This window comes from Peromyscus eremicus, chromosome 23, assembly GCF_949786415.1.
Source record: "Peromyscus eremicus chromosome 23, PerEre_H2_v1, whole genome shotgun sequence".
NCBI classification, from domain to species: domain Eukaryota; kingdom Metazoa; phylum Chordata; class Mammalia; order Rodentia; family Cricetidae; genus Peromyscus; species Peromyscus eremicus.
Window position 1 is genome coordinate 20,595,188 of NC_081438.1, and position 122,531 is coordinate 20,717,718.

At 46.0% G+C, this 122,531-nt stretch overlaps 1 protein-coding gene across 1 annotated transcript; it reads right to left on the reverse strand.

The window, feature by feature from the left end:
- Window positions 1-19,086: 19,086 nt before the first annotated feature.
- On the reverse strand, window positions 19,087-103,875 carry LOC131898375 (polypeptide N-acetylgalactosaminyltransferase 17). The gene is made up of 6 exons (XM_059249513.1): window positions 103,764-103,875; window positions 44,667-44,852; window positions 39,346-39,483; window positions 35,508-35,603; window positions 20,573-20,740; window positions 19,087-19,404 (listed from the first exon to the last, which is right to left on the reverse strand). Exons 1-6 carry the CDS (start codon window positions 103,869-103,871, stop codon window positions 19,276-19,278), a joined length of 825 nt encoding a protein of 274 aa, XP_059105496.1. The 5' UTR covers window positions 103,872-103,875; the 3' UTR covers window positions 19,087-19,275.
- Between the last annotated feature and the right edge of the window lie 18,656 nt (window positions 103,876-122,531).

The following is a 122,531-nucleotide window of genomic DNA, read 5'->3' on the forward strand; positions in this document are numbered from 1 at the left end:
CCTTCCCCCCTCCTCCCCCCTCCTCCCCTTTCCTTCCCCCTTCTCCCCCCTTTCCTTTCCTCCAGTGTTCCTGGTGAACTTCAAAGCCTCCCACATACTAAGCACTCTATACCACTGAGTTCCATCTCCAACCTCCGTTTTTTCCTTTTTCTTTTGAGACAGCATCTCACTTAATCGTCCCCAGGTTGGCCTTGAACTTTTCTTTAAAATTAGGTATATGTGCCTGCCTGTGTATGGGTATGTGCACTTGAATGCAGGTGTCCTCAGAGGCTAGGGGCATCAAATGCCCCTGGAGCTGGAGTCACAGGCAGCTGTGAGCCACCCAAAGTGGATGCTGGGAGCGGAGCTTAGATCCTCTGCAATGTTCTTGATGCCTGGAAGGTCCCTGTCTTTGAACTTTCGGTTCTCATGCTTCGACCTCCTGAGTAGGAGTGTGGCTGAGATTAAAAGTTTGTGGAACTAGACACAACTGTTTTTAAATTTATTTATTCATTTTTAGCCACTGGGAACTGAATTTCTCTGAAGAAGCCGCCTCTGCACTATATATTCTGCAGATACACTGACTGATGGGAACCTTGTGATTAGAGAGAGTTGGAATATTGCAGATGAAAATCACAAATTATCTCTCATTATCCTTAGTCCTCATTGTGGCTGTGTATTACTGACTTCTGTAGTTTTTTAGGTTTTTCGAGACAGGGTTTCTCTGTGTAGCTTTGCACCTTTCCTGGATCTCCCTCTGTAAACCAGGCTGGCCTCGAACTCTCAGAGACGCCTACCTCTGCCTCCCGAGTGCTGGGATTAAAGGCGTGGCGCCACCACCACCCGGCTTGACTTCTGTAGTTTTAATTATTATTTAATTATATAGTTATTCTATCTGTCCTAACATCTTTGTGATGAGATCAGGAAATAAAAACTGCTCAGGCAGGGTGGTCCCCTCATCAGCAGTCCTGACAATGTCCTGCTTCTCTGTCTCCCCAAAGTACCTCTGCCAGAAGGCTGTACTTTCTACTGACTGCCTTGAGAGGAGGCACCTGGATCAGCCAGTTCATCCTCCTCCCCATACCCCTCGTACCTCACCCCTTCACTCCTCACCCCAGCTCCTGCAATAAGTCCTATGAGAACCCCCCCCCCCAGACAAACAGGTCCACGGTACCCTATTTTCTGGAACTCCTCCTGCAATATAGGACTCAGACTCCCTCCCTCTCCCTCCCTCTCCCTCCCTCTCCCTCCCTCTCCCTCCCTCTCCCTCCCTCTCCCTCCTCTCCCTCCCCCTCCCCCTCCCCTCCCCCTCCCCTCCCCCTCCCTCCCTCCCCTCCCCCTCTCCTCCCCCTCCCTCCCTCTCCCTCCCTCCCCTCCCCCTCTACTCCCCCTCCCTCCCTCTCCCCTCCCTCTCCCTCCCCCTCCCCTCCCGCTCCCTCCCTCCCTCTCCCTCCTCCTCCCCTCCCTCTCCCTCCCCCTCCCCTCCCTTCCTCTTCCTCTCTTTCTCTCCCTCTCTTCCCTCCCTCTCCCCCTCTCCCCCTCCCTCTCCCCCTCCTTCTCCTCCTCCCTCTCTCCGCCTCCTCTCTCTTTCTCTCACATATACACCTATGCATCTCTAACAAACTCCCCTCTAAACTCACTGCTGGCCCTCTGTGGAGTGTCAATTTCATTCTTCAAGTTTGTGAGAGGAGAACCTGAAAGCCATTGGCTAGGGGTGACTTTGGTGGCCATAGAGATGTAAGGGGACCCTGAGTCTCCAAGTCAAGCTCACCAAGTGCTGTCATTCTCAAAGACACTCCAGTATTCCAGGATAATTTTTTTGGCAATTGATAAAATTTCTCGAATGTATCACTTGGCAGACCATCAGCTCCCGGTGCCCTCAAAGCTAAAGAAGTCATCAGAGATCATCGGAGACCTATGGCTTCGCTGCCATCCGCCTCACTGGGGTCCTCACCAACATATTCAGTAAGTGCACTGATTTATGACTGTCTTTTGTCCTATAACTATAAACGTTCATGCAACTATTTCCATGGCAGAACACGACATTCAGGTCAGCCTGGAACTCTCGACAATGTGGCTAGGCTGGCAGGCCAGTGAGCCCCAAGTATAATGTCCTCGCCTTCCCATCTCTGGGATTACAAACAGCACCACACCCTGCTGCTTCTTTTTATTTATCTAATTAACATTTTACATACGACTGAAGTTTCCCCTCCCTCCTCTCCTCTCATCCCCCTCACCCCCATTCAGAAAGGGGCATGCCTCCCATGGGCTTGAACAAAGCATGGCACATCAAGTTGAGGCAGGACCGAGCTCCTCCCCCTGCATCAAGACTTGGCAAGGTAATCCAGCATGGGGAACAGGTTCCCTAAAGCCAGCTAAACACCAGGGACAGGTCCTGATGTCACTGCTAGGAGTATTACAAAGAGACCAAGCTACACAACTGTCACACACATGCAGAGGACCTACATCAGTCCCATGCAAGCTCCCTAACTGTTGGTCCAGAGTCCAAGAGCTCCCACGAGCTCAGGTCAGCTATCTCTGTGGGTTCCCCATCATGACCCCCCCCCCCACACACACACACAACAATCCCTCCTCCCTTTCTTCATCAGTACACACGGAGCTCCGCCCAGTGCTTGGCTGTGAATCTGCTTCCACCACTTACTGGATAAAGGCTCTCTAATGACAATTAGGGTAGTTACCAATCTTATTACAGTAGATGGTCAGTTCAGGAACCCTCTCCACTATTGCTAGGGGTCTTAGCTGGGGTCATCCTTGTGGATTCCTGGGAGTTTCCCTGGCACCAGGTTTCTCCCTAAGCCCCCAATTCTCCGCCCCCCCCATCAAGACATCTCTTTTGTTACTCTCCCCCTCCCTCACCTTGTCCACCCAACCTACTCCCTCAAGTTCCCATTCCTCACCCCCCCACTCCCACCCCTAGTTTACCTAGGAGATCTCTGCATCCTCATTGGGCCCTCCTTGATCTAGCCTCTCTGGGACTGTAAATTGTAGGTTGATTATCCTATACTTTACTCCTAATATCCATTTATGAGTGAGTACATACCATGTTTGTCTTTCTAGGTCTGGGTTACCTTACTAAAATGTTTTTTTTTCTAGTTCATCCATTTGCCTACAAATTTCATGATGTCATTGTTTTTTACTACTGAGTAATACTCTACTGTGTAAATGTACCACATTTTCCTTATCCATTCTTCAGTTGAGGGGATCTAGGTTGTTTCTAGGTTCTGGATATTATGAATAATGCTGCTATGAACATAGTTGAGCAAGTGTCCTTGTGGTATGATTGAACAACCTTTGGGTATATGCCCAAGAGTGGTATTGCTGGGTCTTGAGGTAGATTGATTCCCAATTTTCTGAGAAACTGATTTCCAAAGTGGCTGTACAAGTTTGCATTCCCACCAGCAGTGGAGGAGTGTTCCCCTTACTCCACATCCTCTCCAACATAAACTGTCATCAGTGTATTTTATCTTAGCCATTCTGACAGGTGTAAGATGATATCTGAGTCATTTTGATTTGCATTTCCCTGATGACTAAGAATGATGAACAGTTCTTTTAAGTGTATTTCGGTCATTTGAGATTCTTCCATTGAGAATTTACTGTTTAGATCTATACCCCATTTTTTTTTAAAGAAAAAATTGCATTATTTGGCATTTTGATGGCTAGTTTCTTGAGTTCTTTATCTATTTTGGAGATCAACCCTCTGTGGGGGGGGGCTGAAGATTTTTTCCTATTGCAGGCTGCTGTTTTGTCTTATTGACAGTGTCCTTTGCCTTACAGAAGCTTTTTGGTTTCAGGAGGTTCCATTTATTAATTGTTGATCTCAGTGTCTGTGCTACTGGTGTTATATTCAGAAATTAGTCTCCTTTGTCAATGCATTCAAGGCTACTTCCCACTTTCTCTTCTATCAGGTTCAGTGTAACTGGATTTATGTTGAGTTCTTTGATTCACTTGGACTTGAGTTTTGTGCAGGGCAATAGATACTTTCTTTTTTCCATTATACAATTTTGGCTTCTTTGTCAAAAATCAGGTGTTTATAGATATATGGATTTATGTCGAGGTCTTCAATTTAGTTCCATTGACCCACATGTCTGTTTTTATGCCAATACCAAGCTGTTTTTATTACTGTAATTCTGTAGTAGAGCTTGAAGTCAGGGATGGCAGTACCTCTGGAAGTTCCTTTATTATACAGGATTGATTTAGCTATCCTAGTTTTTTTTTTCCATATGCAGTTGAGTATTGTTTTTTTGAGGTCTGTGAAGAATTGTGTTGGAATTTTGGTGGGGATTGCATTGAATCTGTAGATTGCTTTTGGTAAGATTGCCATTTTTGCCGGGCGGTGGTGGCATATGCCTTTAATCCCAGCACTCGGGAGGCAGAGCCAGGAGGATCTCTGTGAATTTGAGTCCAGCCTGGTCTCCAAAGTGAGTTCCAGGAAAGGCACAAAGCTACACAGAGAAACTCTGTCTAGAAAAACCAAAAAAAAAAAAAATTGCCATTTTTACTATGTTAATTCTACCTATCCTGGAGCATGGGAGATCTTTCTTCAGTTTCTTTCTTCAAAGACTTAAAGTTCTTGCCATACAGGTCTTTCACTTGTTTGGTTAGAGTTACCCCAAGGTATTTTGTATTATTTGTGGCTATCGTAAAGGGTGTTGTTTCTCTGATTTCTTTCTCAGCCCGTTTATCATTTGTATATAGGAGGGTTACTGATTTTTTTTTTTTTAGTTAATCTTGTATCCTGCCACATTACTGAAGGTGTTTATTAGCTGTAGGAGTTCCCTGATAGACCTTTTGGGGTCACTTATGTATACTATCATATCTTCTGCAAACATCGAAAGTTTGACTTCTCCCTTTCCAGTTTGTATCCCCTTGATCTCCTTTTGTTGTCTTATTGCTCTAGCTAGGACTATGAGTACTGTATTAAATAGATATGGAGAGAGTGGACAGCCTTGTCTTCTTCCTTATTTTAGTGGAATCGCTTTGAGTTTCTCTCCATTTAATTTGATGTTGGCTGTTGACTTGAAATAAATTGCTTTTATTATGTTTAGGAAAGTTCCTTGTATCCCTGATCTCTCCAAGACCTTTATTGTGAAGGGGTGTTGGATTTTGTCAAAGGCTTTTCAGCATCTAATGAGATGATCTCGTGGGTTTTTTTTCCTTTCAATTTGTTTATATGGTAGATAACATTGACTGATTTGTATGTTGAGCAATCCCTGAATCTCTGGGTTGAAGCCTACTTGTCATGGTGGATGATTTTTTTGTTTGTTTTTTTAGTGTCTTCTTGGATTCTGTTTGCCAGTATTTTATTGAGTATTTTTACATCAATGTGAGGAAGATTGGTCAATAATTCTTTCTTGGTTGCATTTTTGTGTGGTTTGGGGTATCAGGGTAACTAGAGCTTCATAAAAAGAGTTTGGCGATGTTCCTTCTGTTTCTATTGTGTGGAACAATTTGAAGAATATTTGTATAAGCTCTTCTTTGAAATTCTGGTAGAATTCTATGCTGAAACCATCTGGCCCTGGGCTTTTTTTGGTTGGGAGATTGTTAATGGCTGTTTCTATTTCCTTAGGGACTATAAGGGATTATAATTATATAATTATATTTAAATTATCTAGTCTTGATTTAATTTTGGTATGTGGTATCTATCAAGAAAATTGTCCATTTCTTTTATATTTTCCAATTTTGTGGAGTACAGATTTTTGAAGTATGACCTAATGATTCTCTGGATTTCCTCAGTGTCTGTTGTTATGTCCCCCTTTTTCATTTCTGATTTTGTTAATTTGAATATTTTCTCTCTGCCTTTTGGTTAGTTTGGATAAGAGTTCATCTATCTTGTTGATTTTCTCAAAGAACCAACTCTTTGTTTCATTGATTCTTTGTATTGCTCTCTTTGTTTCTATTTTATTGATTTCAGCTCTCAATTTGATTATTTTCTGGCATTACTCCTCCTGAATGAGTTTGCTTCTATTTGTTCTAGAGCTTTCACGTATGCTGTTAAGTCCCTAGTGTGAGATTTCTCTAAATTCTTTATGTAGGTATTTAGTGCCATGAACTTTCCTCTTAGCACTGATTTCATAATGTTCTGTAAGTTTGGGTATGTTGTGCATTCATTTTCATTATATTCTAGAAAGTCTTTAATTTCTTTCTTTGTTTTTTTTTCTTGACCCAGTGGTGATTCAGTTGAGCGTTGTTCAGTTTCCATGAGTTTGTGAGCTTTCTGTAGTTTGTGTTGTTGTTAAATTCTAACATTAACTCATGGTGATTTGATAAGATACAGGGGATTATTCCAATTTTTTTTTGTATCTGTTGAGATTTACTTTGTGACAGAGTATGTGGTCAATTTTACAGAAGGCTCCATGAGGTGCTAAGAAGAAGGTATATTCTTTTGTGGTTGGGTGAAATGTTCTGTAGATACCTGTTAAGATGTTATTTGAGTCATAACATCTGTTAGTTCCCTTATTTCTCTGTTAAGTTTCTGTCCATTGAGTGAGAATGGGGTGTTGAAGTCTCCCACTATTAATGTTTGAGGTTTGAGGTGTGACTTAAGCTTTATCAATGCTTCTTTTACAAATATGTGTGCCCTTGTGTTTGGGGCATAGATGTTCAGAATTGAGACATCATCTTGGTGAATTTGTCCTTTGAATACAAAATATCCTTCTCCATTTCTTTTGACTAATTTTAGTTTGAAGTCTGTTTTGTTAGATATTAGGATAGCTACACTGGCTTGCTTCTTAGGTCCATTTGATTGGCAAATCTTTTCCCAACCCTTTACTCTGAGGTAATGTCTGTCTTAGAAGTTGAGGTGTGTTTCTTGTATGCTGCAGAAGGATGGACCCTGTTTTCATATCCATTCTAATAACCTGTGTCTTTTTATTGGTGAATTGAGTTCATTGATATTAAGAGATGTTGATGACCAGTGATTGTTAATTCCTGTTTTTTTTTTTTCTTTCTGGTTTTGTTACTGTTTGTAGTATGTGTGTGTTTTCCTTCTTTGAGTTTTCCTGGTGTGAGATTATTGCCTGTGTTTTCCTGGATGCAGCTAACTTTGTTGGGTTGGAGTTTTCCTTCTAGTACTTTCTATAGGGCTGGATTTGTGGATAGGTATTGTTTAAATATGGTTTTGTCATGGAATATCTTGTTTTCTCTGTCTATAGTGATTGAAAGTTTTGCTGAGTAGTCTGGGATGGCATCCATGATCTCTTAGTATCCATAAAATGTCTGTCCAGGACCTTCTGGCTTTTAGAGTTTCCATTGATAAGCCAGGTGTAAAAGGTGTAATTCTAATAGATCTGCCTTTATATGTTACTTGGCCTTTTTCCTTTGCAGCTCTTTGTTGTTGTTGTTGTTTTTCAAGATAGGGTTTCTCTGTGTAGCTTTGCGCCTTTCCTGGATCTCGCTCTGTAGGCCAGGCTGGCCTCGAACTCACAGAGATCCGCCTGGCTCTGCCTCCGGAGTGCTGGGATTAAAGGAGTTCTACCAGAGTTGGTGACAGGGGCCCAGCTGTGTTGCAGGAGCCGAGATTGGGGGGGGGGGCACGGGATGTGCCCTGGGGCTTAGGGCCTGAAGGTTGGGGCAGTTCAGCTGGGAGACCCTCCACTCACACCCTGTCCTTCCAACTGCTGTGGGTGGTGCCTGTGCCTGTAGCACACCCCCCCACCCCACCCCCACCCCCACTGCTTAGCTGTGTTTTAGGGACTGACGCCAGGCCTTCAAGAACTGTACCAACTCTCCCAGTTTGCGTCTCTGTTGCTGTGATAAAACACTGACCAAAAGCAACTTGGGGAGGAAAGGTTTATTTGGCTCACGGGGAAGCTGAGGTAGGAGCTCAGGGCAGGAACAGAAAGAGAGAGAGAGCTTAATGGCTCGTTCCCCATAGCTCGCTCAGCCTGCTTTCCTTCCTTTCTTTCTTTAGCCATTAGTTTGTTTGTTTGTTGTTGTTTTTCGAGACAGGGTTTCTCTGTGTAGTTTTGGTGCCTGTCCTGGATCTCGCTCTGTAGACCAGGCTGGCCTTGAACTCACAGAGATCGGCCTGCCTCTGCCTCCCGAGTGCTGGGACTAAAGGCGTGTGCCATCGCTGCCTGGCTCTTTAACCATTGTTTTAAAAAAAAGCTTAACCTGGTATTTATTGTATGTGTATGGCTGTTTTGCCTACATGTTCGTCTGTGTACCACTCCAGTATCTGGTGCCAAAAGAGGCCAGAGGAGGGTGTCAGGTCCCCTGGAACTAGATTTATAGATGACGGGGATTGAACCCCAGTCCTCTGGCAAAGCAGCCAGTGCTCCTGCCCAGTCGGCCTGCTTTCTTATACAACCCAGGACCACCTGCCCAGGGATGGCAAGTCCCAGTGTGCTGGGCCATCCTACATCCATCGCCAGTCAGGAAAACGCCCACTCCAGACTTGCCCACAGGATACTGTGATGGAGGGAATTCTCTCTGTTGCAGTTCTCTCTTCCCAGGTGACTCTAGCCTGTGTCCAGTTGACAAAAGAACTAACAAGCACACTAACCGAGCCTGCTCTCCAGCCCGAGAGCGGAGGCTGTAAAAACAAATGCATTCGTTTCAAAGGAACACTGTTAGAGCTAAACCCCCATGGATCAGGGTCTGTCGACTGCACTCACTCTACTCAAGATCTCATGACTGTATTCACCCAAAGGTGTGACAGATTAATTTCTCCCGGTGACACTGTAGCTGTGTGTGTCTCTGTGTGTTTGCACGTATACTCCAGGGCATTTGCACAGTGGCACGATTGCCTAGCAGTACAATACGAGAATGCATCCTGTCCCTTAAGCAACATGCCTATCCATTATCCTTAGGCTCGTGATAAACAGATAGTGGGCACTCGATCAATATGTGCTCAAGCCGGGCAATGGCAGCACACACCTTTAATCCCAGCACTCAGGAGGTAGAACCAGGCAGATCTCTGTGAGTTCAAGGCCAGCCTGGTCTACACAGCGAGTTTCAGGACAGGCACCAAAACTACACAGAGAAACCCTGTCTCAAAAAACCCAAACCAAAACCAAGCAAATATATATGCTCAAAATCTGTGAGTTGTGGGAATGTGGGAGAAGAACCATTATCACAAGGCGTAGAGGAAACTCTGGTGCCATTGGTTGGTACCACATTCACGACACAAGCCTCCAGTGAGCCATGATGTAGGCAGGTGTAACGAACACGGCTAATTGGAATTCTATTAGCATTGTAGCAATGTTTGTATTCAACTGTAAATTTATTTTTGTTTGATAGATGTCATAGACCTAGGAGTAGAAGCCACCTTGTGTTTATCTAAGACATTACACTAATAAGTAAGGGTCAGTCCTGAAGATTATGAGTTATTTATTTATCTGTTCCTTTTAGATCTCACTTGTGCAAAAGAAGAGAATCATATTAAGTGAACTCAGTCTCAGAGAGACAGCTAATATGGCCTTCCTCATTTGTGGTTCCTAGATTGCATATAGTAATGTAAAAATCATATGTGAACATACCTCAATGTTTTTTTATATCTCTGTTTTGTGTGTGAAGGGTGACACTTGTGACACACTGCACACATAGGTCAGAGGGCAACCTTCAGATTGTCTCTTTTCCACCATGTGGGTTCTGGGAATGGAACTCAGATCTTCAGGCTTGTTAGCAAGTGCCTTAGCATCCTCAGCCATCTTCCCAGAAGCCCCCTCCAATGTTACGTTTTTAACAAGATAGTTACTCATGTTTTCTGCTAAATCTGTCTTGTTTTAAGAAAAGATGTGTTTTAATTTTTCATTATGGGGGGAATATTGGGTATGTGCACATGAATGCAGGTGTGCTCGGAGGCCAGCGGAGGGCAGCTGATCCTTTGCAGCTGGAATTACAGGTGGTTGTGAGCCTGAGGAGGGTGCTGGGAACGGAACTCACTTCCTCTTCAGGAAGCAGAAGGCACTCTTCAGTGATAAAATATCTCCCCAATCTTTCCAATCAGGCCTTCCAATGCTGGGGAACTGAGTCTCAGCAAAATCGGAATTTATTCCAGTAAAGAAAGTCTAGCTAAAACTTTTCAACAATACCTGCTTGGGTCCTGCAGAAAACAGTGCATTGACTTTCCCATTGAGGACAGTTAACTTTCTCCAGACCCGATGCACAGATACATTTGCTGCCTAGCAAAGAGTTCCCTTCCCTCACACGTGCGGGTGCCCGCTTGAAGAAGGCACGCTGATGATTGAAGTGTTCCTTTATTTCATGACTTAACTTCTCTCAGGACGGTGACAACATACCTGACAGGAGCCACTTAAAGGGACAAGGTTTCGTTTGGGCTCAGGGCTTCAGTCCATCCTGGTAGGGAAGACACGGTAGAATTCATAGCGACGGCAGTAGATGGTGGAGGCGCCTCCCAGGGTAGGGCAGGAAGGTTCAAAATGGGAGCAGAGTGGGGCGGGGTTACAGACCTCCAGGTTCACCCCCAATGCCTCCATTCACCAGGCAAATACCATGCTGGGAAGGCTCTACACCCTTCCCCCAACAGCATCAGCATCACCAGCTGAGGACCCCCGTATTCAAACACATGAGCCTGTGGGAGACATTTCACATACACACACACACACACACACACACACACACACACATTCACACACACACACACACACACACACACACACACACCACATACCACATACCACACATACACACACACCACACCCCACACATCCCCCCACACCTCCCCTACCACACCCCACCACCCCCCCCCACACACACACGTACAAGTACACACATGTGCTTACTATATAGCCCAGGCTGCCTTGGAGCTCACGGTGTAGCTCAGGCTAAACTTTTACTTTGGATACTCTTCTTTACCCTTTTGAGATTCCAGGCAGATCTCACCGCATCTGGCCTGCTTCAGTGAGTGGTTATTACTGACAAGTCCAAGAGGCCTTGGTACCGCAGTGAGAAGAATTCCCTGAGTTCCTGGGGCTGTGTCAACTTCCTGTCAGGAAAAGATTTTCTGCCCTAAGATAACCCATCTCTAGAATTTGTCAGGCTGACACTGGACAGGTGAACGATCATACAACAGGGAACGTAATAGTTCATCTTGTCAACTTGACAGAGTCAATAATCACCCTAGAAACAAACCTCTGGATATATCTGGGAGGAAGTTGTTAGATTGGGTTGAGGTAGGAAGACCCACCCCTAAACTGTGAGTGGCACCATCCCGTGGTCTGGGGTCCTGGAGTGAATACCAAAGAGAAAATCAACTGAGCACACCAGCATTCATCTCTCTCTGTTTCCTGACTGTGGATGCCGTCTGACCAGCTCCCTTACACACCAACCGCCATGCCCTGCCCCCTACCCCCCACGATGGACTGTATCCCCTCAAACTGTGAGCCAGAACAAACCTTGCATCTTAAGTTGCTTCTATCAGGCATTTTTGTCATAGCAGCAAGGAGAGGAACCAAGAGAGGGAGGGGAGTAAGATGACACTTGGATCCTGTGGCAATAGGGACCCCTGATAATTTATTAAAGATAGTGGTAACAAGGGTCTGGGATGGCAGCCTCCTGAGTTCTAGAAACATCTGCAGTACCCACAATCCCTCTCTGCCTTCTTATTCTGCTCCTTGGCATTCTCTGCAGTTGAGCAATTAGCGTTGGGAGCCGCTGTCAGTGGGAAGCAAAGAAGTTGAGCTGGGAGTGGTATGTGCAAGATCCATCAATTGGCCTTTGGGGGAGAAAGAGCAAGAGAACCTGCTGATGTTGTTTGCTTAGATCCCCCATCCTCTTTCCAGACCCATGCCAACCCAGGAACGGGAACTTTTAAGGAATTGCAACTGTTTTTTTATCTCTCAAGTATGAGTTCTAAAGATTTTTAGCTTTTCAAGTTTTTAGTCAAGGCGCTATGTTCATATGAGTGCAGTGCCCCCAAGGGCCAGGAGAGGGCAGCAGATCCCATGGGACGGGTTGTTGTGAACTGATTGGCCTGGATGCTGGGAACTGAACTCATGTATTCTAGAAGAGCAGCAATGTGCTCTAAACCACTGAACCATCTCTCCAGCCCCTCAGTTATGAGCTCCAACAGGACAGAGATAATAACATCTATTTATTATCATAACTTGCAAGTTTTCAATACATATGACTGTGATTTTTACCCTTCCCACCTGTCCCCATTCCTTCCTTCCCCTTTTCTGCCCTTCCTTTCACTCTACATATGTGTGCATACAAATATATGTGTGTGTATATATGTGTGCACACATTACATGAATGTGTGTGCAGTTTAGAGGTTAACCCTCAATGTAGTTCCTCAGGTATTGTTCTCTATGCTTTTGAGACAGTACCCTCACTGGCCTGGAGCTTGTTGCGAAGGCCAGACTGGCTGCCGGCAAACCCCAGGGAACCTCTTCTTCCTTCCGTGGTCCAGGATTACAAGAACAAACTGCTATGCCTGCCGATTTCTGTTTGTTTTGCTGAGACAGCGTCTCACTATGTACATTTGGCTGGCCTGGAACTCACCATGTAGACCAGGCTGATTCAGATTTATAGAGATCCATCTACCTCTGCCCATGAGTGCTAGGTTTAAAGGTGGGCACCACCATGCCCAGGTATGCCTAGATTTTTATTTTAAAAAGTAGGGTTTAAAGGGATGGCTCAGTGGTTAAGGGAGCTTGCTGCTCTGGCACAGGACCTGAGTTCGGTTCCCAGCACCCAAGTTGAGTGGCTCACAACCACCTACAACTCCAGTTCCAGGGAACCTGATGCCTCCAGTGTTGCAGGTACCTGTGGTCACAGGCACAGACCCACACACCAATGCATGCACATACATACAGTTTTTTCTGTCTTAAACTTTTAAAAAAAATATTTAGTTTTTATTTTATGTATATGAGTGTTTTCCTGTAGGCATACAGCACCCACAGAGGCTGGAGATGGTGTCAGATCCCCTAGAACTAGTTAGAGGTGGTTGTGAGCTGCCACGTGGGTGCTGAGAACTGAAATTGGGTTCTCTGCAAGAGCAGAAAGTGCTCTTAACCACTAAGCTATCTCTCCAACCTCTTAAACATTTCGTTAATTTACCCCTGTCTCTGTCTCTCTGTGTTGTACATGTCTTTTTCTTTCTTTTTTTCCACTGTGGTTCAAAACAGGGTTTCTCTGTGTAGCAGCCCAGGTTGTCCTAGAACTCTCTCTGTAGACCAAGCTGTACTCGAACTCCGTGATCTGCCTGCCCCTGCCTCCAAGGCATGCGCCACCACCGCTGGCTTTAATTTCTAAAAGAAATTCTGCAGAGCGCCCCACCGGAGAAGTGATTAAACACACTTGTCAGATGGCACTGGAATGATTTTACAGAATGAAAAATCTCCTGTCGGCCCCCTCCCTCAGACCTAGAAAAGTTATGTGATCGGTGAAAAAGCAGTTTTCGAGTGAGGAGAGGAAAAGCCAGCGCGGAATGGGAGCTGATGACCTGGGGGCTCAGATCGGAACAGGGAGGCTGGCAGTGAGCGGGCTGTGGGCACCTGGTCTAACCCAGGCTTCCTGAGCCACCTGGTCACCTCAGCAGGCTCCAACAGCCCTGCCCCCAGCCAGCTGTCATGCAGCCCTGCCTGGAGAAGCATTCCCAGAAAGGAGCAGGGAAGGCTCATGGCGTATAAACAGGGGACAAACCTATGCTCACACAGTCTTAGCGGAGTGGTCTGGCCCTGTGGGGCTCACTTTGTAAAGTGGGAATTTTTTTTCACGCATAGTGGGACATGTATCAGGTGAACAAAATGGGTTTAGTAAGGACAGTAAAGATGGCAAGATTGACCTCCATTTTCCACACTGCTACATCCGCCTTTTCTACTTCTCTCCTCTCCCTCCCCCTTCCTCTCTTCTTTCCTCCTCCCTTCCCTCTCCTTTCTTCTCTCTCTTATCCCTTCTCTTTCCATCTCTTTCTCTCCCTCCCTTTTATTATTTCTACTCCATGGCTTTTAAAAGACTTGGCCTTGCTATAAATTCCCTCCCAGCTGCCCTGGTACTAACAATATAGCTGGCCTCCAACTCATGGCTGACCTCCTGCCTCAGCCTCTTGAATGTTGGGATTACAGACATACATTACCATGCCCAGCTTCATGTCATTCCTGTTCTAGGCCCCAGAGTTTTGTTTTTTTTGTTTTTTTGTTTTTTTTCCAAGACAGGTCGTCTCTGTATAACAGCCCTGGCTATCCTGGAATTCACTTTGTAGACCGGGCTGGCTTTGAACTCACAGAGACCCACCGGCCTCTGTCTCCCTGAGCTGGGATTAAAGGCATGTGCCACCACAGCCCAGTTCTATGCCCCAGAGTTAAGCAGAACCATGATGAAAACACTTGAGACACAACACACAGATTCAAAGACACGGGCTTTGATAGCTTGGGCATTTATCAGAAATACTATTTGTGAGATTAAGGGGTCAAGTGGAGAAGAGAGAATGAAAGGGTCCTAGACAGGAGTGTGTGTGTGTGTGTGTGTGTATGTCTGTAGAGGGTGTCGGGTGTCAATGTCAGGAGGAAGAAGGGGGCAACGAAAGGATTATCAGAGCCCAGCACCCTCTGCCATACCTACCTACCTCTGAGGCCAAGATGATGGTGACAGTGAGAAACTGATACACTACTTCTCACACGGTGCCATGTACCAGTTTTTGGTGAAAGATCACATGCTTTCTTTGAACTGAATGCTTGGCGCTTGCTGCTCTGCCGTTATTGGGCAAAATGGCATCGCTGGGACATCCCAACGCTCCCAAAGGACTTGGGACCAAAGGTATCCCCAGGGCTCTGTGTTGCCAACTTCGCTTCTTGACAGCAGAACACCTGGGTAAGAACAATGTTGGCTCATGGTGTGAGAAGGGATGCAGCCCATCATGGCAGGAAAGGGATGCAGGGTTGTGAGCTGCCTGGGCATATTGCAGCCATAGTCTAGAAGCAGAGAGTTGAGGGCAAGTCTGCACCGTAAGAATTGTAGGGCTAGTGGGGCCTGGTGGCGCACGCCTTTAATCCCAGCTCTCTGGAGGCAGAGGCAGGCGAATCTCTGAGTTCGAGGCCAGCCTGGTCTACAGAGTTCCAGGACAGCCAGGGCTACACAGAGAAACCCTGTCTCAGAAAAAAAAAAAATTGCAGGGCTGGGGAGATAGCTAATGCTGAACAAGACCCCCCCAATCCATGTAAAGCTGGCTGTGGTAGCACATGCCTGTAATCCCAGCACTCCTACAGTGAGATGGGAAGCAGAGGCAGGAGAGTTCCCAGAAGTTCACATGCCAGATACCCTGGCATATGCAGTGGTGAACAGTGAGAGGTGCTCCCTCAAACATGGTAGAAGGCAAGGACTATCGCCTAGGATTGTCCTCTGACCTCTGCACACTCACACGCAAACATGGGCGTGCACACATACACCCCAATAAAGACAAAAGCCCGCCCCCAGTGACTCATACCCTCCAGCAAGGTCTCACCTCCCAAGGGTTCACAACCTTCTGTGGACCAAGTGTCCAGACACGTGACATTTCACATGCCAATCTACTTCAGCCAGCCTTTCTCTTCTCTCTCCTTCTCTAGCTTCACCATTTCCTCCTTTCTTCCTTGGCCTCCAGTCACTCTCAATCTATGTCACCAGGTAGAACCATAGGGAAATTGATGGCATATAGTGCTTCTGGGAATGGCCATCCCAGCTCCTGGACCCTGGGACCAATGCTCAGATTTAAAGCCTGGGTGCTGCCGTCCATAGGGAGTTAACCTTCCGAAACCAAACCCAGCATTCACCACCACACTGCAAGCCAGACAGATATCCTGTCCTGATGCTTCATGGCACAGAAGTTCCTGGACACTAGCCATTGTATCCCACAGGAATGCAACCTCGGGACATTTTGTACAATAGCCCGAATGCAGCTTGCATGTTCTCTAGCCTGCCAACTCTCTTCTCCCTTTCTCTATGGCTCCCTGGACCCAAAGTTCTCAAGCTGTTTGTCCCTCAGTTACCCTGAGACTATTGTAGCTGGAAATTTTCCTATGTCCCAGCCTGCTGGTGGTCGGGACAAATCTCTCCCACTTGTGTCCCCCAAGTAAACACACAGAGGCTTCTATTAATTAAAACTGCTTGGCTACTAGGTTAGGCTAACTACTGACTAGCTTTTGCAACTTAAACTCAGCCAATTTCTGATAATCTGTATGTCGGCACATGTTCTGTGGCTTTACCTGTGTGCCATTACATGCTGCTCCCTGGACGGTGGGCTGGCGTCTCCTGACTCAGCCTTTCTTTTCCCAGAATTCTCCTTGTCTTCTTATCCTGCCTGGCTACGAGCCATTCAGTGTTTTTATTAAACCAGTGTACAAAAGCATTATTCCACAGCAGACTATTGTGGCTAGAGTTTTCCTGCCTGGCCCACAGTCAGGACAAATCTCTCTCACCTGCCAGTCCCACAGCCGCTCAAACCCTACCAAGTAAACACAGAGACTTATATTGATTACAAACTGTATGGCCGTGGCAGGCTTCTTGCTAACTGTCCTTACAGCTTAAATTAATCCATTTCCATTAATCTATACCTTGCCACATGGCTCGTGGCTTACCGGCATCTTCACATGCTGCTTGTCATCATGGCGGCTGGCAGTGTCTCTCTGACTCAGCCTTCCACTTCCCAGCTTTATTCTCCTCCTAGTCCCGCCTATACTTCCTGCCTGGCCACTGGCCAATCAGTGATTTATTTATTGACCAATCAGCAACACACTTGACATCCAGAACATCCCTCAGCAGACTATGGTACTTACAATGACAACTGAGGATAAACATCTTCTTGCAGTATGATGTCAGAGCCCAGTTCTCAAAGGACATGCTAGGAATATGGCAACTGGTATCTATGTCTACCTCTGCATCCATATCTGTCTACATCTCTTTTTGTGTCTCTCTGTGTGTATATACACTTTAACTATGACGGTCCTTCCTGGTTTCTGCCTACAAAAGGGACATGACATGGGGCCCACCATTACTGTAACAGGGCATCTTGCAGGATTCGACTTCTCTCTGAACACCCAGGAGGTGCTGTGTGCACCAACAGTGGCAGTTGCTGGAGGTAATAGAAGGAGAGGTGGCCAGGCTAGGTCTGCAGCACCAGGCTTCCAGCTTTCTCAACAACTTGACCTTCTTAACCTGAGGGCAGCAAAGGGGAGGACGAGCCAGTGTCAAATGTCAAAGTTCTGTCCAGGTTTGAATAGATGTTATGTGTATGAGCAGGTAGGCTTCGTCTCAACCCTAGCCTGTGAGGATTCGTTTATTCATTTACCTTTCAAAAGACCAAACCCTGACCGGCACGTTGGCAATGATGACTAGCTTCAGTTGTCACCTTGACACAACCTAGGAAGAGAGTCTCAGTAGGAACTGTCTACACTTGATTGTACTGTGGGAAAGTCAGTGAGGATTATCTTAAGTTAATTGATGTGGGAAGACCCAGCCCACTGTGGGCAACATCATTCCCTAGGCAGGGGATCCAGAACTATACGAAAGTGGAGAAATTGCATTTAGCACAAGTACACATGCATTAACTTCTCTCTGATTTTGACTGTGGACATAAAGGTGATCAGCTGCTTCAAACTCCTGCTTTGACTTCGCTGAAATGATGGCTTGTAACATGGAACTGGGAGCCACACACACATTCCCTCACCTAACATGCTTTTTGTTAGAGTATTTTATCCCTGGCCTATATAGTAAGGCTTTGTCTCAAAACAAACCAAACTTCAACTGCCTCTAAACCAAAGAAACCCTATACTATGTCTCAGGAATTCTGCTTGTCATTGGATATGGGAAGAATCAAGTCTACGGGTTGAAGATATGTAGTTTGATGGTAGAGTGCTTGTGTTGGATTTGATCCCCAAGTGCAAAAAAATAACAACAAAAGCAAACAACAATGCAAAAACCAAAAGGCAGACGAGGCTGAAGTTTGCATTATGGGATTGCTAACATATTTATTTCACAAGGAGGGGAGATGGGGCGAGGGATGATCACCAATAGAGATACCACCAAATGAGACACCGGATCCCACACTGGGCACCTACAGGGTTTGGCTCTGGGCAGGAGTTGGCCAAGGACAGTAGTGGATGGGGATGGGGAGACAGAGAAGGCATACCCTAGCAGGCAAGACCCAGCCATGTCCTCTGGGCCAGTGATCCAGGGACATGGGTCCACCCCCACCCCTCAAACTTCTAGGTATCCTTATCCCCATCCAGTGAGCAATGAAGCCACAAGCCCAAGACCACACACAGCTACTTTTTCTCTAGCACACTCACACGCTTAAGCACACAGACAAAGCACTCGGCCACACACATCACCCAGACAGGCACACTCTTGCTTTCCCGTGCATGCAGACACATCCATATATTAACTCTGATTTATAAGTGCACCCTAACCAGAGGGCAATTGGAAAGAAGCAATCACTCTTACAAGAGGAAACTGCTGCTTCTGTCCCCCATCAGCCAGCAGAGTGTGGGGGTGATATGAACTGAGGGCTAAGCATCGTGGAGGGCCCTGTGCCCTTTGCTAGGCTGATTCTTCAGCCCTTATGTCCTGCATGGAAGACCCTTGCTGCTCCGTGAAACCAGGACACCTTGTCCCTGGCTGTACTGACCAGGTACTGGGAGCATCCTGCATGCTTAGCTGACTTTGACAACCTCTAGACACAGGCAGGTGCTGTTCCTATTTAGGACTCCAGGTGACTGAGTCAGGGAACCTCAAGAAGAATCCAGAGGAGTCCAGACTGTTGTCCCAAAGCCACCCTGCTGGTTAGGTCTGGATGGTGGCTGCCTTGGCATACAAACAGGCATCCGGGCCAAAGTGTCCTCAGGAGAAATGAAGTCTCAGGGTCTCACTGCTTCCTCCTTCTCCAGGAGGGAGCTAGGATGTGGCTAACGCCCCCTGTGTCCCTCCATTTCTTGGAGGGCCAGGGTGAGTTTCACAAGCAGCTGCAGCAAAGAATGAGGGGAGGGAGGGGAGGAGGGAGGAGGGATTGGGAGAGGGAGAGAGAGAGACCCTGCCAGGCCCAGCTGCTGGTGCTGGGTGGGAGATGATATGGTCGAGAGGTAAGAGCAGTCTCGCCTCTTGGTACCCAGAAGATGTAGCTCCTGGTCTCCCAGACAAGAGTGAGGGGAGATCTTCAAAGTGCACAGGCTGAATGCCTGAGAGGAACTTAGCATCTTTATGCAGGGCTGCCCTGGAGGGGCGCTGGGAGGTCCACTGAGCACCCTCTGGGCGCCTTCTGTCTCTCCACCAGGTGGCTGGTTCCGAGGATAGCCAGGCCCTGTCCTGGGTCTGGGCTCCACATGCCCTCGCTCTTTCCAGCTACTTGATGGAATTCTTGATTGTCCACCTCTGTCCCGTACAGCTTCGGAGGATGAGGTCAATGCCGGCCAGGCCCCGGTTCTCCACCTCCAGGCAGCGCCCTGTGCCCTTATTCATGATGGCTCCATTCTGGGAGGGAAAGAAAGGAAAGACACAAGGAGAGAGAGGCAGACTGACTTCACCACCATAGCTCTTGTAGTTGTGGCTTCTCATGAGGGAACAAATCCCACCCACATTCTCCCACAGTGGAAGGGACCATGAGGGCCACCCTGTTTGAGTGGCTGAACCAGGTGGGGGAAATTGGTGGTGACTGAGTCAGGGTAGCGATTTCCTGGGTCAGGACAGTGAGATAGCTTGCCAAGCCTGATGACCTGAGTTTCATCTTAGAAGAGAAGAACTAACTCCTTCAAATTGTCTTATAGCTACGTGTGTGTGTGTGTGTGTGTGTGTGTGTGCGCGCGCGCGCGCGTGCGCGCATGTTTGCTATGTAAGCACACAGACCCGAGTTTGATTCCTAAAACTTACATTTAAAAAAAAGCTAGGCACAGTGATGTGCACTTGTAATCCCAGTCCCATGGAGGCAGACAGGAGGATCCCTGGAGCTCAGTGGCTAGGTAGCCTAGCCTACTTGGCAAGTTCCAAGCCAGTGAGAGCTCTGTCTCAAAAACAACTACAAAACAAAACCCTCCAAGGTAGGGGCTAGAGACATGGCTCTGCTGTTAACAGCACTTGCTGCTCTTGCACAGGATGCAAGTTCAGTTCTCAGCCTACCCATTGGGCAGCTCCCACCATCTGTAACTTCAGCTCCCGAGGATCTGGCACCTCCTTGTGGCCTCTGTGAACATTGCACTCATGCGCGCGCACGCACACAATTGAAAATAGAAATAAAATCTTAAAAAATAAAGGTAGTTGGTACATGAAGGTTCCTCTCTGACCTCCACATAGATGTACGTATACGTATGTACACATTTCTGTGTACATATACAGAAATTTCCAGGGGGATCTGAGGTCTGACTTTCTCAATCCTGGTTGAGAGTGCATGGTAGCATTCAGGAATCCTCTCTATGGATTTATCTTAAGCAGCCCCAACACTAATGATGGAATCAGGCAGGCTACTTCTGGCAGAAATCCTTCATCCAGTCTTGGAATTAGGTCTGTGAGCTTGTCCCAGGGCTGGCAGAACTGGCTCCTCAGTGGCACTGTGTGGGGAGCCTTGGGGACATCACATCATTACCCCCCTTCCCCAATGGCTGGTAGCATCTTGCTCCTCCCCTAGCCCTTTCCCCACAGAGCTCACTTGGATGAAGTTCCACCGCTTGTACAAGCTGCTCTTGACCTTGTCACAGTCCAAGAGCTGCGGCAACCGACTCTTGGAGTTGTCCACCAGGCAGCGGGTGTCAGGGAGGAGTGTGGTGGTCCCCAGAGCACCCAAGTGCAGGAAGCCTTCCTTGGTATAGCGGGCGAGCTGTGGAGGGGGAAGAGTGGCAAGAGAGAGGGAAAGGTGAGGCAGTAAGGGGCACCATGGCTCAGGTCCTCAGCTTTACCTCAGCTTTCTGTCTGTTCCAGTTGCTTCTGAATGTCTAACACATAGGACAGCCGGCTCTAGGAGGACCGTGGGCTAGCTCAGCCTGGACACTGATACACCACATCAGAACTCCTCTACCCCTCCCTCCCTCCCTCCCTCCCTCCCTCCCTCATCTCTTCCTCCTTCCCTTTCTTCTCCTTCCCTTCCTCCCTCCTCCTAACTGCCCTCCCTGACCCTGCAGTTAGATAGAAGTGACTTTTAGGCTTTCAGAAAACCACTGAACCTTCCACAGAGCCTGGGAAGTCCTGCTTAGGAATCAACCAAAAAGATAGTAGGACATGATTAATATTGATCACCACACTGACAGGATCTAGAATCACCTAGAATACAATGCCCTTGAAGGTTTTTCTGTGAGGTAACTGAGGTGGGAAGACACACCTTAGGTGTGGGTGGCACCATTCCCTAGGCTGGGGTCCTGGTTTGAATGAAAAGGAGCAAGTGAGCTGAGTACCAGCGCTCATCTCTCTCTGCTTCCTGACTTCAGATTCCACGTAGCCCACTGTTATTAAACAACTGCCAGCATGGCTGCACCTTAGGCTCTGAGCCCCGATGAGCCATTTCTTCAAGTTTTGCTGTCAGATGTTCTTGTCACAGCAGTGAGCAAAGGAACCCTGCTCAGGATCAGGAGTGACTCTTCTCTGGTGACAAGATTTTCTGGAGGGGTCCTCATCTTTTGGTGAAAGCTACTTAGAAGCCCTCGGCTCCGATCTCCTTAAGGGAGCCTTCCTGCTCCCCTTGAGCACGTGATAGCGAGCTTATGAAGTGTCCTTGAGAGAGATGCCATGAATGTGTGCTCTACAGGCAAATTAGTTCCGAATCAGAGTTAATTGTTTGCGGCAAAATGGTAGGAAACTCAGAAGCCCTCCCTGCCCCTCCCCAAACAATGTTGCCCTGAGTATGTTTCAATTCACCCAAATGCAAATTGATGAATGACGGCGGCAGGCTGTCTTTATGTTCCAGGCAAAGATATACACAGCTGCTTATTGAAATTATGAATCAATCTATTATCCAGCAGGCAAATGAGCAGTGCTAAGAACATTAATTAACTGAGCATATCTGTGACCCAGATGTTTAAAGAGCAGAGCTTAATGCTGTTTGGAATTAGAGGTTCCTTTCTGAGGTCCGCTAGGGTGTGAAAAACCACTGAAACCAGTGAAAAGCTGATACTAGCCCACATCATGTTGGCACCAGAGTGGGCAGAGAAAGAAGGGGGCTGTTTTCTACTTCCATTTCTGCTGCTGGGAAAAACAAAACAAACCTGACCAAAAGTAACTTAGGGAGCCAGGTGGTGGTGGCGGCGGTGGCGGCGGCGCACACCTTTAATTCCAGCACTTGGGAGGCAGAGGCAGGCGGATCTCAGTGAGTTTGAGGCCAGCCTGGTCTACAAAGCGAGATCCAGGACTACCAAGACTGTTACACAGAGAAACCCTGTCTTAGAAAAACAATCCAAAAAAGCAACTTAGAGGAAGACAGAGTTTATTTCATCTTATACTTCCAGGTCACAGTCCATCACTGAGGGAAGTAAGGCAGAAACTCAGGAACTTGAAGCAGAAACCATGGAAACATGCTGCTTTCTGGACTGCTTATAGGTCCATGCTTAGTTAGCTTTCTCATATAGCCCAGGACCACCTGTCCAGGGAATGGTGTTGCCCACAGTGGGCTGGGCCCTCCTACATTTATTAAGTCTCCCACAGACAGACCCACAAGCCAATGTAATGTAGGCAGTCCTCAATTGGACTCCCTTCTCAGGTGACTCTAGGCTGTGTCAAGTAGATGGCAAAGGACAGATGAGCCTTGGTGGGATTTTCACATCTATATACAGAGGTTCTTCTGGGTTTATGGGCTAGTATCTGGAGTCTTTGAAGATCTCCATGATCTGAAAAAGATGATAGATGTTACGGTTGAGTGAAATGACTCACGGGTTCATGTTTTGCAGTTTTGGTCCCCTACTGGTGAGACCATTTTTGGAGATTGTCAAACATTTAGGGGGTAGGGCATTGCTGGAGGAAGTAAGCAGGTCAATGGGAGACATCTTTGCCATCTCATGCTGGGTTATGGTCAGACACGAAGTAGACAGTCTCCACATGCACCATTTGCCAGGATGTGAATTGTTCCACCATGCTTGCCCTGCCGTGATGCTCTAAGACCCTCTGAAACCATGAAATCAAAACGAATCCTCCTAAGGTGTTTGTGGCTGCTGGTATTTTTATAACAGAGATGAGAAAAGTAACATGGATGGACAGATCCCTTGTCTACTCTTCTGTTGCAAGGTAGGAGAGTAGTGAACCCAGGACCTGCTGTCAAACAAAAGTCTCCGGTCCGGGTTGGGAGCTATCTTGGTATAGTCCGCCTACTGTGACGACTTCTCCCCCACATTTCTCATGTCCTGGTTTCCTGCCTCCAAGGCATTGCTTCAGGTAGTTCCCTGCTTGGACAGAATGCTCATCGGCCTTCCTCCGGAATGTTCTGGCTTAAGCTTTCCAAGTCAAGCCCTCTGTGTAACTCACTCCCTTCCTCCCTGTCTTCTCTAATCATTCCTCTCTTGTTCTTGGGTACGCGTGGATTCATGCACTCAGGTCCCTCTTTCCCAGCTGTGATGAAGCCACATGTTTTTGCCTTCGCATACTGCCTAATGGCATTTGGGTTGTTGTCATCTGGGCACTGTGACTCACACTGGTATGGAAAGTCATCGTGTGTGTGTACACACGTGTGTTTACATGTTGTGCAGCAATTTCCTCCAAACTGAAAACATTCCTTCCTCCCAAGGAAGCTCCTTAGGACTCAGGAAGTAAACAAAATGAGAAGTTCCAGGAAGCTCCTGAAACTCACGAGACTCCTAAGCGGGACAGGGAATGAACAGTAACTACAGACGATGGAGAAAAAAGGCCTCGGGGCAGCTGAGCTGTCTGTGGTTTGTACACAGTGATTTCATGGTCATCACACAGGCAGCTGAGTGTGTCATCCTTGTTCCCGCCAGCAGCCAGCCACTCATCTGCGATCCCGTCAGTAACTCCCAAAGATTTACTGGTTCGCTAAGCATTTCTTTGATTTCTTGTCTGAGCCCTATCTGGGATGAGTAGAGTCTGCTCATGTCTCCCCAATAAGACACATGCCACAATTTTTCACTTTTCTCCGGTGCATGCCTATAGTTGGAATAGCTCATCTGAGGTCAGATGGCGACTCGGTGTGTACTCTCTCGGTAACTGTCAAATTGTCTTCCAAAGCGACTACACCATTTTACACTCGCATTAACAAATGGGGGTACCAATTTCCCACATTCTGGCCCAATCTTGTGATTGCCAGCTTTGATTTTTATTTTGGCCATCCTAGAGAGGGAGAATTGGCCATTGTGATTTTGACTTGCATTTCTCTGATGATTAGTGGTGTTAAACATCATATTGGCTGTTTCATAATTTCCTTAGGAACATGCCCATGTAGGACCTTTGTCTGCTTTTAAAAATGAGTTGTCCAAGTTTTCCTTGTTTCTTCATTTGTGTGTGTGTGTATCACACACATGTGCATGTGGAAGTGGAGGTCAAAAGGCCACTTTCAGGAGCAGGCTCTCTCCTCCCACATGTGGGTCCTGGGATTGAACACAATTAACCAGATGTGGCAGCAAGTGCCTTAACCCATCTTGGAGGCCTGCTCTCCCTCCCTCCCCCTCTCCCTCCCATTTCTTCATTTCTCTTTCCCTCTCTCTCCCCCTCCTCTCCTCTCTCCCTTTCCTCCATGAGATGCAAAAATTCTTCACACATCTGGACAATAGAACTTTTTACTACTGAACACTTCACGCCACCCTGTGAGCTCCTCACTGTATTGACAGTGTCCTTTGAAGCACACAGCGTCTTTAATTTCAATAATAATCTGTTTTTTTTTCCTCTGTTTGTTTGCACTTTTGATGTAGCTAAGAAACCGCCGACCACGCCAAGGTCAGGAACATTTATCCCGGCCTGTGTTGTCGGGGACTTTCATCACTTTCGCTCTTGTATTTAGCTAGGGCTTTGATCCATATTGAGCTCTCTTTCTAGATGATCTAAGGGAAGTGGCCAAATCCGCTCTTTTTCATGTGGGTATCTAGTTGTCTCAGTACCATTTCTTGAAAAGACTCTCCTGTCACCCTTGTCAGAAATCAGTTGACCGTGAATGTGACGATTTGTTTAGGGGCTTTTAAGGCTATTCCATTGATCTCTAGGTCCTTCTTCCATTATTGTTCTGCTCCTGCGTGTGTGTACGTGTGCGGTGTGTGCATATGTATGAATGCTTTTTCATGTACAGGGTGTGCTTGAAGGTATGTGCACACATGTGGAGGACTGATACTGATGTTAGGAGTCTTTCTTGATTGCATTTCATTTTAATCACTGAGGCGGGGTCTGTCAGTCAAAGCCTCATGTGGGTAATCTCACTAGTTTGCCTGCAATTGAAGATCCCCTTGTCTCTGCCTGCTGAGGCTGGAATTACAAACGGGTCACCATGTCCACTTGGCATTTATGTGGGGTTCTGGGGCCCTGACCTCTGGTCCCCACTTCCTTTAACCTCTGGCCCACTTCCCCGGCCCTCACAGAGTGGATCGCTGTAGCTCTGTAGTGAGGTTTAGCAGCGGAGTGCATGTTTTCAGTTTAATTCTTCGCAATCAACACTGTTTTGTCTATGCTGCATCTCCTGTGTTTTCAAATCAATTTTAGAATTGCATTTTCAATTTCTGGGGGGAAAAAAAAAGGTAGATGGAATTCTGACATGATTGCACCGCACCTGAGCACTGGCTTGGGGGAGGGCTGCCACCTTCACATCATTTGTTCTTCTGTTCCACGTACACCAGGCCTCCCCACTAGGGCTGTAATGCCTTTCTATGTGTTATCATTTTCAGTGGCTAGCTCTTGTATGCCTTTGGTTGTCTTCTCAAGCGTTTTGTCTCTTCGTGTGTGTATGTGTGCGTGGAGGGGTGTGACTGGAAGAGGTCAGAGGACAACTTGAGAGATCCAGCTCTCCCCTTCCACCATGTGGGTCCTGGGGATGGAACGTAGGTTGTCAGGCTCGGTATAACCACCTCTACCTGCTGTGCCGTCTTGGTGTCCCTTGTTCTTTTCTTTTCTTTTCTTTTTTTTTTTTTTTAACATCCCTCTGCCGGAGTTTTTACCATTTGCGCGGAGTCGTCGTTTAGACAACTTCTCTGACCTGTCACTCACCTGGGATTTCATGGTCACACTCAACTGTAGGCTCTGCCTATTCCTTTAGTGACCACTGTCTGAAGGCCATGACAGGGGCCCACTGGGCACACCCACTCAGACTCCCATCCCAAAGGCCTGGGTCATCTCACAAGACTGTCAGCCCGCATCTTGTCCATACCTGCAGTACACACCATCCGTCTCCTGCCCCAGGTCCTGGGCGCCTTTATTTGCGTTTGGTTTAGACAGTCTCTCCCAATTCACTGAACGCTGTCTTCTCTCACCTTTTCTCGGTTCCTCTGGTCTCGGGTCCCTTTGCTTCACTTTGCAGCCATTACGCCACAAATAGAACCATACTGTCTCTGTATGCATGGGCATGTAGAAGCCGGAGGTCAACCTAGGGTGTCCATCCTCAGGTGCAGTCCACCTTACTGGATTCTCACTTTCACAGCTCTAAGTAGGCAAGAATGTCTGGCCAGTGAGCTCCATGGATCTCCCTGAATCAACATTGACGGTACTGAAACTAAAACCATGAACCGCCATACCTGGCTTTTTTTTTTTTTTTTTTTTTTTTTTGCATGTGTGCTGGGGATTGAACTCAGGTCTTCAGCCTTGCATGCCAAGGACCCAGTCATCTCCCCAGCCCTGGTAGTTTTTAGGCTAACAACATCCCACCCATTTTTGAAAGCCATGAGAAACAAGAAAATGTATGTTAGAAAGGGCCAAGGCTGGCTAAATACCTTTGAATGGGGAAGGATCACTCCAGATTTGCCTGCCGGGCCCAGGAGAAGAAATGAACACCATTAGCCACTACCCTAATGCATGAGGAAAAATGAAACCTCCACCATCAAATACAATTAATTCTCATTTAGAGGGGAAAAGCATTTTCTAGTTGAGATGATCTAAGAGACACTCACAACTATTAACCCAGATTTAACAGCCTTGAGGGAGAATTGAAATATTCAGGTTACAGCCAGATAAACAAAAATCTGACAATAATTGCGAAATGACTCTGGAACGCATTGAAAAATCCATTAAATGGCCGATAAAAACATGGCTCGCAAAGCCTTGGCCATTAAGGGGCTCTCTTGTCACTTTAAAATCAGGCACAGTCAGCATGGAAAGCCAGGCTCAGTGAGGAAGGAAGTCTGTGTACCTTCTGTTTAGGAGACAGGGGGTGTGTTCTGGTGACTCCAACCTGCTCCTTCAGCCGCTGTGTTAGCCTAGTGCTCAACTGAGATGTAATTAAGAATGGCTTCCTTCGGTTGTGACCATCCTGAATACAGAAAGGTGGTTCTCTGGCACTGTTCTTTTGCTAAAGATTTATTTTTAAGTAATTTGCATGTGTATGTGCACCTGAGTGCAGTGCCCACAGAGGCCAAAATAGGGGGGCATCAGGTTGCCCGGAGCTGGAGTTATAAGCAGTTATAACCTGACATGGATGCTAGGAATTGAGTTCAGGTCCTCTGCAAGAGCAGTAAGGACTCTTGTGACCGCTGAGATGTCCCTCCAGAGCCTCTCCTGAGCTGTTCTGAAGAGCAAGTGGCAGGCTAGCAGTGCACAGGAACCTTCTACACTGGCTACCATTTACATGTGGATTTAGCAAAAAAACAACAGTGTATACCACTGGAGAACTGCAGCCTTTCTTCTATCTCACCAGACTTTATTATTTACTTATTGACTTACTTATTTATCGTCTGCACGGATGTCAGTGTGGCCTCGCGTGTTTAGTGTTTCCTGGCTCTAGAGCATTCCTAGCGGCACGTGGACACTAAGTTTCTTGCCCTGTCCCAAAGTCCCCTATCCACGAGCTGATGTCCCATGTGCTTCGCCAGCCCTGCAGGACAGCAGAGTACCTCCAATGACTCCCTCATTGGGTGCTACAGGCCACCTATGTGGGCTGACTGGGCATTGGATCCCTGTTGTACCTACTATGCTCCTGCCAGCTCCCTCTCTACTCCTACTGGATGCTCTGGGTTTCATTTTTCATGTGTATGTATGTTTACCTGTTTGTGGGCACATCTGTGGGTGCGTGCGTGTGGAGGCCAGAGATTGATGCTGGGGGTCTCCCTCAGCTGCTCTCCACTTTATACTGAGCAGGGTCTCTGACGAACCCAGAGCTCACTGATTTGGCTCTCTGCGCTCGCCACTGTGTCCTGGGGGATCTCTGTCTTTGTGTGCCACGTGCTGGGATTACAGGCAGTGGCTGTGTTCCTCGTCCTATGGCCTCCTCTGGTGGGAACCCATTGGCTTAAACGAGCAGCACCAACCTTTTTAGGACCCACTCTGATTTGCTGTGGACTCAGATCCTTTCAATTTTGAATGAACAAGGCCTTTGGAAATGATCCTTGCACAGATAAGGGCTTGGTGGGATCTTACCAACTCAGGAGTCTGGGGCAGGTTCAAGTTCCAGAGGAGCTGAGGCTATAATGAGCGATTTCACGGCTAGCCTTAGTGAAACCTTATTTCAAAAGAAAAAGTTAAACTGGAGATTGGAAGTGTGGTTCAGTGGTTATGGTACTTGCCTAGAATCCCCCAGTGTGAGGCTGGGGTTGGAGCTCACTGGCCATGGCACTGCTTTAAAGGCAAAGGCAAGAGGAGCCACCTGAAATTTGAGGCTGCATTGCCCAGACCCTGTCTCAGATAAAACAGAACAAAACAAAAAAACCAAAAAAGTCAATCAAGTAATAGCAATGACAAAAAAGATGAGGGTGACTTCCCTTACTTGGCTGTTGGTCCTGGGGTTTATAAGAAAATAAACCAAGCAATCCCAGGGGAGCAAGCTGCTAGGCAGCACCCCTCCATGGCCTCTGCATCCACTCCTGCCTTGGGGTTTCTGCCTTGAGGACATTTTAGGGCCGGGGAGATGACTCAGTTGGTAAAGTTCTTGCTTTGCAAGCATGAGGATTCCTGAGTTCCGTCCCCAGAATCCATGTACAAAAAAGCTAGGTATGGTGGTCTAGACTTACAATCTCAGAGCTGGGGATGTGGAGACAGGAGGATCCCTGGCGCTCCCTGTCTACCAGTCTAGCCTATTTGGTGTATTCCAGGCCAGTGAGTGCCCCAGTCCCCAAAACATAAGGTAGACAGCATCTAAGGCTGATCCCTGGCCTCCACATTGCATTTGGGTACACGTCCATGCACGCTCCACACGTAAATGCTCCTTTATACACAGGAACACACCCCCACACCCACACACACCCATAAAGACTACATTTTATTTGGAAAAAATTTCAAGATGTAACTATATAAAAACTGAGATAACATGCATTTTTAAATATCATGCTAATAGGGCTGGGGATATGGTTCAGTGGTTGCTCTTACAGAGGACCCGAGAACCTAAGTGTGGTTCCCAGCACCCATGTCAGGCCACTCACAACTGCCAATCGGCTTCAAGGGATCTGGCACCCCCTTCTGGCCGCCAAAGGCAATTGCACTCACATGCATAGACCCACATCCATATATACACTTAAAATGAACTAAATGTTCTTTAAAAATGAAGCCAGCATAAAGTGGGCATGTCCCAGGCAAAAGGGACATCTATTACTACCAAATAGTAAAAGCACATTCCTGGAATCACAAGGCTACTTTCTGTGCAAAAACATCTTCCTTTGGGAAAGCTCTCCATGGCTCTGGCTCCTGCCCTCGGCATTCACAGGACTGCATTTGAACAGCAACAGCCATCTGGCTGTCATTCCCTTCTGCCTTGGCCTTCCCTGGGCTAATAGCTTACCGGGCCATGTCATTCCATCAGCGTGTGAGTGTCTTATTGGCACAATGTATCATAATGACAAGGCATTTATATGATGCATCACTTCCAAGATGAAGCCATTGAAGGAGGAGTCCAAGATCAGATTACATTTAATTAGGGGACAAAAAAGAATTCTCATGTGTCATTCCGGTGATGGATTAACTGAGAGAAGGAACGTGAGTGTCTCAGGAAAGAAGGGAGAGAGAGTAAGACCCATCAACAGGGAGGGCAGGCAAAGCAGACCGGGATGTACCTGGCCCTGAGTGAGCATGGTTGAGTCTTATTTTCAGCTCAATTGGATTAAGAAATGCCAAAGGGCTTGGCAAGAGGGCTCAACTGCCCAAGGTGTTTGCTGCCAAGCCTTGGGACCTGAGTTCGAATCTTGGAATCCAGATGGAAGAGAGAATGACTCCTGTAGGTTGGCCTCTGACTCCTGTGTATGAGCTCAGGTGCATGCATGTGCACACACACAGTAAAAATAATTAAATGATGAGGGCATCGATGAGGCACACTTCTGGGTATGTCTGTAAGGGGTGATCCAGAGAAGTTTAATTGAGGAGGGAAAATCCATCATGGATGTGGGCAGCACCAACCCACAGGCTGGGGACCCAGAGTGAATAAAAATGGAACAAAGATAAAGTCAGGTGTGTGGAGGGGGGATGGTTCACTTGGTAAAGAGTTTGCCTTGCAAGCATGAGGACCTGAGTTTGATCCCCAGAATCCATGAAAAAGTCTATAATCCTAGTGAATGTAAGATGGGGTTTGAAAGCAGATGGATTCCCAGGCCAGCCTAGCCTACTTGGTGAGCTCCAGGCCAGTGAGAGACCTTGTCTCAAGAAACATGGTGGCAAGTCCTTGAGGATTGGCACCTAAGACTGCCCTCTGTTTGTTCTATCTATCTATCTATCTATCTATCTATCTATCTATCTATCTACCTACCTACCTACCTATCTATCTATCTATCCATCTATCCATCCATCCATCCATCCATCCACAAATTCCTACAATCCTCACAAACAGGAGGGAGAAAGAGAGAGGGAGGAGCACTGGTATTTTTTTTCCCCCAGACCCACCATGATGTGAACAAACACTCTTACATCCCCGCTGCCGCCTCCCACAGCCCCCTTGGCCACCATGCCTTTCTCATCATGATGGTTGGTACCCTTCAACTGGAGCCAAAGCAAACCTTGTTCCCTTAAAATTTTAAAGGCATTTTACCACAAGATCAAGACAAATAAAAGACCATCTGACCAGAAAGCCCCACCACCACCAGAACAGAGCTGGACACCCCTCCAATGGGAACCAATTCTTTTCTCTCTCTCATGCATAACTTGCTTCCAGAATGCTAGCCTCTTTCGACAGTTGGCGGTGGTTTACGGAGGGACTCACAACTGAGTCACAGATGCTGAGAATATGTGTCTATGAGACTAAGCCATTGATGGGGGAGCCCGAGGATAGGGAGGAAGAGCTGGGAAATGCTGTCTTCTAGACATGACAAAGTTGTTGCTCTTAAGTACTCACAGTAGCTACTCTTGCCTACATAAGACCAAGCCAGCTTAAAATTCCACCATGGATGGACATGTCCTGTCCGTGGAGCTTCTTCACAACCCGCTGTCATGTTTTCAGTTTCCACACATTTGATGCATAGGTGAATTCCATGAACATCCTGGTCAAGCTGGAGAGATTTGAGAGCGCATCCTGGATGCCATAGGAGAATGAAGATCTGCGGAGAGGTTTTTACCAAGTCCCTAGGGTCCGGGGGGCAGGGTGACCTGCCTCTCAGGGTAATCAGAAACTCTGGCTGGGGAAGGTAGACTGGCTGGGCTGGAAGAGACAGACATGGGGCTAGGGAGATGGCCCAGTTGGTCTGCTGTACAAGCACGGGGACTTGAGTTCAAGTCCCCGAGTCCACTACTGTCATGCCAGGTGGCTCACAATTACCTGTTACTTGAGTTCCAGGGGACCTAATGCCATCTTCTGGCCGCTGTCTGGATACATGTGATGCACATACAGACAAGTCACCACACACACACATACACATAAATAAAAGATAAACACACACACACACACACACACACACACACACACACACACACATACACACACAAACAAACCTAGGTGTGAAGGTACACACTTGCAATCTCAGAGTTGGGGAAATGGAGATAGAAGGATCCCCAGGTGTCAATATCCATGCAGCCTTGTGTATTGGGTGAGCTCCAGGCCAATGAGAGACCCTGTCTCAAAAGCAGGGTGGACAGCACCTGAGGAATGACACTCAAAGTTGACCTCTGGCCTCTACAGGCACTCATTCATGTGCGTGAACACACCCCAAGACCAAGAAGGGTGGAAATGATGCCAACTTCATGGTCAATTAGTCCTCCTCTTGAGTTTTCCTGGATATGAGCCAGGTCCTGGCATAGGGGTGGGATCTATGGGCTACTGCTATGACTTGAATCTGAAATGTCTCCCGCACACTTGGTCCCCAGCACCCATATCAGACAGCTCACAATCACCTATAACTCCAGCTCCAGGGAGAATCTGACAGCTTCTTCTGGCCTCTGAGAGCACTTGCATGCACAAACACATACACATTTTTTTTTAATCTTTAAATTTAGGCTCTAGGAAAAAAGTAGGTCTTTGTCTAATTCAAATTATTAATCAGACGAAAATGAGAGTCTTAATGATCTTGCAGCAGACACTTCAGAGCAAGCAGGCACTCTGAGTGGCCAGGAACTACTTCCATCTTGTTGATAAACACATGTTGCAAGACAGGAAATTATCCTCCATGGTGCCTATTTTATCTCTGTTTAATTGCTGCCTGATAATAAATTACAACACAGAGTCCATTAATTAAGCTAACAATGACCGTGGAACACCCAGCTTTTCTTCTGGGAGTCGCCTGGGTCTGGAAGCCTGATTCAGCCTCTGCCCGTGGTATTTACGGAGCCGTTTAAAAAGATGCCAATGTGCCTGGTGCAGGGAGAGGGGACCCCCTCATTCAGAAGGAACAGCTTTGGGAAGGAAGGGGAGAACGTCGATGGGGGAGCAGGGGCTCAGCCTGGCTGGCAGCTGGAGAGCCGTGCCAAACACACACTCAGAGCTTGCAGGAGGAACTGAAAACACCATCAGACCCGCTTTCAAAATCAGTTCATAGAACGCGGCCAATGCTGTTAGGAGAGTTCACCCTCGAAGTGGGGTTAGTGATGGCAATGAGAAGCTTATGTGCCATTCTGCAATCAAGTAGATGGCAGGGACATTATGCTCACAGGTGGGATGGATGAAAGACGAAGCCTAGTTATTTCACACCAGAAGCCCTGGTACTGTGTGTGCTGTGGCAGTCAGCTTCCACCAGGAAAGGAAATGCGGCGCTCGACTCCCCTGGCTCCTTCTTAGGAAGGGAGTAGGTATGTGGGTGATCATTTCTGCCTGGATGCATTCTTTCATTTTATTGTAAATATTTATTTTATTTATTTGTCTGCGGGGTGAGGGGGTGTGTGCATATGTGAATGTCGTCTTCCGTGGATGACAGAAGACGGTGGTGGCAGATCCCGTGGAGCCAGAGTTGTGAGCCGGCACACATGGGTGCTGGGAACCAAAGCCTGCTGTTAACCAGCCATCTCATCAGAGCTTGGTTGTTGTTGTTGTTTATAAGATCTTCCCAACTGCTGGTATCACAAGCATGCACCCCCAGGTCTGGCTCTACTCAGGCCTTCTTTAAAATACTTTTTAATGAAAACTTTATTTTTCTGGTGCGATGTGTCAAACTGAGGTCTTTGAACACGCTAGATAAATGTTCTAATCCTGAACACACTTTTCTAGGTGTGCAGGTGTGTGTGCATGTAAGTGTGAGGCCAGAGGTCCCCATCAGGCATTTTCTTCTATTGTTTTCTACCTTGTCTTTGGAGATAGGGTTTCCTGAAACTCAATGCTTTGGCTAGACTGGCTGGCCAGAAAGCCCTAGGGACCCTCCTGTCCAACTCTCTGGCTCTTACATCGTTTCTTGTCAGGTTTTGGTCAAGGCTGTGAGAAAAGTAACTAATACATCAACTTAGCACTGACTCTCCAGGTCTTCAGGAAGGGAGTGGAAATGCTTTTCCAGTTTGTAACTCGCCTTTTGTGACTGCTGGCTGACAGAACCTTTACTCTGTCTGTGAATGCCAAGTCTAATGGTGTTTGGTATATACTTCCTGTCTTAGGGAATTTCTGCTGAGCCCTTAGAGATTGCACGTACATGCACAGGTTCACACATGTGTACACACACTGCTTACTCATGCCAGGTTATCAAGGGAGATTTATTTCTTGCCTCTGCTTTACTTATCACTTTGCTCTTTTTTTTTTTTTTTTTTTTTTTCCGAGACAGGGTTTCTTTGTGTAGCTTTGCGCCTTTCCTGGAACTCAATTGGTAGCCCAGGCTAGCCTCGAACTCACAGAGATTTGCCTGGCTCTGCCTCCCGAGTGCTGGGATTAAAGGCGTGCGACACCACTGCCTGGTGGCACTTTGCTGTTTTTCAAGCTGTGTTCTCTGACAGCCTGAAAACATTCAATTCTTTCTTGGTGAGGGCTCTGTTCTTGTACTAGTATTTACCTACCAAAGTAGTGATGGGCTTTCAGGGCGGGCATGTCAACTGGCTTCTCAGAAGGGTCTCTGTAGGGTTGGAGAGAAGGCTTAGTGGCCAAGAGAGCTTCCTACTCTTGGTGAGGACCCAGGTTCAATTCCTTTTTTTTTTTGGTTTTTTGAGACAGGGTTTCTCTGTGTAGCTTTGCGCCTTTCCTGGGACTCACTTGGTAGTCCAGGCTGGCCTCGAACTCACAGAGATCCGCCTGGCTCTGCCTCCCGAGTGCTGGGATTAAAGGCGTGCGCCACCACCGCCCGGCCCAGGTTCAATTCCGAGCACCTATGTTGGGCAACTAATAACTCCAAGGTCAAGGGATCTGATGCCCTCTTCTGGCCTCCCGAGGCACTGCACACCTTGGTGCTAAACATATGCACACACACATACACACACACACGTTTTTAAAAAGGGGTCTTTGTTGCTTCTTCATGGTTGTAGGTAGGTAATTTTGGTTTGAATGACACAAGATGGTACATCTGTCTGTTATCAAATGACTCTAAAGCTTATCCTAATTTTCTTTTCAGTATGTAACATACACATTGACCCTCTTGACATCTGTATGAATGTGACTGTATATACTAGTTACTTTAACCACTGACAGTACAGAATACTTGACATAAAGCAACTTTTAAAGAAAGGAAGAATGGAAGGGTTTACTGTGGCTCACAGTTTGAGGGCACACAGTTTATCACTGCGGGAAAAGCATAGTGGCAGGATCATGAGGCGGCTGGTCACATCACATCCACAGTCAGGAAGCAGAGAGATGATGGATGCTGGTGCTGAGCTCGCTTTCTCCTTTTTATTCATTCTGGGACCCCAACTCATGGAATGGTGATGTCCACATTCAGTGTGTGTCTTTCAAACCCAAGTAACCCATTCTAGAAGTTCCCTCACAGACATGCCTAGAGGGCTGTCTCTTTGGTGATTCCAAATCCTGTCAAATTGACAATATTAATCCTCACAGTAAACTACCTTCTTTAATGACACAACCAGAAAAACATCCAAGTTCTTAAAAAAAAAATCAGGATTTAGAACAATGGGCAACAGACGTTTCCAGAAGCCCCATGGGCCCCTGTGGGCTGTTGACTTTATTCTCTTCCTGGTCAGACATGGGGTCCTACCTGTGGTCCCCAGCCGTGGCATGGGTACAGTATTGCTGTGTGGTTCTCCAGCGGCCCCTGATCCAGGCAGACATCCTTGGCCTTATTGTTACGAAGCTGCAGGAGAAGATGAAATGTTCCCATCAGAAACCCTCTCGGAGAGATGCATCTTCTCAGCCACGGCCAGTGTCCCTTGACTGTGACTTCATTATAGAGAAGCTACACACAGTCCTTTCCAAATAGGGATCAGCACCTGAATCTGTGAGCCAATAACTTGAGCATGCAGGACAAAGCCATACAGTGGGTATCTTGGGTGGGAGCCCTGTGTCTGGGTCCTGGAAAGCCTGACCTCCACCCTTCACCCTCTTCCATCTCTCACATAAAAGGACATGTCAGGGGACTGGAGCAATCGCTTAGTGGTTAAGAGCATTAGCTGCTCTTACTGAGGACCTGAGTTCAGTTCCCAGCACCCAAGTCTGGTGGCTCACAACCACGTGTGACTCCAGCCCAGGGATTCTGATAGCCTCTTCCGGTCTCCACAGGCACTGTGCCCACAAGAGCACTTTTAACTCTTTGAGAGGACTCAGGTTTAGTTCCCAGTGCCCACAGGGCAGATAACAACCATCTGTAACTCCAATTCCAGAGGCTCTGCGATGCCCTCTTCTGGCCTCTGCAGGCACTGCATGCATATAGTGCGTGCAAGACAAACACCCATATGCATGAAATAAAATACAAATAAATATTTAAGAAGGAGGTATAAGGGAACTCTGTGCATGTGCTGTTCATGGATGTCCAGGTGCACATGTATGTGCACATGCCTGTGGATGCCAGAGGTGATGTTTGAGACAGGGTTTCTAACTAACCTGGAGCTCATCAAGTAAGCCAGCCCATTGAGCCTCAGGGATCTCCGTGTCTCAGCCTCCCCCATGCTGCTAGGATTACAAGTATGTCCCACCATGCCCTAGGTTTGTTCTTGTTTGTTTACATGAGTTCTGGGGATCACACTCGGGCAATCGCTTTACCAACTGAACCATCTCCCCAGCTTTAAGGGAACATTCGGATGCAGGAACACGGGTCACATGGAGCTCAAGTTTAAAGTCCTTTCAGATGAGGGTGGGATCAGGGCTGGGGCCGCTGTATAAACCAATCTTAAGTGGGCCCCAACACCAGTGCTGTTTTTAATTAACTCCAGGAATTTAAGATCAGTTTCTTAGGTCATTCCTGGCAGAGAGCATGAAAAATAGTAACCAGAAAGGCAAACATGACTGAACACTGGGTTCGGGAGACGGCTCAGGCAACGTGCTTGCCTTGTACGCTTGAGGGCTTGAGTCTGAGACCCAGAACATACATGAAAAAGGTGGACATGACGGCTTGTGCTTGTAATCCCGGCATGGAAGAAGCAGAGACAGGTGGAGCTCTGGGCTCACTGTCCAGCCAGACTCTCCCATTTCCAGCAAGAAACATACTCTGTGTATGTGCAGGGTGTGTGTGAAGGTCGGGACCCCCTGCCGGAGTCAGTTCTCTCCATCACCCCAGTCCTGGAGGCTGAACTCGGATCATCAGGCTTGGTGACAAGGGCTTTTACTCACTGAGTCACCTCTCTAACCCCACTTTTTCATTTTTAATCCTTGATTGTTTTTAAAAACATATTTGTTTTCCTTCTAATTATGAAATGATCACAAGACTATTGTGAAAACCTGTATCTGTGGAAAAACAGCTAGGGCCTGGAGGGATGCCTCGGCATTTATGAGCACACGCTGCTCTTACAAAGGACCCGGGTTTGACTCCCAGCGCCCACACCAGGTAGCTCACAACCTTTTGTAACTACAGTTCCAGGGTAGCCAATTCTGTTCTCTCTGGCCTCTGAGGGCACCTGCACACATTTATTTGTGTGCATGCAAATAAATAAAATAATACAAATAAACCTTTAAAAACAAGAAACTAAAATCCCCCCCCTAAAGTGGTTATAGGTTTCCCACGGGTGACAGCTGCAGCCTTGTCTCTGCTGTTTGTCCCAGGACAGTAGCCCAGTGTCACAGTGTGACACGAGAGTTTGAACATCCTGACTCCATCCTCTTCAATACCATGGACCCATCCCCTGAAACTATCAGCAAGCCCCCAATGAAATGATTCCTTTTCTTCTCTCTCTCTCTTTCATTTTTTTGTTTTTCAAGACGGGGTTTCCTGGGTAGCCCTGGCTGTCCTGGAACTCGATTTGTAGACCAGGCTGGCCTCACACTCAGAAGTCCGCCTGCCTCTGCCTTCTGAGTGCTGGGATTAAAGGCGTGCAACCACCACTGCCTGGCAACTGCTTTCTTTTATACGTTGCCTTGTTCATAGTGTCTCTTCACAGCAATAGGAAAATAAGACATCTGGTCAATTTTTCTTTGGGGGATTATTTTTGTTATTTAAATCAATTATTTTATTTAAATTGAATTGTAGGGCTCACTACACACTACATAAATTACTGTTCATTTGTAAGATTTGTGATGTATAAATTTCCAGTTTGGCAGAATGTTTTGAGATTTGGAGTGTGGGTTCTATTTCTTTATGAGCTCAGATCAATTATCTGTTTTCTCTGCTGTTCCTCTTATAGCTTTCATTCTTAGGGTTATCGTCACGGTTATATAATGGGTTACATTTCTTTCTTTTGGGAGGTTTTGAGACAGGATCTCCTGTGGCCCAGGCTAGCCTTGATCTCACTGTGCAGCTGAGGAAAACCTCAGAGTGATTACAGACATGCCCCACAAAACCAGATTTATGGAGTGTATGGAATGGAACCAGGGGCTCCACACAGGCTAGGCGAGTGCTGTACTGCCTGAGCCACCTCCCCAGCCGTGGTTTCTTTTACACAGAGCTGAGCAGTTGACACAATTAAGACATGTCCCTGCCCATTTTCTGTTATCTCCTTCACATCTGATCTTCCTTCAAATCCTTCTATCTTGAAGAAGGCAGTTAGTATGCATTAAACGTGTTGCCTACTGATCTGCCGACCCTGCCCACCAGGGCTCACTGTTCTTCTGCCCAGCACCTCCCTGGAGTAGGCACTTGGATTTCTCTCATTTTTATACACTAAGAAATGGAACCTAGGAGGGGCCATGCAGCTGCCAACAACTTACTAGAATGGGAGTCTAGCAGATTAGTGCAGAAGACGACGTTGTTTTGTTTATTATGATACAATCTTGTGTGGTTCGTGCTAGCCTCAAACTCACCACGTAGCAGAGCCCTGCCTTGAACTCCTGATTCTCCTGCCTCTGCCTTCTAAATGCTGGGATTAAAGGCTTGTGTTAACATGCCCAACTATTTTAGAATGTTAGATTACCTCAACAGAGAAAAGCTGAGAATTCCACCCGTCCTTTTTTTCTTTTCTTTTTTTAAATCACAACAATTACCAACAGAGGCTCTAGCCTCCTCCCATGCCTTCCCCTCTCTTTTGAGACAGGGTCATGTTATATAATCTAAACTGGCCTGGAACTCAATATGTAGCCCATGTTCATGGCCATCCTGCCTCAGCATCCCTAATTGCTGGGATTACAGGTAGGCATATCACTCCTAGCTCCCTGCCTCTCGTGTGTGTGAGTGGGCGGGGGAGAGTCTGTCTGTAGCTGCGATTTAACCCAGGGACTCAGGCAGAGTATGCTAAGCAAATGCTCTACCATTAAGCCATATCCTCTGCTTCCTGCCTGTTATGTCCAGCTTCCTGCTCAGTGTCTCTACTTACATGGCCCAGAGGCCCTCAATTTCAAAACCATCACCCCTTGGGCAGAGAAGACAGCCCCAGCCCCTTGCTAGGTGGAGAGCCTCCCAAATCGCCAAAGGGAGGAAGGCTCTGCTGTCCCTTGAGCGTGGTGCACCTTACCTCCCCGTATGCAATGGTATTATTGTATCTTCTCATTTCTGGGTAGACGTGGTCCAAGTACCACTGGAAATTCTTACACTTCAAACTTTTCCTTAATGCTTTTCTTTCTGAGACGTCGCCTATATCGATCCCTGGATTCTGCAGAGAGACAAAGGGCATTAATGGCGGCGTGGGACTCTGGCCAGAGGCTTGTGCAGATGAGTTACTCTTAGAGAGCGCATCTAGGAGAGTTGGAGTCTGTAGTAGTTTTGTTTTTTTCTTCTTTCTTGAGAAGTGGTCTAGCTTCGTTTCCGTTGCTGTGATGAAAGGCCCTGACCAAAAGCCAACTTGGGGAAGGCAAGGGCTTATCTGGCTTACAGTTCCAGGCTCCCATCCGTTATTGTGGGAAAGTCAGGGCAGGGACTCAAGCAGCCAGTCACGTCACATCCACAGAGCAAAGAGAATGAATGTGCCCATGTTGCTTATACTCTGCTAGCTTTCTTCATTCTTACATAGCTCAGGGTCCAGCCCCGGAAATGGTGCTACCCATCCAGGGTGGGTCTTTCTACCTCCATTAACAGTCTACACCCACCACCACCCCCCCACCCCCGCCGACATACCTGCAGGCAAACCTGATCTAGACAATCCTTCATTAAGACTCTCTTCCCAGACGGTATCAGGGTCATGTGTAGCTCAGGCTAGCCTGGCACTTGCTATATACTGAGGATGACCTTGGACTCCTGATCCGCCTGCCTCCACCTCTTAAGTGCTGAGATGACAAGCACGCACCACCACACCTGGTGTATGCGGTACGGAGCAAAGAACCCAGGGCTTTGTGTGTTCTAGGCGCACACCCTACCAACTGAGCTACATCCCCAGCCCGCAGCCCCGCAGTGCTCCTAAAGTTGGCTTCAGCAGATTCGATGTCTCTAGACAGGTCTCCATCTTTATCACCCCTGGGGTTAAGGACCCCAGGACACAAAGGATGTCAACAACCTACTCTCTGGGAGTCTCTTCTCTTTCACAGTCCCTCAGTAATGATCCAAGACAATTACCGCAGGAATTATTTGATGATGGCAGGAAAATAAATGTTTCTGGCCTCCTTCGTCTTTCACTTAGGCGTGACGTCCCTCTTTGTGGGCACTCTGTGAGGCTCATTATATGCAGGGGAGAAAATAATTTTCCATGTGATGATGTTCTGATGAATAATTCACTCTGCTTTTATTGAAATGAACCTGTAATGGGTTGCTGGATGATGACAGGGGGAAATAAAGTATCTGAAATATGAGCCTCAGTCCCAGCCCCAAGACGACTGGGAGTCAAAGGACACAGGCCAGGCTGAGAAGGGAAGTCGGGTGGGATTCGGCGGCACTGAGAACAGCTAAAGCTACTCTGTCGAGACTTCTTCAGCAGCCAGATAAGGATTTTAAGTGTGTGCATGTATATTGTATGTGTGTAGGGGTATGTTTGTGTGTGTGTGTGTGTGTGTGCATGCTTATACATGCATGTGCAGGGTCAAAAGGAGAACACTGCTTGTCTTCCTCTACATCCTCAACCTTATCTTTTTATTCTTGTTTGCAGACGTGCTCTCTCTGAAGCTGAAGCCCCTGGCCAGAATGCTCTAGGATCTGCCTGTCTCCTCCCTTCAATGCTGGGGTTACAGGCATGAGCGGCTATGGCGGCTTTACGTAGATGCTGGGGATTTGAATTCAGGTCCTCCCTCATTCTGTCACAGGAAGTGCTTTCTACCCATGGAGCAATCTCTCCAATATCCTTCAAGACAAGCCTGAGACCAATACTTAACTCTTTGCTCGAATCAGAATATACTTGCCGTGATTAACTGAGGTGGTCAGTGTTTGTTAATCTGATTGTTTGAGTCACAACCTCATACTACAGCCCAGGCTGGCCTTGATCTCACAACCCTCCTTGACTCAGCTCCTCTAGTGTTGGGAATATAGGTTTATGCCAATATACTTGGCTGAAAATGGCCTTCCCCCCTCCCCTCTCCCTCCCTCTTCCTCCTCCATTTTTAAAGACAGGATCTCAAGTAGTCTAGGCTGGTCTCAAACTGGCTGTGTGTCAAGGTCAATGAATGACTCTGAACTCCTGATCCTGGCGCCTGCACCTCTCCAGTGTAGGGATTACACACTTGGCTGAAAATGGTCATTGGTTAAAAGCACTCAAAATTATGGACTAGTGATCTGGAACCAGCCAACCACCTGTGCTGTTTGATTTCACTTACCTATGATCAATCACGGTCCAAAAACTCTAAATGGAAAATTCCAGAAGCAAACAGTTCATAAATTTGAAGTAAATTTCATTGCGGTATTTTGTTCCGATCACTCTTAGGCATTGCTGTTGGTCTCTTACTGTGCATGTTTATAAACAGAACTCGGTCACAGTCTGTATGTAGGGGAAACAGCATCTACAGGGTGTGTGTGCTTTGTATAGTGCTTAGGCCTGTGCCACACACCCGGCCCATCAGCCCAGCCTGCGGGAAGCTAAGGGAAGAGGATCTTGATTTGAGGCCAGCCTGGGCTGTGGAGTGAGATCCTGTCAAAGCACAGAAGGAGAGTGGGGTGGGGAGAAGGTAGAAGTAGAAGGGAGGAGAAGGAAGTATGGGAAAGAGGAGAAAGGAAGGAAGGAACAGAAGCAGAGGACCAGACATGTTTCTAGTTCAGTGCAGATTCAGGATTTTGTTGCAGGCCATCCAGGGCTCCATAGTGAGACTGTCCCGATGCTTCCCAGACAAAGCAGATTTAGAAAATTATTTGCATAACTGTTACTGGATGAACAACCTTCATCTGAAAACCACAAATCCCAAACTCTCCCTAATCTGTTCTTTTTGAACATGGTGTTCATGAGGTATTCACTGGGGTGCTCAGGACTGGGTATGACTTCTAGTCTTTTTAAAACTTCTTTTGAAGTCCTCATGGCCAAGCAGGGACTGTAATGGAAACTGCACTGGGTAAGAGTGACTAGAACTGAGTTCTTGTGACTCAAAGAGTGACAGCTAATGGTGACTGTCAAGTTGACATGATCTAGAAAAGCACTTCTGGCCACGTCCATGAGGGAGTTTCTAGACCGGCTTCATTGAGGAAGGGAGACCCACCCTGAATGTGGACAGCACCATCCCATGGGCTGGAGTCCTGGACTGAATAAAAAGGAGAAAGGCACCTGAGTACCAGCATCTTCTCTCTCTGCTTCCTGACTGTGCATGTCATGTGACCAGCTGCCTCACACGCCTGCCGCCATGCCTTCCCTGCCATGATGGACTGTGAGCCACAATAAGCCATTCTTAACTGGGTATGGTAATACACACTTAACCTCAGTACTCAGGAGGCAGAGGCAAGTGGGGGTCTCTGTGAGTCTAAGGCCAGCCTGGTCTACAAACGAGTTCCAAGACAGCCAGGGCTACACAGAGAAATCCTGTCTCGAAAAGAACAAAACCACAACAAAATCTTTCCATAAGCTACTTTTCTTGGGTGTTTTATTCTAGAACAGTTTATATTTATAGGGACAGATAAAACTATTATTCTAGATCTTTCTCTAGAAAACATAAAAAAACCATAACACTGGCTCACCAAGGTTATGAGTTCATGCCCTGGCCTGATAATTTCTATACATATTCTTTATTTAAGAAAATTTATTTCTAGTTTATGTGTGTATGAGAATTTGTACATGAGTGCAATGCCCATGGTGGCCATAAGAGGGCAATAGATCCTCTGGAGCTGGAGTTACAGGTGATTACGAGCCACCTGAAATGGGCACTGGGAACTGGACTGGTCCTCGGCAAGAGCAGCAGCACTCTTAACCACTGAGCCATCTCTCCGACCCTGAGTTCACATTCCTGCTTCCGAGTTATGTGTAAGACCTTAAGCAAGTCCTGTTAACCTCCCAAACTACCAAGTTTCTTGGCTGTAAAATGGGCAGCCCAGTATGCTCATAACAAGCCAGCATTTATGGACTATTTAACATGGCCCGAGCTCTATCTGTCCTTCATTTGTTTGTCACTGAGGCCCTGTGGGGTAAGTGTGAACAATTAGTGTTCTACAGATGAGGAAATCTAGGCAGAACTCCTTGTGGTCATGAGATGAAATGAGCTGCTGTAAATAAGAATTTATCAAGTGTCTAGGATGGACCAAGTGCTCATCCAAGGTTACTCAACTTGACACTAAAAGACTATGTGAGGGCTTGGGCTGGCACGATGACTCAGTGGGTAAAGGCTTGCTGCCAAGCTTGATGACCTGTGGTCCATCCTCAGGACCTGGATGGTGGGAGGAGAGAACCAAGTTGCCCAAGTTGTTCTCTGACCTCCATAAGATGCACACTGTCGCTTCATTTCCTCTACATAAACTAAATAGATAAATGTGAAGACACACTGCATTCCATGACCACACAGTGCTGAGGAAGGAAGAAGCAATTCTTAAGGATGTATGTCAACAACTGTCATGTGGCAGGCCTGGGGTCACAAGAGTCAGTTTAGCTACCTGGGAGGCCGAGGTAGGAAGGTCAAAAGTTCAAGATTAGTCTGGCATGTAGAGTGAATTCAAGGCCAGCCTGAGTAATTTAGTGGGATCCTGTCTCAAAAGGAAAAGAAAAACAATGGTTGGAAGTATGGCTCAGAGGTAGAGCAACTCTCTAGAATTCCCCAGTACCAGGGGCTGAGGTCATGGCTCAGTGGTAGAGCACCTGCCTAGAATCCCCCAGTGAGGATATACATTCAACTGTATTTCTGTTGTTCTGTTGCAGCCTGCTGCTGAAGCAGAGGAAGGAAGACCTGCAAGACCTGCCATCACCCCCATTTTACTGTTCAATATCTCTAAGTACAGAGAAATGTTCAGTGAAGATTTCATCAATAAAGACACAGAGGTGAGATTCAAGCCAAGTTGGGCACAGCTATGGGGTTCCTGCTGGGAGCCTGCAGTAACCAGAGATTTTCCTGGAATCCCAAGCAGAATGTATGAGGGAGATAAGGTTGGAAACAAGAGTTCCAGCCATCAGTAAGGACTTGTCACCAGTAGGCAGGCACACAGTAAGAGCAAAAGATGGCTGTGTTGCCCAAACCTGGGCAGAGACCTTCTGGACACAGCGTATGCTCAGAATGGAGAGGCAATGCTGGTGTAAGAAGATTTGGATTAACACAGCAACAAGACCTGCGGGTCTCTGTAAGTGGATTGATGCCTTACTATTGTGTTTGCCCTGGTGCTAAGAGGATCTAACACTCAGGCATCTGTGCGCCTTGGCAATGGAAGAACCACTGGCTTATGAAGGGGGTCTATGGCCTGCCATAGAGCCAAGCTTATTGTTCTAGGCAGATAGGGAAAGTTGCCTGTTCCTACCTCCAGAGGCAGATTCCACGCTATGTACACGTGAGACTTGTAGTCGTCCATCCAGACCTCGGCTACCCGGAGTGCGTTCCTCTTGGTGTAGAAGCCGATGTTACTGTTATAGGGTTTCTTCTTCCGCTCGATGTGGGCCACCCTTGAGCATGGAAGGACCTCCATGCTGCCACCACAGAGCCACACCTGGAGGCACAGAGACTTGATCAGTATGGCAGAGGATATCCCAGAGGCCACTGCTCTCCCCACAAGCTCCAAAGCAGCGGTTGAACCTATTTAGCATAGGTCCTAGCTTCCTTTCTGTTGCTGGGATAAAACGCTCTGACCAAAAGCATCTAAGGGAGTAAAGGGTGCATCTGGCTTACACTTCCAAGTCATTGCTCATCACTGAGAGAAGTCAGAGCAGGAACTCTAGCAAGAACTTGAAGTCAGGAAACATGGAAGAATTCTGCTTTACTGGTACACTCATAGAGTCAAGCTTAGATAGCTTGCTTGTACAATCCAAGACCACCTGCCTAGGGAATGATGCCACCCACAGTGGGCTGGACCCTCCTACATTAACGAACCATCAAGATAATCCCCCAGGCATATCCACAGACCAGTCTCATCCAGGCAGTTACTCAGCTGAAGCTTCTACTCTCATATGACTCTAAGCTGTATTGACTTGACAGTCAAAGCTAACGATGACATTTAATATGATTGTCAGCTTGAATGGATATAGAATCACCTAGAAGACAAACCTGTGGGCATGTCTATAAGGGAGTTTCTAGACTGGGTTAACCGAGGAATGAAGAGGTACCTTGGATTTGGGTGGCCCCATTGCATAGGCTGAGGCCCTGGGCTGAATAAAAAGGAGGGAGTGGCCAAGCACCAGCATTCACCTCTACTTCCTTCCCGAGGAAGCAACATGACTGGTTGCCTTGGACACCTGACACCACACCTTCCCCCCATGATGGACTGAGCCCCTGAACTGTGAGTCAAAATAAACCCTCCCTTCATGAAGCTGCTGCTCGTCAGTTATTTGGTCATAGTAATGAAAAAGGAACTAATACATCTCAATATGCCTGGCTTGTCCAATATCAACTCAGGTTATTTGCTTTTGTATTATAGCTGAGGCCTTTGGGAGAACCTGGCTGTGGTTCCCCTGATACCATCTATCTCATTTCCCCTCGTGTGTGTGTGTGTGGCTTCTGTGGCACCTTCACATATTTGATAGTCACTCATATATATGAATACACAAATAAAAACAGTAAAAAATATGTCTTTTAAAAAATGAATAAATGTAAGGGCTGGGGTTGATTGTTGAAGTGATAAGGGACTTGCTGTGCAAGAATGAATACCTGAGTTCAACCCTAGAAGACTTCCAAGCCGGGTAGCTTGTGTTTGTAATCCTAGCTATGGGGAGGTGGAATGGTCCCATGTCCAGTGGCCAACCAGCCTCGCCTCCTTGGTGAACTCCAGTAAGAGACTGTCTCAAAAAACAGAGGTGGCTAACATCTAAGGGGTGACACCTGGGTTGTCCTCTGGCCTCCACACCCACAGGTGCACACACACACACACAAAGTTTAAAAAGTATAGTAAGCTCAATTCTTAGGGAAAAGTGTGTTTGTTGAGGGGGAGGGTCCACTTCCTGGAATTAAGTAACACTGAAGGATACCAGGTGGTGATATGCACCTCATCTCCTGGAGGTGTTAGGAATGGAACCTGGACCCTGTGCAGGCAAGTGAGTATTCTAGCACTGAGCCACATGTCCAGCCTGTGTGACATTCTTGGTATTTGTTGAGTGGGGCTCACCCCATCATCTTCTCCAGGATTCCCATTCACACTCTAGCCCTAAAGATGGTCTCTCAGGTTATTGATACACAGAGGGTTTTCTCCTTCTCTTATGGGTGTCCACTTCTGCAATCTCAGGAATGTCTCTCCCAAATGTCATCTGTGTCCCTGATTAGGTCACTGAAGTCCATTGATACTCATTTCCATGGATCAAAGCAGCAATGAGCTGGGCCTAAGGGCACAGTTCAGTCATTTTAGGTACTTGGGTGATGGAGGCAGTGGGATCATAGCAAGGTCAAGTACTGCTTGGGCAACTTAGCGAGACTGCTTCAAAATAAGAAGAGGGCTGGGATGCACCACAGCAGAACACCCACCTACACCTCTCGGTGTTGGGGTGGGGCTCCGTGGTAAAGCAGGTGCATAGCATTCATGAGGTCTTGGGTTCTGTCTCCAGTGCTGGACAACAACAACCAACTAATAACAATAGAAAGTAACACTGATGGATCTCTCCATGCAGAACTCACATACAAATAATCCCATTGGGTCATCTAAGTATAAGCAAATTTTAGCCTTTTTTTTTTTTTCTTTTTTGGCAAAATATGACTTTAAAAAAGCCTAGATATCTGGCTAAGAAAATATTTTCTTTTTTGAGATTTCTTGGTAACACTTGCCCCAGAAGGGTTGGTTCACTCACCACCCCCAATCCCTACCACGGGTACCTTTCCCCAGTGTTTTGTGCGGGGCTGGGGAGACAAGCTGTCTCCCCTTTTCCCGGTTTAAATGCATCTCCTCTTCCACAATTGGATGGATGCTTCATAGCCTCCCTCCTAAATTCTTTTTACAAAAATTCAATTCCAATCTTGGGCTTTATTTATTACAGTTTCTCAGAAATAGGATTTACAAATGCAGATCTTGAGACATATCTCAATTTAAGTGCCACAGTGGCGGGAACCCCTAAACATCTAGATGCTACTGCCGGTTGGGTCGATGCAAGCCATTTCTCTTAGCACAGGCTGAGGAATTAAAATGAACCCTCGTAAGTGACATGTGATTCCGAGGAGGAAAGAAAGGCATTATTGAAAGCAGCCCGATTCACTGAGCAGAGTCCAGGGATTGAGAGCGTTTCTTTTTCTTTTTTTTATTATTGTTGCTTCTGTTTTTAAAAGACAAACTATATTAGAGGAGAATTGTGCTGGCCTGAACTTATCATCATTTTAAAAATCATTATGGTTTTACCACCCAATGGGATAGCATGCTATTGTCATATATGATCAGGCTCCCATGTTAGAAAAAAAAAAAAAGAAAACATCCCATGCAATCTTTATGCATGTTTAAGTCCTATTTGCTCTGTCTTTCCTCTTTCCTCAAATCCCTTTGTTTTTCTTCCATTCCCTCCTCCTCTCCCACCTAAAATCTTGTTCCTGCTTCCAATCTGTTGCTTCCTGTGGGCTACGGTGGAGACTGGGGACAACAGCCTCAAGGCTATTAACACGTGAAAGACTGGAGAGGAGGCTCAGTGGGTGACGGCATCGGCACACAGGAGTTCCAGTCCCTGGGGCCCACAGAGGGAGAAAACTGACCCCACAAGCTGGCTTCTGACCTCCACACCCACTGTTGTGGGACGTGGACGTGTGCACACATGCAGAGGAAATAAAATATCATAAACTTTAAAGTCAACACATGAAGGAACCAGTTGGCAGGGCCTAGAATCCTTTCCCCAACCTGGGCTACACAGAACAGAGTGTGTTTGAGAAAAGTCCATGGGAGAGGCAGGTTTCATGTAAACAAGTCAGGAGCCTCCTGGACCAGCATGTTTGAATGGATACCCCTTTCCCACTCTGCTAGCCCACTCTGATCGTTGGGAGGACACTCACCTAAAAATATATTTATTTTTCTCTGTGTGTGTGTGTGTGTGTGTGTGTGTGTGTGTGTGTGTCTATGTGCATATGTGTATACTTACACATGTCCCACACAGTGTATGTGGAGGTCATAGAAGTGTTTTCTCCTTCTACCACATGAGTTCAAGAGACTGAATTCAGGTCCTTAGGCTTGTTAGCACCTGTCCTTACATTTAGATGCATCTCACTGGCCTAGGTCCCTTTTCTTAATAAGCCATTTCTATTTCTTTTAACCATGTCTCTCTAGTATAATTTCTTTCATTCTGGACACAAAAACCTAAAAACATCATTATTGGGTGTTCCTCGGGACTTGGATCCACACTGTGATGGTTAATAATTTTTAATTGCCATTTTCATGGGATCCAGAATCATGTGAGTGATAAACATCCTGACATGCCTGAGGCATCATTTAGTTCAGTTGTTCCCAACCTGTGGTTTGTGAGCCCTCTGGAGGTTGAACGACCCTTTTACCGGGGCTGCATATCAGATATCTTCATTGCGATTCATGACAGTAGCAAAATTACACGTATAAAGTCGCAATGAAATAATTTTATGGTGGGGGAGGTCACTACAACGTGAGGAACTGTATTGAAGGGTCACAGCATTAGGTGGGTTGAGAACCACTGCTCTAGACTAAGGTTACCTCTGCGACTGTCTGTGAGGGATTGTCCTCATTGGCTTAACTGATGTGTGAAGCCCCATCTGGACTGTGGGCCGGACCATTCCTTGGCCTGGGAATGGTGAAAAGGAGAAAGTGAGCTGAACCCACACATTCATTGCTTTCTTCTTCCTGACTATGCCTGTCACGTGACTTGTGGCTTTGACTTCCCCACCATGATGGAATGTATCTCTAATTATAAGACAAACATACTTCCTTAGATGTCTTTCATCAGGATATTTCGGGAAAAAAAAAAAAACACCTTGAATATTTTATTTATGTGTCTCTGTGTGCATGTGCACAGGCCAGAGGATATCAGATCCCCTGGAGTTAGAGTTACAGTTGGTTGTAAGCCACCTAACATGGGTTCTGGGAACCAAACTCAGGTCCTCTACAAGAGTCGTATCTGCTCTCAACCACGGAACCATCGCTCCAGCCCTTGTCCAGGTATTTTTAATCACAGCAACACAAGAACAACTAAGACATACATCCAAAACAGACTCTCTCCTTCCTTTCCCTACAGCAGCTCCAACTAAGCAGACAGAAAACATTCTATTGCTCTTTGTGTTCCCAGAACCTGATGCCTTTAACTTACAACAATTTGCCTTCAGTCATTGAACCCATCACCATATACAGGTCTATGAGGATCTGTAACACAAATTACTAAACAGTCTTATTAATAAAAACCCCGGAGCCAGATAGTGGGGTGAAAACAGAGATCAGAGAGCAAGCCAGCCATGTCTTACCTCTAGGAAATCCTCAGCCAAAGAGAGAGCTATTTCCTGTACACTCACACCTGTCAATGCCCTGCCATCTTACTTCCCTCTCTCCACCCAGCTACATCACTTCCTCTTTCTGCCCAGTGTTATCAATTCCTATCTGTATGTATAGATCTCCAGACCTCTATGGTTAACTAGTGCTGTGATTAAAGGCATGTCCCACCATGCCTGGCTCTGTTCTCAGTGTGGCTTTGAACTCACAGAGATCCAGACAGATCTCTGTCTCCTGAGTGATAGGATTAAGGGTGTATGCTACGACTGTCTGGCCTCTATATTTAATATAGTGGCCGGCTTTTTCCTCTGATCTCTAGGCAAGCTTTATTTAAATAAAATATCACCACAAGGACCAGCGTTCTGAGTAAAATGCTGCCAGGGATATGAAGATAATATAGACAAGGTGCCCACTGGCAGAGTTTAAAACCTTCACTGGCTCCTCAGTGCTGAACACTAGGATAAATGTCAGGGAAAGGCTGAAAACTGCCTTAACATCTTCATATGGAAGTTTCCAGAAGGCAGGTGGATGATGACATTGTGTTCACTTTCCTATCTATGTATGCATATTACTCATCCTTGTACCACCATTTAGTGTGCATTTTGCTGAGGATTAGAAAACAGCTGTTAGAGTGTAATTATAGATAATCTATGCTTAGCCACAGGAGAAAAGTGAATTATATTTAATTCTGTCTTCAACACCAAAGGCCACAGCTTTGAGATTGTATGCCCTGTGTTGGAAGGAAGCTGGTACTTCCATTTTTTTAAAGATTGATCTCTTATTACTTTTAAGAGTGTGTGTGTGTGTGTGTGTGTGTGTGTGTGTGTGTGTGTGTGTGTACACAGTGTCCATAGAGGCCAGTAGAGATTGTCAGGACTCCTGGGCCTGAAGTCATATTGGGGAATTGTGATCTGCCTACTGTGGGATAATGCTTTTGTACACTGGTTTAATAAAACACCAATTGGCCAGGAGCCAGGTAGGAAGTATAGGTGGGATAAGCAGACAAGAATAATTCAGGAGATGCCAGCCCGCCGTCCAGGGAGCAACATTTAATGGGACATGGAAAATGTGGTGACATATAGATGAACAGAAATGGGCCAAGTTTAAGTGCAAGAGCTAGTCAGTAGTTAGCCTGAGCTAATGGCCAAGCTGTTTTAATTAATATAAGGCTCTGTGTGTTTACTTGGGTCTGAGCGGCTGAGGACTGGATGGGACACAGGAAAACTTCCAGCTACAGCTGCCCAACATAGAAGTTAGGAACGGAACTTGGGTCCTCTCTAAGAGCGTTATGTGATCTTAATTGCTGAGCCATCTCTCCAGCACTACTTTCCCAACTGATTTTAGAACATATGTGATGGTTAATCTTCACTGTCAATGCGGACAGTTGGAGATCCACGTCTGGGCATGTCTGTAAGGGCGTTTCCAGAGAGCTTTCACAGAGGAAGGGAGGGAGGCTTGCCCTGAATCTGGGTGACATCTTCTCACCTAGGCTGGGGTCCTAGACTGAACACACAGTGGAAAGTGAGCTGAGCACCACCAGCACTATGTGACTGTGCTTCCTCATTGTGAACACAACTCGGTCAGCTGCCTCACGCCCCTGCTACCACGTTATCTTCGCCACAGTGAACTAGCTCCCCTCCAACCAAGAGCCACAGTTAAAGCTAAGGCCAACACAGGCTCCCATAGGCTTGTGACCTCAGTCACTGTGGGGCTAGTGGCTTTACCGCCACCTGCTGGTGAGTTCCATCAGTTGCTGTCATAATGTCGTCCGGGACTCTTCTGTAGCCATTCCTCAGCAGGCTGCTTCCCTCCTACACCGAGTCAATGGTAAATCTCAGCCCCTTTATTTAATAGAAACTTCACTGTGGGTCCCTGCTCGAGTCCCATTTCTGATGCTATGAGAAAACGCTCTGCCAACAAGCAACAAAGGGAGAAAGGGTTTATTCCAGCTTAGAGTTCCCCAAGGTACAATCCATCATTTCGCGGACATCAAGTAGGAGCTCAAGCAGCTCGTCACATTACATCCCGTCAAGAACACAGAGAAATGAATGCACACACACTCGCTCCCTTGCTATCAGCTTGATCTCATAACTCCTATGGTTCATGACCCTCCAATGCGTGCACATGGAGGTCAGAGAAAAACTCCTTGTTGGCACCACCCATAATGGGCTGCGGCTTCCTATATTAACAAGTCAAATCTCCTACACATGTGCCCACATTCCAAGCTGATCTAGAAAATCTCCCCAGAGGATTCTAGACAAATGGTGACAGGACTAACCAGCACAGGCCTCACTAATGCTCTTCTGTCTATGAACCAGTCTAACCACATGTGGCAACCTCTATGAGAAGGATCTGCTGCCTTCTACTAGTGACAGGCAGTGTCTGCTTCCTGCTAGTGACAGCATCCCACTTCCAGCCTCCCGTTTAGCTGGGCTTGGCCATAAGGCTGCTCTTTTTCATCACCCACCTTTTGTGGCTTCAAAGTCAGTGTACCTTTTCCATCCCATTTCCCACTGCATGGTCAAACTAGGGAGGGAGAGGAGCCACAATGTAGAAGGAGTTGAGATCTTTTAATGATCCACGTGGAAGGTTCCCTGCCAATATCCACCATGAATTTCTTATCTGTGTCTGTGTGGTGTATGTATGACTCTGTGTGTGTGTGTGTGTGTGTGTGTGTGTGTGTGTGTGTGCATACATGGAGACCAGAGGTCCAATCAGGTGTCTTTCTTGATCACTCTCCACTTTATTTTTTTTTTTTGAGACAGGGTTCCCACTGAACCCTTAACTCATTTATTTAGCTCTATTGGGTGGTCAATGAATTCTAAAGATCTGTCTGTACCATTATCTCCCTCACCTATCATCCTATCTCTGGGATTTATTTTATTTATTTTATTTTATTTTTGTTTTTTTTGAGACAGGGTTTCTCTGTGTGGCTTTGCGCCTTTTCCTGGATCTTGCTCTGTAGACCAGGCTGGCCTCGAACTAACAAAGATCCACCTGCCTCTGCCTCCCGAGTGCTGGGATTAAAGGCGTGTGCCACCACCGCCCGGCTTGGGATTTATAACCATATACTGCCTGCTCATATTTTTTGAATGTGTGCTGGGGACCCAAACTCAGATCCTCTTATTTACAAGGCAAGCACTTTACCCATTGAGCTTTAATCCTGACCTCCACGAATTCCAGTGCTGGGAAACCAAAGACAGGGCCTTCCTTAAAAATGCTGGGCAATCGCTCTTCCACTGAGCTACAGTCCCACGGATTTTTAATTTGTTGTTACTCTTTTTATTTAGGAGGAGGAATGTGCCCATGTAGAGGTCACAGGACAACCTATGTGAGTCGGTTCTCTCTAACATGTGGGTCCCGGGGATTGAACTCAGATCATCAGGCTTGGCAGCAAGCACCTTTACCTCCTGAGCCAGTTTTTTCCAGCCCAGATTTTCTCCACATTAAACCACAGAGATTTGGAATTGAGTATGTTCCGGGGACCTGAGTGGTTTGCCCCAGGCACTCTGCAGTCCTTGCTTTGAACTGCAAGCTGCTGAATTTTGAGAAGCCCCGGCTTTTAAAGGATTTAGTATCCAGAAGCAAAGAGCCTCACTGAACTTGCGGTAATTTCATTTGCCTCCCTCCTGGAAAACAATCCATTCCCCATTGTCCACGCAAGAGGGATCCTGCCCTGGGATATTCCAAACTTCCCTGACCTCTCCCATCCCATTCAGTTCTTGGCCCCGTTCGGGGACCAGGTTCACATTGGAGAAATCTGTTGGTACAGGCAGCCTGTGGCAAAGCTGATAAAGGGGACATGCTCTTCTAAATTTTTAAACAGTTCTTTCTGGAGTTGTTTTGTTCTGGCTTGCCTAACACTGTGTCCTGTGTATCTCCTAGGACCCGGGGTCTGAAATGTCATCTCTTGCCTACTGACAGCTGCTGCTGCCAAGGGCTGGCAGCCTGGCTCCCGCAGTGTCTGAGAAGAGGATGGAGCAGGTGTGCCATCCATTCATAGACAGCTCCTTGACAATGAAAGCCAGCATGATCAAAAACGGCAAATCTTGCTCCTAGGCTCGGAGCAAACCCAGGGAGGGTGTCGCCTTATCTTCTATGCAAGACGTTTTTTTTTTTTTTTCTCCCTTGTGTAAAAATGCCGAGGATGCCTGTTTGGGCTGAGACAGTATTTTTTCTGTTTAGTTTTTTTTTTTTTAATGACATTTATTTATGGGCGTGTGTGTGTGTGTGTGTGTGTGTGTGTGTGTGTGTGTGTGTGTGTGTTTGCACCACAGTACTCATATGGAGGTCAGAAGACACCTTTCAAAAGTTGGTCCTCTCCTTCCATTGTGTGGGCACCTGGGATCAAATTCAAATCCTCAATCTTGGTGGCCAGTGCCTTTACCTGCTGAACTATCAAGCCAGACCCTAAAATTTTGTTTTTGAGATAGGGTCGCATTCTGTAACCCAGACTGGTCCCAAACTCACAGCAATCCTTCTGCCCCAACCTCTGAGTGCTGAGATGACAGGAAGGCTTCACCATGCTCAGCTCTATCTACAACTCTTTAGATTTTTTCCCCCCACAAACATGTTATTGTTGTTGTTGTTTTTACAAGAGATGGGGGCATGCCAAAGAGGCACTTCATCCTCCTTTATCCTGTGAAGTCTGCAGATAGTTTGATCTTCTTCTATTCTTTACAGAGGGATCGTGTAGCTAAAGTTTTTTTCTGGTCCTACCTGGCCCACAGTCAGGACAAATCTCTCTAACCAGCCAGTCCTGCAGCGGCTCAGATCCAACCAAGTAAACACACAGAGACTTATATTATTTACAAACTGTATGGCCATGGCAGGCTTCTTGTTATCTACTTCTTCTATCTTAAGTTAACCCATGTCTATTAGTCTGTAAGTTGCCATGTGGCTTGTGGCTTACCAGTACCTTACATCTTCCTTGTTATGGCGGCGGCTAGCAGTGTCTCCATGTCTCAGCCTTCCACTTCCCTGAATTCTCTTCTCTGCTTGTCCCGCCTATACTTCCTGTCTGGCTACTGGCCAATCAGCATTTTATTTATACAGAGCGATATCCACAGCAGGATTGTGATAAAGGATTGGCCTAATAATTTACCCTGGAGGCCGGAGAGATGGTTCAGCACTTGACAAGGCAAGAGCACCTGCTGCTCTTGCAGGGGACATGAGTTCTATTCCCAGCACCCACATCAGGCAGCTCACAAACACCTTGCATTTGACACTCTCTACTGGCCTCGGCAGGCACTGTACGCATGTGCGCATGGACACACACATATAATTTAAAAGTTAACTGATTAATAATTCAAACACAAATGAATAACCAGGGGAATCCACATTCCCAACAATTCTACAAGGAAGCGTGGATCCCAGTTTATCTTTCTGGCAGCGATTCGACCCTCCCCACTCCGGCTTTGTTTTCAAACTCACCCTAATTTCCTAAATAACATAGTTTCTAGGTTGCAAAGATGATTACCCTGATTCAGAGAAAATGGTGCCCGTGGTGTGTGCATGGACCGGGCTGCATCCTTCCCACAGACAACCATCCATTCCTCATCTTGTCAGATCTCATCTCCTCTGATGAGCCTGTGTGGAAACGGTTCCAGTGGGTGGACCCGTAACAGAAATCTCCATGTGGCAATGAGGACCAATTCTTCAGGGTCACCAGATAGTTGGCTACTTCTCTCTAGCATTTCAATTCATCCTGGGGTTAATGGGATTCTGTGTATGTGACAAGCATTTGATAGGTTAATGCATCTTGTGCAGGCTGTTTCCAGCTATCTGCTGTGGCTTTTTAGACTTCTATATTACCCAGGCTGGTCACCAGGACCCACTGTTTCGGCTGAGGTGACAGAGAGCTCAGCTTCACCTATCAGAGATGAGCTACACCCTGCCCCCCCCCAACCCCCATCCCGCAACACACACAATTCCTCCTGTTGAAGTTTTTTTAGCATGGGAGCCTCTGAAGGCATAATCGAGACATCAGCCTAAGAGGATGGTGGGCATCTGTTTTTTTTTTTTTTTTTTTTTTTCTGGGATAGCAGAAGGCATTGCAAAGGCATTCTGGGAGAAGATAGAACCTTGCTAGACCTTGCTAGGCTGGCTTTCCTTCAGCTGTGTGCAGTGGAGAGGAGAGTCTAAGTCTTGGTGGGAGGGGCTCTCAGGAGTCTCACTGTCAGCTGATCCAAGTCCTCTAACCTCCACGGCGTTCCTACTGTGATTATAAATTCATGCATACTGCAGGGTGCTGGACTTCCCTTTTCCTTGGGGATCGATGAGAAGGCTCAGCAGGTAAAAGCACTTGTAAAGCCCGATGGCCTGAAGTGTGATCCCTGGGACCCATATGATGGAAGAGAGAACTGAATCCTGAAAATTATCCTCTGACCCAAACGTGTACACCACAACACACATGCGCACATGCACACACTAAATGTTAAAAAAAAAAAAAAAAAAGTTATCTTTTCCCTACATTTTCACCACCATTTGTTGTGGACTTATTTAATTAAATTAATAATTTTGTATGGGGCATGTAGTGTGTGTGTATGCATGCACATGTGTGCATGTGTCTGTGTACGTGTGTGCACATGTATGTGTTGGCCAGAAGACCACCTCAGGTGTCATTCCTCAGGTGTTTTCCAGTTTGCTTTCGAAACAAGGCCTCTCATTGTCCTACACTTTGCCACGCAGGCCACATTAGCTGGCCAGTAAACTTTCAGGGATCTGCTTGTCTCTGCTTCCCATCTCAGCATCACGAGGATTACAAGCATGCACTTGTTTTTACAAGGGACCTGGGGCTCGAACTTGGGTCCTCACACTTGCACAGTAAGTGCTTTACCAACCGAGCTCACCGACTCAGCCTTCCTTTTAACCAGCAGTGTGTGTTACTTGGACAACGTAAGGTACTTCACTGTGGTTCTCCCATAATGTACTTGGATGCTATGTACTCTCTATTGCCTCTTGGGACCCCCCCCCCTTTCCTACTCGCTCTCCACTTCTGTTCTAGTTAACGCTGTGAACTTGAGATGGCCTGAAAAATATGAGCTTGGCCTATGGGCATTGCCTTGATTATTAAAGGATGGAGGAGGGCCCAGCCCACTGTGGGGGGCACCGTTCTCGGGGCAGGGGGTCCTGGACAATGTAGGAGGAGCAAGCCAGCTGTGAGGCACCAGCAAGTAAGGTGTGTGCATTCGCTCTCCGCTCTTGTCTGTGGATGTGATATGACTAGCTGTTTGAGTTCCTTCTTTGATTTCCCCAATGTGAGAGCCTGCAATTTGAAATTGTAAGCCACAGAGACCCTTTCCTCCCCCATGTATTTGGGCACTTGCTACTACAGAAATAGCACCAGAATACTGTTCTAACTGGGATGGTGCTATCTCACTTGCTTTTATTTAAACTTTTGTTTATTTATTTTACGGTATGGGTGTTTTGCATCATGCCTGCATTATGTCTGTGCACACTGACCACAAAGACCGGAAGAGGGTGTTGGATCTCCTGGAACTGGATTTACAGATGGTTATAAGCCACCATGTGGTGGTTGCTCGGAACTGAACCTGGGACCTCTGAAAGAGCAGCTGGTTGCTCCTAACTGCTGAGCCATCTCTCCAGCCCCTCGCTGTGATTTTGATTTGCATTTCCTGAGGTTCAGTGGAGCTGTGGATTTTCTCATATTCTTATTAGGCAGTCCCATATCTTCTTTGGACATAAACCCATTCAGACCCACTTGCCCACTTGAAAATGGGATTATTTCTTCTTTCTATTTGTGATGGGGAGCTCTGTCAACTTGAGACAAATCACATGAAGAGAGAGTCTCAATGAGGGATTTTCTGGATCAGGTTGGTGTGTGGGCATGTCTGTGGGAGACTGTCTTGACTGGGGAGAGCCCCCCCCTCCTTAAACTGGGTGTTACCTCTGATCCAGATAAAAAGACATGGAAGGCGACATCGTTGCCCATGTGGCCTTCACTCTTGCTGGTGAGTCCACCTATCCATTATTGCTGCCACTCCTGACCCGCTCTCTGTTGTTAGAAACACCTTCTTTAGGCTTCCAACATGGACTGAAGATGAGTGGTTCTCCAGGAACCCTCCAGATATTTGGTGCCAGATTGGGACTGCTGAGACATCCAACCTTGCCTGTGTGTGTATGTGGGAATGTGCATGTGCGTGTATGTAAGACTGAGGGCAACCCTGGCCATCATCCATGTTATCCATCTTGTTGGTTAGACAGGGTTTCTCACTGGCCTGGAACTTGCTGATTTGGCTAGGCAAGCCAGCCAGCCCCAGGGATTTACCTGTCTCCACCTCCCCAGCACTGGGACTACAAACACCTATCATCACGCCTGGCTTTTTCTTAGGTAGGTTCTGAGGACGGAACTCAGGCTCTTGTGCTTACAAGGGAAGTACTTTGCTGTCTGAGTCATCTCCCGAGCTCATAGTGGACTCTTTAAAAAGATGTATCTTTAGTTGTGGGTATGTGTGGATATGTGCATGTCAGTGCTGGTATCTGAGGAGACCAGAGGTGTTGGTTCTCCTGGAATTGGAGTTGCCACGTGGTTGTGACATGGGAATCAAACTCGGGTCCTCTGCAAGGGCAGCAAGTACTCTTAACCACTGAGGCATCTATGAAGTGGAATTCTTTTTCCGAAAGATGTATACATGATGCTTTACCTGTATCAACATGCCTCTCTAATCCAGTCTCTTGATAGTGGCTTCTAACAAAGAACTGCAAGTTTCTACTGTGGCTCATTGGATGGTCTTCCACCAGCCTACCTAGATTCATTGAGTCCTTGTTCCAGGAGGTGGTCTCAATCACACCAGCAGGCAGACTTCGGCTGCCTGAAGCTACAGCTTCCAGAATGTAAGACGAGCCTACAACTCCCCTCCGTAAACCAGCCATGACAAGTGAACTGTCATTACCTCTGTCTCTAATGATCTTGCCAGACATGACAGAGAAAGAGCAACCGAGTTCAATGCCCTTAAACTGATCACTGAGCACTGGAAGGCTGAAGGCAATCCTTGGTGACAGTGCCTAGGATACCTTCTAGAGAAAGCTTTATGACTCTCCTGAGATCAAAGACCAATTGGCAATGGCTTATGAAGTTTACCAAGCCACAAATGATGAAAGAAGAGAGCAGACCGGTCGATGGCTTAGGGAAGAGGTCTCAAAAGGAGGTGCAGAAAGTTCAGGATGGTGTTGTGGCAATCTCAGAAGTAAGGGGTCTTGGAGACTGCCCTGTCCAAACAGCCACCCTCCTTCATGCTGGAAATTCCCAGCTCATGACATCCTGGCTTTCCTCTTTTTATCTCTCTATCTGTAAGAATGTGACACATGAAGGGAGAGACGGCTCAGAGCTTAAGAGCACCGGCTGCTCTTCCAGAGGTCCTGAGCTCAATTCCCAGCAACCACATGGTGGCTCTCAATCATCTGTAATGAGATCTGGCGCCCTCTTCTGGTGGGGAGGGATATATGCAGGCAAAACACTGTATCCATAATAATAAATCTTAAAAAAAAAAAAAAAAAGAACGTGACACACTGGAGGAAGCAAACAGGTTTCTGAAGGAAGAACCTGGGGCAAGGACTAGAACTCAGGGAGGTATGATGGTTTGTCTTCATTATCAATTTGACTGGATCTACAGTCACCTAGGAAACAACTTGCCTCGTTCTCATGGCTTCCTTAGCAGGATAGACTACAGTACTCTTGAAGTGTGAGCCCAAGTTCAACCCTTCTTTCCTTCTCTAAGTTGCTTTTGTCCAGAAGTTTGTTGCAGTAACAAGAAAAATAACCAATACAGGTGGAAACTAGAATGTGGAATTTGGAGTGGATGTTAAGCTCGGAGATAGGGGTAGACTGATGGACTCAGTCCCAGGTATAAGAGGAGTCTTTTAAAGACAGACTCCACTAGGATGTGGGTACCCTGGGGAGTAGGACTTGGGTCCTACACACACACTTCTAGTCTAGTAGTGCCATTTTACTGTGTTTATAGTTTTGATACAAAGTGGCCCCAGCAGGCTCAAGTGCTGTAAGCTTGATTCTGAGCAGGTGATTAGATCATGAGAGTTCCAACCGCATCCATGGATTCATCTAGTAACAGATTCATATTCTGTCTGCATTACTGGGAAGTGGTAGAAGTTGTATGGTGGAATCTAGCTGGAAGAAGTAGATCACTGAGGGGAAGAGCCATTTCTTTATTTTTAAGGCTTTATCATGTATGACCGAGTGTGCCAATGTGCGTGTGTGTGTGTGTGTGTGTGTGTGTGTGTGCGCGCGCGCGCGCGCGCGCGCGCGCGCGCACGCAAATGTGCATGCCAATATCCATGTGAATGCAGCGCCTTCAGAGGCCAGAAGAGGACCTCAAATGCCCTGGATCTGGGCTTACAGGCAGTTGTAAGCAATCTGACACGGGTGTGGAGAAACAATTTGAGGTCTTCTAGAGAATCACAAACACTCCTAACCACAGAGCCACCTCTGTAGCCTCGGCTGCTCTGGGGTATTTGCCTTGTGATGAATAATTGACTACCACACTTGGGACAGGCCACCCTCATACTTCTAGAAAAACAAAAAAAGAGCATGCAGTTCCAAACAAAGCATAAGAATGGGATTTTCTTGTTGGCTTCTGAACTGCAAATGCCAGCTGTACCCTGGGTCTGTCACCAGCTGGCACGAAGGAGTTAAAGGCTCGCTTCTCATATTGCTCACTTTCTCTCTAGCATTTCCAGGCAAGCAAGTAATGAGCAACCAGAAAACAGGACTTCAAGAACGATTCAACCAAACAAATGCTGGGAGAGTCCTCCGGGGGCCTGTAGAGGGCAATGAGGCATGTTATATGAAGATTAGCAGAGAGAGCAGGCAATCTTTCTAAATAAATAAATGATGAGGTGGTAAATACTGGTCGCCACCTTCATTTCCTCAGCTGTTTTTCCCCTTGAACATTCACAGCCTGGTCGAAGGACTTGGCTCCTTATTCAGATGGACGCTCCGGGAGTGCTACCCAAATGCATCAGCATACTTCAAGGCTGCCCACGGCTCTCAGCCTGTGCCTTCTAAGACCGTCAATACAAGGGAGCATGATTTAAATATCCCTTCCTATAATTTAATATTTTTAAATTTGATTTTAATTATATGTATCTGTTTATCTGTGTGGGGCTGTGAGTACTTGTATACAATTGCCTGCAAAGGCCTGAAGAGGGCATCTGATCCCCGAGAGCTGGAGTTAGCAGTGGTGGTGTGTCACCCACTGAGGGTGCTGGAGACAGAACCTGGGTCCTCTGCAAGTTCAGTACATGCTCTTATCCACAAGCCACCTTGCCAGCCCCACTTCCTGCCATGTTTTTGATGATGCAAACTTCCTACAGTGCACCCGCACAGTACACAAAGGGAAGATTCTCCAGCAGTAGCAGAACTGAGCCTGGGGACAGGTGAATGAAAGACCGAGTATCTATCAGTTCCCTTTTCTTGTTGCTGAAACCAAACACCCGATAAGAAACGAGGAAGAGTTGATTCTGGCTCACAGTCCATCATGGCGGAGAAGGCTTAGGGTGGTGGGACCTGTCCACTCTGGTTTATGTTGAGAGAGGCTACTTATTCATGTCCTTGCCAATCAGGAGGTGGAGAAGGGTAATGCTGGTGCTCAGCCGACTTCCTCCTCTTCACTTTCTATTTCATCAGGGGCACCAGCTCATGGGACAGTTCTGCTGACATCTAGGGTAGATCTTTCTTTCTCTGGAAACGCCCTACCCAGAAGTGCTCGGCATTAATGCCCTAGACGTCCTTCCCTCCCTCCCTCCCTCCCTCCCTCCCATCATTCTTTCATTTGTGTCCCGTTTTCCCTCCCCCCTCTCCCTCTCCTCCCTCCTCCCACGCTTTCCCCCTCCCTATAGTCTACACATCTCCAGATTCTTTAAGGGATTATCCACTTGGCACAACATTTGGACCCTGTAAATACTGCTAGCTATTCCAGGGGTGGGGAAGATAATCACTGGGTAACGGTACTCGCTGTGAGAGCTGGGTGACCCGAGTTTGAATCCCTAGCACCCAAGTAAAAAGCTGTGTGTGGCCACATGCACCTTTAGTCCTAGCACTGGGCAGACGTTGAAGACAGGAGGAGTACTGGGGCTGGCTGGCTGCCAATCTGGCTAAAAACACACTGCAGGCTTGTTCAGCATGCGACTCCTCTGTCTTAAAGGAACGAGGCAGACAATAGAGGAAGACACCATTATCCTCTGTGGTCTCTGCACATGCGCACACCAGCTGACGCACACTCACACACGTACATGCATAGCACACGTGCCATGTACACACACAGGCTTAAAAACAGACTCGTTAAGTTATTCTGGGCTTTCCGTGTCTCATACTGGTTACTGGATAATTTGCTTCCTCCAAGTTCATGCCCCGTGTTCAGCACCTACACTCGCTTGCGTCAAAGCTGCCATCATTTCTACCCTGGGTCATTTCGTCTTACCTGCCCGAGAACTGTTTGTATTATATAGTTGGACCCCCCACACATACCCAGAGAGCAAGGAAGGATCCTTTAGAACATAGATTAAAGCATGTCTGTATGAGTCAGAGAGTTCTCCAGAGATCTGAGCCCTCACAATCCACAGGCATATGCATGTACATATATATATATATAGACATATATGTATATACATATTATCAATATATAACACATGTAAACATTATACATACTATATATAAAACATTTCATGTTTATTATGTGTTTGATATATTATACTACTTGTATAGAACTATGTTATATATGCATATATTCCTTATGAGGATGCCTTATGCAGTTTACAGTGGCTGAGAAATCTCACAATCTGCCCTCTGAAGTGGATGGTACCATGACAGACCAGTTGAGATGGCTCGGCTGAATCTTTTTTGTGCTCTCCAGACTTCCTGGTTACACTTCTGGACAAAACCTCTTTTCCAGAATGCCCCCACTGCTCTAGAGACACCCTTCCAGATACCCAACCTCCTGAGGCCACCGAGACAATACAAAAATCAGCCATCATAAAGCCCACCTACCCAGAGCATACACAGATAGTAAAATGATGGGTGACTCCTCCCACAGTTCATGAGGAAGGCTTGGTCTTCAGTGCAGTAGTGCCTAGAGGTGGAATTCTAGGAGGTGAGTCCCTTGATGGATGTGGATCCTGAAGGCTCAGGTCTCCTCAATGAATCAGTCCATTAAGGAAATCTGGACCCTTAGTGCTTAGACCTCAACAATGGATCAGCATATTGATAGATGTGGATCCTGAAGGCTCAGGTCTCCTCAATGAATTAATCCATTGAGGGAATGTGGACCCTTGGCTCTTAGCCCTCAACAATGGATCAGCGTATCGATGGATGTTGATCTTGAGGGTACAAACTTCGTCAATGGATCAGCCCGTGGATGGATAGGGATCAATGAAGGCTTATACATAATCAATGGGTGAATCCTTAAGGTTCAAACCTCATCAATGGGTCAGTTTATTGGTGGATCCACAGCTTCATGAGTGTATAATTTACTTTTCTAAAGCTGTGATTAAACACCATGACTAAAAGCAACTTAGTGGGGGAGGGAGTTTCATTTTTTACTTTTATTTATTTCATTTTACAGAGTGTGGTCATTCATCCAGGAAAGCCATGGCAGGAACTGATGCAAAGGCCATGAAGAATGCTGCTTTACTGACTTGCTCAGCCTGCTTCCTTCCTTCCTTTCTATTTTTTTTTTCCCCGAGACAGAATTTCTCTGTTTAAGAGCTCTGGTTGTCTAGGAATAGCTCTGTAGACCATACTGGCCTCAGACTCATAGAGATCCACCTGCCTCTGCCTCCCAAGTGCTAAGATTAAAGGCGTGCACCACCACTGCCCAGCCTCAGCCTGCTTTTTTTTTTTTTTTTTTTTTTTTGGTTTTTTGAGACAGGGTTTCTCTGTATAGTTTTGGTGCCTGTCCTGGATCTCGCTATGTAGCCCAGGCTGGCCTCGAACTCACAGAGATCTGCCTGTCTCTGCCTCCTGAGTGCTGGGATTAAAGGCGTGCGCCACCACCGTCCAGCTATCAGCCTGCTTTCTTAAACACTCCAGGATGATGGACCCTGGGGTGGCACTGCCTCCAGTAGGCTGGGCTATCATATATTAATAATAATCAAGTAGATGCTCTACAGGCTTGCCCACAGACCAATGGACAATAAACTACAATCTGAAACCAGGAAGCAAAATAAACTTCGAATATTTTGTCACGGCAGCAGAAAGGACTCACCAACCCACCTTCCTAACCTTCTGTCCTACTACTGAGTATCTAAATGGACTCACCCTTTAGATTAAATGTGGACTAGTTTGCTAAGCACACTGTAAGAAGGAAACAGGCTAAACAGCAACTAGAATGGGTAATAGGCTGCAGGACATCTCACTGGGAGAAGCCCTACCCAGCATGGTGAGTTTCTTTGTGTGTAAGAATCCCCACAATGTAAAGAAGGACAGTCCAGATTGGCAGGTATACAGTTCCGCGAGGTTAGCTTGAGCTGCTTGCACACAATCTCCAGTAGTGTCATCTCTGCTATGCAAATCTCGCTATGCAAATCAGGGCCATGCAAATCAGTCATGCAAATCAGAGCTCAGTCCTGGTCAAAGGCTGTGGTCACAGCATGAAGGGGGCTGCTGCTCTGGGGTGCCAGGTTACAGCATTCTTTGGCTAGCTTTTGGGATTTCTGGACCATGCTGGTGAAAATTCCTTAATGGGGACTCTGCTCCACTGTCTGGTCTTTTACCCTTCTACAGCTGTCGGTTCTAGCCACCTTGGCCTCTCTCTTATTCCACAACGGGGCCAAGCAGGGTCTGTCTGCACTGGCTGTGCTTTCTGTATTTATTAGTTACTTTTCTGTTACCACAATAAAATACCCTGACAAAAACACAAGTTAGGAAAGGAAGGTTCTTATTTTATTGGCTCACAGTTCCAGAGAGTGGTAGAGTACATCATGGTGGAGAACGCATAGCCCCAGGAGCATGTAGCTGGCCTAGCAGCTGGGAAGTCATTTGCATCTAGGAAGCAGAGAGTGGAGCCATGCTCTATACCCCCAAAGTCCACCCACAGTGACATACTTCCTCCAGGAAGGCTACACTTTCTAGAGGTCTCATAATCTTCCCAAACAGCACCACCAACTGCGGCCCAAGTATCCAGACACACAAGTCTGTGGGAGATGGTTCACATTTAAATCACAACATGCAAGGAATATTCAGAAGTCCAAGACTTGCTCTTTGACTTCATTTAGATCAACTACTTAAAACACTTCCTCACTCTTACCCATACCATTCAAAACAATCCACCCTACTTTCAACATCTGTCTCCCTAATTCAAATTATCTATCAATTTCCTTCTCCTTTTATCTATTTTTTTTGTTTTTTTTTGTTTTTGGTTTTTCGAGACAGGGTTTCTCTGTGTAGCTTTGCACCTTTCCTGGAGCTCACTCTGTAGCCCAGGCTGGCCTCGAACTCACAGAGATCCACCTGGCTCTGCCTCCAGAGTGCTGGGATTAAAGGCGTGCGCCACCACCGCCTGGCTCAATTTCCTTCTTATTCACCCCACAGGCCAGGCCTATTCTGTTCACTCCTGTTTTTATGTACATGGATATGAGTATAGAGGGCATGTGCTGACATTTCCAGCTTGTGGTGCCTTGGACAAAGAACTGGACCAAGGACATATGGATAGTGATAAAACAGAGGCAGTTTATTAAGAAAAAGATACTCCTGAGGATGGAAGTGGACTGGAGAGATGGAATAGGTCAGAAGCTCAAAAGCATCCCTGATCCCTGCGGCATCTGACATTTTATAGGTCATTTGCATAGTACCGCCTCTCATATTTACATATCCATCTGCTTTTCTCACGAATGCTCTGCCCCTTACTCCCAGCCCTGGTGGGAGGGTTTTCCCCTCTCTCTGACAACTAGACTTTTTCATGTTGATTTGATGTCCCCTCCCTCTCTCTCTGCCCTACTTTTCTCCCACACTGTGTCCCCAGTGCCAGAAGATGGCCTGGTAGAGAATGCCAGAACTCTTAGCTGAATGTGAGGTTTGAATGAAGTACACATGGCTGAGTTCACATGCTCATCACCTGCACTGAAATTCAACCATGTTGCCTCCATCAGATTTGCTTGTCTGAAATCCTGAATGGTACCTCTCCTTGTACTGATGTAAAAAATTCTTGCCTCAAAGGGACCAGGAGTTAGTTGATTCTGGATCCAAAGATGGTGACCATGGGCCTAGGAGCAGATTCTGGTTGCACCAAATGCAGTAATACTTTCATGAAACTTTTATAGTAATGGAAAAAGAAAATCACAAACCAAACGATTTTTAAAAATGCACTGGTGGGAACTTGAGGTAGATGGGCTACAGCAGAGTCTATATTATAGGCCTAGGATGCTGTCTGATAACATTCTTGGCCTTTGAGTTGGTGGAAGCCAGGGGTCTATTTGCATATTTCCAAAGGGTTTATTTAACAGTCACCAAGTTGTTAGGTCAAACACAAAGGTGGGCAATGCAATGAGTGGCTAATTAAGGGGCCTAGAGACAGCCCAAGATAATATGCCTTTGGCCCTGAAACATGGCAATTCTCCACAATCATAGGTGGTCTGGTCAGTCGATCAGTCTTGCAGAATCTCTAACACATGGAAGGCTTTAAAAATATACTTATTTTCCCTCCTGGCAACTTCAGCTCACACCTGACTCAGCTCCATAATTTCTGGATTGTTCTGAAGGATCCAAATATTTTCTGTCCTTTACTGTTTTCAAATTTTGTGGTGTTTTTGGCCTGCGATTTGAGTTCTGAGTTGCTCCCCATATATATATATATATTTTAGAAGAGCGCTTGTGTGTTTGTTAGGGCCAATTCTACCAGCTGTTTCTCTGGGTCCACGTCCATGGGCTAGCTCATTTTCACATTCTGTACAAATATGTAGTGATCCTGACAACTCTCGACAACATTTCAGTTCTGAGTGGCCTTGGGCATCACAGCTCATCAGTTGGCACTCACAGATTCTATGAAAGGGATTAAAATGCAGAACTGAGATTTGGAAGGGTGTAGGGTAGATAAAGGGATTGTACTGGAAAAGTACTACATCCGTGCGTCAGAACACCCTACTCATCTCCATTGTTTATGGTTTGGAACTGAAATGTCCCCTGAAGGTTCATGTGCCTGAACACCTGGTTCCCGACTGGTGACCCTGTTTGGGGATATTCTGGGGCACAGTTGGTAGACGTGGGTCACTAGTGGGTCCTTTGCTGTGTATAGGCTGGTCCCATTTCCATTCCTATTGTCTGATCCACCAAAGATGCTGCAGAATGAGTATGATGGTTAACTTAATTGCCAACTTGGCCTAATCTAGAAATCACCTGGAAAAGAGCCTCCAAGAGGAACTATTTCTATTGGGTTACCCTGTGGGCAGGTCTATGGAGATCACATTCACTAAGTTAATTGATGTGGGATGATTCAGCGCACTGTGGGTAGCACCAATCCTTACACAGGGAGTCTTAGTCTGTATAAAAGTAAAGAAATCAAGCTAGGTACAAACAAACAAACAAACAAACAAGCAAGCAAGCGAGCATGCATTTCCTCTGCTCTTAACTATGGATTCCTGCTACTGCGATCTCCCCCAAGTAAGCCTACTTTCCCCAAAGTTGATTTTCAGCAAGGTGATGAAGCCAGAGATGAAACCAAGACACTGACCCATTCCCACAACCATGATTTCCCTACCATAATCAAATAATCTCTTAAATCATGAGCTGGAATAAATCCTTCCTCTCTTTACCTGCTTCTCTCAGGCATTCTGTTACAGTGGGAGGAAAAGTAACCGAGAATCCCATTTATATATACAATTTACGTGTGTTAAAAATGGAAGGAGGGACTGGAGAGATGGCTCAGCAGTTAAGAGTACATACTGCTCCAGCAGAAGACCCAAGTTTGGTTCCAAGCACCCCTATCAGGAGGCTCATACCTGTTACTCCAGCTCCAGTGTATCTGGTGCCCTCTTCTGGTTTCAGCTGGCACTGCACTCACATGCATACACACCCACATAGACACACAGGATATACATGATTAAAAATAATAAAAACAGTTATTTTAAAATGCAAATAAAATTAGTGATCTGGTAAGAGAAAGCTGAAGACAAAAGGAGGGATCTGTGATAGTTAATATTGTCAACCTAGCAGGATTCAGACTTGGAGACATATTTCTGGGCATCTCTGTGAGGGAGTTTCTAGATTGTGTTAACTGGGGAGGGAAAACCTACCCTAAATGTAAGCAGCAACATCTCATGGGCTGGGGTCCTGGACTGAATAAAAAAGAGAAAGTGAGCTGATCTCCAGTGGTCATCTCTGACTTAGTGTTTCTACTGCTGTGATGAAACACCATGACCAAAAGCAACTTAAAGAGGAAAGTGTTTCTTTAAGTTTACAACTCTCAGGTCACAGCCCATCACTCAGGGAAGTCAGGGCTGGAACTCAGGTCTGGAACTCAGGGCAGGAACTGAAGCATAGACCACGGAGGAATGCTGCTTACTGGCTTTCTCCTCATGTATTGCTCAGCTTGCTTTCTGCCCAGGAGTAACATTATCCCCAATGGCCTGGGTGCTCCCACATCAATCATTAATCAAGTAAATGCCCATAGGCCTGCCTACAGGGACAATATGGTGGGAACATTTTCTCAACCGAGGCCCCTCTTCCCAAGTGACAGTAGCTTGTGTCAAATTCATGTAAAATTAGTCTTCAAAATCTCTGCTTCCTGACTGCTGATATAATATGACCAGATGCCTCACACCCCTATCACCATGCCTTCCCCACCAGGTTGGACTGTGTCCTCAGTGAGCCTCAATAAACCTTAAGTTGCTCCCAGTCAGTTGCCACAGCACTAAGAAAGGTAAAACATTCACCCGGAATTTCCCACGTGCACCCCTGCCTTGACTAGCAGCCGAAGAAAATGAGCTTTACAGTCACAATATAGTGCCTACACACCATGAGCTGCCCAGACTGTGAATTCTTTCTAGAAGATTCTTCTGATTATGTCTTTACACAGTGGTCATTCATTCTCCCCCAGGGGATTATGTTGAAAACAAGGAGGTAACTCTGAGCCTACAGCAACAGATTGTAGATGATGCCTAGTCTCAGGCCAACAGAATGCATGGACAGAGCATTCCTCTTCCAGAGTCATTGTGACAAAATGTTGCCAACTGGTGGCTTTATGTAACAAAAATGAATTTTCTCATGGTTCTGCAGGGTAGAAGCCTGAGAAAATAATAAATATGTCAGAACCAACCTCTGCCCCTTCCTTACTTCCTTCTTTTCCTCCCCCCCTTCACTCTTTCTCTACCCTATCCATTTCTTCCTGTAGTGTTGAAGATTAAACCCCACCAGCAATGAAAGGCGCAACTCATACACCCATAATTTCTCACTTTCTCTGTCCTCTGGGTTAGCAGCCAAAGAAGGAGCTACACAGTCACATTTAGTGAGTTGCATCCCAAATCCCACTGCTCTACAATGCTGTGTGTTCATGTGTGGAGAATTGTATGTGCGGGTGCAGACGCAGGTGCACATACATGTGAGCAAGTGGAGACCAGAGGTCAACCTGGGGTGTCTTTTATTAGATGTTGGACACCCTATCTTTTGACTGGATTTCTCACTGGCCTGAAGCTCACACAATGGGCTAGGCTGGCTGGCCAGGGAGCCCCAGGGATCCACCTATCTATTCTTCCCCAGCTCAGGGATTACAATGATGAACCACCACACTGGCCTTTTAGACAGAAATTGATGGTCAGACTTAGATCCTCATTATTACAAGGCAAGAAGAGACACATCTGGGAGGCCTTCTGAGCTGTCTCCCAAACCTTCTCCCGCCCTTCAACAGTCTGTGTTGAGATATGGTCTCACCAAGTTACCCATACTGGCCTTGAACTTACTCAATAGCCCAGGGTAGCCTTGAAACTGTGACCCTCATGCCTCAGCCTGCCAAGTAGCTGAGATGTCTGGTAGAATGGGTTGGTTTCTTCTGATGCCTCTCTCTCTGGCTTGTGTCTGACTGTGTCCTTTGTGCCTTCCTGTGACTGTGGCTCTGTGCACGTGAGTGTGTGGGTTATGACACTCATTCGCCTTAGTGACTTTATATTTCATTAAGGACCCTATCTCTGAATACAGGTGCATTCTGCGAAATTAGAGAGCAAAACTTCAACATATACATTTTTGGAGGGCACAATTTAGCCTGTAACAGATGGAGAAGGTTTAGAGTCTCTAAGAAATGCAGACCACTGGGTTATGGGGTCTGCTGAACTCATTTATTTCATCTATTGGAATAAAGAGATCCAGAAAGGAAAGACACCCTGCTCACAATAACCCAGTTCATGGGCTCAAGGTTCAAACCCAGTGTTTCCGAGGGTGTCTATCCAGGAATTTTCCTAGGCACCTGCTAGGCTGTTTCCTCTTCACTGCCCCTGGTGAGAATGCAAAGCTGCCAAAGGGTGATTGGCAATTTAGAAAGGATGGAGAAATGAATACATAGGGCCCTGAAGGCGGGGCAAATACTCAATTGTAGTTTTATAAAAGCAAAGTGAGCAACGTTAGCATGGCTGTGCTCCTCAGCTGTAATTGTCAAAGCACAACCCGCAGGACCACAGACCTTCGAAAGGGGCTGTGGAAGGCAGGTATGATGGCACATGTCTGTAATCCTAGCCCCGAGGAGCCTGAGGCAGAAGGATTGAGTTTGAGATCAGCTCTGGGTAACGTAGCAAGATTACCCCATCTCCAAAAATTAAAGAAAGCAAGATGATAAATAAATGAAAGGGTCCACCTGTTTCCCTCTTTGAACTTTCATTGTCTCATGGGCAAATAGTAGAATCCTCTGGATACCACACTCACGTGGGACAATGCCGTTGCCATAGTGATGAATGGAATGTATGAAGCAGCGATGCCAACCCAAGTTTTACAAGACCAAACATTGTTACTCTCCTGTATTAGTCTCATTTCTGAGGCTGTGATAACATACCCTGGCAAACAGCAGCATAGAGAAGGAAAGGGTTTGCTTGGCTTACAGTTCGGGGTGTCGTCCATTACTGTGGGAAATCGAGAAGAGACTTTAGCGCCCAGGGCAGAGAGAATAAATGCATGGACCCTTGCTTGCTTACTCTCAGCTGGCTTTCTTTTCTCATGCAACGCTCAAGCTACTCTGCCTAGCAAATAGTGCCGCCTGCACTGGGCTGGGTCCTCCTTCATCAATTAGCGATCAAAATAATCCTGCCCAGATATGCCTATGGGCCAATTCGATCTCGAGAATTCCTCAATAAGATATGCCATTTCCAGGTGATTCTAGGTTGTGTAAACTTGATGGTTAAAATTAACCAGCACATCTTCCAGTTTCTGTTGTTTCTGAGATGGGGGTGTGGCTGTGTGGCTAGGATTGCCAGCATGCACTAGCTTTCCTGGCTTTTCCAACTTCCTTTTTTTTTTTTTTTGGTTTTTTCGAGACAGGCTTTCTCTGTGTAGCTTTGCATCTTTCCTGGAGCTCACTTTCCAGACCAGGCTGGCCTCGAACTCACAGAGATCTGCCTGCCTCTGCCTCCCAAGTGCTGGGATTAAAGGCGTGCGCCACCAACGCCTGGCCCCAACTTTCTTTTTTATGCTTTGAAAAGTTATTTTTTGACAAAATGTGTTCTAATAGCAACATGAATTATAATTACTAGATTGGGGATAATTTAATATAGCAATCTTTTGAAATTTTTATATTCTAAAGTCTAAAGTAACAAATATTGATAGAATGCATACAACGTAGCTCTGGGATCTTCCATCATCTTTAGCATTGTAGCTGGATACGGTGCTTGCACTTCTGTAATTCTAGCTATTTAGGAGGCTGAGACTAGAGGATGCAGCCTGGTGATAAAATGAGGTCCCAAGCAAACACAAGTTTAAAAGTAAAGACTGGGGATGTGGCTCAGTAGTATAGAGCTTCGTTAGCATGTACAGCCAAGGACCTGGATACCATCCTCAGCATTAACAAATAATGATGAGGAGGATGCCTGAGGATGTAGCTCAGAGAGAGAGTGCTTGCCTAGCATATGCAAGACTCTGGGCACCATCCCCAGCATTACAAAGTAGTGGTGGTGGTGGTGGTGGTTGTGGTGGTGGTGGTGGGGTGGCAGTGGCAGTGATGGTGGTGATGTGGTTGTGGTGGTGATGAGGATGTATCTTAGTGGTAGAGTACTTAGTCCAGCATGTGCAAAGTCCTGGGTACCGTTCCCCAAATTAGAAAATGATGAGATGGTGGCTGGAGATCTAGCTCAGTGATAGGGTGATATCTCAGAATGTATAAACAAAGCCCTGGATCCTATACCCAGAGGAGTTGGCATGCGTTCGGGTATGCACATTTGTGCACAACAAGGCTCTTATTTCCCAAGTGTACCCATGCTGAGATGTACTACCGCTGAGAGCTGTAACAGCAGCTTATGCTCTCTTAGAGCTTCCCGGGAGGTAGGTGCTTTTGTTAACCTCCTTATCCTCAGGAGGAAAAGGAGGCACTGGGAGATGAAGGAACTTTCCTACAAGCCACACAGCTAATAACCCACAGAGGGAGGAGGGCTGTGCTGAGAGAGCCTGGTGCTCACTGTAGCTCTGTGCACAGAACCATGTGAGGTCTTTTGTCGGGGAGCATGGAACTCAAAACTGAAAGGACAGACAAGGTCCAGACCAAGGGAGTGGGAAGGGGAGCTGGATCTTGCTGCAGATTCCATACTACACACACTAGAGGGAAGAACTTGGATCTGGAGAGACGGCTCAGTGGGTAAAGCACTTGCCTTACAAGCATGATGGCCTGAGCCTAGATCCCTAAAATCTACATGAAGCCAGGTGCAGAAAGGCATCTGTAATCCCAGCACTCCCATGATGATATGGGAGGTGGACACAGAAGAACTCCCATGTCATAGCAAGGTTTCTCCTGCTATGATAAACTCCAGAACCCAGAGCAACTTGGGGAGGAAATGGTTTATCTCAGCTTACAGATTTTAGTCCATTATGAGAGGAAATCAAGGCACTAACTCGAGGTGGGAAACTGAAATACAAGTCATGGAATAACTCTGCTTACTGGCTTGCTCCCTATGGTTTGCTCAGCCTGCTTTCTTCTATCACCCAGGACCACCAGCCTACAGGTGGCATGGCCCTCAGCGGGCTGGGCCCTCCCACATCAACCATTAATCACAAAAATGCCCCACCATCTTGCCTACAGGCAATCTAATGGAAGCATGTTCTCAGCTGACTTTTCCTCTTCCCAGATGACTCTAGCTTGGGTCAAACTGGAAAAACAAAACAAAACAAAACAAACAAACAAAACAAAACAAAACTAACCAGCATACTCCAGAAGCTCATGGGCCAGCTAGCCTGGCGTATGTTAGCTGTAAACAGCAAAAGAAACTCTCCCTCAAACAAGATGGAGATGATGACCAACATTTGAGACTTTGTTCTAATCTCCAAATGAGCATATGGCACACATGTGCCCCCTGCCTCTGACCTGAATGCATGTGCATGCACACAAGACTTTTTATTTGAAAGGACCTTGACCTTGAATAGGAACCATGAGCAAAAATGAACATAGCATCCTTTTAAGTTATTCTATCAGGTATCTTATTACAAGGATAACAGGAGTGATAAAGGACAATCCAACAGAGCCAGGTCAGCCCTTGGGAGATACCACATGCAGGAAGCATCAGGTGCTAATGTGACATGGAAGGGCACCTCATGTGGTAGATACATTCAAGATTAAAGCCAACAGAAGCTCACAGAAGCACAGGTGAGAATGAAAACAAGCCCACAGAGGAGTCACAGGCCAGGCTACACATCCAAAGGACAACAGGACTTCTGAAGACCCTAGGTTCCCACTGTTCTCAGCAAGCCTTGAAAGCCTCTATGCCCAGAGGCTGAATGGATGCTTTCCAAGCTTGGAGAAGTATGCTCCTGTTTTCAAGGCTAGGAAGGCCCCAGGGATGAATGCCTAGGGATGCTTAATGAATACGATGGATGGCCTTCTAGTGTTGGCCCTAAGAGTAGGCTCTCTGCCTGCCCTGTGGCATGGATGCCACGCTGAAGCATCCTGAGGTCTTCGTGCATGCATAAAGAGTTTGTACTGGATCCCTGTTCCTTGTAGGTTGCACTTCAAAGATGTACAGCCTGTAGTCCTGCTCACCATGTTCTTTTGCTGAAAGACCGTGGTTTCAAAATACCAAGTATGAGTAAAGTTCTTACAGCAAAGGAATTGGTTGAATGTGGGGGTCTACTAGCCCTTCATATCCAAGGAAAGAAAAGCAGGTCCCTTCCCAACATCCATCCAGGAAGAACAAATAAAAACAACATGAGCATCAGTGATGAAGATCAAAGAAAGGGTAATCATTTGAACTTCTAAAGAATGATGACAAGAGTCCTTTCCTAGAGACACAGTAAGTGACCAGTGTGGAAGGCAGGGAGGGCAAGATACTCTTTAACTGCATGACTGTGGTGTTCTATACTTTCAAAATGGACAAGAGGGAAATACTTGTTTCCATCTACTGCCCAGTTATCCCTTTATCTACTCACTTATTCACCTATCCACACCTATTCATTTATCCATCCACTCACTCATCTATCCACCTGTCCATCCATCAACTCAACCATTCACCCTATCCACCTATGCACCTACATTCATCCATGTACCAATTCATTATCCATCCACCCATCCATCTGCTATCAGTCTATCCACCTACTCAATCTGATCACCTCATTCATTCACCTCTCCATCTTTCTATGCACTCACCCACCCATTCAATCACCCATTTATCTATCTATCTACCCCCCAGCCATCTAAATGTCTACCCATCTATATAGTCATTTATCTGATCACCCCATTCATTAATCTATCAAGTCATTTATTTATCTACCTACCCACCCACCCATCCATCCTACACAGTTTTCTTTAAGACTGATGACATTCTAGACACCATGTTAGGTTTCTTAGGAGATAAACTGATGAATACATACATCAGGGCTTCTCAGTTGTAATCCTACAGAGAAAGGCGCTAATGAAGCAATTACAAATATTTCAAGTGCACGGAGAAGAAAAGGGGACATTAAAGGGGCCGTGGGAACACAGATGTAAGGCGGGGGTGGAGGGAAAAGAATGCTGCTCAGAAAAGAGGGACAGGGTTCACAGTAGAGTTGTTCAGACTGCATGAAAACTCAACTAAAACTCTCGGTGGAAAGATCCAATTAAAATAGAGGAAGGCTGCATTTCTCGCATATGCATTTGAATATATGACTTTAGCTTATAATTAAGGGAGTTCATAAAAAAAAAAAAGTGCAACCCAGTGAAATCCCAGACCCAAATCCTGTCTGGAGAGCTGGAGACTAAATCCTCCATTAGCAGCACACAAAGGCCATTGTCTCGCAGGCAGTCATTTGGATTTCAGTGTGATCTGAATTTGCAAGCTCGCATGAATTGAGACTTGGGATAAACCTGGTATTTATCCAAAGTGAAAAAAGTACTTGCTGATTTCAGAGAAGAATGACAACCAGAAGAACAGAAGGGGTCGGCGGGAAGGTGACACTCGCAAAGCTTTATGCTCTTAGCAATTATTCTTTTTCCACTAAAATGTTTTTCTGACCCAACCCCTACAAACCCCACCTTATTTTAAAAATTGTTCCCCGGGTGCAAATGGTCCAGAAATTGTGAAAAACAATCAGTGCATGAATAAAAGATAAAAGCTGCCAGGTTTCCATACCCCCTTTCCCACAGAACACCAAAATCAAAGGGAAGCAGTCTGCATCAGCATCACTTGATAGCCCCAACTGAGCTTAGGGGCAAGGAGAAAGAGATGGGACTCTACCCCTTCCTTTGGAATCTCCTTCATCCTAAGGAATGATAAAGATGTATGGAGCTATGGCTTAGTCTGTTACGCCTGCTGTACAAAGGTGAGATCCGAGTTCAGATTCCCAGCACCCACATAAAAATCTCGGTATGGTGGTGTGTGACTGTTGTAATCCCAGCGCTAGGGGAGGTGAAGACAGCGAGATTCCCAGCTTGCAGTGCCTGGCGGTCAGCATATCCAAATCACTGACCTCAAGGTTCAGTGAGAGACCTCATCTCAAAACCAGGTGGAGAGCAACAAAGGGAACCATCTGGTACTGACTACTGCCCACATACATAGATGGACACACGTACACACACAATGATGCCCATACACATATATGGTCACACGTACATACACAATGATAAATATAAGAGGAGAAGCCTCAGATCAGTTGGCCTGTGTGCATGTCTGTGAGGGGATTGTTTTGATGTTAATTAAGGTAGGAGGGGTCCAGCCCACTGTGGGTGGCACCATCCCCTGGGCAGGTGGGCCTAGGATGTATGAGAAATCAGGCTGTGCATGAGGCTGTGATTGAACCCCCCCCCCCAACAAAATTCCTCCATGATTTCTGCTCTGATTCCTTGGCTGAGTGAGTTTCCTGGTTGGAGCTGATGTTGCTTCTAACAGCAAGCTGTTCTTCCTGCGTATTTCCTGCCCTAACTTCCGTCTATGATGTGACCTGGAAATAAAAATGAAAATAACCACTCTCCTCCCCTAAGCTGCCTTTTAGTCAGTGTGTTTTATTACAGTAACAGAAACGAGAGAAGATAAATAAGGAAAAAGACTCAGCCTCAGAGCACATTCCTGGGCAGAGGATGCCTAAGAGACGGTCTTGTTCTTGAGTGACCATGGTGACCTTCCAGATTCGTTTCTTAGATAATGACTATGGTGGCCAAACAGATGGTTCAAGTATCCAACCCACGGGTACAGTCTCCACTGAGGGCTGAGAATCTACTGGGCATAGTGTTTGCTGTTCCTTTGTTGTTAAGTGTGGCTACAGAGAACCTGGGAAGAGGCCCTGTAAGGCTACCTTGGAGTCTCAGAGTCCAGTGCTCCCAACACAGTCCAGAGAGTGTCCAGACATAATAAGGAATGCTGTGGATGGTGGATATGCCTACGGTGGCCAACACATGGTAGGGCACGCGCTGTGCTCAGCCTCCTCTCTGTCCTAGCCACTCTCCTGCGGCTGTGATAAAACGCACTGACAAGAAGCAATGTAAGGGGGAGGTGTCATTTCATTATACACCTCCAGGTCACAGTCCATCATCAAGGAAAAGGAGGGCAAGAACATGGAGGTGGAAACTTTGGAGTTACACTACCTGCTGTCATGCTCTCTGCCTCAGTCACACTCTCTTGTTCAGCTCTTTCTTATTTATATAGTTCAGGCCCATCTGTCTAGGGTTGGTGCCGCCTATGGTGGGCTGGGCTTGCCAATGTCAATTCTCCATCAAGATAATCCCTCCCAGATAGGACCACAGGCCAATCTGGTCTTGAAAATCCCTTGACTGAGACTCCTCTTAGATCTCAGATGACTCTTGGCTGTATCAACTTGATGGCTGAAGCTAAGCAGGACACTCTCTTCACAGGACTTCATATGCTGATCAATTTGATTAAACTAAGAAATACCTAGGAGATCAGTAAAGCACATCCTCATGGTGTGCCTGTGAGGAAAATTTCAAAGACAATCAAAGATTATGAGGGCTCTGAGCTAATCAATGGATTCCTTGAGAGATTTATAACGTGAAGATGTTATTAGGAAGTAGTGATACATAGCAGGTGGGGCTTTTGTAAGATGTGGGTTACTGGAAGTGTGTGCCTTGATCTCCATTTCTTTGCTTCCTGTGTTCTAAAAAGTAAAGGAGAGACTTCAGCACACATCCCACTGCCAAGATGCTCTGCCCAACCACATGGGAGCCATTCTCCCATGAACCAAACCCCTGAAACGGAGCCAGAATAAATCAATCCATCCATCCATCCTTCCTTCCTTCCTTCCTTCCTTCCTTTCCTCCCTCCCTCCTTCCCTCCTTCCTTCCCTCCCTCCCTCCCTCCCTCCCTGCCAGGCATGGTGGCATACACCTCTGAAGTCAGCACTCAGGAGACAAAAGGAGGCTGATCTATGCGAGTTTGAGGCCAGCCTGATCTGCATAACAAGTATCAGGCCAGCCAGGGTTACATAGTGAGACCCTATCTCAAAGAGGGAAAAATGAACAAAAGACTTTCTTTCTTCTTTCCTTTTTTGTTGTTGATTTTAGACAAGGTCTCCTGGTCTCCCAAGGAGCCCAGTCTGGATCGAACTCAAGATCCTCCTGCTTTTGACTCCTCTGTGCTGAGATTATAGGTGTGTCACTATGCCCAAGCTCAATGTCCTTTCCACAGGTAGAGAAGTGGGTTGATCAACTTTAGTATGAGGTGACTCATACTAATTACCAATTCCTAAATTACGGATTACTGGATATTCTGTGTTTGGAAATCCCAACTTTATTGGTGATATGGGTAAATGGCTGGTCATAACATCCCAGATTACTTAGATGAAAAATAAAATGCTTGAGGCTGGAGAGACGGTTTGGAGGAGTGGTTTTCAATCTGTGGGTCACAACCCTTTTACGGGGGTTGCATATCAGATGCTTACATTACAATTCATGACAGTATCAAAATTACAGTTAGCAACGAAAATAATTTTATGGCTGAGGGGGTCACGACAACATGAGGAACTATAGTAAAGGGTCACAGCATTAGGAAGGTTGAGAACCACTGGCTTAGAGGTTAAGAACACTTGCTGCTCTTACAAAGGACGCAAATTCAGTTTCCAGTCACCACATCAGGTTGCTCACAATAGCCTGGAACAACAGACCTAGGGGATCTGACACCTTCTTCTGGCCTCTACAGGCACACACACACATACACATAAATTAAAATAAAATAAAAACACCGAGAACAACATTTTAAAAGAGAAAACTCTCAAGGAATACCCAGAGGTTCAACGCCTTGAGACATGTGGGATAGACCTAACCGGAACCAGGGCGGAGGCACTTCTTCCACACTCCCTCTCTCCTCCTCTGCCACTAAGTTCTCTGTTTGCTTCTCCTCTATCTGTCCTTCCTCTTTGCTTCTTTCTGTCTGGTCCTCCTCTGTCTGCCCCCGCCTTCTTCTGCCTGCTCTCTCCTTTTGAAACAAGAGTCTTTCTAGTACCCCTGACTTACAGGGAACTCACAATCCATCCGCTTCCGCCTCCCACGTGCTGACCTTACAGAGAGGCACACAGGTCTGTTTGGGGGTTCTTAGCTTCTGAGTGGAGGAGCTCTTATACCTGACTTTTCTGAAATCTGGGAGCCATCAAGGACAGAGGCACTACCATCCCACCCACGGAGAAAGCTGAACACGTGGTCTTCAGTGTTCTTCCCAGCTCTGCCTGCTTATTGGCCCTCTCAGGGAGCACAGACTGCTCCGGGAGAGATGGATGCCCACTTGGCTGAGGCAGTCATGGATGACAGCTCCCCAGCGTGGTTAATGCTGACCCCCTGACCTTCTTGCCTTTGATTTCCTTAATTCGATTGCTCTGGTTCCTCACCGCCTGACAAAAGGTCAGCTCCTGTTTACTCTCTAATAAATGTGGGAGGATAGGGGAAAAAAAACAAAACACGAAGACCAAGAGAAAGTCTCGCTGCAGTCACCAGATAATCCAGGGCAAACCATCTCTGTTTTGGTTTCGTCTTTGAACGTCTAAATTTGTGCAACACATGACCATGACCGTGTTGTCAACCACTCTCACGAGCAGCATCTAGCCCTTTTGTGGAGTAACTGCTTCTCAAAAAGGATCATGCTTTTTCCGAACAGGCTGTATTTTTGGCTGTAGTCTTGAACTGCTGGGAAAGCAATTGCTTTTTAATTGGAACCAGCAACCGAGGTTGGCTTGGGTTCGGGGGTGGGGAGAAGCTCCCAGAATCCGCAGTGGCTGCTGTAGTCTAGGGACAGGGGAGTAGGGTGGCCAGAGTCATCCACCTTCAGGCTATGACTCCCAGGGGAGGATCTGTTCATACCTGAGGAACCTGACAGATTGGAAAATAGAATTTCCATTCTCTGACCTGAAAAGAGAACTGCTTGTCACTTCTGGGGACCGACAAACAGAACACGAAGCAGCTCAGCCCCCAGCCCAGCTGACGTCTCACAGGCAGGGATCAAGATGCCGAGGTGGGGGTTGGGGGGAGATCACAGAGGGAAATTATCCCGGTTTTCCATCAACGTGACAGACCAAATGTCCTTTCCTTTCCAAAGGGAAACAGTTGCAGGGACATATTCTCTCACCGTCTGTCACAGTGGAGGACAATGGATGTTCTGGAAGGAGCGGATCACTTCGGGTTCTCATTGTATCCAGTAATTATGTCAAATTAAATGTATTAATACAACAGTACCTTTCAACTAGCCAGTATGCTAAACTGCCTATGCTTTATCTGAATATCTGCACAAGGGCCTGCTAAACACAATCACTTCTCCATGCATTCCTTGGATTCAAAATGCATTTGAATAAACGCATGAAGGGCATGAAGCTGGAGGCCAGCAGTCCATACTAAAACAAACAAACAAACAAACAAACAAACAAACAACAAAAAAACCCAGAGGCAGCATATGAAGAGGCCAGTCCTGAGTGTCTACCAGGCAATTTCCATATGCACAGCATTTCAGAAGGGTAACTCCAGTTAAATTCATTGTTTTTCCCCCTTGGTTGGAATAATTTGTTTCTGTCATCATGCCCTATCTGAGGTGGGCAGACATTTGTTCAAATCTCCTCAGAACAAGTTTGCACTTGATTGCTTCACAGAAAGATGAGGTAAATGACTAAAAGCCAAGGTAGGGCTGGATATGGCTGTACTGATGTGGTGGTTTGAATGTCAGATATCCCCTTTGGGCTCTTATGTTTGAAACAGGTGGTGCTCAGTTGGGGTTACTGATTGAGAAAGTTACAGAACTTTTAGGAAATGGAGCTTCGTTGGGAATAAGACGTCACTGGAGGCAGGCTTTGAGGGTCTGTAGCCCTGTAGCCCTACCCTACTTCCTGTCCTTTCTCATGGCTTCCTGTGTGCAGATGAAATGTGATCTCTCTGCTTCCAACTGCCAGAGTGGTCTCAAACTTCTCTCCCTCTGTGCTTTCTCTACCATGATGGACTCGATCCCTTTGGAACTGTAGGCCAAAATAAACTCATTTCCCCTCTAAGCTACTTTTTAGTTATAGCCTTTTATCATAGTAATAAAAAACTAACTACAAATTCAAAGTTGGGTCTGGTGAGTTTCACTGGGGAACCTTCCCCCTTTGCATTCCTATACATTTCTCCAATGCATTTCCACATTGCTGTGGGTCTGACTTCTCCAGTCTCTGGGTTTGTTTACAGTTCCAGTTTTCCTCCCATACCCAGCTAGCAGGGCATTATGGATTATCTCATATCACATTATCCCACTTTCCTTTTTTTTTTAATGCTTCATGGCCCCTGACTATGTACAACCTCTCTCCTTTCCCAAGAGTTTATATATTAAACCCCAAATAAAAGGAGTGTTGTTTGTTCGTTTATCTATTTTCCTTAATGTATGGATGCTCAAGGCCCTGAGAAGGAATATCTGACATCCAGAAGCAACTATCCTGTATTTCTTGCTCCAGGCATTGCTGTGGAGCAAAGGACCAGCAGAGAGATTCATGGAGACAGTGGAGGCCTGCTCTAAAGTAACTTGTCAATAGACAAGTGAAAGACACATTTGTCTAGGATATAACAATGTCAGCTGTGCTTGAAGGTTCAGGCTGGTAATCTCAGCTACTCAGGAAGCTGAGGCAGGAGAGTCATACGTTCAATGGCTAACTGGACTACAAAGTGACTTCAAGGCTAGACTGGGCAACTTAAGTGAGGGTCTATCTCAAAATAAAATGATTTGGGGATGTAGCTCATTGATAGAAAGCTTGTGTAGAATCCCCCGGTGAGGGGCTGGGGTGTGGTTTAGTGGTAGAGTACCTGCCTAGAATCCCCCAGTGAGGGGCTGGGGATGTGGCTCAGTGGTAAAGCACCTGCCTAGAATCCCCCAGTGAGGGGCTGGGGGTGTGGCTCAGTGGTATTGCACCGGTCTAGAATCCCCCAGTGAGGGGCTGGGGGTGTGGCTCAGTGGCATTGCACCTGCCTAGAATCCCCCACTGAGAGGCTGGGGGTGTGGCTCAGTGGTAGAGCACCAGCCTGGAATCCTCCAGTAAGGGACTAGGGTGTGGCTTAGTGGTAGACCACTTGCCTAGAATCCCCCAGTGAGGGGTTGGGGTGTGGCTTGGTGGTAGATCTGCTTAGACTCCTCCAGTGAAGGATGGACCTGCCTGCCTTGTTTATGTGAGGTCATAACCTTAATGTTCAGTATTAAAAAAGCAAAACAAAATTCCAAAAAAACCCAAAAAACTACTTCAACCCTAACATGATGGGGGAGCCTTAGGCTGGTATGAATAAAGATTTACAGCCAGAGGTCAGCTGGCACATAAGGGTCTTTGAGCTCTGCCAAGTAGGATGGATTAGGATAGGTTTGGTATCTTCTTTACCTGAGCACGCAGTATCTGGGAACATGTCTAGAACTTCTTTCCCTCACAGGTCTTTATATTTAATCTTCTGTCATCAATATATATTGTGATCAGAGAATGATAAGTATAGAATTTCCTACATTTTAGACCTATGAACACTTTGCAGTTTGTTTTGGTGACCGATGCCTAGGCACACTGACTCTCTTCCTTCCTCCTTAGAAGGTATTACAGTTCTAATAATTACATGTGTTCACTCACTCCTCACATAATTATGAATAAACGTTCATTGAGTATGATTAAAGCCTAATTCCACTTTTCACGCCAGCTGTGTGATCTCCTTTACACCCTCTTTTCCTCAGGCTTCTGTGTGTGGATAAATGGGGGGGGTTAAATTCATTGTCTTGTGGCAAGTCGGATTCACTGATTTCTCACTCTTGGGTTCTCCCTACCATGGTGGTTGCTCCCTTGCCTGTTTCAGGGGTCCCCACTCATTAAGGGGCTGTTCTAGCTGGGCAGTGGTGGTACCTGTCTTTAATCCCAGCACTCGGGAGGCAGAGGCAGGTGGATCTCTGTGAGTTCGAGGCCAGCCTGATCTAGAAAGTGAGCTCCAGGACAGCCAGAGCTGTTGCTACAGAGAGAAACCCTGTCTCAAAACAAACAAACAAATATAAATAAATAAATAAAAAATTAAATAAAGAGGCTTTCTAATTTCCTGTTACCATGACAAAACACTCTAATCAAAAGCATCTTGGGAAGAAAAAGAGTTTATTGAGCTTATAAGTCCAGGCCACAGCCAGCCCATCACTGAGGGATGTCAAGGGAGGAACTCAAGGCAGGAACCTGAAGCCAAGACTGTTTGCTTTTCTAAACAGCATAACCTCTGACTAAAGAACTCATTTTCTGGCCAAGGAAGTACAGCAGGAACCATGGAGGATGCTGCTTGCTGGCAGGCAGGCAGGCAGGCTCATGCTCAGCTAGCTTCCTTATACAGCTCAGGACCCCTGTGTAGGGAATGGTGCTTCCCACAGTGGACTGAGCCCTCTTCTATCCATTAACAACCAAGACAATCCCTCTGCAGACATGGCCACAGGCCACTCTGATCTAGGAAATTCCTCCATTGAGATTCTCCCTTCTTGTGTCAAATTGGCAGTTAAAGCTGAGACATTGTGGCTCCAGTTGTCTTTAAGGTTAACTGATGTCTCTTGATCGCTCAGGTGCAGATTTGTCCTGAATCCACAAACTTCATAAGCCAATCCAAGAAAAATATTCAGAATAAATGCACTCATTTATGAGCCAAAATGCCAGAGAAACAGTGACCCTGTAGTACAGAACACGGAATGAGAGCCTCCAGACTGTCTGGCTTCTATCAGAAAGCATGGGGGGGTTTCTGTTAGTTACTATTCACACTGTGACTAAACAACAGCAGGAAATATTTACTTTAGTTTTTGGGTTCTATCCATAATGACGGGGTTGGAGGCTGCGGTGCACGGCAAAGCAGTACACATTATGGTAGACAGGGAGGAGAATGCAACCATAGCAGGAAGGTGCCCTGGGGAGATAGAATCCCGAGACATGCTCTGTCCCACCGAAGGGACCTGTTTCTTCCAACCACATGTAATAGACACTATACAGGTAAGTTGTCATGTGATATTTGAGCTCACTGAAAAGCTGGCCCTGAAATCAAGGTTGCCTGCCTGCGCCCCCCACCCCCCATTTCAGACTCAAGCATGTTTGTCTCAAACTGTCCTTCAAGGCCCCTTGTCTGAGGAAGCCCTGGCCTCCTTGACTCAATGACAAGAAGGGAAGAGAAATAAACAGCCCAAGAGTGAAAATACCGTGTCCTTGAGAACAGCTAGAAGGAGAACCATTTCCAACAGAAGTCACTTGCGTTTGTCCCAGGATCTAAAAGTGCCTGCGGCAGGCGAGAGAAACTGGATGCTCAGCCATGGGAAACGGCCATGGAGAAAGAGAGCTCAGTCTGGAATCCAGCTGACCGCCTCAGCGCCCACAGTCGGTTTCTGTTGGAAGCTGTGGGCACTGATTTGATGATGTCACCTCTACCTGTTGCCGTTTGTTCTTTGACTTGGATGTCTCACTTGAGGGTACAGTGCTCTGCCCTTGACCCTCTCTCTCGGGATCTTCAGCTGACCATCTCAATGGGGCTTCCCAAGTTGGTTTTTCTAAGATGCTGTAAATGCCCAACTTGATAATGTTTTGTCCTCTGTCTTTCTCTGTCATTTTTTTTCTCTCTCTCTCTCCGTGTGTGTGTGTGTGTGTGTGTGTGTGTGTGTGTATATGTGTATGTATGTGTATATATATGTGTGTATATGTATATACATCTATGTATATATACATTCTTTTATTTCGGCTTACTATGCATTCATCAAACTCACTCAGTCAAAGCTGAAAGCACAGCCACCATCAATCATTCTCTGACCCAAACAACACATGGCATGACGGTCCACCCCTTCCAATCATATATTTAGATTCTGAAACCATCAATGTATTAAATCACTGATTAGTTCAGAGTGCTCATCTAACTGTCTCTTGGAAAGCCCTCCCAGACATACCCAGAGGTGTGTGCACTGATCTCCCAGATGCCTCTCCACCTCTCTCAGCTGACAATCATGATTAGCCATCACAAAATTCAAATGACGGCATGGCTGGGCCAAAACAACCAGACAGCAAGTGATCAGCCTGAAAGTAGACTCAAACTTGGCCAGTCCCCTGCCTCAGCCGCCCCAGCCACCACACCTGGCTCTTTTGCAGTAGTGGTTTACTCTTCAGTGCAACTCAAAGAAATAGAACCAATTTCTTCTGAGCTGTTTCTGTTTCTTGGTGAGGGCCACTCTGTTTCTTCTGAACAGAGACCACGTTCTCCCGTCTGACCCGGGGAATCTATAAACATCGTTTCACATCTGTGTCCTGTATTAGAAATAAGTTAGTTGTACCTTCAAGTTCTCATGATTGTACTTTTTATATTATAAAATGTGGGGCTTCAGATATTCCATTTGTCCACATACTTTTGTGAGTTCAATGAGTCCACAATGGAACACTTAGCTTCTAAGGGAATACAAAGTGGTTTTAATAAACTTTCTACCATGGCTCCATCTTGGACATCAGGAAGCAGCTGAGTAGCTGTTTTCAGACCAACCACCCGCTCCATTTCTGCTGCACATGGATCCTGGATGTATCCATCCTTCTCACCTTGATGAAGGACTCGGTGATTCCTTAAATAAAACTAACGGAAGGAGATTGGTTTGGACTGAGTCCCTGCATTAGTTCAAATGGACCCAGAGTCACTCATGGTGAAATTCCACACCACCAACTGAAAATTAAATTGCGTGTTTGACCTTGTGGGAAATCAGAGAGTGAAAACAGGCAAATCCTAAACAGGCCAGTGTCAGCCAACATGATAAGAAAACTGCTTCTGCTGTTGTTACCTTTAACTTTGCTTTTGTGTCTATGTGTAGGTATCTGTACATGAGTGTGGTGCCAACAGGGGCCAAAAGAGGGCGTGAGATCCCCCTGGAGCTGGAGAGTGTGGTGGTTTAAAAGAAAATAGGCCCCAAAGGGAGTGGCACTATTAGGAGGTGTGGCCTTGTTGGAAGAAGTGTGTCACTGTGGGGGCGGGGCTTTGAGGTCTCTTTTGTTCAAGCTTCCCCCAGCATGCCTTTCAGGTTACTTCCTGTTGCCTGCAAGATGTAGGACTCTCAGCTATTCTTCCAGCGCCATGTCTGCGCCTGCATGCCGCCATGCTCCCCGCCATGACAATAATGGACTGAACCTCTGACACTGTAAGCCACCCCAATGAAATGTTTTCTTTATAAGACTTGCCGTGGTCATGGTATCTCTTCCTAGCAATAAAACCCCCCACTAAGACACAGAAGATTGAGAGCTGCCTGATGTGGGAGCTGGGAACTGAACTCGGGTCCTCTGCAAGAGCAGGAAGGGCTTGTATCTGCCGAGCCACCTCTCCAGGCCTTCTTTTAACTTTGAAGAGGACAGTAACTTTGAAACAACCAAGCTGTTGGTAATTCTCTGTGTTTTACTCAGTCCCTGTCTGCCTATAAGGCCACTCTCCTCCACTCTGCCCATGAAAGCCCTTGATCTTTTTTTTTTTTTTCTTTCAGAATGAGGTGAGATCATTTCTTCAATTCCATCTATACCTTATAGAGAGCAGCTTCAGGGAAGAAGGGTTTATTGGGGGTCATGGTTCGAGGAAACAGGCTGTCCTGGTGGGAAGGAATGGTTGGCAGAAGCTTGAGGCAGCTGGTCCCAGCGCATCCTAAGCCAGGGAGCAGATGCAGATGAATGCTGGTACTCAGCTCGCTTTCTCCTCCTTATTGAGTCCAGCACCCCAGTCCACTAGGTAGGTGCCACCCGCAGCTGAGGGCTTCTTACCTAAGTTAGTCTAAGCACAGCCATGCCCACAGGCTTGTCCCCTGGGTGAGCCTCAATCCTGTCAAGTCAACAGCATTAACCATCACAGCCAACTGAGTCTTCAAACTAAATGTGGTGTATAATTTTGTCCTTTTGTGTAATCCCAACTGGGAGCAAGATGAATCAAAATAGTATATCCCCACCCCCCGATGTGTGTACTGTGTACTGTGTGTCTTTGTGTGTGTCTTTGTGTGTGTGTGTGTGTGTGTGCGCGCGCGCACGCGCACACGCATACACACACAGATGAAGAAGTCTTAAGGAGGATGAGGCAGCAGATAATAGCATCAACCCCATAAACCCAAGGACCTACCAAGAAGTAGTCTCAGCACGGAAGGCAGAGGGGCAGGAGGGTGTCAGGCTGACTAGGATGGAAGACTGCAGAAAGACATGGCTATGAAGAGCACTCCTGGAGACAGGAACGAGCAATTAGTCCCAGCGATAAGCTTCGATGCCACAAAAGGTCAATAAAACCAGACATGCTCATGGTGGAAGATGAGAAAGATGGGACAATTTCACTAAAATATATCGCTGCTAAGAGCTGCCCAGACCTTTGTCTGCTGGGAGCCGACCATCTGAGCACACTGGTCCCACACAGGACAGACCCAGGATAGGGAGGGGAATGTCGGCAGTAGCGTAATGAATGAATTGCAGACCATAAACTCTGAGCCTGTTCCACTGTGGATTTATGTTAACTCTCTGTGCTTGAGCTTGGTTTTAATGAATCTTTCTTCCCACAGAACGTCGTTCCTCCTGTCGGTCTTTTAAGGCACAGTTGGGACACAGTCTGGATCCCACACACTCTGCTACCCTCTTCTGAAATAACAGACCATTGCACATGCTTCTGGATTAGTATCTCTTTATGCCTCCTTATAAACAATTTCTTCTTTCTCTTCCTTGACAATAGTATTTATGATTTCTTTACTTTTAAGGGTTTTTGTTCTCTCTCTCTCTCTCTCTCTCTCTCTCTCTCTCTCTCTCTCTCTGTGTGTGTGTGTGTGTGTGTGTGTATGTGTGTGTGTGTGTGTAGGAAGTGCTCTATTACTGAACTACATCCCTGTCCCGTTTGTACCTTTTCTTTCGAGACAGCACCTCACTAAGTCTCCCAGACACTAATCCCAGAATTTCTCATCCCTCTGCCTCTGCTTCACAGGTCGCTGTCATTGAAAGCCTGTATGACACTATCTGGCTGGACCTCCTCACCTTTACATCCTGATCTAGTTTCATTTCTGTTCCTGTAATAAAATACCCTGATAAATAGCAAGTTAGGGCAGGAAGGGTTTATTTGGCCTATAAATTGGGGTCACAGTCCATCACCAAAGGGGAGTCAAGGCACAGACTCAGTCACATCATATCTACAGTTAAGAGCAAAGAGAATAAATACATCTTCCCTTGCTTGCTTCCTCTCAGCTATCTAGGTTTCAGGACCCTTTGCCTAGAGAACGATGCCTCCTACAATGGGCTGGACCTTCCTTCATCAATTAAAAATCAAGACAAATCCTCCACAGGCATATCCATAGGCCAACCTAATCTAGAAAATTCCTCATTAAGACTCTTGCCTGGGTGAGTCTACTGTGTGTATCAAGTTGCCAGTTAAAACTAACCAGCAGAATATATTCTTCGTCAACCTGACATACAAATATGTCACTTTAAGCTTTCCATGTGCTTGTTCCCCAAAGTCTAGTGCTAATATCGTAGTATAAAATACTGTCCATCACGTTTCTCAAGAACCCAGCACTCTGCTTTCAACCTTGTAGGTACTCTCTTACTTTGCAAACATAATTAGCCCCCATGGTTCTGTAACCATGGAGCCTACCCAGCTTGAACTGAAGTAATTAAAACAAAGTAGATCCTTTTTCCTTAAACAGTATAGTGTAATAACTATTTACACAATACTTAGATTCTATTTCATGTGATTTTAGAAACTAGAGATGATTAGGCATATAGGAGAGGACTGCTAAAAAGTTACACACAAATACATACAAAGAAAATCTTTCCTTCTTTTGAAACAAATTCTCACTCTGTAGCCAAGACTAGCTAGGCTTGAACTCCCAGGAATCCTCCTACATCACTACCCACTCCAGTTCCGTTTCTGCTGCAGTGATAAAAGACCCTTTACTAAAGCAACTCAAGGGAGACAAAGGCCTATTTGTCTCACACTTCCAAGTTACAGTCCATCAATGCAGGGAAGTCAAGGCAGGGACTCAAGCAACCAGTCACATCATTCCCACAACCAAGAGCAGAGAGAAAATGAATACATGGATTCTTACTTGCTTAATCTGAGCTAGCTTTCTCTCTTACATGGTCAGGATCAACTTCCTAGGGAATAACACCACTCTTGGTGGGCTGGACATCAATTAACAATACACAGTCTCTTATACAAACGCCCATAGGCCAGCATGATCTGGACAATTTCTCAATTGGAATGATCTTCCCAGGTGATTCTTGGGTGTGACAACTTGGCTTTTAAAACGAATATCACAACCACTATGCCCAGCTCTACACCATGTATATAAAGATAAAACCCAAGGGGTGAAGTATCTCAGAACCAATCCCCTGGTGTGGCTAAGAGTCAAATATATTGACTAAAAAGCAAGACAAGGATAAACAATGCTATCATCAAGCCAACGTTTCTTTAAGATTTAACATTAGCTCTGAAGAGTGGGTCAGGTCTGGTGTAAAGAATATGGATCCCACATTCAGGACATGTGCAGAAAAAAGCCAGTGACTACTAGACACTGGAAAAGGTGGATGGTATGTAAACAACCAAGCAAGGGTTACGATTGTCTGGGGCTCCATCCCCTGCACTATCCCTTTCCCCAGCTCTTCAGCTCACTCCTACTCTTTCATGCCTTTCTGTTTCTATTTCATTATCCATGTTTCTCTGGCTCATTTCTTTCATCTGGAACACAAAGGCCTGTAAATTTCAGCAATGTTCTCTGGACTCAGATCCTATAATATGGGGCCGACCACTGACTGAAGAGAAACTGGCAAACACCTTGTTACTGTTGAGGTTCGAGCTCTGGCTAGCTGACAAGGGCCACGGGTATCTCATTGTGTATAAGACAGGAACCTGGTGTCCTCCAACAGAACTTACCATTTTAACCACGGACCGACAAATGGTCTCATTGGATTATGATCTCCCCTCAATATGGATTCAGGGGAGAGAGGAGAAATGAGAGAGTGTGGTACATGCAAGAAACACCTGAGAGACATCAACACTGTAGATTCCATGATCATAAATCCATTCTTGGGGCCGGGGAGACGGCTCCGTGGGTAAAGCGCTTGCCACACAAGCATGAGGACCCGCATTCAAATTCCTAGGACCCATGTGAAGCCAGACACTGTAGTGCATGTCTATAAAAACAGTGCTATTACTGCCCAGGGGGAGAGGAGGCAGACAGGTAGATCTCTGGAAGCTGGTATCTTGGTGTGCTCATCACTGAATAAGAAATCCCATGGAAGGTGAAGACAGAGACCAGAGGTTGTCTTTGACCTCCACACATGTTATGGTACGTACATGCCTGCACTTACACACACACACACGCACATGCACGCATGCTTCTAACAATACCATTCCTAATTTGAAATGCTCCAATAGCCACACATCACAGAAAGTTTTTTCACAGAGAAAACATCAAAGACACAGCTTTTAGAGCCTTCCCGGGTTACTACTGGCCAGCAAAGCAGGGTCAAGTTGTTTTGAAGTGCATGCTGGGTAGGGCCTGGGCTCCACTAATCTAGCAACAGGCACTTCAGACCCGAAACCAAACTCTTTCTGCAGCTGCGCCGAGATAAAAATAGCTAAAAATTTGGAGTCTGAAAAGACGGCAGTATTTTTTACAAGTATAAAATAAAATAGCGTCATTGCTTTTTGTAGATATAGTCTGGGTGGGGAAATAGTCTATGTTCTTAAAGGGATGGTCGTAAAATTCCTTCCTGAAAAGATCACCAGTTTAGGACAAGAAAGAGCTCTGGAGACTGGCCCCAGGGGAAGTCAAGAGCATATGGATTTGCTAACCAAGTGTGAAAGGATCTGGCTGAACCAGCCTGGCGTGGGTTGCCTGGAAAGTCTATTTGAGGCTGCTCAGCCAAGCCTGTTCCAGCCCCATTCTGCAGGCACTCTAAGAAAGAGATGTGCAGGGGCTGCAATCAGCCCAACCCCAGATAGCTTCTTCTCTCTCTCAGTTTGTTCTTCAATATCATCCCTTAGTAGGGTCCTTCCTGACCACCAATGCCCCAAACACCCATTCTTACCATTTCATTCTTTTAAGACTGAGTTTATTATTTGTGTGCATGTGTGTGTACGAGTCTGTGTGTTTATATGTGCACCAGCTCTATGCCCACAGTGGCCACAAGAGGGCACTGGATCCCTGAATCTGGAGTCACAGGAGGTTGTCTACTCTGAAAATGGGTGTTGGGAACTGAAGCAGTGTACACTCTTAACTGCTGGGCCATCTCTCCAGCTTCCAAACCTCTTCCTCAAATTCAAGCTCTTTCCCAGGACATTCAGTAACCTTCCTTTGGATAATTTTCCCCCTATTTGTTACTATCTGTGTATTTAATTACTTGATATCTAGCTTCCAGCCAGACTGTCATCATGACATCAGATACTTTTGACTAATTCAGGTCTCAGACTAACGAGTAGCTAGCTTTCTTATATAGCCGAGGACCATCTGCATAGGTGTGGCATCGCCCATAATGGACTGGGCCCTCCTACATCAATTCATACTCAAGACAACCTGTCACAGACATGGCAACAGACCAACCTCACCTGATACCCTCAACGGAGACTCCCCTCTCAGATGACTCTAGGCTGCCAAGTTGACAGAGCTAAGTCTGGTATGTTAATGACATACTTTCTTGCCACTGAGGAAAGAGACAGCATAGTCACAGAGGATTTTCTTCCAGTGTGTAAGCATCTTATGAATAAGGAAGCCACATCTGTCCTCAGAGTAAGGAATGAAACTTCCGCAGGGCAGGGCAGGGCAGGGCAGGGCAGGGCAGGGCAGGGCAGGATGCAGGATGTTCTCAAGCTGGCAGGCTGTTTTAAGACCAGAAGAGCTTAGGGCACAGAAAGAGGTCTGCACCCAGGCTGGAGTGGGGGAGGCACCCACTCCTGGTGTTGAGCACCAGCCAGGGTACAGACAAGATGAGCGTCCACTCATTCGATGCTCCAGTGGCAGCTGTATCACGCTCCACCCACACTGGCAATTATCTTCTCCCCTGGACATCAGTTCAGACAGGAAATCGTACATAGGGGTTGCGCTGTGATGTCCAGGTGACAGGATGACAGCCTACCTCTGAGGAGGGCTGTGTGTGCAACTTTATTTAGAGATAGTCTTTGCAACTATAATCAAGTTAACAGGAGATCATTTAGGCTGGCCTCATCCAGTGAGACTGGCATCCTGATGAGAAGATTTGTTCTCTTTCCTGTTACCGTGAGGAAATGCCATAACCAAAAGCAACTTAAAAAAGAAAGGGTTTATTTTGGCTATTTGTTTCATAGGGATAGAGTCCATCATGGTGGAGAAGGCATGGCAGGACAGCCAACAGGAAGCTGGCTGATCACATTTTCATCCACACACAGGAAGCAGAGGGACAGAACAGGAAGTGGGGTGAGACTATATATACACGTCTCAAAGCACATTCCTAGTGAAGTACGTCTTCCAGCAAAGTTGCACCTCCTCAAGGCTCTATAACCTCCCCAAACAGCGCCACCTGCTGGGGAACAAGTGTTCAAACACATGAGCCTATGGGGGACATTACTCATTTAAATGACCACAGAAGAGGAGATATAAGGATATGGGGAGTGACATGTGACTGTAGGAGCAGACAAGGGAGGGATCCTGCTGCAAGACAGGGATACAAAAAATTACTGGAGCCAGGAAGAAGATGGGACGGAATCTCATTGTAGCTCACAGAGGAAGTTTATCACTCTCCATTATAATTACTCTCATGTCACTTTTATTAGACCATGGACCCATGCGATATTACCATGATCACAATTTAAAGGGGGGAGGCCTGGATTCAAGAAGGGCAACCAGCCAGGTCTAGTGGCATGCCTGCCACTCTAGCCACTAAAGAGACAAAGAGCATCCTGGGCTACATGGTGAGTTCAAGGCCAGCCTGAGCTACATAGTGAGTTCAAACCAGCCTGGGCTACACAGGAAGTTCAAGGCCCACCTGGGCTACTTAATGAGATGTGGTCTCACAATTTAAAAAGTAAAAAGAGTGCTAAGAACTTAACTGACTAATATAATACCAGGAGAAGCCTCCATTCTAAGCACAAATAGCCTTGGTCTCCCTAAGGACCTTTGGTAACTGACATGGGAACTGTATATATAGCTTCTCTTCTCACCGTGACAATACCTGACAGGCACCATAAAGGAGGAAAGGCTCATGGCTCCCACTTCAGTCCACCGTGATGGCAGAAGGGGGGGTCTGCTCACATTCTAGAGGACTAGAAAGAAACCTTAGATGGTGTCCAGGGAGGCACATCACGTCCAAGGCTCACCCCCAGTGACCTAGGCTCCTTGTCCTAAAGGTCCCACAACCTTCCAGATAGCGCCACCAGCTGGTGACCAAGTGTTCAGAGACATGAGAATGTGTTCAACGACATTTCACATTCACAATATGACACACATCGACCCTCTTAGTGTCTCGGGAAGGAAAGAAAGGAGGGAACGTATTTCTCATACAAGCACTTCTCCATGGGCCAAAGGATGGAACACCAGAGATGGATCTGGGTGGCTTTCCTGAGAGGTATCAAATACCCAAGTGGACGCTTGGGCATTCATCTGTTTTGTGGAGGAAGCTCTGGAATTGTAAACAGTTGGATTAGAAGTCCCTCGGGGTGTGAGCCCACCATACCACCCAGAGCATTTTTGAAGGTGTATACTCTCCAGCAGATTGAGGGCTGCAGGGAAGAGCTCAGAACGTTCATTTCTCCTTGTGGTGTGGTATTTGACATGCTTACACTAACAGAAAATAAAACAGTTTTATCCAACACAGAACAGAAACACTCTGAGTAGAATTTCCAATTTCTCTAGGAAAATAGTGAAAAATGGTAAGAACACATCAGGATTCCACCTTCTAGTCTCCTGGCCCAGAAACACAGGTATAAATCTTCACTCCATCATTGAAGTCTTGAGTGGAGAGAATGGTATAAATTCAAGTTCACGTTTACAGGGAATCAAATTATTGCTTTATTCCCAGGGAGATGAATAAGAGTGACAGAGTTTCTGGAGTTGTAAAAATAGATGGATGCTTCTTATAAAATAACTCACAGACGTCCGCGATCATTTATGATCGAATCTGGCAGGCCAGGGAGTGGGCGAGTGAAATTCCAAACAGAATAACCCACATAATTTTCCAGCGGTAGAGTAAATGGTGTGGCTATTATGATAACACATTCTGGCAGAGCAAATGTATCTCCTCTTAATAGAAATACATTAGGCGCCATTTATAAAAATATCAACAGAGCAGTTCTGTTTCTTGAACTATAGCTTAGACATAAACATCACACAATTTATGGATGAGGAAATCCAATTTCATGCCATCTCAAATACATTTTTGTTTATTACATAACTACAGTTCTCATATACAAGAGAGTGTGTGACATGAACTGTGTGTGTGTAGAAGGGGGCATGGTATATGCCTTCCAATGTACATAAAGATTGCTGTAGGGATGGGAGGAACCCTTGAGTGAGAAAAATCCTGAGTGAATGTGTGTTGTTGACCTGGGTCAATCCTGTCAAGGACCCCAACGCCTCAAACCCATGGAGGAATGGCAAAGCCTTTTCCCCAAGGGTGAGGCTGTTCTGGTCAGTGTGTGGATGCTGATAGCATGTACAGAAAATGCTCACATTAGCTTTCTCTTCTCAGTTATTCACAGCCTGAAGACTGCTCCCACTGAGGCTAGCTAGACCTGCCTCCTTGTTCTGCTGTACAGCATAAGCTCCACCTCCCTGTGTACCTGCATGCAATAACCCGCCTCCCTGTTCAACTCTATCCAATAAATGGGTAGAGTTTCCTGGGTGCTGTCGTTTTTTTTCCAGCAGAGAGCCCAGTCTACCAGACCCCAGCGTTTCTGTGTTTCTGTCTGTCTGTCAGTCATTTCTTCACTTCCTCACCACCCTAGTCAGGTCCGGGTCTCCGAAGCTGTCGGATATGGCAGACTGCCAACACCCTTTCTATTACAAATGGGATTGTTTTAGGAGATAAGATTTTTATCCAACCCTGAGTATCTACTAGATCAATGGTTTTCCACCTTCCGATTGCTGTGACCCTTTAATACGTGTTCTGGTGACCCCCCTGCAACCATAAAGTTATTTTGTTCCTACTTCATAACTGCAATTTTGCTACTGTTATGAATCATAATGTAAATATCGGCTATGCAGAGTATCTCGTATGTGACCTCATGAAAGGGACTATGACAGACAGGTTGAGAAACACCGTACTAGATGATGACATCACTGTCTATCGGCAGTGTTGCTGTAGTTGCCCCAAGAGTGAAAAGATGAGTAGGTCAAGCAGTTGATGGGAAGCATTATGGAGTTCTGAGGCATCTTGGACAATCACTTGATGTCTGTCTGCCTCACTGTTGCCATCTGTAAAATGACCAAAGTCATGGGTATCTCAGAAGCACCAGAGCCTGCACTGTCTGGAAAGCGCCACAGGTTAATGCTGATCAAGGGGACTTTTGCATGTTTGCATTCATGCATGCGAGCATTCGTGTGTGTGTGTGTGTGTGTGTGTGTGTGTGTGTGTGTGTGCCTACATGTGGAGGCCAGAGAAGTCAACATCAGGTGGCATTCCTCAGGCACCATCCACCTTGTTCTGTGTGAGACGGAGTGTCTCACTGGCCCGGAGGCCACCCACTAGGGCTAGGCCGGCTAGCAGGCATGCCCCATTGGTCTTCTCACCCCTGACTCCTGAGTGGTGGGATAACAGGCGTGTACCCCTATGCTTGTCTTAAAAATTACAAACTTAGAAGATGGCATTGATGGTTTCTTACAACACTAAACAGGCATCTTCTTAATACCTAGGGTATTAATACCTTAATGCCTAGGGTATTCAATCTCTAGGCATTTATTTGAGCAAAATCAAAACATGCATCCCAAAAAAAGGTTTTTTAGGGGAATCCTTATAATAATTCCAATTGGAAATGACCCAACCATTCTTCAGAAGGGAAATGCAAACACATGGCCACCTTGTATTCTCACAATAAATTCTTCCTTCTTAGCAATTGGAAGAATGAGGCACCTAGGGCCTGTGGGGATGGCTCAGTGGGTAAGGGTGACTGTCAAGCAAGTCTGGCCATCTGAGTTCTATCCTCCAAACCCACACAAATGTGAGAAGAGAGAACTGACCCCCAAAATTGGACACATACACTCACTTCACACACACACACACACACACACACACACACACACACACACACACGATAATAATAAATTAAACCACAGCAAAAGAGAATGAAGTTGGGTATGGTGGCACACCCCTTTAATCCTAGCACTCAGGAAGCAGAGGGAGGTGGATTTCTGCGCATTCAAAGCTAGCCTGGTCTACAAAGTGAGAGTCTGACTTAAAAAAAAAAAAAAAAAGAGCTGTTGATTCACGCAGCAACAACATGGAAGAATCTCAGAAACTCGACTTTAGTTGAATGTGGCTAGCCACAATACAGCCAGAACATTCTGATGCCATTTTCATGGGGTTCTGGCATCTTCTTCACCCACAGAGTATCAGAACATTGCAGCCTAGATGGAAGGGTCTTGGGAAGCAGAAAGAACTGATGAGCCAAAGGAGGCTCTTCCCAGGCAGATTATGTTCAATGTCACATTGGGAGATGATTGTAAAGGTTTATGCAAATGTGGGAACCCTCCACTTAAGAATGACAATCACTATGGTTTTATTATATTAAATTATACCTCCATAAAAATACATATAGAATGGGAAAATGACTATAATGGATTTAGACACATAAAAAGTATATTTAAAAAATTTTGACACCATCCTACCAGGGAAATAAAATGACCTCTTTGGTCAATTTTAGAAGTTGCCATGGCACTAACATTTCTCTAAAAATGTTTAGGTATAAAGAAGGAATGAGCATTTCCCCAGCTTTTCTGGCGTGAAGTGTGAGTTTCAGCTACGCAAACAGCTGAAGAGGAAAGCTTTCTGATGAAGAATTACAGCTTCGAAATGGAGGACGGATGCAGATTGTTAAAAAAAAGAAAATCACCATTTCCCAGGCACTAATGAAATAATGGATGTATGGGAAGATGCTGGTGTTGCTGACATCGTTAATTAGATGAAAGGTTGATGGGGAATTCTATAATGGATCAGTCAAGCTGACAACACCGGAGTCCGCACTGAATCTTAACAGCACTAAAACAGGACAACAGGCATTGTGCTAGCTCTACTAACGTGTGTGGCAGGGAGAGCACACACACCACTACAAGGGAGAGAGAGGAGGAGAGAGAGGGAGGAAGGAACAGAAGAAGTGAAGAAAGGAGGGAGGAAGGAAGAAGGGAAATGAAGGGAGAAATGGGAAGAAAGGAAGAGAGAAGAAAGTAAGAAAGGAAAGCAGGAGGTAGGGTAAAAAGCAAGAGGGGGCACGAGAAGGAGAGAGGGAAAGAAGAATAAGAGAGAGAAGGCAGGGAGAATGAATGGAGTAAAGAGCTGTGGTGGTCTGAATAAGAATGCCCCCTCTTAGGCTCATATATTTGAATGCTTAGTTGGTTTTCTCAAGGAGTGGCACTACTTGAGAAGGATCAGGAGGGTGTGGCCTTACTGGAGTAGGTGTGGCCTTGTTGGAGAAAGTGTGCCACTAAGGGTGGGTTCTGAGGTTTCAAAACCCAAGCCAGACCCAGTGTCTCTCTTCTTGTAGCCTGTACAACCTTCAGCTACTTCTCCAGCACTATGTCTGCCTCTGAGCCTCCATGCCTCTGCCATGATGACAGTGGACTAAACCACTGAAACTGTAAGCCAGCCCCAACTAAACGCTTTGTTTTAAAGAGTTGTGGTAGTCATGATGTCTCTTCACAGCAATAGAACAGAGACTAAGACAAGAGCAAAGTGAGAAGGGGGGAAGGAAGGGGACAGGGATGCAGAATGGAAGTGAAGGAAGGAAGCAGAGAAAAAGGGAGGGAAGGAGAGATGGAAAGAATGACTACAATCAACTTTCTGCATCTAAGTGCTTGGGACATGGCTCAGAGGTAGAGTTTTTATGATTGACTTCTGGCATATAAGGAAGATGGAGAAGCAGAAACACAGGCAGCAAGCAAAAACCCTTCTCCAATTCTTACATCTTCTTACAATTTACAGACAGTAGAGAGTAGAGTCTCAAGTTAAAGGTGCCAAGGGGAATCGATTTTTCCATATCCAGCTTGTGCAAAACTTTATAAGACAAATGACTGCTTCTTTAAACATAGGAAAGATAAATGGAACTCGAGAGATGATTCAGTGCTTATACAGAGGACCCAAGTCTGGTTCCCAGCATGCATGCTGGTATCTCACAACCACCTGTAACTCCAGCTCCAGGGGGCCTAATGCCCTCTCCTGGCATCCACAGGCACCTGCACTCACATGCATGTACCCCTACACAAACACATGATTAAAAATAACTCTTCAAAAAAGATGAACAATATGTAATCATATGGGGAAGAGATTAAAAGATAGATGAACAATATGTAATCATATGGGGAAGAGATTAAAAGATACTTAAGAGACATCAAGGAAGTGTGATGTGTAGGCAGGCCTTGTTTGAAGTCTTATTTGAACAAACCAAGTGTTAAAACAATGTGCCTTTTGAGAAAATGTGACATCATTTTGAGAAATATTTTTGTGAAAATATGAATATTAAATTTTGTTAAGTGTCATGTTACATCAAGTCTATTATGTTTTAATGAAGTCTTTATATGTTAGCAGAGAGCCAAAAGTAGTTTTAGGCTCATGTCTGGGAATTTGCTTTTGAAACATGAGGAAGTTACTAGAAAAAAAGATCCCAAACACATAGCAAAATGTTGACAATCATTTAAGTTGAGTAATTCATGCATTTGGATTCATTATATTGTTCTATTGTTTTTAGTGTGTTTCAAATTTCCCTAAGAAAGTGTTGAATGAAAAAAAAAAATGGGGGCCGGGCGGTGGTGGCACACGCCTTTAATCCCAGCACTCGGGAGGCAGAGCCGGGCGGATCTCTGTGAGTTCGAGGCCAGCCTGGACTACCAAGTGAGTCCCAGGAAAGGTGCAAAGCTACACAGAGAAACCCTGTCTTGAAAAACCAAAAAAAAAAAAATAAATAAAATAATAAAATTATAAAAAAAAAATGGGGACTGGAGTGATGGCTCAGTGGATAAGAGCTCTTCAAAAAAACCTGGGTTCAAATCCCAGCACCCACATGGCAGCTCACAACTGCCTGTAACTCAAGTTCCAGTGGCACTGACTCCATCACACAGACATATATGCAAGCCAAATACTAACACACATAGAAATTAAATGAATGAATAAATAAAAATTACAAAAAGGAAAGGAAAGAAGGAAATGGCCAAGTGGCGGTGGCGCACACCTTTAATCCCAGCACTCAGGAGGCAGAGACAGGTGGATCTCTGTGAGTTTGAGGCCAGCCTGGTCTACAGAGTGAGATCCAGGACAGCCAGGACTACACTGAGAAACCTTGTCTTGAAAAACAAAAACAAAACAAACAAAAAATATTAAAAAGAAAAGAAAATAAACTCAAATATAAATTCTTCATTTCAAAATTTATCTTGAAGGGGTAAGAGAAAATTAAGAAACAAAGCTATCTAGATCCACTTATTCAGACAGGGTAGATAGAACACCCAACTGGGATAGAATTTAACTGTAGGGGCCAGTGTGATGGCTCAGCACATAGAGGTGCTTGCTGCCAAGGCTGACAATCTGAGTTTGATCTCTGGGACCCATGTGATGGAAGGAGAGAAGCAACTCCTGCAAGTTGTCTTCTGACCTCCACGCACGTCACAACTCACACACACATGATAATAAATAAATAATAAAGTCTACCTCTACACAAGTGTAGACATTCTACCCTAAGAGCATCCATTTTATTCTACAAGTGAGCTCCATTTCAATTTGTCTTCTGGAAATTCTCTTGAGGCAGGGTGGTTGTTTGGTGTGTATGAGTGTGTATTACAAGTACACAGTAGGCGTATGTATGCATGTGTGTGTGCACACATGCACACATATGCAAACACACATATGGTGGCTTGAATATGAATTCTCTGCCAAGGCCCATGACACTGAACACTGAGTCCCCGGCTGGAGGTGGTGTTTGAGAGGGTTCTTGAGGTTCATGAAAAGAGGAAAATGAGATAGTAAAGTTCATTTTCTGGTAGTCTGAAAGTGAATGTTTCTCTCTGTCTCCCTTTGGGGACAACTGCAAGACAAGCCTCAGTGATATTATTGTATTGTAGGAAATCAGTATATTATTATACCTTTTCTCCGGAAACTAACTAATACAGTGGAAAAACCGAATAACATCTGATTTCACCTTATTTAAAAGTAATATATCTCTTCTTTCCTTGGAGATCTTTTCTCTCTTAAGAATTGGACATTTGGGCTGGTGAGATGGTTCATTCAGTAGGTAAAGGCTTGCCTCCATGCCTAACAACCTGAGTTCCATTCCCAGAACCCCACAGGGTGGAAGGAGAGAACCAACTCCTGCAAGTTGTCCTCTAACCTACACACACACACACACACACACACACACACACACACGCACGCACACACGCACACACGCACGCGCACACACACATGCATCCACACAAAGACATATATATGCATAGACACCCCCCCACATACATACAAGAAATATACATTTACACACATATATACACATGTACACACACACACAAATATAATAAGAAAAGGATTTAGATGCTATTGTCATATGCTTTGACGGTAGTTTCTGATTAACATTACCCAGAAAACCCCCAAACTTTCGAGTTCTGATCTCATTTCCTTTCCCAGTCCTGAGTGGTTTGTGGTTTCGGTTGCCTCTGACCTTGTCCCTCCATCGATTGTTCTGGTCCTAGGCAGCGGGCTGCTTTGCATGGAAGCGCCCGCTCAGGAGTCAGCCCTGCTTCTTTATCTTTCTGAACCACAGAGAAACGTCCTGTGCTGATGCCTCTTACACACTGAGGATGGGATTAAGAGGGAGCAGAAGATTTCGTAGGATGCTTAGAAAGATCTCAGAAGGACTTGTCTCTCCCGGTGGGGAAAGAAAACCAACTTCGAAGAAAAGAGTGTTCGCATACCAAACATTTCTGTGAAGTGTAGAAGGCATAGCACATCAGACATCAAAACACCCAACTGGCCTGGGGATTCAATGCTATTTCTTTTCTTCTTAATTTATTTATTTCTGAGGTATGCACATGCCACGGCACACACGTGATGGTCAGAGGACAACATATGGGAGCTGTTCCGTGTGGATTCTCCTGTGTGGATTCTGGAGGTCAACTCAGGCTGTCAGGCTCAGGGGTCACCTCCACCCACTGTGCCATCCTGCCAGCCCTCTGTGTCATGTTATAGGTGAAATCATATACACAAGTGAATGTGTACAATGAGTGAAAACTGCATTTGTGTATATAAAGTTCTCCACTACTTTCTCTTCCCTTACTTCCCTCTCTCTGCCTCTTTTTTTCTTCCTTCCTTCCTCCCTCCTTTCCTTATTTCCTCCTTTCTTCACTTCTTTTCTATGTCTTGCCCTTTCTTCTTTCCAACACAAGCTCTCCCTGGAGCCTAGGCTGGCCTTGAACTCATAACCTTCCCAGCTCAGCCTTCCAAGTGCCAGGATGACAGGCATGTACCACCAGACCTGGTTGAATGGGAATGGATTTCTCAGTATTACATTTATTATTTAGCTAGTTTTTGCTCCACGCTGTATAAACCCCAAATATAACCTAAAAACAAAACAAAACAAAACAAAAAAACCCCAAAAAACAAAGCACTATACATATATTTCTTTCACTTAAAAGGAAGCCCTGGTCTATCAGGTACTTTTTGTTGCTGTGATGAAAATACCCGATATAAGCCTGGCTCACAAGATTGAGGATTGGAGTCTAGATCCCCAGAAACCCATGTAAATGCCATGTGGGCATGGAGGACCATCTGTAATTCCAGCCTTGGGAGGAGGCAGCAGAGGATCCGCAGAGCAAGCTAGCTAGCAATACTAGTCATGTTGGTGAGCTCTAGGTTTGCTTGGGAGATCCTGCCTCTATGAATAAGGTGGAAGAGTGATAGAAGATGATTCTATACATGAACCTGGGACTTCCATGTGCACACACATACAAAAACATGTATGTTACACACATGCACATGCATGAAAAATGGAAAAAACCCTGAGTGCATAGTTTAAGAAAGGAAAGGTTTATTTGCTTATTTATGTATAGTTATAATGTGTCCATTACACACACACCAAAAAAGTTTAATGATTGGCAGCAAATTTGCCTGGCATGCAAAGGCCCTGGGTTCCATGCCTGGTTCTACAAAAAAGCAAAACTCTCTTAATTTTCTAAGACAGTGTTCTGTGGGTCACAGTCCCCTTGAGGGCCAAATGACCCTTTTACAGAGGTAGCCTAAGCCCATCACAAAACACAGATATTTACATTATGTTTTATAACAGTAGCAAAATTACAGCTATGAGGTAGCAGTGAAAGTAATGTTATGGTTGGGGGTCACCACAACATGAGGAACTGTACTACAGGGTCACAGCATCAGGAAGGTTGAAAATCACTGATCTAAGAGGCTAGCTCTTAAATTCAACTCTCCCTAGCAGCAACTCCTTAGATGCAGGTATGTTAATTAGCTTGATGGTACTGATCATTTCACACTGTACATCTATGAAAACATCCACAAACCAAACAGCTTTAAAATATACAGCTTTTATACATCCAGGATAGCCCAGCAAAACTGTTCGATAAATCTACGAGCCAAAAGAAAAGGCGAAAAGGGAAAGGAAATGTGTCTGTAAGGGAAAGGAAATGTGTCTCTAAGGGTAGGCAAAGGAGCATTGCTCTAATGAACTTTAGCAACAAGCTTTGCTGTCCCTGAGAATGGCCTGAATTAGCCTCAAATATGGTGGGCCCCTCTTGTCCCTGGTGACCCCTCCAGCTATGCATCTATTTCTGCAAGTACATTGCTTTACCCCCAACCCCACCCCCTTACCCTTCACTGCCACTATAGGGATGATCAAATCACTCTTGTCTTCAAGGAAAAATGAAGAGGCGCTGGAGACATAGATCAGTAGGTAAGACCATTTGTGTAAGCATGAAGACCTGAGTTCAAATCCCTAGCACCTGTGTATAAAGCTGGCCATTGCTGTAACCCCAGCACTGTAGAAAGACAGGAGAACTGCTGGGCCTTGCTGGCCTAGTCTAGCCGTCTGCTCAGTGAGGGACCCTGTCTCAAGGGAGTAAGGTAGAGAGTTGTTTTAGTTTCATTTCTGTTGCTATGACAAATACCTTGACCAAAATCAGTATTGAGAAGGAAGGGTTCATGTGGTCAAGTCAAGAACTTAAGCAGCCGGTCATGTCGCATTCACGGTCAAGAGCAGAGAGAGGACAAATATACCTTTCCTTCCTTGCTCGCTTTTAGCTCTCTTATACTGTCCAGGATCCCTTGCCTAAGGACTGGGTTTTCCTTCATCACTTAACAGTTGGCAACAATCCTCTACAGACAAGCCCACAGGCCAACCTTATCTAGAAAACTCCTCATGAAGACTCTCCCCAGGTGATTCTAGGTTGTGTTCAAGTTGACAGTTAAAATTAACCACAACACCATCAAAAATACCTAGGGCAGAAATTTTAATTCAAGAGACTACTTAGTTTTGAGAAGAAATTAAATGCAAAACAAAGCACCAGACTCTCTACTTAACACCCAGAGCAGGTCACTAAAGCATGAGATACACTGGTCAGTCTTTAGAGAAGAAAAGCCCAAGTCATCTGCACCCAAGAAGCAGTGATGTCTCTGCTTACATATCTCCACTGGAATGGGCTGGGATAAACCAATCTCACTTGATAAGTATAAGAAGCTTTGACCATACCTCAAGAATGAAGTTCACATCACAAATCAGGAGGAAGAGATGCCAAATAACCCACCTTGATTCCAAGTTCAATATTCTCTCCTCCGTACACATCCATCCCAGGGTCCAGCAGACCAATTTCACCAAAGAATTTCCTGTTAACCACAAATGAGCAGCCAATCATGGCTGGTGTCCTATGGGAGAAAGAAAGAAGCAAGACTATCAGTGCATAGGCAGGTGATGTCTTTTTTTTTTTTTAGACACTTGTAAGGTGTGCAAGGATTTCTGCTCTAGTCCTCTTTGAGTCCTCAATTTCTCCACTCCCCATCTCTTCATAAGGTTGCCTTTTAGCTGCAGGAGAACAGGGAGTGTAAGCATCAGGGGATATCCCAGATCCCTGATAAACAGGGTAAAGGCTGCTCTCATGTATGGTGTGGTGTCTACCACGTAGAGGGAGGTTCTCACTGCACTCCTGGAACAGCAGAGTGACTCTATGGAAGTCCAGAGGCTGTCTCAATAAATTTCAGTGTGAGCAGCCGTTTTAATCTGCTCTACCCCAGGAAGCAGAAGGGACTGATCGAACTTGAAGCATGAAGGCCAATCAGAGACTATGTGATGGTTAATCTTCAATGTTAACTTGCTAGGCTTGGAATCCCCTAGGAGACACCCCTATGACTGTGCTTCTGAGGGTATTTCCAGAGAGGTTTAATTGAGGAGGAAAGGATCTGTTCTCCACAAGTGGAGGGTGGCACCATCCCATGGGCTGGTGTTCTGAACTGAATAAAAAGGAGAGGGCAAAGTGAACAGCAGTATTCATCTCTATCTGCTTCCTGACAATGTGACCAGCCTCATGCTCCCAATGCCATGATGGACTGTGTCTTCAAACTGTGAGCCAAAATAAACCCTTCCTGTTGTAAGTCGCTTTCATCAGATATTTGGTTACAGCAATGGGGAAAGTAACTAGCATAGAGTCTGAAACCCAAAGGATCCAGTATCCATATTCTCTCTGGAGACACTAGACTTGGAAGCTGGTGTCTTAAAGAAGGTAGAAGACTTAGAGAAAAAAGTATTTGTGTCTATGGGTATCTGAGACATTGTCCCAGATGCCTCCTCACTGGAACAAGACTAAGGAAAGACAGCTCTCCAGATAGGTGTGAGTCCTCAGGAGACCACAGGAAGCCTGGCCTCTCTGTCTGCATCCTGGGTACTTCATCAGAACGTGGAGACAAGGGCTGGGATGCTGATCCTGATGGAGAACAAAGAGCTGTGTGATATTGCTGATGGTACCTTGTGAAGAGGTTGTGGTTGAAATCTGCCACAGTGTCAAGGAGTCTGACAGAGACTGTGGGAAGGAGAGGCTGAAAGGAGCCCTAGGAAGAGGCCCCAGGACGCAGGATCACTTTGAAACAAATGTAAACACGGGGATCTGGGGGTACCTCACAATGCTAGGAACAAGTGAGATTCCTGGCTGAACACTGTGACTAACTGGTAAAAGACATGGAGACTTGGTAGTTAAAAGACACACAGTCAAGCTGGGCATAGTGGTATATACCTATAATCCCAGTAGGATGGAGGTGGAGGCAGAAGGATTTGTGAATTCAGGGTTAGCCTGGGCTACAGAGTGAGTTCAAGGCAAGCCTGGGCCATTCAGTGAGTTCAAGGGAAGCCTTCACCATGTCTCAAACTCAAGACCAGCTTGAGCTACATGAGTTCAAGGCCAACCTGGGCCACATAGTGAGTTCAAGGACAGTTTGGACTACACAGGGGAACTTAAGGCCAGGCTAGGGCGCATCATATGTACAAGGCCTATCTAGGGTACTGAGTTTAGCCTCAGCTACATAGTAAATTCACAGCCAGCCTAAGCCACTTGAATGAGTTGAGGCTAGGCCAGCCAGCACTGCCAGTGAGTTCAGGCCATAACTGCTTGCTATACTGGACCATCTGACTGCACTTAAAAAAGGATCAGCTTAGCCGGGCGGTGGTGGCGCACGCCTTTAATCCCAGCACTCGGGAGGCAGAGCCAGGCGGATCTCTGTGAGTTCGAGGCCAGCCTGGGCTACCAAGTGAGTTCCAGGAAAGGAGCAAAGCTACACAGAGAAACCCTGTCTCGAAAAACCAAAAAAAAAAAAAAAAAAAAAAAAAAAAAAGGATCAGCTGTCCTTTGCCTGGGAGAAAGAGTTCCCTGGGGAGAAGCCACTGCTTGACACAATGAGACCTGCTGTGCCCGGGGGCAGGTGATCGACCCTCACCCTCACCATTGTGAGCCAAGAACAAAGTGTGGCCTCACTTCCCCTGCAGGCATCCATGCCACCTGTTCAGCCATGTGAGCTGTAGTCAATAACACACGGGGGATGATGAGATTCTTCAACGGGTGCTTAGAGCCTCATTTTTTTCAAACTCAACCGCAATTACTACCATTAACACCAACATTCCAACTCAAAAAATCATTCAAAAGTGATAATCATATTAAGGGAATCTGCCAATGCCCTAATAGCTCCATTACAGAGAAGAAGAACGGAAATTAAAAACAATCACTTTTATTGTTGCTATTACACAAAATATATGCATCACACACAACCAGTCCAGCTGACAAAGAGAGAGGAGGGAAGGAAGAGAGAGTCAGCCAGGAATGGATGGCAGCCACGAGAACTCCCATTCAGAGGTATAAAGCTTTCTGGGTTTCCATGCTGGCCCTTTTCATAGGTTTAACCAAGAGTCTGCCACTGTTTGCTTCCACATTTTCTATGGTTTGAATCTAAAATATCCCCCACAGGTTATCTGGGAGGCCCTTTAGGGGGCGGGGCCCAGTTGAAGGAAGTAGGTCACTAAAGGGGTGGGGTATTGAAGGTCATACCTCAGACCCTACTTCCAGCCTCGGAATCTTGGTCCACTATAATATAAGGAGTCTCCATCACAAACTCCCACCATGAACTCTTCCATGTTTTCCCAACCATGATAGAAGGAAAATAAACCTTCTAAGACATAGGCTAAAAGATCATCTTTAACCCAAGATGAATAATGTTGATTATTAACTTGAAGAGATCTGGAATCATAGAGGAGACAAACCTCTGGGCATGTCTGTGAGGGACTTTCTAGATTAGGTTCTTTGAGGTGTTGTCTCAGGGTTTCTATTGCTGTGATGAGACACCATGACCACAGCAACTCTTATAAATGAAAATGTTTAACTGGGGCTTGCTTACAGTTTCAGAGGCTTAGTCTATGATTATCATGGTGGAACATGGCGGCATGCAGGCAGACATGGTGCTGGAGAAGGAGCTGAGAGTGGAGAATGAGCTACATCTTAACCCACAGGCAACAGGAAGTGAATTGAACTAGGTATAACTTGAGCATAGGAGACCTCAAAGTCCACCCCCACAGTGACACACTTCCTCCAACAAGACCACACTTCCTCCAACAAGGCTACACCTCCTATTAGTACTACTCCCTATGAACTTATGGGGGCCAATTACATTCAAACCACAGGTGGGAAGACCCACCCTCAACCTAGGTATCACCATCCAATAGGCTGGGGTCCTGGACTAACTATGAATACAATGTAACTTCCAATTTCTGCTGCTTTGACTTCCACTACTGTGATAGACTGTATCCATTTAAACTGTGAGACAAAAACAAACCTTTCTTCCTATAGTTACCTTTGTCTGCATTTTGTTACAGCTATGAGTTAAGTAACTAGTACACACTATAGTGCACAGCTGGAAGGGACCTCATGGTGGAGTTCCCACCTCAAATTTCCCACTAAGGTGCTGGAGATGCAGCTTAGTGGTAGATTACCTGCTTAGAACCCCCCAATGTGGAGTTATGGAAGTGTCTCAGCAGTAGAGCTCCAGTTTAGAATCCCTCAGTGAGGGGCTGGTGGCATGGCCAAGTGGTGGCACCATTATTTAGCATATGCAAGGCCCTAGTTTCAATCTACATCATCCTCAAAGATACCTCAGCATTAGCTTCAGCAACTCTTCTCAGAGTATAGTCAGCCCCGGTTCGTTCTGTGGCTAGTGCTGTTAGCCCTCTGCTCATAGGTTTTACACCCATGGATTCAACCAACCAGCAACTGGAAATACTTAAAAAAAAAATTGCATCTGTATTGAATATATGTACAGATATTTCCTCTCACTCTTATTCCCTAACGTTATAATGCAAACTTGCACATTGACATCGTGCCGAGGTTTTCCGTGTTGAGGTGATTAATGGCCCAGGATGATGTAAGTTTTGTGGGAACACCACACTGTCTACATAAGAGACTTGAACATATTGGATTTGGGTAACTGTGTCAGGGTCCTAGGACCAATCTTCCATGCACAGAACCGAGGACAACTCTGTCAACTACTTTGGTAACAGGCACCTTGCTTGTTAACATCCCACTTACTACAGGGCACTTTGTGATGATGTCATGTTCCATTGACTCCTAATGTGCTTCCCATAAACACAGTGAGGTCCACAGGGGATGTTGCCCTTCAGTCCCAGAAGCTGGATGCTAAGGACACCAGTAGATAAAACAGAGGAGGGGGGAGAACTGTCTACAGCAAGTTGCTCAGTCCAGCAAAGCCCTTTATTGGGAATCTCACTACTTCCGGGAGATTCATAATCCTCAAAGTGTCACTGCTTTAGAGATGTCATTAAGCCCATTTCCTGTTGGAGGGAACTGACACTCAGAGACTATGCTTAGCTAACTTTCCATTGCTATAGCAAAACACCCAAGATCATTCACTTATAAAGAAAAAAGGTTCATTTTGGCTTGAAAGAGTCCAATCCATACAAAGTAGTTCCACTGTTCTCTTAGCATTTTCATTGTTGTTGTTATTATTATTATTATTATTATTATTATTATTATTATTATTGGGGTCAGAGGACAACTTTCAGGATCTCTCCTTCCACCACGTGAGTCCTCCCTCCTCCCACTTCAAGGACATTCCCAACAATCTAAGATTCTCTCAGCAACTCCATGTCTTCTCTTCCTCTCCCCCACCCCCTCGTGTGTGTGTGTGTGTGTGTGTGTGTGTGTGTGTGTGTGTGTGTGTGTGTGTGTGTACATGGACGTGGAGGCCAAAGGATGACCCCAGGTGTCATTCCCCAAGTGCTGCCCACCTTCTTTTTGAGCCAGAGTCTCTCACTGGCTTGGAACTGGACCATTAGGCTAGCTTGACTCGAGAGGCCCAGGCATCCACTTGGCTTGGCTGCCCAGCGCTGGCTGGGATCCTAAGTGTGCACCACCACAGCAGGCACTTAAAAAAAGATTTTTTTTAAATGTGTGAGTGTTCTGTTTACATATATGTCTGTGCACCACCATATGCATACTGGCACTTGCAGAAGAGGGACCCAGATTCTCTGGAAACGTAATTACTGATGGTTGCCAGCTACCATGTGGGTGCTGGGAACAGAATCGCAGTCTTCTGTAAGAGCAATATGTGCTCTTAACCAATCACATCTCTCCAGCCCCAAGGTATGGCATTTTTATGTCTGTTCTCAGGAGGATTCAGGCCCTCATGCTTAAAGGATAAGTATTTACCAAGTAATCCATCTTCTCAGAGTCCATTTCTTTTCTCTTTTTAAAAAACATTTTTATCCGTTTATTTTTATGTATAAAAGTGTTTTGTCCACCATGTGTGTGCCTGGTGCCTGTAGAAGCCAGCAGAGAGCATTGGATCTCCTGAAACTGGAATTAGATGGTTTCAACCTGCCACGCGGGTGCTGGGAAGCGAACCCAGGTCTCCTGCAAGAACAGCAAGTGCTCTTAACTGAGGAGCTAGCTCTCTAGTCCTTCACTTTGTTTTTTTGAGACAAGGTCTCTCCCTAGACTGGAGCTCACCAAGTAGACTAAGCTGGCAGGTCAGTGAGCCCCGGGGCTCTTCCTGTCTCTACCTTCCCAGCGCTGGGATTACAAGTGCATTCTGCCCTACACTCCTGGCATTTTATATGGGCTATGGGAATTGAACTCAGGCCCTTATGCCTACATGGCAAGCAATTTACTAACAGCTCAGGTTAATTCTAAATGTCAACTGCCATGACCACTGGGTCATCCCTCTCTCCAGCACCCAGAGTCCACTTCTTAAAGGTCCCACTACCTCCCATTACCACGGCCCTGGGGAGCAGGCCTTTAACACTCGGCTCTCAGGGAATATTTCAGACCCAAACTTCAGGAGAGGTAATAGTAAGATTTGATCAAGCACAGTTTGGTTCCTGTAAGCTGTGAGGATCCCAGAGCTACCCGGTGATGGCAGACTTCCCTCCACTCCTTGGTGCAGGGCTGCCTCGCCAACCAGATAAGCTAAAACCAACAGCAGCGAAGAGCGCTCCCGCTGCATGGACCAAGAGGTCTCGTTCTGAAGCTTTTTTTGGGAACTTGCGGCTGCTAAACACTAAAAATATAATTTGGGGGAAGGAACTGGCAGGCTTGGGGAGTCTTAGCTTGCACAGGAGAGTAATTTAATACTCAGGGTTCCATTTGTCTGTGCTAGACATATAAATACCGGAAGGGTTAGTGCCCCTGCCTTTTAAAAAAATCAAACTCCGTATCCAGCACACACATATCTCACAGATCAGACCCAAAGGCCAGAGCTTTGCGGTTCAATGGAGGGAACATTTTTCGCGTTTGTTGCTGGGGAGATAATTCACCCTGGAATAACTTCCTCCCAAACAACGGGGGGGGGGGGGGGAAGCAGGCTGCCTGGGTGTTAAGAGCCTTTGTTTGTGGGGGGGATAAAGGAAAGGCTCATCTCCTCTCCCCTTGAGTGTGATTTTTCACAGATTAGAAGGAAAAAAAAAAAACCACCCTGCCAGTGGGGATTGAAGTTGTCAGTTTCCAATGCCTGTTTCCTTGGCTGACCGATTTCCGCTCAGGCTTGTTTCACTGAAACAAAGACCATCTCCAATCTCTCTCCAGTGAGCTGTTTCCTAGGAGCCATTTTCTCACCATAACACATTTATTTGTTCTTTGCTAATCACATTTGATTTAGTCTTTGAGGAACTGATTTGATTTGCTGATAGGTCTTTGAAGAGTAGTTTTGTAAAAACATGGTGTGTTCTAAGAAGTGATCTGTTAAGGCATTATCAGCCATCAGAACTTCTTATAGCCGTGTGTGTGTGTGTGTGTGTGTGTGTGTGTGTGTGTGTGCAGTTGCCTGCAGAGTCCAGCAGAGGGCATATCATATCCCATGGAGCTGGAGTTACAGGTGTTTATGAGCTGCCCCATGTGGGTACTGGGAACTGAACTGGGGTCCTCTAGCCAAACAGTATGTTTTAACTTCAGCACCATCTCTCCAGCCTAAGATACATTTTTTTAAGTATGTGATTAACCAACTTGTGAGATGAGACATGGTTGGGTAAATGTTTTGGAGAAAAATAAGTTTATTATAGATATCAGTAAAACATATTGTCTGTTTTGGTCTGACTAAAGAGCTATGAGGTGTGTGTACATGTAGAGAGTCAGAGGTAGATGTTGGTTGTTTTCTCAATTACTCTCCACCTAACTTTGAGGCAGAGTCTCTACAGAACCTAGCGTTTGCCACATTGACTAGGCTGGCTGGCCAGTGAGGTTCAGGGATTCACCTGTCTCTGTCTCCTTCATCACGTCACCACACCTGGCTGTTTTCTGTAGATCATAGGGTAGTACGCTGGTTAGTTTTTTGTAAACTAAACACAGGCTAGGGGCAGGGCGGCATGAAGAAAGAGAGAACCTCAACTGAGAAAATGCCTCTCCATCAGACTGACCTGTGGACAAGTCGGAGGGGGGCATTCTCTTGATTAATAATTGACTTGGGAGGGCCCAACCCACTATGGGCAGTGGCACTCCTGGGCAAGTGGTCCTGGGTTTTATAAGAAAGCAAGCTGAGGGGCTGGAGAGATGGCTCAGCAGTTGAGACCATGTGTTGATCTTACAGAGGACCCAGGTTTGGGTCCCAGCACCCACATGATAGCTCACAGCCATCCATGGTTCCAATTCCAGGGTATCCTCTGATGCTCTCTTCTGACCTCTGCAAGTACCAGGAACGCATGTGGTATAAAACATACATGCAGGCAAAACAATCATACACATAAAACTAAAGAAAGAAGAATCAGAATCAGAACCAAAGGATGGGGGAGGAGGGAGGTAGAGGGAGGGGGGAGGAGGGAGGAGGGAGCAGGAGCAGCAGCACCTGAGCAAGTCATGGAGAGCAAGAGAGTGAGCAGTGTTCCCTTATAGTTCCTGCCTTCAGTTCCTGTCCTGATTTCCCACAGTTATAGTGTAGCCTGGGGGCTGGGAGCTGAAATAACCCTTTCCTCTCCAGGTTGCTTTTGGTCATGGTGTTTACCACAGCAATGGAAAGCAAACTAGGCAAGGTTTGGACTTAGGCCCTCACCCTTCTGTAGCAAGCCCTTTTAGTAGCTGGGCCATCTACCCATTCCTGGGCTGAATACTTTTATAGTATACTTTTATATATATTATATATATATATAATATACATAGTATACTATATATATAGTATACTTTTATACTTTTATAGTATACTTTTATATTCATCACTGATTTCTTGATGGAAACAGAAAAAACTGAACCTTAATGGAGCAAAAGTACATCCCTTGTAGTTATCAGTTTTACCTTAACTGAGTTCCAATACCCAAGAGACATAAAGGAGGACATTTTTATTTTGATTCACAGTTGTAGAGGGGTCACTCCAATGCTACTTGTCCCATGTGCTTAGGAAGACCAGCACAATGTTGGGAGCGTACTGAAGAGAACAATGTTCCCACCATGGTGAACAGGAAGGAGAGGGAGTGAAAAAGAAGGGCCCTGAGACAACATATAGACTCTTAGGACACACCTCTAGTGACCTACTTCCTCATGCTAGGCTCCAACTTCTAATAGTTTCTGGAACTTTCTAAAATAGGCCCACCAGCTGAGGACCGTGCATTCAACATGACCCTATAGGGGATATTTTACATTCGAACCACAGCAGGCCCTACGACAGGAACCAGGTCTTATTCGAAGAGTCTATAAAAAGTGCACCTTTCTCCCTGCCTCCCCTCCTTTTTGACTGCTACAAGGTCAGGTGACCAGGATATTTGGCCTGACCACTGGCCCATATCAATGGAGCCAGCCAAGTTTATAAAACGGGGCGCCAAAATAAGCCTGTCCCCCTCGAAGTTGTTTTTCTTGGATGTTCTGTCACGGTGACGAAAAGCAACTGACTCACCCACAAATTCAGCTCTAAGCTTCCTCATATCTGCTACAAGCAGCATCCCTGGACTCGTCTGGAGCGTCTAAAAGATGTTTGTTTCTAAGAGAGGTACCGTTGGGACTGAGGTGTAGTGGTATCTGCTCCACAGGTAGCTCAGTGGTTAAGAGCACTGACTGATGTTCCAGGGGACCCAGGTTCAATTCCCAGGCTATCTGGTGTCTGATCACATCAACAAAAAACCAAAAACCAGAAGAAGAAGAAGAAGAAGAAGAAGAAGAAGAAGAAGAAGAAGAAGAAGAAGACGACGACATGTGATCCCTCTCTCCTCTCATTTTAAGAGGTCACATAAAATGGCAAGAAGCACCGCCTCCTTCAGGCTATATAGCTCCAGGTCATGGGCAGAGCAAATACCACCACACTGAGGAGAAGGTGCAGTCAGTGAAATGCTCGTTCTTCAAGCCTGAGAACTTGAATTTGATCCTCGAAATTCAGATGAAAAGAAAAAGCACATGGCGACATGTGCTTATAACTCCAGCATCAAGGAGGAAGAAACAGGTGGATCCCTGGGCCACGGTGTCCACCCCGCCTGGTTTAACTGGTGAGTTTGCAACCAGTGAGAGACCGTGTCTCAAAAAACAATATGGATAGCAACTGAGCAATGACAACTAAAACTAAAGTTTACCTCTGCCCTCCACACACATGTGCACCTCCCAGGCACCACACCCACGCACACACGCATGCAAAAGCACACACACACACACACACACACACACACACACACACACACACAGTTGCAATTATTCAACCACTAAGGCCCAAGGGATAATGACTTGGAGAAGTCTTCAGCAAATAGCACAAACTTTACCAACCTTTAGATATTCACCAGCACCAGCTCACTGTGCGCCCAAGAATATGATGAGAGCAATTGTATTCAGAATCTGAATAAGGTCCATGTTAGACCCTGGCACAGATGGGCTTGTTCATGCCGTCTTTAAGAAAGTGGCTTGAGTAGAATGATACAACGATTATTTTGAAAGGTGTGTGTGTGTGGGGGGGGTGTTTCCTGCATTCGCCTTGCCATCTGGAGGCAGCCACACCTCGAGATGATAAAGACGTCAGAGCTGGGATGGAAGGAATTGAAGGAGCTGGTCTGCTGTGACGGCAAAGCCAACATTTGAGACTAATTTTTAAAATGGCAGTCTCAATAGGGTCTCAAGTGCATGAGCCAGGCACCAGAGCGAGACGTATTTTATATATCCTCCAAATCCTCTTTATAGATCAAAGATGGCTACCATGTGAAGTCACAGGAAGGGGGGCTATAACCCTGTAGTGGGTGTCAATACTGGCTTAACTTAGGATAACCTGGGGAAGTTTGGTTTAGCACTATTGTTTTAATGTATGTGTATTCCTGTGTGCAGATGCATGTGTAGACACAGGTGCATATACACACGTGTATGCGTATAGAGACTAGAGTATTCTTTAGTGTCATTTCTTAGAAATGCTATCTACCTCCTTTGAGACAAGGTCATTGACTTGTCTGGAACTCACCAAGTAGCCAGGATGACTGGTCAGTAAGCCCCAGGGATCCACTCATCTCTACCTCCCCAGAGCTGGGATTACAAGTATGTCCCACCTTGCCTGGCTATTTATGTGGGTTCTGGGGATTGAACTTGGGCCCTATGCTTGCACAATGTCCTGGTTAGTTTTAAATGTCAACTTGACACAGTCTAGAGTCATTTGAGAAGAGAGCTTCAACTGAGGTGTTGCCAAGATCAGATTGGCCTGTAGCCATGTCAGTAGGGGATTGTCTTGATTATTAATTGATGTAGGAAGGCACAGTCCACTGTGGGTGGCACCATTCCCTAGGCAGGTAGTCCTGAGCTGTATAAGAATCTAGCTAAGCATGAGCCCAAGAGCAAGTCAGCAAGCAGCATTCCTCTAGGCTTTCTGCTATACTTCTCTAGCTAGAGTTCCTTATTCTGAGGTAATGATGCACAAGATAACAATCAGTCCTACCTTCAAGTTCCTGCTTGAGAACCTGCCCAATTTCCCTCAAGGATGGACTGTTGACTTGGAATTGTAAGCTGAGATAAACTCTTTCCTCATCCGTGTTGCTTTTGTTTGAGACGTCTTATTGCAGCAACAGAATGAAACCAGAACACACAGCAAGCACTTTATCAACTGAACCATCTCCCAAGCCTGGGGAAAGCTTCAAAAGTCATCTGTACCCAGGACCACCTAAAACATGCTGATCTGATGACTCCACATTCAGAACTGATCTGAAGCACAACCATGGCTGAGGGGCTTAAATGGCATATTTCTAGACCCAACTTGAGGTTTCTTCTTGAAGTGGGAAGAAAGAAGAAAAATAAGATCACTCAGCTATGTTGCTCAAACTAGAATTCAGACAGGGGAGAGGAGTCCAGCAAATGGGCTAAAAGACAGAAAGGAAGGTGAGAGACAGGATGCTCTGCGCTGTGCCTTCTGGGAGAGGATGGATGTCTTAGTCCAGGCAGGGGAGCAGAAATGGTAGAGGGACTGATATTCAGGCAGAAAGTGGATCTTAAATAACATTCATAGCGCCCAAAGGCAGAACAGTGTTCTGGATGTGCAAGGAAACCTGAAGTTTCTGCATCATCTTGGGGTAAGGGGAAATGACGAACCCAACGAGGTCACGAGAAGAATCAGGAAACTGGAGGAAGAGATGGAGGGACATCAGTATCAAGAGTTCATGACAAGGGATCGGCTGTGAAGAGAGGGGGTCATTCTCAGTAACTGCAGTCATGGGGCTGGAGAGATGGTTCAGCACTGAAGAGTGTGCACTGCTTTTTGGAGGTTCTGTTCCCAGCACTCACATCAGGTGACTCACACCCACCTGTCACTCCAACTTCAGGTGATCTGATGCCCTCTATGAGCTTGGCACACACCCTCCATGCAGATGCAGACACATAATTAATGAAATGAATCTTTAAAGGAAAAGAAACCAGAAGTGCAAGGCGTGAGGTCAATCAGCAGGAGCTAGGAAGATCCTTGCAGGAAGACCTGTTGTCAAAATCCATCTCCCAAGCCGGGCGGTGGTGGCGCATGCCTTTAATCCCAGCACTCGGGAGGCAGAGCCAGGCGGATGTCTGTGAGTTCGAGGCCAGCCTGGGCTACCAAGTGAGTCCCAGGAAAGGCGCAAAGCTACACAGAGAAACCCTGTCTCGAAAAACTAAAAAAAAAAAAAAAAAAAAAAAAATCCATCTCCCATGGGCACAAGGCGGGAGCAGCTCTCTTTGCTCTTCTGTAATCTTTACTGAAGATAGGAAGGAGGAGAGGGGGGAGCTGGGGAAGAAGGGTGCTAACAGAGAATAGGATGCTTAAACCCTGATTTAACAGAGCAGTTCTCCTGAAAGTCACCATGTTTTCAATTGGAAGAAACGGGGGTTACCTTGAAACAACTGGATGAGTTTTCTTCTCCATCATGAGTGAAAACAGGGGCTGGAGAGCCAGCCGCATCCAGATGTGGAGAAACAAAGTCATTGCTGCTTTTAAAAAAATATATCTGACTTGGGATTGAAACTGAAATTGTGCTTTGGGCTTTGGAGACAGAATAATGGATTGTTGCACTCCCAGAAAGCAAGGAGACAAGGACACAGGAGTCATGAGGGAGGGGATACAGCTCAGGGGGTGGGGGACCTGCTTGCTTAGTATGTTCAAAGCCCTGAGTTTTATTACTAGAGCAAAAGGGAGGGAAGGGGAGAGGGAAGGGAAGAGGGAGAGAAGGAGGGAAATAGGGAAGAAAAAGAGGAAGAGAAAAAAGAGGGAGGGAAGATGGATAAAAGAAAAATAAAATCAAGTCTGGGGGGCTCAGGCTTTAGGTGAGTCAGTAGACTGCTTGTTTGGCAAGTTCACAGCCCTGGGTCCACCCCCAGCATCACACAGAAAGGGTGTAGTGGCAGATGCCTGGAATCTCAGCATCACTGGGATAGATAGCGAGTTTGGGCCCCACACATCTTTCTGGAAAATAACTTAACAATGAGGTGTGTGACTGAGTAATACTCAGGCTTTAGGGCTATAAAGTCTACTGCTATAAGCGGGGCTGCGGAGACAGCACAACAGGCAAAGAGCCCATTGTATCAACCTGAGAACCTGAGTTCGGATCTCCTGCACTCACAGAAGAAGCCAGGTACGCCAGTGTGCTCCTGCAGCCCCGGGGTTGAAGTATGGAAGATAAACCGATTTCTGGAGTTTGCTGGCCAGTCTTTTTAACACTGACCTCTGACCTCCCAGTTTCTGTAATATTTCAGTCCATCATGTTGGGCAAGGTGTGGTGGCAGGAGGTGCTCCAGCCACAGTGGCGGGAACAGGTGGTGCAAGCTTGTTGACATGGTGGTGGACAGGAAGCACAGCTAAGCAGAACAGAAGGGCGGGTGTAACCTGCACAGGCTGATCCTACTGATCTACTTCTACGGACTCAGCCCCACCTTGTTAAAAGTCTACTACGAGAAGAACAAAGCCAATCAAACCATGGTCCTGTCAAAAAGTACCAAAGGGATTCCAGAGGCCTTCTGGAAAAGATGATTATGTTCACTGCCCTGACTGTGAGGTAGTGATGTATTCAAAGATGCATGTATGTCAAGATCACTAAATTATACAGATCAACTGTGGCATTCACTGTACATCAACTAATACCTTGTTCTATTTTCCTTTCTACTGCTGGGATAAAAACACAGACTAAAAAAGCAACTTAGGAGAAGAAAGGTTGTTTGATTTATACTTCCAAGTCACAGTCCATCACTGAGGGAAGTCAGGGCAGGAACTGAAGCAGTTTCTTGAAGCAGAGACCACAGAGGAATTCTGTTTGTTGGCTCATTCTCAGGCTCCTGCTTAGCTAGCTTCCTTATAAAGACTAGGACCACCTACCTAGAGAATGTTGCTGCCCACAGTGGGCTGGGCCCTCCTGCGTCAGTTAAGAATAAAGATTCCCTCCAAGACATGCCCAAAGGCCAATTTGATCTGGGCAATTGTTCAGCTGAGATTCTTTTCAGGAGACTGTAGGCTGTGTCAAGTTGATCGCTGAAAGTTAACTGGGCCATACCTCAATAAAGATGACTGCTTTAAAGAAAGCAGTTAAGGTTACTGTCTTACATTTACTACACACTTTCTGATATTGATGATATAAAATACCCCAAATGATGAATTTTCTTGCCATTTGTAGTGAACTCCATGCTTCCAGAGCTCACCTATTCCATATATTGCTTTGTGTAGAAGACAGCAAAGTTAATCCCTTTAAAGATGTGCAACAGACGGGGCTGGAGAGATGGCTCAGCATTTAAGAGTGCACACTGCTCTTGCAGTATCCATTTTGTGCAGCTCACAACTGCCTATTAACTCTAGCTCCAAGGTACCTGATGCCCTCTGCTGGTCCTCATGGGCACTGCACCCATATACACATAAAAGACACATTCAGAGACACACACACACACACACACACACACACACACACAATTACAAATAAAATAAATCCTTTAAAAAGTACATGACCAAGAGAAGGGCTGAGAAGATGCTTGGTTCTAAGTTACTGAGAAAATCAAGGGGAAAGCTGGACCACAGATATGCAGGTCATGGCAGGGACCTATGGAGCTCCTATGCAAGAGAACCCAAGATAAGGTTGTGGATACTTCCATTTTTAGGTGGAGGAAGGCAGTGATGCCTCTCAACCACTCAAGAACCAATGATGAAGGATGTTCTCAACCTTGTAAACAGAAGATCCCAGAAAGAACTGAACCTTTTGGTGAGGCTTCTGTATGGCCCATTAATGCCTTAGAACAGCAGTTCTGAACCTGTGGGTTGCCACCTCTTTAGGGGGAGGTCACATGACCCTTTCATAGGGTTCACCTAAGACCATCAGAAAATACAGATATTTACAATTCATAATGGTAGCAAAATTACTGTTATCAAGTAGTAACAAAAACAATTTTATGATTGGGGTCACCACAACATGAGGAACTGTATTAAAGGGTGGCAGCGTTAAGAAGGTTGAGTATCAGTACTTTAGAACATCAACAACTGTGAGAAAGTTGGGACGTTGCAGTTGCAGAGGCTAGACACAATTTACCTTGGGCTATCTTTAGCCCTCTAAGTAGCCATTCCTTGCCCTCATCAGTGTTTGTCCTAACATCCTTTTAAATCTCAGGCGAAACATTCCTGAATGTACTAACAGAGCACTAGCTTCTACCAACTGAAAGGTTAAAAGTGACGCCAAAAACAGAGATTTCCTTGCTTTGCCTACCAGATGTTTCTAGCAATGTATTTGAAAAATGCCTTAATTGGGGCTGCTGGAGAGATAGCTTAGCAGTTAAGAGCACCGGCCGATTTTCCAGAGGTCCTGAGTTCAATTCCCAGCACCCACATGGTGGCTCACAACTGTCTATATCTGAAGCCTCAGGGGATCTGATGCCTTCTTCTGATGTGCAGATGAACATGCAAACAAAATATCCAAATACATACGTAAGGAAATTTTTTTCTTTTTGGTTTTTCGAGACAGGGTTTCTCTGTGTAGCTTTGCGCCTTTCCTGGAACTCGCTTTGGAGACCAGGCTGGCCTCGAACTCACAGAGATCCGCCTGGCTCTGCCTCCCGAGTGCTGGGATTAAAGGCGTGCACCACCACCGCCTGGCCTGGAAATTTTTTTTAAGAGAAAAGTGTCTTAATTAATGACTTTGCTTTTCTACTATTAAAACATCATGACAGACCACTTGCTGTTGCCTGCTAGTAAAGTTGTAGGACTCTCAGCTCCATCTACGGCACTATGTCTGCCTGCATGCTGCCTTGCTTCCCGCCACGATGATAATGAACTAAGCCTCTGAAACTGTAGGCCAGGCCCAATTAAATATAAACATATACACATGTATATAAACATATACATACACACACATAAATACACACACACACACACACACACACACACACACACACCATCATCATCATCAAACTACTCCCACAATGGAACACAGAATGAGGGGTAACCTAAGTCTGTGTTCCCAGACTGTGGTCACCTATAGTTGGCTCCAGCATGAGCTTCCTCTGATCACCTCTGAGGTGAAGTTTGCATGTTTACAGTCCATAGTAGCTTTGACCTTTTCTGCACTTCTCCCAACCGACTCAATTCAGACTATCAGGAAAAAAAAATCCTTAAGCCATTGTGTACAATTTAATTCTTTACTTGAAGAATAGGGAAAACAATTAACATCCCCCCCCATTGTAAATGGCTAATAACCTATTGTCGAGAAAAGACTAGAAATTGGATAATGAACTCCATTATGTGAGATAGCATTTATTGTTTTCTTCATCATTAGAAAATTGCTTCCACTACCAATAAAAACACTATGGCAGTCCTTTCTCTTTCCACTCGCCTTTATCTTCTACTTCAGGTTAATGCCAGGAGTCTAGCACTGTTTGTGACCGAATTTAAGAAAAAGTAAAAAGGGGGAAAAGATTCAATTTTCAGAGACCATGGCTGCAGTCCAATGGTTGAGGTCCTGCCAAGCATGCAGGTGGTTCTGGAATGAAATAATTAAGCTCTCAGCAGTTCTGCTCTTTAAAGACAGGTGAATCCTGTGCTGGCGAGATGACTCCTTGGGTAAAGCGTTTGCTGAACAAGCCTAGTGACATGAGAACCCACATAAAGGTTGAAGGCGAGGAGGCCAAATCCATAAAGTTGTCTTCTGACCTCCACACACATGTCATGGGACACATACTTCCATGCACATACCATGCCCACACACTGCCACACACATGCACACAATAACTAATTGAAAAAAAATAAAAACACATGCAGATTCACCCAAGTGTGTACCAATCTTCTTAAATTGTGGGTCATGATCTCATATTGGGCTGGGTAACTAAATGTGGGAAGACCAAACAGTTTACAGCAGTGAAGGATTCCCAAGCATGTAATGACCTCATCAGATGTGTGGGGGACTGGAGAGATGGCTCAGTGCTTACATGTGCTTGCTACCCTTTCAGGGAATCTGAGTTTGATTCCCATTGCTCGGTTGGTTGTGAGTTGTCACGAGGGTACTGGGAGCCAATGCTCTTAATTGCTGAGCCATCTCTCCAAAGTACTTCAGGTTATGAAGTACTTTGAAGCATTATTATCAGTAAATGCTTAATTTGTATACCAATCTTACAAAGCTACATATCTAGGATTGTATGGAAATTCCCCATGTTATCTTAGTTAGGGTTACTACTGCAGTGAGGAAACACCATGACCAAAGCAACTTGGGGAGGAAAGGGTTTCTTCTGCTTCCAGATCACAGTTTATCACTGAAGGAAGTCAGGACAGGAACTCAAGCAGGGCAGAAACCTGGAGGCAGGAGCTGAAGCAGAGGCCATGGAGGAGTGCTGCTTACTGGCTTGCTCCACCTGCTTTCTTACAGAACCCAGGAGCACCAGCTCAGGGATGGTCCCACCCATAATGGGCTGGGCCTTTTCCCCCCATAAATCACCAATTAAGAAAATGCCATGAGTGCTAGGGAGAGGCAGGTGGATCTTTGCGAGTTTGAGGCCAACCTGGTCTACAAAGTGAGTTCCAGGACAAGCAGGATTGTTACACAGAGGAAACCCTGTCTCAAAAAACAAAAACAGAAAAAGAGAGACAATGTCATACATACAGATTTGCCTACAGTCCGACCTCATGGAAGCATTTTCTCAATTGAGACCCTTTGTCTCTCATGACTCTAGCTTGTGTCAAGTTAACATAATACTAGAGAAACCCTGTCTAAAAAGTAAACAAACAAACAAATATCAAAAGAAAGAAAATGCCATACAAACTTGCCTACAGTCCGACCTCCTGAGGACATTTTCTCAACTGAGGCTCCTTCATCTCTGATGACCCTAGCTTGTATCAAGTTAACATAAAACTAGCCAGCACAGGGGTCATGAGCAGGGAGAGCTTAAGAAGTCCTGAATTTCTGAGAGAGTCCCAGAGGAAGCCAGACACACACTGGGACCACCAGAGACCTTTCAGAGCCCCAAGTAAGGGGCCTAAGCACAGCTCCCACATGTGGACAACCTCCTCAATGGGGGTGCAGGGCTGTGAGCATCGCACAGGCTATCAATCCCAACTGGTGTCCACATCTACACCTTCAGTATCGGGAGGCTTCTGACAATGGGGAACATCAAAGTTCAGAGGAGTTGAGTCGGCAGTCACTGTCACACAGCTAAGAAGAACCTTTGCCCCCTCCCATCCCCCCCCCACCCCATATTCAAAAAGTCTCTCCCAGAGAAGGAAGCAGTAAGAAAGAGACGTGCCTGTCTTTTCTTGAGTTCTGGGCATTGCATAAAGCATACTCTGGGAACTCCTCATGACTGGCCCCTGGGCGGTTGGAGGTTTCCATTTACAATAGCTACAGAGCCAGGAAACACCATATCCAGAAATTCTAGGTCCAGTTAGTGACACCTAAGAGTGACCAATGAAAGAAAATATAAAACTGCACAGAAGAAATGCACATTCAAGGAGCCAGCAAGAGGGCTTGGTGGGTAAAGGGGCTTGCCACCAAGAGACAGCTAACCTGAGTTTGATCCCCAGAACCCACCTGGTGGAAGAGAACTGACTCTCACAAGCTGTTCTCAGATTTTCGTATGCATGCTGTGGCACATGCTCACACACACATGCATGTGTGCAAA

Coding starts and splice junctions, on each gene's coding strand:
- LOC131898375 (XM_059249513.1), bottom strand. CDS start 103,871: ATGATTGGCTGCTCATTTGTGGTTAACAGGAAATTCTTTGGTGAAATT. Junction 35,604..39,345: donor ATACCATTGCATACGGGGAG/GTAAGGTGCACC, acceptor CTTCTCCTGCAG/CTTCGTAACAATAAGGCCAA. Junction 20,741..35,507: donor GCCACGGCTGGGGACCACAG/GTAGGACCCCAT, acceptor CCCCCTCCACAG/CTCGCCCGCTATACCAAGGA.